The 144179-nt window shown below is 26.7% G+C and overlaps 6 protein-coding genes across 8 annotated transcripts in view; 3 read left to right on the top strand and 3 right to left on the bottom strand.

Moving 5' to 3' along the window:
• Positions 1-7570, bottom strand: part of LOC145840699 (uncharacterized) — a 10127-nt gene extending 2557 nt beyond the window's left edge. Inside the window, exons 1-3 of the mRNA XM_082948025.1 lie at positions 7471-7570; positions 5137-5347; positions 2683-2754 (exon numbers count right to left, since the gene is read on the bottom strand). Of these exons, the coding sequence (XP_082804151.1) occupies positions 2683-2754; positions 5137-5347; positions 7471-7564 (377 nt within the window). The 5' untranslated portion in view covers positions 7565-7570. The remainder of the gene's footprint in view (positions 1-2682; positions 2755-5136; positions 5348-7470) is intronic.
• Positions 7571-30863: 23293 nt separating this feature from the next.
• On the top strand, positions 30864-35310 carry LOC145840653 (uncharacterized). Of its 2 annotated transcripts, none has more exons than XM_082947975.1 (5): positions 30864-31530; positions 31938-32065; positions 33162-33305; positions 33898-34036; positions 34730-35310. In XM_082947975.1, the coding sequence occupies exons 1-5, from the start codon at positions 30876-30878 to the stop codon at positions 34939-34941; spliced, it is 1278 nt and encodes a 425-aa protein (XP_082804101.1). In that variant the 5' UTR covers positions 30864-30875; the 3' UTR covers positions 34942-35310. The 2 variants fall into 2 exon arrangements, with proteins under 2 accessions (XP_082804101.1, XP_082804100.1); XM_082947974.1 differs by having other exon boundaries at positions 31935-32065.
• A 26179-nt stretch (positions 35311-61489) lies between these two features.
• Positions 61490-71195, bottom strand: LOC145840502 (uncharacterized). Of its 2 annotated transcripts, none has more exons than XM_082947786.1 (7): positions 71107-71195; positions 66372-66580; positions 66083-66134; positions 65789-65968; positions 63048-63203; positions 62392-62528; positions 61490-62144 (listed from the first exon to the last, which is right to left on the bottom strand). In XM_082947786.1, the coding sequence occupies exons 1-7, from the start codon at positions 71157-71159 to the stop codon at positions 62035-62037; spliced, it is 897 nt and encodes a 298-aa protein (XP_082803912.1). In that variant the 5' UTR covers positions 71160-71195; the 3' UTR covers positions 61490-62034. The 2 variants fall into 2 exon arrangements, with proteins under 2 accessions (XP_082803912.1, XP_082803913.1); XM_082947787.1 differs by having other exon boundaries at positions 63048-63200.
• Positions 71196-74673: 3478 nt separating this feature from the next.
• LOC145840732 (uncharacterized) lies at positions 74674-78966 on the top strand. The gene is made up of 7 exons (XM_082948059.1): positions 74674-74793; positions 75694-75909; positions 76394-76502; positions 76967-77128; positions 77512-77639; positions 78164-78347; positions 78761-78966. The coding sequence occupies exons 2-7, from the start codon at positions 75700-75702 to the stop codon at positions 78964-78966; spliced, it is 999 nt and encodes a 332-aa protein (XP_082804185.1). The 5' UTR covers positions 74674-74793; positions 75694-75699.
• Positions 78967-84503: 5537 nt separating this feature from the next.
• Positions 84504-102978, bottom strand: LOC145840425 (integrin alpha-V-like). The gene is made up of 12 exons (XM_082947686.1): positions 102874-102978; positions 102381-102541; positions 98773-98906; positions 95462-95664; positions 93072-93210; positions 92054-92196; positions 90815-90919; positions 90483-90570; positions 89111-89311; positions 88321-88545; positions 85487-85650; positions 84504-85122 (listed from the first exon to the last, which is right to left on the bottom strand). The coding sequence occupies exons 1-12, from the start codon at positions 102939-102941 to the stop codon at positions 85038-85040; spliced, it is 1716 nt and encodes a 571-aa protein (XP_082803812.1). The 5' UTR covers positions 102942-102978; the 3' UTR covers positions 84504-85037.
• A 17117-nt stretch (positions 102979-120095) lies between these two features.
• Positions 120096-128567, top strand: LOC145840697 (solute carrier organic anion transporter family member 2A1-like). The gene is made up of 14 exons (XM_082948022.1): positions 120096-120152; positions 122036-122190; positions 122913-123071; positions 123796-123980; positions 124151-124249; positions 124571-124710; positions 125085-125152; positions 125350-125516; positions 125781-125982; positions 126273-126432; positions 126770-126945; positions 127313-127472; positions 127698-127794; positions 128452-128567. The coding sequence occupies exons 1-14, from the start codon at positions 120096-120098 to the stop codon at positions 128565-128567; spliced, it is 1941 nt and encodes a 646-aa protein (XP_082804148.1).
• Positions 128568-144179: the final 15612 nt, after the last annotated feature.

Genomic DNA, 144179 nt, shown 5'->3' with positions numbered 1-144179 from the left:
CTATTTGTTCAATATTTCAACTGAAATTTATTAAACAAAACTTTTTTATATCTATAAGTTTGATATGTTAAATTTTTTTAATTAAAAAAATAACTTATATCTGTTAGTTTGATATGTTAAATTTTTACTTTAAACAACTTACTAATATTTATAAGTTCGATATGTTAAATTTTTTCAATTAAAAAAATAACTTATATCTGTTAGTTTGATATGTTAAATTTTTACTTTAAACAACTTACTAATATTTATAAGTTCGATATGTTAAATTTTTTCTGTATTAAAAAAACTTACTTATATCTATAAGTTCGACATGTTAAATTTTTATATTAAAAAAAACTAACTTATATGTATTAGTTCAATATTTTAATTTTAATTTAATGTACAAAACTTACTTATATTTGTTTATTCAAAACTTTTAGATAAATTTAATACATAAAACTAACTTACATCTGTTAGTTCGATATTTGAAATATTAGAATTAAAAAAAATAACTTATATCTGTTACTTCTATATTTGAAATATTTATAGTTTAAAAACTAACTTGTATCTGTTAGTTCAATACATTTATTTTATAAATAAAAGAAACTAACTTATATCTGTTAGTTCAATATTTTTATTTTTTATTTAAAAAACTTCGATATTTGAAAAATTTTTAATTAAAAAACTAACTTATATCTGTTAGTTCAATTTATTTATTTTATAAATAAAAAAACTAACTTATATCTGTTAGTTCGATATTTGAAATATTAGAATTTAAAAAAAAAACTTATATCTGTTACTTCTATATTTGAAATATTTATAATTAAAAAAACTAACTTATATCTGTTGGTTCGATATATTTGTTTTATAAATAAAAGAAACTAACTTATATCTGTTAGTTCGATATTTGAAATATTTATAATTAAAAAAACTAACTTATATCTGTTGGTTCAATATATTTATTCTATAAATAAAAAAACTAACTTATATCTGTTGGTTTCGATATATTTATTTTATAAATAAAAGAAACTAACTTGTATCTGTTGGTTCGATATATTTATTTTATAAACAAAAGAAACTAACTTATATCTGTTGGTCCGATATTTGAAATATATATAATTAAAAATACTAACTTATATGTATTATTTGAATATTTCAATTATAATTCAATACATAAAACTAACTTATATCTGTTAGTTCGATATTTTTATTTTATAAATAAAAGAAACTAACTTGTATCTGTTGTATCAATATATTTATTTTATAAATAAAAGAAACTAACTTATATCTGTTGGTTCAATATATTTATTTTATAAATAAAAGAAACTAACTTGTATCTGTTGTATCAATATGTTTATTTTATAAATAAAAGAAACTAACTTATATCTGTTGGTTCAATATATTTATTTTATAAATAAAAGAAACTAACTTGTATCTGTTGTATTAATATTTTTATTTAATAAATAAAAGAAACTAACTTATATCTGTTGGTCCGATATTTGAAATATTTATAATTAAAAAAACTAACTTACATCTGTTAGTTCGATATTTATTTTATAATTAAAAGAAACTAACTTATACCTGTTAGTTCGATTTTTGAAATTATATATTAAAGAAACTAACTTATATATGTTAGTTCAACACATTTATTTTATAATTAAAAGAAACTAACTTGTATCTGTTGCTTCAACACATTTATTTTATAATTAAAAGAAACTAACTTGTATCTGTTGCTTCAATATATTTATTTTATAAATAAAAGAAACTAACTTATATATGTTAGTTCAACACATTTATTTTATAATTAAAAGAAACTAACTTGTATCTGTTGCTTCAATATATTTATTTTATAAATAAAAGAAACTAACTTATATATGTTAGTTCAACACATTTATTTTATAATTAAAAGAAACTAACTTGTATCTGTTGCTTCAATATATTTATTTTATAAATAAAAGAAACTAACTTATATATGTTAGTTCAACACATTTATTTTATAATTAAAAGAAACTAACTTGTATCTGTTGCTTCAATATATTTATTTTATAAATAAAAGAAACTTACTTATATATGTTAGTTCAACACATTTATTTTATAATTAAAAGAAACTAACTTGTATCTGTTGCTTCAATATATTTATTTTATAAATAAAAGAAACTAACTTATATATGTTAGTTCAACACATTTATTTTATAATTAAAAGAAACTAACTTGTATCTGTTGCTTCAATATATTTATTTTATAAATAAAAGAAACTAACTTGTATCTGTTAGTTCGATACATTTATTTTATAAATAAAAGAAACTAACTTATATATGTTAGTTCAATATATTTATTTTATAAGTTAAAAAAAACTAACTTATATCTGTTGGTTCAATATATTTATTTTATAAATAAAAGAAACTAACTTATATATGTTAGTTCAACACATTTATTTTATAATTAAAAGAAACTAACTTATATCTGTTAGTTCAATATATTTATTTTATAAATAAAAGAAACTAACTTGTACCTGTTAGTTCGATATTTTTATTTTATAAATAAAAGAAACTAACTTGTACCTGTTAGTTCGATACATTTATTTTATAAATAAAAGAAACTAACTTGTATCTGTTAGTTCGATACATTTATTTTATAAATAAAAGAAACTAACTTATATATGTTAGTTCAATATATTTATTTTATAAGTTAAAAGAAACTAACTTATATCTGTTAGTCCGATATTTGAATTCTTCTTTGCTGGGCCTCGGCTTAACATCGATGTCGATTCCCCCTCTGTTTTTTATTTAATTCAATAAGTAATAAAAAATAAAAGATTTTTTTTAATTTAAATGATAATTGATTTAGAACTATCAAAATTTTATTTTTAAAGACTCAAATCTACGAAACTCTCAAAATTTTATTGCATATATTTCAAAAGTTACTTTAAATCATAGCAAATGGCAAAACAAACTATGCAGCTTACTTATTACTGCTATTATTTTAGTTAAGCATTATTTTGTGTTATTTATTTAATTTAACATTTAAATATCACAAGTTTTTTTTTTCTAAAGGTATGATCGACTTGATAAAATTTTGTTGCATATATCTCAAAAGTTACTTTTAATGTTGAAAAATGGTTTTAAAACTTTTAGGTAGTAGACTGCAATGTAAATATCAAAATTTACAGTAAGTCCTTTATTTAAAAATAAATCCTTCAACAAACAAAATTGTAACATCAGTAAAAATTCCTTTTTATTTGTTTTTATATCTAAAACCTTTTTTTGGTTCAACTTTTTAGAGTATTTTAAGTTGTATAAGAATTTTTTCTTGAAAATTTGAGGTCTCTAGCTCAACAAATAAAGAGACTTTAGTTGATTTTTCTGACATCTGTGAGAATTGACTATAAAAAAGTATCAGTCCATGGGGTTTTGTAAGAATATTTTTACAAAAAATGACTGTATCTCAGAGTTGATTAATTTTTTTATACTATATAAACACTAACTTACATTTCACACATTAGGTTTTTGTACATGAGCAAATATTAATTTTTAACAAACAAGTCTCTTTAGTTTCTCCTTCTCACTCTAACAAACAAGTTTCAGTATTTTTTAAAGCTTTCCAGCAACTTTTTATATTCATATTTAATGAAACTAAGGTGACAAGTAATAATTAACTATTTTTTAATGTTTTTAAAATAACCTTCCTCAATTTAGGCTCAACACTCTTAGAAGCATAAGTCTGATTTAATGGTAAAAAAAAAGTAGAAAGGGTGAAAATTTGAATAATATACTGTTATGCAAACTTGAATACTTAAATAAGTCATTGAAACAATAAAAAAGTTAATTATTGATCGAAAAATATTTATTTAAAAAAAATACCTAATTTCTTTGAAAAAAAGTTGTACTGAGGTAATAAAAACTAGCTGGGGTTAAAAAAAAAGCCTGAATTTTTAAACAATCTAAACTTATTTTCCTGAGTAGTCTTAATTTTTTTTAAGCTAACCAAAGCGGCAACCCAGTTACTTCAATACAGTTACTTTACAAACTTCACCTTAAGAGGTAACTTTAGTAACTTTTTTATAAGTTTTAAAGCATTTTAGTGAAGTGTACATCTCAAGACCTTGTGTTTATATGGCATACTTTATTTATATATCAAAAACAGTTTTAAAGTATTTAATTCAAAACATACTGTTTACTTGAATAGTTATTTAAAGAAGACACAGTAACAATAATAGTTAGTGCATCTAAGATTTTTAAATTGAAACCCGAAGTGTTTGGTTAATTTATCTAGCCGGCTGACAATTTTTTGTGGTACATGATACTATTGGACCTAGATTTTTGTGGGCCACATGTAGTAATCTTTATATTAAAGACAAGAATTTAAGTTGTTAACTAAATTATAACAAGTGCTTAAGGAACCATCACAGCTTACTCACATTTTATTTAATACTGTAGTTGTAACATTTTTTATTACTTTTATGAAGTTGTTGGTGTGGTACATATTTTTAACAGAAGTTAAGTTGCAGACAGGGTTAAATTTTGTCACAGATAAATTGAACACAAAAACATTTGAAAATTTGAAAAGAATTTTCGAAAATTTACTTACTATAGGGTTGCTAAATGTTTTTAGTAAATTTCTTTCAAGTTTTTTAGTTCACTCTTAAAATAAAACTAAACTTAAGGTAAAAAAAAACTACCTTTTATAGCATAACAACATTAAAAAGATATTGTAAAGAGGCCACTTTAAATTTCAATAAAATAAAATATTATGAAACAAGAAATTTATGACTTTTTGTGTTTAATCAAATTAATTTTACTTTACATGTAAAATTAGCTTAAAATTTCTTGGTTTTTCCAGGTTTCTTAGTGACTTTTGCTTGAGATTCTAGTTTTTTTTTTTCAATTTCTCATATTCCAGGATTCCAGGTTTTCAGGCAACCCTGTTATTATTAAACCAACTAACTTTCTCAGTGCTTCCAACTGTTGCAAAAGGAACTTAGTTTTCCAGGTTTCTTAGTGATTTATGCTTGAAAATCTTTTTTAATTTCTCAAATTCCAGGTTTCTTCAGGATTCCAGGTTTTCAGGGCCCGTGTTAATATAAAAACTCCAACTATCATAAACTGTTAATTTAGTTTACTTATCACAAACTAACTAACTAGTTATTATTAAACTAACTTTCTCAGTGCTCCCAACTGTCTCAACAGGAACAGGTCGTTTTCCTTCCTGTTTATCTTCAACCTGGAAATCTTCCTGATCTCCTTGTTCAACCTGATTTTCATCATCAGGAGTTTCTGGAATGTGGCGTAATCCTGAACCTTCCTCACCCAGTTCGCCACCCGTTCCCTCCTGAACCTCATCTGATCGTTCGTGTTCTCGTCAAGGACATCTGGTGGATTAATGCAAAATTTTACTTCAGAAAATAAAAATAATAATTAAACAAATATTAGGTTTTCTGTTCCTGAACCTCAACTGCTCGTTCGTGTTTTCATCAAGGACGTCTGTTGAATTTATCCAATGTTAAGTAATTAATAAGTTGTCTGTTCTGGTTCATGTTCTCTGGAAGAGCTTATGTTTATTTAATTATAAATATGTGTTAAATAAGTAATAATGTTCTAGTTTAAACAAAATGAATTTGATCTGCTTGTTCGTGTTCTCATCAAGAACGTCTGTTGGATTAATTTGTGTAAAATTTTAAACAAGTAATTAGATTGCTGTGGATTTTTATTTAAATAACATGTATATGATTTGCTTGTTTGTGTTTTCTTCAAGGATGTCTGTTAAGTTTATTTGTTCAGTTTTATTATTGTATTAATAAACCAGTCTGTTGGATTAATTCAATGTTAAGTGGAAAATTATTGAATATGTAAAATGAAAAATAAACTAAAAGAATTCTGTAAAATGAATTTTATCTGCTTATTTTCTTGTAGCACCATAAGTATTTATTTAAGTTCAATTTCAAAGTTTCCCACATCTGAGTGTAAATTTAATATAAAGTTTTGCTAGTATCAAATAATAAACAAATAAATTGTCACAGGGGTTCATTTTCTATTAATTTCTATTTTAAAAGGTTAGTTTTTAATTTTATCTACTTATAGCTGTTTGCTCTCTTAAGGAAGCTTCGTGATTATATGCTTGTGTAGAGCAGATTGTTTTCTGCTCTAATTCTGTTAGAAAAGAATTTTTTTTTAATGAAAAATAAAAATTTTATAATAAAAAATAAACAAAAAAACATTTTTTTTTTTAGTTTTTTTATTATAGAATTTTTATTTTTCAATTTTTTAAATTATGTTCCAACAGAACTTTTTAAATATTGCAAGGAGCATTTCCATGCCAATTGATTATATTGGTTATTTTTCTTGCATAACTACTGTAACTGTTTAAATTATATTCTACTTTTTGTGAAAAGAAATAATGTTATTTTTAGGAGGTTTTTTTAATTATTTGTTCATACATTCTAATCATACAAACATTATAAGTTATATTATCTAATAAAACTATGTGTTTTGTAATATTACACAAATAAGGTTACTTTTATTTTACCAACAGAAAAAAATATCGCTTAAAACTACTTTTATACATGCAATTAGTAAAAACACTTACATTTTTAACTTGGCTTTGAAAAAATGTATTAAGGGCATAGCTGGGTTAACACCCTTTTTTGGTTTTTGATCTTATTTTAAATAGCTTTTACTAAGCTACAAAATGCTTTTTACAGATTTAAAAAATTCAAAATAATTTTTGAGATATAGCTGGTCAAAGTCGGAGGCAACAATAGGATCGTTTTGGGAGGTGCAAACTAAAAAGGCAAATATAGACTATTTCATTAAAAATCTATCTTCTCCTAAGTTTTTTGAGATAACTACCTTAATTTTCAGGAAATGTTCCTTGCAATATTTAAAAAATTCAGTAGGAACAGAATTTAAAAAAATTCAAAAACAAAAACTTTATAATAAAAAAACTAAAAAAAAAAGTTTTTTTATTTATTCTTTACATAAAATTTTTATTTTTCAATTTTTAAAATTCTGTTCCGACAGAATTTTCTAGTTATATCAAGAAACATTTTCTGAAAATTTGAGGTAGTTATCTCAAAAAACGTAGGAGAAGAAAGATTTTTAGTGTTTTCTAGTTATTTGCTGCTTTAGTTTGCGCCTCCCATAAGGATCCTATTGTTGCCTTCGACTTTGACCCGCTATATCTCAAAAATTATTTTGAATTTTTTAAACATGTACAAAGCATTTTGTAGCTTAGTAAAAACTATATAAAATAAGATCAAAAACCAAAAAAGGGTGTTCACCCCCCTATGCCCTTAAATGCTAAGTTAAACATTATAACCATTCGAAACACTTAGCAGCTTAAATTTGTATTTTGACTTCAGTCTAAGAAAATAATTTTATCACAAAACATAACAAGATTATAAAATATCTGTTTTTTTTTTTCAAATTTGTCAATAGCAGAACTTCAACTCGTTTAACATTTAACATAAACTTCTAACATGACAATAAAACACACCAATTTTTATGGGTTTGCTTTTTCCATAAGTTTGATTCAAAATTTGGTCGCTTTTGTAACTTATCAGCTCCAAGTTTACTTCTGAAGAGTTCATGTTAAATTCAATGTCTGTAAAAATATGTTGCTCTTGTCGGCGTTGTTAAATGTTTTTGTCAGTTTTTCACAAGGCTTTCAAAACTTTATTCAGCTTTTAATAACTACAGTTTTAGGGCCTATTATTAGATTAAAATTAAGTTTAAAATAAGAAACTGTGTTAAATTGTAAAACAACATTGAAATTTTATTTTAAAGCTTTTTTAAATGTGTTTTTTAATAAAAAAATCTGATGATGACAAACAAATTTTATCTTCATGATAAATTTTTAGTGTAAATTGAAATTTTACTATTCATTACATAAAAGTTGTTTAAAATTCCAGGTATTTTAGTTATTTTTGTTCAAAATTCCAGGTTTTTTCAAAATTTCTCAAATTTTAGGTTTTTCTATGATTTTTAAGCTAAATTGTAAGATTTCAGGTTTTTACAGGATTCCAGGCTTTGGGCAACCCTGTCTTATTTATTAAGACATTGGATTGCTTTGATGACAAACTTTTTTAAATACATATATTTAGTTGAAAAACTACTTTACAATTGAAATTTAATAAACAAATGAACATAATCAAAAACGTTGCAGCTTTTAACTTATTTCTGTTATTTTTTCTGCGTTAAATAGTCTATTTTCTATCCCTTTTGGTTCCCAATAAAAAACCTATTGAACGCTCTAACTATGATTGTTTATATCTTAAAAGTTAATTAGAGTTTTAACAAGCGGTAAAAAGTATCAAATAGCTAAATTAATTATGTAAAAAATAAAACTAAAAAAATAAGTGTTTACCCCCATATGCCCTTATTAAGAAATAGATCATGTAGAATTATATCATTTGCTGAAATGTATTAAACAATTGAGTAATTTTTAAAAATAAGATGAAATTTATATGCTCCTTGCCCCCAAGGACTAAGTTTTGCCACATTTGACCTGCCAAATAAGAACTATACCCACCCCTAGTCCATAGCTTATGTCAAAATTAAGGCTGTAAAACTACAAAAAGTAATTGAAATACTTGTATTTGGTTACTATTTGTACAGTTTTTTGGTATAATGTTAAATAAATAATACTATTAGTTGTTTGAAAATTCATAACATTTAAAAAAAATTTAAAATTTGTTTTTCTTTTAAAATTCAAGGGTGCTTTAAGAACAACAGGTTAATCCAGGGCCAACATGGGGGACATACGACTAAAATGTCATGAAACATATGAGCCCATGTTTTTTTACAATATAATACATACAATAAGAAAGCTAAAATTAATCATATATTTAATTCTGTTTTCAAAACCAAAACTTTTGTTAAGATTTTGTAAGCAACACTTTGAAGCCTTCTTTTACTTTACTTTCAGTAAGCAATTTTTTAAAACTAAAAAAAGAATTATAAAACTTGAGTTTTCAAACTATTTTTTTTATCTACAGCTATACCAGGGTTTTTCAAACTTATTTTTATAAATTCCCATTTTGAATAAGTTTTCAAAAAATTTCACCCTATGTAATATAATGCTCCTTTATTAATTAACTACCTACTTATTTTCCTGACCCTTACAACGTATTGCCCTCTTTTGGAAACTTACACTAAACTGTGACATATTTAATCAGTTAAAAATCTTGCTATTTAAGAAAATTTGTGTAGTTTAGACAAGCCAGTTTTTAAACAAAAGTTTAAGAGACTTTTTAGTAAGTTTTAAATTGAAAACTAGCAATAACCGCTTTTATTTTAAGTTATTTAAATTGTAGAACACTTAAAGCAAAAAATAATCAAAACCACTTTTGAAATCAAGAAGTTTATTTATATACAACTAACTATGTATAACACCAGTTTTATTCTTTAGTAACCAAAACTATTTTTTATTTAGTTGTGGCCTTTTTGACAAAACATCACAAACTAAAAATTACCTTTTACCTGGTTCTAATTAACATATACTTCAGCTTTAAAACTATTAATTATTTAAATAAATGACAATTTTATTTCAAACAGAATTAATCTAAAGTTTAAAAACATAGAATAGCTGGTATCTCAAACAATGGTATGGGTAGAACTTTCCCTCTGCAATATATGAAACATATTTTTATTTTAATGTGATAAAATTAGGTTGACTGTGCTAAGCCAAAAAAAATTGGTTATATTAAAGCATTAAATTTGTAGTTTGTTATTTATTTTCTTTATTAAATCTTAATACTATCAATGTTTAATAAAAACCAATGTTTACAACTACTTAATTACCTAAAAACAGTTAATAAGTAAAATGAAAAACCACTGGTGGTATATTGTTTTGCAAGCACTATTAAAATTAAAGTTTCAACATTAAAGACAAAATTAAAATTACAGTGTTGCCACAGATTGAGCTGAAAAAAATTACTGACTTTTCTGTATCAAATTCTAAATTAAGGCCATAGGGGGTTCCAACATTTTTTTTTACAAAAATTAACTTTGGCTTTTATATGAAAGCTTTAAGTACAAACTACAAGCCAGTTTTTATAGAATTCAAAAATATCATTTAACTTTTGAGATATTATATTTTTTGTAAAAAGTTTCAAATACAAATGTATGGACCATAATTTTTTGGGTTAATTTTCTTGGAAATTTTAAAATTGACTAAGATCTATATTCTCCTTCATTTTTCAAACAATTTTCTTCAAATTTTCAGGAAATGTTCCTTATATTAAAAGAGAAAAATGTTACTTATAAATTTTAATGATTTAAAGAAATAAAAATTTTATCACAAAAATTAAAAAAAGAAGGTGTTTTTTTTTTCAAAAAAAAATTATTATTTTTTTTAATTCTAAAATAATGTTTTTTTTTTATTGTATAAAGGTTAGACTGTGAAAGTTTAAAAAACAATGCTTGAAGATCCTAGGAGGAGATGGATTTTAAATAAAATAGTCTTTTTTTGCTGTTTTAGTTATCCCTTCCCATAGGGAACCTATTATGCAGCCCGACTTTGACTGGTCATATCTCAAAAAATAATTTAATTTTAAAAAACGATCAAAAGTTTCTTGAAGCTTAGAAAAAACTTTATAAAATAAGATCAATTTGTAAAATACATGGCATAACCCGCCCCCCTATGGCCTTAAAACCATATCAAAAGTACATAACCAAAGACTTTAAAAATAAATAAAGCTAATAACAGATTTTAACTTATTCAAAAATTCAATTAGACACTGAAAAAAGGGAATTACAATTGCAATTTTTTTTTAGAAAATAACATTAGAAAAATACAGTTTTTAGTGATGATTATCTTTCATGTCAAATTTCTTTTTTTTTTTAAACTCCCATTTTTCCTGATTTTTGTTAGTATTTTGTTTTACCTGCAAACTTTGTAGCAACCCTGTGAGTGTCTTAAGATCTTGTCTTAATCCCCAAATAACAATAAAAGTATGACTAAAAATAAAACTACATGACCATTAAAAAAAGTTTTTTTAATCAGTGAGCTTACTTTAAAAGGCTTACAAGCTTTAGTGTAGTAAAATAATATTCATCTGTTGTTTGGAGCAGTCTCTGATGGCAAACATCACAGTATTTAAGTTTATGTTACTTAGTATAAAAAGTTTTCATTCTATGATATTTAATATTAACGTTTTTGCATATAAAATTTTTTTTTTACATGTGTCAACCATAAATTTTGATTTTTTAACTTTCAACTCAGAGTTTTAAAGCCACCATTAGGCCACATTTTAAGAAAAACATCAGAAAATTAAGTTAAAACATAAAAGTTGATTGAAATTTCAGAAGTTTTTTATGGTAATAAATAAGCACCAGTCCCAAACTCTACCCTACCCCAATAAACATTTTTTGGATAAAACTGGGTTTTACTACATATGTAATTTCGCCTACACTATAAGTATTTTACTTTTACTTATCCAAAAAAAAAACAAAAAAAACTCTCTTTAATTCAGACAAAAAAATCCTTGGTGATATGCTATTTAACAAACATTTAGAAAGGTAAAATCTAAACACTAAAAACCATCAAGTGTGGGAAAATCATGCGCCCAAATCCCCAAGCAAGTATTCACCAAGGTTTTGACTATTACATTCTGAAAATATGCAAATTTAATGCACTCCTGTAATTTTAAACCTTATACTTACAATTTTTTATAAATGGAATTATAAATCTTTTTTGTTAAGATTGAATTTTTTGACTGACCTTCAGAAAACGTTTATCGTTGCAGAGGGGAGAGTGAGTATTTTCTGATGTTTTTCTACCTTAAAAAAAAAAAAAAAAAAAAAAAAGAATTAAATTACAACATTTTAATTTCAATCAACAATAATAACTTGAAAAATACCGGAATCCAATTGTCAAATTGGAAAAATCATATTTTAACTTTTCAAGTGTCAACACACATAAACTATTAAAAATTGTTTTAGGTTGTATATTTTTATCAATGGGACAAGTTCATAAATAAAGTTTCAAGTTTAATCTTGTTCACTTGAAATTTTGACACCAAAATTTGAATTGTACTAAAATGGCAAAGCAACTTTACAACTTTGCTCCACAATTCCAAAACAACAAATTTGTATTGCATAAGTTTTAAAAAACGCGGGTTTTTTACAAAGTGCTAAACTAAAAAGCTACACCGAATCAAAACGTTTTTATTTGAACCATATTTATATTTTAATCTTTTTTTAAGATCCAAAATAAAATTAGTTAATATTTTTTTTTACATTCGAAATATACTTTCATCATAATTTAAATGCTAGCTTTTAAATTAAAATCAGTATTATTTTAGTTACACCTTTAACAGTATGCTTTTTAATTATTTGTCAGTGAAGTTTAAGTTATAATAAACTAAATTTTGTTCAGTAAAAATGTATTAGTTAAAAGGGGTTTGTAAATATGATTTAAAATAGCGTAAAACTCTAATTAATTTAAACAAGATCTTTTTTTATTTAAGAGACTTTTATCTTAATACAATAAATAAATTAGTAGTTTAATAATTGGCTAATTTTTTATGTAGTATTGTAAATTTGTTGAGTACAAAACCAAAAATTCTCAAAAAGTTTTTGTCTCGGACCTTGTCACCTAGTTTTCAATAAGACATCGAGTTAACACCACTACAAGATAGATAAAATAAAAACTACATTATCCATACTTGTATTATTAAACAATAAACTTACATTTTTATCAGTTTTCAGCATTTAGTAAAATATGAAAACACAACTGCTTTAATTTGTAAATTAGTAGTTTATGCATTGACTTAATTATTTATGAAATTTTAGTTGTTATCAGTGATAATAAAACTACTAAAAACAACTTAACTGTATGGTAAAGACCATTTAAATGTTAGTAAAGTTGAAACAAGCGTTGGATTAGTTTTAAGTTTATTTAATTAAATTAAAATGTAGACGATTTTATAAATAGTTAAATTAATTCATAGATTAAGCTGTTTAAAATCAAGCACCAGTGAACTATGTTTTTGTATTTAACTAAACGCTGAAAATTGATAAAAACTGAAAAAATCCATTGCTAAGTTATTTCAATATGTATAATGAAGTTTTAAATCTATTCTAATCTATTTTGTTGTGTTTTTTGTAAACCAGGTCTAAGACAAAAACCTTTTGAGCATTTTTTTTATGTTCAACAAACTTATAATAGTACATAATTGTAATAAGCTAATCTGTCTACATATTGAGATTCTTTAGAAAGTCAATATTTTAACTAATTTGTACATAAATCTGTAAATCTCATACATTTTTATGAAGCTGTCGAAAATATTAAACCAAGAGTGCATAAAAAAACAGTTTTTTCGATCAAACTAAATCTGATACACTTTATTATTCGTATACTTACTATGTCTATTATAGCACTATAATTATGACAAAAAGATAAAAACCAAACGATAATAACAAATTTAAACAATATTCTTTATTGCACTAACACATTTTTCTGTATGTTAAAGGGTGAACACATTTCAACGGAGCTCTGTAAAAAATAAATACTGTAATGAAAGAATAGAAGCTAAAGTAAGTATACATATGTGTTTAGCAAAAATAAAATCAAACTAAAAAGTTTGTTGTATATTAATGATTAGTATTAGATACAATTCATAATGTTAAATCTGACTCTTATAAAACTAGATAATATTTGTAGTTGATAAGTCTAAATTAGATAAAGTAATGTAAAGTACATAACAAAACAACAAATCATAATTTTAAGCAACTAACATAAAAATTAGTAAATATTGATTCAAAATATCAAACCGTTACTAAACATTCAAAAAAAAAACAATAATTACGTCACAATATTACACTCTTCCATATTCACAGAAAAAAAGTCATTTATCTTACATTATAAACTAAAAACAATTTCTTTTTGTTTGGAAAAACTAGTAAGGAGCTTAAGTTTAAAAGATTTTTTTTGCAGTAATTTTAAAATAATTAGTAGTCTATTGTAAATGGAAAGAAGTAAAACAACAAATATCAATTACTGAATTAATAAATTAATCAATAATTAAGGTAATTAAAGCTATAGAAACTTCGGATAAAATTTATTTTTAAAATGTCAATAATGATTAAAACCTGAAATATAACATAAGTAGAGTTACATACAACTCAAAATAACAAATTCAAGTTTAGATTTAAACAAAGCACAAAAACTAAAAGTTTTTTAAAGCATTCAAAGCCCTGACAAAAAAATTAAACTACAGCGCCGTACATAAAAACAACTTAAATTGCATATACATTACATTTTAAGTAAAAAAACTAATAATTGCTTTAAAAAAGAGCAGTCGGTGATAAAATTAAAAAGATTTTATACAGTTATTTTAAATATATAATAAATTAAGTTATACAACAAACTAAGAATTTTGTTTAATATGAATATATAAATGTAGAACGTTTGGTATTCTATACTTTCCTTACAGTATTTATTTTTACAGAGCTGCGTTGTGTTAGTGTAATAGAGAATGATACTGTTTAAATTTGTTTATTATATGTCAGTGAATTTGTTTCGCTAGGATCTTTATTAGCAAACAATTAAATTTTTATCTTAAATAGTTGAAAATAAAATGTATTTTTTTTGATATTGACCATAACAGTTAATATATTAAAGTAGAGAAATATTTTTTTCTCTTTTATTGTTTCTTGTTTAGTTTCATATTCTGTTTTTTGAATTTTGTTTGTTGATATTTGAAAGAACTTTAATATTTTACGTTAAATAAATTGATTTACAAAAAAACTATTCAACTTGAGAAAAAAAAAACTTGTTAGATAAGTAATTAAAAATTTAGGTATTTACTATTTATATAAAAACTTAACCTGTATTCTTTAAATAAAACAGTTTTCTCTCTCAACGCGTAAAGCCGAAAATGAATGTTGTCCACAATATTAAAAAAAAACTTGCATAAAAAACAACACAAATGTTGGGCGCTGAAACTGTACATTAAGTTTTTTATAGAAGAAAGAAAATAATTATGCAAAAACTTATAAGTTAATATTTTTCAGATTCTAAACGTTATTTTTTTTATATATAACTGTTACTTTGAATAAAAAAGAGTATATCAAAATAGTTTTTACGTTTTGTTTTGGATCTGACTTTTTGATTTGTAGGTAATTATAAAAAATACAAAAATAAAATGTGATGAAAAAATAACAACTATAAAACTATAAAATTTTCTATAAGTTTGCTTTACACATGCATTTTTTGTACACAAACACCAATAAGGTATAAATGCTCATTAGTTTTAAAACGTCAATTTTGCAACAAGTTTAAATACACATAAGAAAAATTAAGATAAGTTTTCGAATAATAAAAGAAAAAATTTAAGTTATAAATGTATAAAAAAAAATTGTATAAAACTTTTAAAACGTTGTAATAAAACTTTATAATCTGTATAGATATTAATCAGTTTTTCTATTAAACTCAAAGATAGTTAGCTTTTTTGTTTATGGAAATTATCCAAGTTGTATTATACATTAAGTAGTTTAGGTACATCAAATACTAATACTAAATAAATAACTGTACAAAAATTTTTTTTAACTTTAAAACCGTTGCATACTAAAATGTATCGCTAAAACTTTCCAAATAAATACGAAGAAAAGATTGCTGTTTAATTTTGTATAAAAAATTTAATTTAACCGTTGACCTACACCTGATAAAAAGTTTTGTGTATCCAAAAATAAAAATAAGTGTTGTTTTAGTAGTTTCGAATTTGTTTAATTCAAGTAAGTTTCAGTAACTAGATATACTATTGACCCTGATAGCGCTTTTTAGAGACAAAACTAAATTTACTAAGCACTTTACCACAATATGAAAATAAAATCAATAAGGATTTTCTTTTGGGAGTGTTTCTTTTGCAGGAACTGTAATTTCAATACGAACATACTATGTAATTTTTCTTTTAAGTTTAATACCTTATTTTGAAATGTTGTTTTCAAGCTTTTAAATGAAAACAAATCAATATTGCTTGGATACATATGTACATTAAGGTGCTTATAAATACGGTGACATACAAGTCTTCAGCTAGTGTTTTTTTAACTTGGCGAATACCACAAAAATATTCTGTGCAAAATTTTAGACAATTTAAAACGATTTAAAGAAAAACTTTCGGTGGCACTTTTTGATTTGAAAATAACTGGAAATCCAAGAAAACTTGCAAAAAACAATAAAGATTGCATAAAACCAAGAGTTGCCTTTACAGAACTATTTTTTAATCGTTTCAATTGTGCAAAAGTTTTTTTTGTAATAATTTAAGTAAATTCTAAGCCGCATGTAAAAAGTTTCGAGTAAAAATTTCAAGGTTATTTTTTTCTGGGTCCATACAGTTTTCGTAAAATCGAGTCCGCCAAGGTAAAAGTTTTATTTTTATTGAAATTTTGCAAAGGGTGTTTTTGTGGTGTTTGCCAAGTTTAAAGATTTTTTAGCTGAAAGCTCAAAGGTCGTCCCTAATATGCATTTAAAAAACAAAAGGCAGCGTTTAATGATCTACGATCAATTACATACCTTAAACCAACTAGAAAAATATCATTTGCCTTAAAGAAATACTTGTAGATATTCTATTACTAAACTAATGTTGATAAAAACAAGTTGTTATAACATTTTAATGTTTTTTTTAGTCAATAAATAGAAAAAAAATGAATGAAGTTCTCACAGTGTATTTTAACATAGGCATAAAATACAATACCATATATTTTTTAAAACTAAGTCTTGATGCTTTTGAAAAACAGAAGCTTTGTATTTTAAAATTAATTAGTTAATGCAAAAGCAGTTTTTAGTTGAATTGACCTTTGTAAATTTAAATTAACGTTTTCATTTAATTTATTGTTATCATTTAGCTATTCTCATTCATTTAGGTTAAGTTTTCAGTTTAAAAAACCATCATTTTATTCAATGCTTTATAAAGCTTATTTGCAACAAAATCACTCTTGTGATGTTTATGGCAAGCGTCTACAATAAAAAATTTGTTTGTTGTTTATTGTTCTTTCAAAAATCTTTGTAAAGTATAAATCGAACTCAATAATTTTACTATCATTACGAAATTTTTTTTGTTAAAAATAAGTCACAATAAAAAAACTAACAAACTATTCTGTTAGAACTTTTTAATGACAACTTTATTTGTTGATTTAAGTCGTCATTGAAGTTAATTATCAAAATAATAATAACTAATAAAACCCTAGAAGACAAAATTATATACTTATGTCAAAAACGGACTGTTTTAGTACTTTCAAAGTAGATAGTGGAGTAATAAATGCTATTGATTTTTTAAATATTTAAGATTAATAGAAACGCATAAAAAGTTATGCTAAAATTAACTTTTTAATATACATTTAACTTGCGATTTTTTTTTATTATTGTGAGTTAAGAAAATACTGCCAGCTATAAATAATAAGTATTTAAGTGATAATTTAAGGTAACAGTTTATTTGAGTTTAAATATTTAACTAATTTCAAACAAGTGTTATTCAATACCAACATTTGCACTTGTTGTTTATACTTATTTAAACTTTAGTTTATATTAATAAAAAAAGAATTAACGCAAAACTTTAGTTGGATAAAAACATGTGCTTCAAATTTAAACTTAAAGCGTTTAAAAGTTGATACACATTGTTGATTTGTTTTAGTCAAAACACTTCGTAACTTAATACTTTATTACTTAATAAGTAGTTGAAAATAAAAATCATACACCTCTAGGTTTTTTTTTAATAAAAAACTATACAAAACATATAAACAGGTGATCACAAGAAACTGATTAAGAAAGTTTTAGCTTTAAATAATAAATTTATATTAAGTTGTTGTGGAGTAAAAGATGCAGTTTGTGCTGATAAAAAGTTGTAGAAACAAAAAAAAAACACAAGTAATAAAATCATTTTTGCAAACAGCTTAAAAAGTTATTTACTTTATTGAAAAAAAGATCAACAGGTTTAATATCGAAAAACTTAGTTAAGTAAGAATTGCAACTTACATTTCTTAATAAAAAGGTGTAAAAACACAGGTAAACTAAGTTATAAAATTATTTTTTGCAAACAGCTAAAAATTTATTTACTTTATTGAAAAACCTTTTCTCTTGACTTCAAGATTAGCAAAATGCAAAAAACATCAACTTTTAATAATTAGCAATTTAAATTTTTTTTAAAGATTAAAAAACATCAACTTGCAAATTTCACCGGCAGCTGCAACCTGCGATCGCGAAGTGACCGACACTTTTAACTTGAAAAGACGCAGGAACTCGCTTTGTGACGTCACAAACAATTATGACGTCACGATCGAATATTGGGTTGAAAGTTCAACGTCACGTGTCGACTTCAAAGCGGGCCGGCTGTCGTCACAGCAACACGCCAAAAACTTGCTTGTGATGTCATAATGGAGATTAATGAGGTGTGACGTCACAATAAGATTCTTTTCCGATTCGTGCAATTACTTTTTTGAATTAAAATTTTCAGCTGTTTTTGCGGCGAATTGGAATTTGTTTGAAACAATTGTTGATTTTCAATATGTGCACTCATTTTAATAACTTTGTAAAAAACAAGCGGAAATAAACAAATTGCTCTTTGAACTTTAAATGTGAGATCATAAAATGTTTGTGTTGTAAAGTTTGAAATAACTACTGTATTGTTTTCAAAGTTATTTATTTGCACTAGAATGTTTTATATATATTAAAACCAACTGAGATTTTAAAATTTTCCTATGATAAAATCTTTACTAATCAAAACTAAAAAAAAAAACATTTCAGTTTTATAAAAAAGTATTTGATAAATTTTTCACTTAAAATTAGTTTTAATTAAAAAAAATTAAGTTGTAAATTTAGTTTAATCACGTTATTGTAGATATGAGCTTATCTCCTATATTAAAATTTTTTAGAAAACAAAACAAGCTACAAATTTTTCAAACTTTACATCAAAAAATTCAGTATGTTAGCTTTTAAACTAAATTATACTCTAACACTTTTACAACCTAGTATTAAAATTAGTTATTTAATAAGTACTAAAACCATTTGTTTATCAGCTATGTGAAACTCAATTTTAACATTTCGATTTAAGGTTAGTTTGAAAAGTGTCTGTTTGCATTTTTATGAAACAAACCGTCAAATTAATTTGTAAATTTAAACTATTTTGCCGTTTAAATAAAGAATAAATGCACATAAAAACTATCTAATGTATTTTTAATTAATGTTTAGGAAGTAATCTTGATTGAAATTTTTGTAATTTACTTAATAACTAAGTGAATGACAAAAAAATTTAAATAAAAGCACAAATGTTTTATTTTTAAATAGCTTTAGTAAACTCTCGACTGTAAAAAAATTAATCAAGAGTACCATAACTATAAAACTTTTAAGTTTGTTATAAAATATAATATATGTAGCTGCCTATAGTAATAGTATTGTTGTTCCTGAAATTAGTGCACAGAATTAATAAAGTTAGTAAATAGATTCGCATTTTACGCATAATCCCGACTTACTTATTTAGGAAATGAATTCGAATTAACTTTCTAAATTGCAAGTCAATTTGAAAGAATCTTATTGCATAACAGTTGTTTGAATGAAGTCATCATAAATCACACTTGCGTAGCAGTATGCATATAAAGTGTATAAAAAACAGAAAAAATTTTAAGTTGTTTTAGAAACATACCAATACAATATACAATAAAAAAATTTAAGAAATCTTTAAGCACATTGTTGATACAGACATTCCTATTTAGGAAATGATGTCAACTCAACTTGTAAACTCAACTGAGTTGAATTAAAATCGAGATGCAAGTTTTTGCAGTTGTCTTTATGACGTCATCATTGCAACACTTGTGCTGCATGTGTTCGTGCAAAAATGTTTCTCCTACGCGATGATACTATGCTGTCCAATTATGAAGCGATTAGAAAAGATTAACTCGATTCATTTGATGACAGATTCGTTTAAACTCTGCTTGAATCTCTATGTCTTCCTACTTAGTTGTATTTGACAAAATTATGGTTTGATAAATTATTTAAAATTTTATTCAGTTAAACTCGGTTTTTTTTAATAACAAATAAATGCATAAGATCTATAAACGTATAATATATTATAATATTGTTGATTATTGGTTTTTAAACTAGTTAACTAAGTATAACCTTTTATTTTTTTACAAACTTTTAAAAACTCTTGATTGTTTTTTCAATTTTTTTTTTGTTCTGACAATAAAATAGATTTCTAACAGCTAATATAGTTTCTAATTAATATTATGTGATAAACTAGCAAAAAAATATTTACTTGACTTTTCTCAAAATTCATCTTTTAGCTTTTGTTAGACAATTTTTTTTTCTATTTAAGTTTAATTTAATACAGCGTTGAAGAATTAAACTATCAAACACTACAATTTATTGCAAAAACTAGTAAAAAGTTTGATTTAATCCTAAAAGTAATTTTATGTTTTAAACTTAAGCGTAAAAGACTACAAGCTAAAATAATTAAACTTGTTTTCAGCTCATTAAATGTATAAAAATAAATCAAACATAAATTTAAATAATTATAATTTTAGTTAATTAAATTCAATATAGTTTATGTGTTTCTTTTTAAGTATATAAAACAACTAATTTAATGTGTTCCGATTTAATTGATAGATAAATAAACTAAAACTTAGTTTGAGTAATAAAACTAACAGAATTTTTTTATTAGTACTACCAAAAGTAATTTTCTTCATGTTTCTAGCTTTAGTTTCAAATTTTTAGCAACTTATTTAGATACTTTAAATTAAAATTAAACAAAACATGAAATTTAACTCAGTGAATTACATTACATTTACATATGTTACATTGTAAGTTATTTTTATAAAGAGAAAATTGATAAAATATGTTTATTTTCAATTGTGTTAAAATGTTTTTACATACTTTAAATGAATATACATAATAATAGTTTTGAAATTATTCAACTAAGGTGTTTCAAACTATCTAATAAAAATATTTCTAATTAACTAAAACGTGTTTATAAACTGTATAAATTTAATTTTCTACAAGGCAAGAATTTAGTTAGTTTTTGTATTTTACTCTTTAGTTCTTTTACGACGTTAAATAAGTAAAAATGTTTAAACAAATTTTCACTTTGCTCTTTGCGATCTGTTTTGGTTCAAATGTTGAAAAACTCGATGTTTATATATAAAACAAACTGTGAAACATTCGTAAAACAAATAATTTTTTATTTAAAAAAAAAATTTCACAGTCTAAAAATTTTTAGTTTAATAAAATTTTTAGTATCGCTGGTACAGCTTATATAATAAAGTGTATTTGTTTAATATTTCCTTATAAATACAATTGAATTTTTAATTTTTTTTTTGATTTTCACAACTTTGTTTTTTTTTTACCTGTTCCAAAATAATAAAACTAAACAATTGTTTCATTATTCGCTAACAACTTTTTAAAAATACATTTAAGATTGTATATTAGCATTTTTGTTTTAAAACAACGAGTTTATATGTTGCGATAGTAAATTTTAAATTACAAAAATTGGTTATTATTTTTTACCTGTTACATAAAAACACATAAACTATTTTTTTTTTACAAATAATAGAAACAACAAAGACATTCAAAGTTAAAGAAAAGTATTTGTATCATTAAGTTTGCGGTAGTAAATATTCGATTACAACATTAAACTTTTTTTTTGACTGTTTCAGAGAACAAACTAGTTTTTTATCATTAAGAAAAGAAATACACGAAAATATTGGAGATTAAATTTAAATATCTGTATTATTAAGTTTATATGTTGCGGTAGTGAATTTTGAATTAAAAATTTAAGTTAATTTTTTTTTTATTTTACAGAATAACAAACTAAACATTTTTTACTATTTACAAATAATACAAACAACAAACACATTCAATATTAAAAAGTAAAGTATTCGTATTATTAAGTTTATATGTTGCGGTAGTGAATTTTGAAATAAAAGTTTAAGTTAATTGTTTTTTATTTTACAGAATAACAAACTAAACATTTTTTACTATTTACAAATAATACAAACAACAAACACATTCAATATTAAAAAGTAAAGTATTCGTATTATTAAATTTATATGTTGCGGTAGTGAATTTTGAATTAAAAATTTAAGTTAATTGTTTTTTATTTTACAGAATAACAAACTAAACATTTTTTACTATTTACAAATAATACAAACAACAAACACATTCAATATTAAAAAGTAAAGTATTTGTATTATTAAATTTATATGTTGCGGTAGTGAATTTTGAATTAAAAATTTAAGTTAACATTTTTTACATTTTACAGAATAACAAACTAGACACTTTTTATTATTTACAAATAATAGAAACAACAAACACATTCAATATTAAAAAGTAAAGTATTTGTATTATTAAATTTATATGTTGCGGTAGTGAATTTTGAATTAAAAATTTAAGTTAATTGTTTTTTTATTTTACAGAATAACAAACTAGAAACTTTTTATTATTTACAAATAATAGAAACAACAAACACATTCAAGATTAAAGTAAAGTATTTGTATTATTAAATTTATATGTTGCGGTAGTGAATTTTGAATTAAAAATTTAAGTTAACATTTTTTACATTTTACAGAATAACAAACTAGACACTTTTTATTATTTACAAATAATAGAAACAGCAAACACATTCAATATTAAAAATTAAAGTATTTGTATTATTAAATTTATATGTTGCGGTAGTGAATTTTGAATTAAAAATTTAAGTTAACATTTTTAACATTTTACAGAATATCAAACTAAACATTTTATTGTTATTTACAAATAATAGTAACAACAAACACACTCAAGATTAAAAAGAAGAATTTTCATTATTAAGTTTATATGTTGCGGTATTTTTGGCGAGTTGAATATTTAGCAGGCTTCTTACAACAGCTGTCTACCACCTACCAAGCATGCAGATCGTCTGTATATAAAAGATGGAATATTGTAGTGGTGATTCATATATGAAGTGAGCATTCAATAGAAGCAGTACAGTATAAATACATACAGTATAAAAGATGGGATATTACTATGGTGATTCATATATGCAGTTTGTAGTCGGTAGATGTATTAGATTTTTAAAAAGCAGAATAAAGTTTAAATGTAGAAAAGTAGCTTATAACAATTAATAAAACTGTTCAGTTTTTTTTTTTTGAGTGTTTAAACTGAAACAAAGTTTTATAAAAGTTACTTGAAATTCAAAACAATGAAACAGCAAGTAAAAAACATCAGTTTTATTATAATAGTTTGGAGTTGTAGTGATAAACAACTAGACTTTTAAAATCTTAAAACAACGTAGTTTAAATATTAATTCTTAGTAGCTCACAACGCTCCAACACGAATGAAATATATAATTCAAAGCTAGTTAAAACTTCGTACAAAAATTTAAGCTGTATAAGTAGTTTTCTATGTGTAAGAAACAGCGTAAAACAATTTTTAGAATAGAATTTAAATCTATGTAGCTAAAACTCAGATAGAAAAAACTAATAATCTCTAACTTAAAATAACATTACAGAACTTTGTTTATAAAGTTTAACTATTTACTATACTGTTTGCTTATTTTTTATAAACCAATCGAAGCTGCATAACTCAAACTTTATTTTTTTATGGACGCCTTTAAACAAATGTCTGTCAACTAATTAACTATTAAACATGTTTAAATATAAGTTTACCAATTTTTTTAGTTTTTAAGTAAGTTTTTTTTAATATAGCAAGTTGGACTATATTTAGAGAAAAACAAACTTTTTCTTTTAAGTTGTGAGTTTTATTTTAAGTTCGATAATTTTTGCTTTATTTGATAACCAAACCAAGTTCGTTAAAATCAAATAAACTGTTATTTGAGGAATATGTTTACATAAATGGCTTTTGAAATAATTATTTTGTAGTTTTGCGTTAACTAAATAAAAAATTTCTTTGAAAATATGGCTCTCAAATTAAAGCTGATTTGAACAAAAAACAATTTTTTTAACACCATTTTTTACTACTACCTTTTTTAATTTTTTTACAATATAACAGTTAAAGTTCAAAGTTTAACAAATTTGATTTTGTTCCTCATAGCTTACGTATAGCAAAACAAATTCTGTACTTGTAAATTTATTTAACAATTTAATAAACTCCAAGGTATTAATTTATAATTTTTCCTGCTTTGAAAAGGCATTACTTTTTAATTAAAAATTTAAGTTGAGGTTAAGATTTAGCTCAAAAAACAAAGAAGCCTTAAAATACGTCTACAACTGTTTTAAATTTTTTAATTTAAAGCTTGAAAAAAAAATTATAATATTAAAATGGTGTTTTTTAACTAAATTAAGGTAAAGAATTAAAACTGTGTATAGCATATCATTGGGTAAAATAAGTGAAAAGTAGTTTATTTTAGTTTATTTGATTTCTTTGACTTTATTGGTTTAAGATATTCCATAGCTTATTAAGAAATGTCAGAACAAGAAAAATTGTGCAAATTTATGAGGTAAGAAAAAACAACAATTGTGTGCATTGTAAAACAATTATTATGTACAAGTAAACATTTTTGGAGACAGTTTGGTTCAAAAAGCACATTGTATTAACAAAAACAAACGCTAAAACTACAAAAAACTTTCCAAAATTTGCAGTTGTTTATTTTTAAAGATTAACAAAGTTTAAACTAATGGTATAAGGTGTTGTTTAACCATACTTTGTCAATTGAACTTTCTCAAAAAAGTTCAAAGTAATAATTAGCATCAATTAAGCAAATGATCAAAGCAACATAAACTTAAGTTGCAAAAGTTGATTAAGTTCAAGGGAGTTTGAATTACATCGGAAATTTTTACTTGCAAGAAACCGCTGATTAACAGTTTGTCAGCTTTTTAGGCTCCCTACTCATTAACCCCGACATAGGCGCGCCAATTGAGTGTTTCCACTTACAAATTTGAGAATGAAGTGTTTCCGATTGTGAATTTGTAAATTTAGCGATTACACCAGAGATCTTTGTACATGATGGAGTTTTCAACGCATTAGGATTAGAAGGATGCAAGTGTTTAAGTTGGGTAAGTTTAGTGTGTTAAAGAGTGGTAGTATGATAATAAGGTGGAGGTTTTTGTAATTTAAAACTCTTATTCTAAGTAACATATAATAGCTTAGGTAAATACTTAAAATCTTTAACTTTTAGAATTTAAAATAGTTAAAGGCAAGTATTTACTTTCCAAAAAGTCTAAATATAAAAAGAAAACTTACTTTTGTTTAAATAAGAAAAATTATTTAAAATTTTTTATTGCAAACTTTAAAAATTGACAAAGTTAAGTTTTATGAGTTCAACAATAAACAACTGCAGAGAACTAAATTAACTTTTTAGTTTGTAAGTCTGACTTCTGTATTTATTTACAAAAACACTTGTGTTTACCCAAATTATTTTACAAACCTTGTTTTATTGAATTTAAAACTGTTAGATCACGTTGTTTAGATACTGTAAATTAAAAACAAATGCAAAAAAAATATTTTCATATATAGAACTTTTGGATGCTGTTCACCTAAAACTTATTTTTTAAAAGCTTGTTGTGATAACAAATTGTCACAAACTTCAGTAACATGTTTTTGTAATTGTGTAAAGGTTACATTGACGAAGTGTTTCAGATATATTTGTCATACAAGTTAATTGTTCAAATGCGACACTTTTATCTGTTTACATTTGTGGTGCAAGGGTCAAACATACTGACCGAAAAGTGACCTTTTACAAAATAAAGTTTAACGCGAGATTACTTTCAAAACACGTTTTTATTTTAATTCGAAACGTAAGACTTAATTTTAGTTTAGTGTCCTGTTATGACCTTGAAAAATATTAGTTTTTGAACGATTTTAAGAAATTTTTATTAAGTTTATATTATATATTTTTTAGTTAAAGAGTAGGAATGCCAAATATTAATAACTGTTATGCTTTTTTCTTTAGTAAAAAGCGTTTCTAATAGAATACCTAAAGTTTAGAACATGTTATATACGTAAAAAAAAACTTTTATAAGTTTTTTTAGTTGATCGGAAATTAGTTAATTGTAAAATGGTAGTCAAGTTTAAAAATATTGACAAGTTATAAAGTGCATTCTTTAAAATTTGTTTATACTTTTTTAAATGAAAGCTTTTAATTATAATATAACTGATTTTGTTAAAGTTACAAGCAAAAATACGTTTTCACTTACAACACAATAAGAAACATTAAACACTAGTAATTATAAATAAAAACAAAGTATCATAAAAAAACATTTTAAAAATTACATTAATATATTTAAGTTTTCTAAAACTGCTTTAAATTGAAATATTTTTGTATTAAAACATTAAACTTGTTTTAACCAGTTTCAGCTTAATCTTTTTAGATAAAAAAGTTTTTCAAAGTTATAGATTTTGTTTTTAGAGTTTTACTTAACAGTTTAAATGTAATTTAAAATAGTGCCTTGATAAATACAAGAGTATTAACATTAAAGCTTGTTCAATAAAATATAAAATTTAATGCAAAGTAAAAACGGACTAAACACGGGTGTCAGTAATTGCATTTAAATTCATTTCATAAGTTTAAGATTTAAAAAAAAATCATTATAAAAAATCTTTCAAACTATTAAACTATGCTTGACAAAGAGTAAATTAAAAAGCTGTTAAGGTGCATGAACTTTTAGTATATTTAATTAAAAGATTACAGTTTAATCTTTAAATCACGTGAATTAATAAATATTTTATTGCATCATTGTCACTTTGTGACTTATTAAAACTAGAATTAAGTTAAATAATTAACAATTACAAAATGTGACATGTGTTACTGCATCAACTGTTTGAGTTTTAATTTTATACTTTGAACTAATAAAGTTGACCGACAAAGTATTTATCTTTATTGGGCTTTTACAAAAAAAAATAACTCGAGTATTTTCAAAATTTGAAAAAAGTAAATAAAAACAAGTATGTTTAAAAAAGTTATGGAACAATTAAAATAACAAGAAAGATTAAAAACACATAAATTTTAGTTTAAAGTTTGTGAAAAACTTATCAAAGCTTTTATTATTAATTATCACCTGTTTAGCTAAAATAGTTTTATTTTTGCTTTTGTTCAGTTTAAACATTTTAATTTCTGTTTTTAGTTAAAATTATGTTTTTTGTATTATCAGACAAGTATTTATTTCCTGTTTAAAAAATATTCGAAAGTATTTCTTATAAAATTACTAAACTTAAAGGCTCGAAATTAAAAGCTTAACAACATTAAGTCAAAGAAACTCAGTTTGGAAACAGTTAAAAGTGTTTATGTTTTACTAATTAGTAAGAGTTGTATATATACGAGACAGAAACACTACTAAATACTACTAAAGATCACAAATGTATCAAGTTTGTGTGTGTGGCTACTATATGACTAGTTAACTTCACTGCTTTGTAGTCACTTGATAACCTTTAATCTCTATCCAACAAGATACAAAGTGCAATTGCTCGTAAAAACAGTTTTGTTTTGTTGTTTTTTGGTGTAAATTGTTTTTGTTTAATTTGTTTTAACTTTTTGTTTTGAAATGTAATAGAAAACGTTTATTAGCTTGAATATGTAGCTTTTTCAAACGTGGTGTATTTAGATTAAATTTTATTTTTAGTTTTTAAATTTTAAACTGTTTTAATATATGAACAAACAGCTTTTCCTTATAAAGCTTTATGTTTACTATATAATTGTGTAGTTCATTTTAGGATAAAACTGTTTTAAAACTTCTGTTTCTATCTATAAAGGACAGCATAAAGTTAACTTTATATAGTATTTATTTAGTTTTTATAATAAAAGACAAACATGTGCGAAGTAATAAAATTACCAGGTGCAATTTATTTAATCTTTATACTAATCATGTGATATTATTAATAAATTAAAGGCACTTATTTGTTACTGTGTTTTTAAGTAGCACATTTATTATTTTAAATTTATGATTTTCTTTTTTTAGTTTCTATCTAAAAAGTCTTAGTAGTTTTTATTTTTTTTATTATGTTTAGAGCTAAAAAAAACCTTTTGAGTTCGTTTAACTTTTTATAATTTTTGTCTAGTTAGGCCTGTTTTTCTTTATTATTAGTTTTTTGTTTGAATAAATTTTTCTTACTACTCAATGTATATATTAATATAAAGTCCAACAATTGATAAATAAAAGTGTAGTATTTCCTAAAAATTTTAGAACATTATTAGCAAATAAATAAGTTTTTAAATAAGTAAATTAAAGTAGCATTTAAAATATTTCCTTTAAAAAACAAACTAATAAATCCAACAACATGAAAGGTAGTTGAAAGTGTGTGCAATAGTTGTGCAACTAATTAATTGAAGTATATATATAAAGACACGTGCATGTATTAAGTTAATAGCACACTGCAAGTTCAAGTCAATAATTAAACCAAGTGCACATATATATCAAGTGCAAGTTTTTATTGTTTCAACAAGTCTCTATTTAATTTGCAAGATATCAGGTTACAGTTAGTTTGACTTACTTTGAGTAGCTTTTTGTTATATTCGTTTTGAGTTTTTTTTTTTAGTTTTTAGAAGTTAGAAATGTTTTCGCTAAAGGTAAAATTGTATTTTTTTTCTCCGTTAGACAAGTATATTCATTTAGTAAGAATTTAAATGTTAAAATTATAGGACTAAAGAAAATATTTATGTTATAGAAAACTTGAACTTTAACATAGTTTCAATTATTTTTTGACACAAAAAACGATTATATATGTAACAGTAAGTACCACTAAATCCTGAAAACATATCAAATAGTTTTAGAGTTTACTCGTAAATACTAAGTTGGTTAGAACTCCAAGAAGTCTAGCTGTTGAAAATATGATTTTTTAGTGTGTAAAAAGTGACAAAACACTCACATAAGTAATTATACAACCAAACCTATGCCAAATTTAAAATCAAAAGAAATAACTCAAAAGTAAAAGTTAGTAAAGCTTAGTTTAAAGACATTTTAAATTTAGTTATTAGCTAGTACAAAGTAGCTTATGTTAAAAATTTACTATATAAAATAAAATCTTAATGACTAAATCACACTGATTTTTAAGTTTTAAAGTTTATTTGGTTTTCGTGTTTTAAAGACTTTCGAAGGCCTATTGTTTATATCTCAACTTATTTTACTCACTTTATGAAGTTAGAAACAAACTTATTAGGTTATTAAATTTTAAACAATAAATCAACATATAAAGCTAAGCCACATGTGAAAATAAATTGTTTTATATATAATTGCAAAATCACTTAATCTAATTAGCTAGTTATTTAGTTGTTGTTCAATTTGGGAAAATATTCAACAGGTGTTCCTTAAAACTAGCTTTGGATTTTGTTTTTCATTAGTATACAACACAAAATTAGTTTTATATTAAAATATTATGTATATTAAATATTTATTTTTATTTAAAACACAGTATTAGTTTTTCATTAGATTTCTATAAACAACTTCTTAATTCGGTTATGTTTACAAAATTTTTATTTAAGCAGTACTTTGAGCGTTTCTTAATCTAAATAGTCCAAAAGTCACTTTTCCCTCAACAACAAGAGACAAATTAACTTGTTGTTATGTCACCTGCCGCAAATAGAAGTTAGCACTTGCGACAGTGGTAGCAGGTTTGAGTGGGAGAAAATGGATTTTTGCGAAATCACCATTTACTCGTGATTGTAATTAGATGAGGTCATTATATGTTAATATAAGTAGTACTGCTTTGACCCATATGGATTAAATAAACGTATTTCTAATTTGTTAGTAGTTTCAGCTCTAAGTGAAATTTTTAACACTTCTAAAATTTTATTATGTACACAAAATAAACCTATGTGGTTTAAAGTAGATACATTTTAAATAATTCAGCAGAATCTGCTTTAAGTAATACTTTTAGTTAAATGTTTGTATTATAGACACAAACTCGCAAAAGTTTAAATTGTTACGTTCAACAGATCAGTATAGAATTAGAAATACAAAAGTAAACTTTTTTTTAAATTTTAAAACTCGTGATAGTAAGATGCATGTTTAGGTAAAATTTTTATGGTCATAAGATTATTTTTTAGTTTTTAAAAAATCAAAGGTTTAATTTAATTACTTTTTTTCACATGGCCACTCAAAGAACTTAAAAGCAACTGTTAAGTTGTTAAAATATTAAATAGTAACAATAAATTTAAATTGTCTACTACATTAAAACATGCTACCAACAAAGATAAAGATATTACTCGTGTTTTAGTAAAATTTATTTACTTTTACAACAATGCAAAATCGTAACAAAATAAAACATAAATGGAAAAGTTATCATCTGATAGTGTTTTAAGACCAGAAAAGTATACTTTTTATGTTTTTATAAGCAAGAATTTTGTCTTCGGTTTCATAACTTTTATCAAAAAGTTCTTAAATGTTTCTTTATATGAATGTAGAAGATACTTACCGAAAAAATATTAGTTTTTTTTTAGCAAATATGTATTTCTAAAACTACTTTTTATAAAATTTAGCGATAAACACAGTTAGTTTTTCTACTTAAAAGTAGATTCATTTAAAAGGAGTTTATTTAAATAAATCTCTAAAGATCAGAAAACATTTTTGTTAATAAAACATAATTAGCGTAAAATACAACTAAGGCTAGTTATATTGATAAAGGAAGCACATACTTTTATCTGTTTCACTTAAATTTCAATAAAATAAAGTAAATTCGATAAGTTACTTTTGAGAAACAATTTACTTATCAATATTTAAAAATGACTTGTACTTTTTAAATTTATTATTTAAACTTGAAAAAACCGTACCAAGAAAACAACTTTTAAATGTCTGATGAAAACAAAATAGTTTTGGCTAAAATTTGGCTGAGGTTCAAATTGCATCATAAATGTATCAACATGTGCTTATTAATGTGATGTAATTTTTTAAAGTACAAATATTTAATCATATATATTATACTGTTAAAGCAACATTATTAAACTTAGTGTTTTCATTAGAAAATAAATTTGACATAAAATAAAAATGGAATTGGAACACTCTTGCGTTGATGAAGCTGGTGACAATTCAACACCGTTTGATTTCAAAGGTGACAGTTCAACTCTGTACAATTTTAAAAGTGACAGTTCAACTCTCTTCAAGAAAAACGCAAACGACAATTCTCCCATAGATCTCTCGTGCCACAAAAGAAGACAACACGAAGATTTCGAACCTTCCGATCTGACAGAAAAGTTCCAAGGGGTCCACATAAACCCCCCTGCAACCAGCCAGCAGTTTCCGTGGCAACAATTCCCAACAGCCAATCATCAGCTCGCGTTTCCAAACTTCAACTTCGGCTTGTCCAATCAGCTCGCTCTGAACTTCATCAAGCAAATGTATCCCGACTGGCTCCTGACGTCACTCTTACGTCAGCAAGCGGAACTGAGAAACAGCATCATGACGTCGTCGCTTCGCCACAACGCAATGACGTCATCCTGCGTCACCGGAGGAAGCGTTGAGAGGCAGATGCAGGTCCAAAAGGTAAAACAGAAAAGGGGGGAGTTGCACGACGCGAGGAGAAAGTCCCTGGTAACTTGTGTCGATCTCACAAAAGGGGAAATACCCCTTGCTTTTGGGGAATTACCCGAAGAGAGAGCTTCGAGTTCATCCGTGTCGCCATCGTTACTCACAAACGATTCAGGTAACTTTTTGAATGTAGTGGTATTTTTACATCTGGATATTTTTCTACCTATCTAGTAATTGTTGTTAATTCTTACACCAATACTTCAGGTTTGTATGTTTATTGACTCTTTTAATAGAATTCTTTTCTCATTTCCGTACTACTATTTATCATAGATTGTTTAAAACATTATTTTAAACTGTTTGCTTTTTTTAATGAAAAATAATTTAAACATATAAAATAACTATACCAAAAATAACTAAATACTGTTTACTTTAAAATTTTGTCAACTTTGAGTGAAGGTGTGGCTTTAAATACCAGTAAAATAATCAAATAAATTTATAATCAATTATTTCCAAAAAAACACCTTAATTTAAGTTTTTTACTTCAATTTTTTGTGGTAATATTAATTAAAATATAAACAGCAGATTCTTACGACGGTTCCAACCAATCAACGAGCAGCATTCCACCTAACGATCTACCAACGATGGTATTCAGCAATAAATTTCAGATGTCTAATGATCTGATTCCAGTTGATGGGTTCAAAAAAGATAAGGTTGATTTATATGTAAATAGTTTATTAAAGTTAAAATAACAAACTTAAAACGTAACAAAGATCTAGCTTTGGACAGTGAAGTTGTTTGCTTAAATCTGTAAGTTATTACTGCATTGTTTTGCAAGTTAGTGCAATGTTAAATAGAGTACGGATAGTTTCTCGTAAATGTTATTTTTAAATTCCAAGAAGTCAAGAACTATGACGTAACAATGTAAGTTACTAGGTATAAAGTTTAAACAGGTCTAACAAGTACATTTGTTATACAATCATTGTGTAACTTGTCAAATATTTTGTCACTTTAAACTAATAATAGTCGAGTATTTGAAATTATTTATTTAAATTAAAATATTTATAAAATAATAAACTTAATGAAATTAAAAAAAATAATGTAAAAACAACTTAAAATAATATACAAAGTAAAAAATTAATTCTGAACAAAATAAAATAATTGCAATTAAAAAAAAGTTAGTATCAAAACTTTTTTTTTAAACCCAACAGCATAACTATTAGTAAATTTTGTTCTAACCCATTACTAAATTGTATGATTAAATTTCATAGTAAAACGTATTAAAATGCATTTACCTTAGAAATGGAAACATTTTTATTATAAATTCTGACAATAATTTATTTACGTCAGTTTCAAATACAAAATGTTGCTATCACACTAATCAAGTTTTATAACAACTTATGTTATTCAGACCAAAAAACCATCATCTACCATACCAAATCCAATTTAAACTAGTGATAATTAAAATGGTTTAAAAACTTTTCAGATCAAAAATACAATCACCTTTGATCTTTGTAATAATTAAAACAATTAAAAAACTTTTCAGATCAAAAAATTATCACCTGTACAGTTCAGTCCTTACCAGATTCCGTTTGATCTTTTTAATAATTAAAACAATTAAAAAACTTTTCAGATCAAAAAACCATCACCAGTACAGTTCCGACCATATCAGATTCCGTGTGATCTTTGTAATAATTAAAACAATTAAAAAAACTTTTCAGATCAAAAAACCATCACCGGTACAATTCCGACCTTACCAGATTCCGTGTGATCTTTGTAATAATTAAAACAATTAAAAAAACTTTTCAGATCAAAAAACCATCACCGGTACAGTTTCGACCTTACCAGATTCCGTGTGATCTTTGTGATCGAACTTACGCCACGGAGGGCGCTCTTGCTAAGCACATGAAGACTCACGAGGACCCAGAATCCACAAACAGGCATAAATGCAAGGTTGTTAGATGGTTGTAGATTGTACTGCTTAATTACTTAATAAAAAGTTTTTGTTGACATAAATGCAAGGTTTGTATGAATGTTTTGTAATTTAGTATAAATATATTTTATCGTTATAAAGGTATAAGTAAACATAATACTGATTAATTTTATTATAATTGATGACACTTAAACATTACTATTTAAAGTGCTTTTTTTTTATAGCATATCTCTTAATGAACTTTTAATGTTATATCTGAAAACACAACTTATAAATATATTAAAAACTAATTCTTTCAACAGTATTGTGATAAGGAATGTACATAAAAACTCACGAATAGTTTAAATGTTTATTAAAGTAATATTTATCTTATCACAGTGTTGTTACAGAGAATGTACATAAGAACCTAACAATAAAATTTAGTAAAATTTTTACCACATAATTGTCACAAATAATTTACATCACTAGGAGAACTCAGATTATGCATTAGAACAACATGTATAGTTTAATATATTTAAATATGTATCTAGGTAATACTTATCCTACCACAATATTCGTACATAAGAACTCACAAGTTTTCTAACTATTTATTGAAAATTTATTATTTCACAGTATTGTGACAAGGAATGTACCTCCTTGGGAGCTTTAAGAATGCATATAAGAACGCACACCCTGCCTTGTAAGTGCAAGATTTGTGGAAAAGCGTTCTCAAGAGCTTGGTTGCTGCAAGGACATATGAGGACCCACACTGGTTTGTTTTTGTAACTTTTATATTTATTCATACACTTGATTAATTGAAACATTTAGGAAACATTAGAATACATTAAGCTTTCTACTGGTTTGTTAGAACTTGTTTTTTAAGTCTGAAAGCTTTTATATTTGGTAAAAGTTTAAACACTAGTTAAGTTTAATACTTGAGATATACGTTAGATTTTAAAGGATATATAAACACTCATACTGGTTTGTTGTTATATAAATATAAAACTCTTCTTCAACACATTCGATAAAAGTTTAAAGATATAAAGCTGATGATACTTACAAGTTCGTCACGGTTTTTGTAGGCAAGCTCGAAAACACTAATAGTTAAAGTTTAATCAATTCAAAAACTTGTTTTTAAAAAAGCTCTTTTTTTCTTAGTTTTACACCAATGAAATAATGTTCAAGATTATGTTAAAAATTAGCTATCTACGGATTATGTTATTTAAACTCCTATCTTTAACATCTCCCATAGTTAATCTAAGACCATTAAAAAATACTTAAACAAAGATTTTGCACTTCAGGGAAAACCATACGAATGTAGATCGGCCGACCTTTCGCTGATCATAAAAAATTATTTAATTTTATATCTTTACATAATGTTTTTTTCAGTGTAGGGGAAAACCGTATTCTGATAATAACTAATTATTTTATGATATGTTCATTACACTAAACTTTTTCTTTCTAGGGGAAAAACCTTACGAATGCAGTGTATGCGGACGACCGTTCGCTGATAGGTCGAATTTGAGGGCGCACATGCAAACCCATCAGACCGTGAAAAGGTACCCTTGCAAGGGATGCGACAGGACGTTCAGCAGGATCTCACTGTTGAAACGTCATCAGAAGTCTTGTGATGGATACAAAACTGTCACTATTGAAAAAATTTCTGATGATTTGTGATGGGTACATAACTGTCGCTGTTGAAACGTCATCAGAAATTTTGTGATGGGTACAAAACTGTCACTATTGAAAACATATCAGGAGTTTAGTGATGGGTTGATAAGTTGATAAGTTCATAAGTTGATAAATATGTTGATTTGTAGTAAATATTTTTATTTTGTTATTTTTAAGTATTAGTATAAATATTAAACGACTTTTATCTTTTATCTTGTTGCTTTAAAATTCTCAGTAGAAGTTTATAATTTTATAAAATTAAGGATTATTCAGGCACCACAATTTTAGTTATACTTTCAATTAGGAATTCGTTATAAAGGTTTTTGAACAGTAATTGTAGTTATAAAGTACTTGAAAGTTTTGTAAACTATTTTTCAACATATTAATCTAACTTATTCTATAAAATGTCTTTGTTGTATTAATATATATATATATATATATTACAATTTTTTTGTCCTTAATTTTATCTTATTTATCTATATATTTCTTAGTCGATTCTCTAAGTTGTACACAGTATTTATTTTTTCGGTGGTTTTTACTTTTTTTTGTTTCAAAACTATTTTTAACTTTTTGAATAATATTAAGCATTCATTTTATTTTTATTTAGTGCTTTTGACAACTTTTACTAAAGTTTTTATCACTTTGATAAACGACAGTTGTTTTAATTTTTTGTCGATTTTTCTTGTTCCAAATGCTGCTTCATAGATATTGAATTTTATTTCGCAATTTAGTAAGTTATACTTTACACTTTTCTTTACAAGTTTTTTGAAAAGTTGTATCAGCATAATATCTTAGCAAATTCTAAACAGCATTTATTTATAATTTATCAAAATAGAAATATTTTAGCGTGCTTACATGTTCTTGCCTTAAGTATTTCAACTGTAGTATATATTTCCTTATCATACACAAGTGGTACTTATTTTCTTTATTTATTAAATTCCTTAAACCAAAATATTTAATTTTTTTGTCGCTTTATATGTTTTCTTACCATACACAAGTGTTACTTACTTTATTTATCTATAATTTAAATGCCTTAAAACATTATATTTACTTTTTTTGTCGCTTTATATATTTTTTTTATTAACACATGCGATACTTACTTATATATTTGTTTGTAAATTAAGTGCCTAATAATAAATTATAGTTTTTCTTTTTGTTGTCGCTTTTAGCTTTCAAATTAACTTTTTTTTTCTGTAGCCAATTATTATTTATACAACTTAACTGAACTATCTAGCAGATATTTTTATACTTTAGTTATAAATATTCTAGCTTCGTTTGTTTATTTAAACACATTATTTATTTTTACTTACATATACAGAGCTTTAGGAGGATTGTCATAATACTTTTTATTAGTTTTGCATATACTACTTTTTTTTTGTTTTGTATCATTTTCTCAACTTTCCTTTTTGAGTAAGATAAAATCTACACTTTAGAATTTTTTGAGCTCAAAATATGATTTTTGTTTCAAATTTCGTTATTAGTGCTTTCTATTACTATTTTATACAACATTCATTTCATATCAGTGTAAATAAAACATATAGTATTTCTTATGCTAGAGTTTAATGTATAAAATACTTTTAAATATCATTACCGTGAAATATAGTTATTTAGCTTAACTAAAAAAATATATTAGTGCAAATTAACTGTGAGGTAAAAAGCTTAATTAGAAAATAATATTAGTGAAAATTTAATATTTCATTCACTACTAGGTTTAGATGGAAAAAATTTTGAATGTTAAATGTATAAAAATAATAAGCTGCCGTGGAATAATAATTTTACAAAAATAAAACACATATTTAATAAAACTGTTTTTTCCTTTGTAATAAATTGAAAAGTTTTATAAAAGTAAAAATTTTAAATGTTTCTGGTTATCATATTTGTTAAAAAGAAACTTAAGTATTATTTTGTTAGTTTTAAAAACGTTTGCATCAATTAACGTTGACAAAATATTTAGAAATAAAATGTTTGAATATAACTGTTTAAAAAAAACTTATAGTTACTTCCGTCATACAACAAAGAGAGTGAGAAGTATCAAAAGATGCTTGCTTCAGCCGAAGAAGAAGATCCTAACCCCAGGACACCGTGCTTTTGACACAATGTATTCGATTTTCTACTTGTTTATTTTTTCTTAGTTATATTGATGTGTCAAAAGAAAACTTTTAATTTAAAAAACTTTTAAAATCACTTTAAGTTAAGAGAAGGCATGAGAGTTCTTGAGAGTATTTTAAAATTTTATAAAGAACGTATAAAGGTCTATTAATTATCGTAGAATGTTAGAAACATTAAAAATACTTTAATCCTACGATTTGTTCGGTTTTATTAAGTCAGCTGAGATCTTAACCATTTGTTGTAGTTACCAGTATCTTACAAAAGTATTTAAGAAATACAAAATATTGTCCGCGAATAAAATAGTTAATATATTTTTTGATTTGCAAAAACTAAAAAAACATAAATACAAGTTCATGAAGTTTGACATTGTGGAGTTTTACCCATCTATATCAGAAAAACTATTAAGTAAAGCCTTAGCTTTTGCAAAAGAAAGTACAAAAGTAAGCGAACAAGAAATGAAGATCATCTTAAACGCATCTAAATCTGTATTACATAATAAAGAAGAAGTTTGGGTAAAAAGAAAGAGTAACACAGAAGAGAATGAACTTTTCGACATCACCATGGGAGGTAAGCATGGAGCGGAAATATGCGAACTAGTAGGTCTCTATATACTACATAAACTCAAGAATGCGCTCCCAAATCTAACAACAGGACTGTACCGCGACGATGGCTTAATGGTCATAGAAAAAAACAAAAGTAATGTTGATATAGAGAAAATTAAAAAATCCATGCACAACATATCAAAAGAAATGGGAATAAAGTTAGATATTGAAAATCCTTCACGTAAAATTAACTATCTAGACCTAAGCTTCAATCTATACAACCACACATTCCAACCATATAGAAAAGAAAACAGCAAAATTATATATATTAATCCAAAGTCCAACCACCCTCCAGCAATACTGAAACAAATCCCAAAAATGATAGAAGAAAGACTTTCCAAAAATTCTAGCAATGAAATTCTATTCAATGAAATAAGTAAAGATTACAATGACGCAATAAAGTTAAGTGGCTATAATTACAAAATAAAGTTCAAAGATGAAGATGATGGAAAGAAACGGCCTAGAAAAAGAAAAAGAAAAATAATATGGTTTAATCCACCATACTGCAAATCAATAAAAACAAACATTGGCAAGAAATTTCTCCAAATAATAAACAAATACTTCGGAGTAGACAGTAAACTCAAAAAATACTTGAATAAGAACAACATCAAATTAAGTTACAGCTGTTTGCCAAACATTGAGACAATCATAAAGAATCATAACAAGAAGCTCACAAACTGCAACAAGAATGATGAAGATGAAACATGTAACTGTAGAAACAAAGAGAAATGCCCTTTGAAAGGCGGTAACTGTAGAGCAAAAAATGTCATATACCAGGCCACAGTAAAAACTGACAATGCAACTAAATCATATATTGGTCTAAGCGCCAACCAATTTAAAAAAAAGAGTGGCAACCCACAGAACAACAATAAATAGCAACCCAGAAGATAGAAATTATATTCAATACAAACAAGCAACTGAGCTATCAAAATACATCCACACATTGAAGAACGAAAATAAGAATTTTGAATTGACTTGGACAATACTGGAAAAAGAATATGAATCAAGACCGAGAATCGAGACGTGCAGGTTGTGCTTGAAAGAAGCATTAAAGATCCTACAAGCAGATAAGAACTGTATTAATAAAAGATCAGAAGTAATGAGTTCTTGCAGGCACAGAAACAAATTTTTATTATTCTATTGGAATGAGTCTAAAACCTAATAATTTAAATATTTTTAGCATTTTAATCATCCGTTAGTTTTTTTCAGAATTTTGTTAAGAATTTGTTGTGTTTTCGTTTATATTACTGCATTTAGTTTTTTAATTTCTTTTATTTTTATTTATTAATTAATACCAATATTTAGTTCACCTAAATATGCATTTTTCATTAAAATTTGAATAGTTAATGTTTATTTATTTTTCACGCATCAATGAGTTCAGATTCACACTACTGCCAATGTCTAAATGTTATTTACTGTTTTGAAATTATTTGAAAAGGTCGGCTAAGGCTCACCGAAACCAGGTAATAAACCAAAGCAGTGCTTAAACATTTGTTTTATTATATATTTTTTGATAGTTTTTTTGGTAGTTGTTTTTCTTTCATTTGTTCTGTAATTCTATAAAAGTTTATTAGCTGGTGCAGGGATTTGAAACACCTTTAAAACTAAAATATTTAATGATTTTTCATACTAATAAAAGTTTATTTTTTAAGCTTGTTTTTTATGAAACAATTAAGTACTAATTTAATAGGAATTGGTCAAAATTTCACGAAGACAAATTTGCACGAGGGGACTAAATTTCACAAAGTCAATTTTGCACCAAGGGTCAGTTATGCACGAGTTACAATTTTGCACGAGAGTAAAAAAAAGAAAAAAAAAGTATATATAGAAAAAAATAAAAAAATAAAAAAAGCTACCGACCGAGGGTAAGAGTTAGGGGTAACAGTGATGGTAAAAAAAACAATAATAATATTAATTAATTAATAAATATAAAAATAATAATAAGTTACAGATCGAAGGTAAGGGTTAGGATAGGGGTAACAGTAATAATAAAATAAAAAAAAAACCAAGTTAATCAAAAAAATTAAGTTAATAAAAAAAATAAAAAGTGAATATAAAATTCAACCCGTTCAAAAATTTATCCGTGCAAATTCGACACCTATCCTAATTTAATACATTTTAGTTTGTACTTAAATAATAAGTGACATACAAAAAATAACAACGATTATACGATATTTATATGGTAACATAAAGAAGTAAAAATATATTTTAGCTCATTTTTTTGTGAAACTAAGCAAAAAAAAACAGTATTTGGCGATTGTAAATAGCTTAACTTTTTTTAAACATTTTTTTTATTTTAAAAGTTGGACTCAAAATTAATTAATTACACATCAAAACTAATCTATAAAATAAAATAACTTAGTATTGAAAATTTATTACAGCGTTGAACACTTTAGTTTATATTAGTTGAAATAAACATGAAACTTAAGTGAATATATATCATTATACAAAACGAGTTATAACACGACCAAAACAACTTATGAACAGCTGATTGAAAAAACACAACAAATAAATTTCAAAATAACGTAAAGCAAATTAAACACAGCTAAGAACACGACAAAATTTTATTCTGAAGCATCACACACAACCAAAAGCGGGTAAATTGACTCTGCATCTTCAATTTTACTACTAATTAAATATAAAAGATAGCTGCTTGTCTCACCACTGGTATTTCTTATGGACTCATTCAGACAAAGAGACAAACACGTAGTGTGAAATTTACACGTTTTGTCTGAACATTAGCAGCTCGCAAAATGTTTTCAATGGTTTTTGTCGAAATGATGTTCTTTACGAGTTTGAACTGAATAGTGCTTTGAAAGTGTATAACACTAATCTTACACTTGTATAAACTTTGTCAAACGATTTAAAAGCTCCGGGATAATTTGGTCCACTTTTAGGATTTTAGACTTTTAGGACTTGTTCGTCGTTTAGAGTAACCCTTTCGATTTCTTCCCAAAAATATTTTTCTGTTTTGAATATCATCTTGGAAAAATTGTCGGCTTCGTCAATACGATCTTTTCTGCACTTCGCCAGGTTCAACATACGTGATATTTTCATTGAATAGTTCTTTGTGACAGACACTCCTTTTTTTTAATTATAATGACTGTTTTTGGACTTTTATGACTCTTAGTATTTTATAGTTATAAGTTCCATGCAATCTAACACAGTAAACACTGTATTTGTTTTTTTTTATTGTTCTAAGAACCTAAGACTAACTCATTATGTTTAAAATTTTTATTGTTGTTTTTAATTTTATACATTCGAAGCAAGTTTGTTATTTAATTTAAAGTGATACACTGTTTTTTTCATATATTTCAATCGAGATTTAATATTCTTCTTACAAAAGTTTTAAAACAGTCTACTATTATATAGCAACGTTTTATAAATATTAATTTCGATATATTTTTCATACGCATAGCTATTAATCAAAAAAATAAAGTTATAACATATTACTTTTAATTTTTATTAGTTCTGTTAAAGTTACTACTTTTAAAAATAAAATATATCGTAGAAGTTACACCTCAAATGAATAAAAGTTACTAATCGTAACATCCAATTAAAAATAAACTTTGACATGTGTTAATCTTGCTAGTAACTGGTTATAGATCTTAATTATTTTGCTTCAGTTGAATGACTTTTCTTAATAAAATATATTTTAAGATTCAAATGTAAATTTGTTTAGAAGTGCAATATAATTTTTTTGATGAAAACAAAATGTTTTAAAATTACTGCTGTAGTGTGCACAACAGTTTGAATACTTTGAGAAGTATTAAACGAGAAAATAACCGACGAAAAAAAAAAAATTTTATAGTTTCAGTTGCACCAAGTCCAAATAGCACAGTTGTTTTTGATTGAACGTTAGATGGAGCTTATTTTTGTCAGAGTTTCTTGTTTATTTTTAACAATATAACTTTTTTATCCGTAAAAGATTCCGAAAATATTAAATTTTTCAAGCAAAACAGCTTAACAAAAGTTGTTAAAAATTCAAAAAACGGAAACTAGTCTGTTTCAGATATATACTATTTCACTAAAATACATCAACTCTATTAAAAAATTATTCAGTAAACCGTAGTTTATACTTTTCTTGGTTACTTCCAATATTTATCAAGACAAAAGTATTTAAGTTTGTAAAAGTTAAAGTAAAGGTAGTTTCTAATTAAATATTTTTGAAGACTATTGTTCGGTTTCAAAACAACTTGCATATTTTCCAAAAACTTTCAGCTAAACATTAACCTATTTTCAATTTTTTATTTCTCAAAAAAGAAAATAATAAGAAAATTAACCTGATTGAAGTCAAAAACAAAAGTTAAAGTCTGATATATTATAAACAAATTTGAATAAAACTTAAAAACTGTACAAACTGAGTGTACATTAAAGCTCTTAGCTGTTCTGAACTTCATAAATTTCAACTTAAAGTTTACAAAACAGAAGAAATTCTGTCTTACGACTACAGTTAGAGACTAATACTTGATTTTAAGTTTATAGCATTTTCTGAAGAGATTCTTCTTCATCGGTAAGAATAAAGCAAACTAGTAGTGCCCAAAACAGCCGAAATATATGATATTTGGACAATATATCTGGACAGAAACTAAAATAAACAATTATGCTGTTCTTGGAGGACAAATAATCAAATTTTGGATGTACAAAAAAAGGATAGATGACAGTTTTTTGTCATCTTTTTTCTACTTTGTTACTTAACACGGTACTGCCTTTTCAACAGCCTGCCATTTTGACACACTTATCTTAAAGATTGTTCTATTTATGATTTCCCAAATTCTCTCCAAATCGCACTTGTAAGAGCCTTAAATATTACGTTTGACCAAATCGTCATTTTTTCCTTGAAATGCGCCCTTCACTCATTCTTAGAACAAGCGAAATCCGCACAGTGGGCTAGCAAGCGATCGTCGACTTTTTCGATTATCAGAACACACAACAGAATATACATTGTCCTGGGCAAGACGTTAAGAGGTATCCAAGTGGTGTGCGACTCGATAAAAGGTTCTTCGTTTACCAGGTCTTAGAGTTTGTTTTAAGCGTTTTTGTCGTTCAATGAACTATAGTCGGATAGAACTGGATTTCTTCTTTTCTGAACAGTTTTTTTTTTCAATTTTATGATTTTTTTAGTTTTCAAAGATTTGAATAAAGTAGCCTTTGAAGTAATAAATCATTTGTGTCTTTAACAATTCAAAAAGTTTAAAATGTCATTTTTTGTCAACGTATTTTTCAAATAAAAATTCCAAAGTTCGTTGTCAAGCAATTTTTAAGCAACTTTAAGTTTGAACTAAATTTTTATTTTTTTAAGTTGGAAAACTTTGTTTTGATACATTTATTTGTTGTTTTGTTCATGTGAAAAAAAATGTCTTGCATTATTTGAAAACAGTTTATATCATATTAAAGATGAAATGTAATTCATTTACGTGGTGTCCAGTAGATTATTTGTAAGTTTCTAAATCTCTACTTTCTTGTAAAAACTAGTTTTTAGCTTCAAATAAGTTAGTTGTTATAAACATTTCTACAAGCAGAAAAACTGCCTATAAAAATTTGAAATTCTAAGACTTTATATCTTATTGTAGCTATTGCAAATTACAAGTAATTATAATTAAATTATTTGAATATTTTTCAAGTCAAAAATATTTAATTGACCTGATAGTCAACTCAAGGTCATATTTCGAAAAAATTTTATATCCACAAAAAAGTTCAAAACATCGATAGTTTTGTTTTCATAAAAAAATTAAACATACTAATAAACTTTTCACAGAAAATACTCAAACATAGTTGTATGGACAAAGCAACCTACTTGTTGCAAAGATGGTCGGAATTTATTTAATTTCAATTTCACGTTGGAGAGTCGAAACGGTTTAATTGCTTACAAATTGGAGGCACCCGAAGAATATTGGTTCACTCAAAAATGTGGAGTTATTAAAGATGGTTTGTTATTTACAACAGTCTTTATATTTTAACTGAAAAGTTGCTAATAAGACTTCTTTTAGAACTTTTTGTAGAGATCATAAAGACGATTTTATATTTTATTCTAAAAACTCTTTTTTGTCTACTTAAGCTCATTACTTTAGTAGTCAGTAGCTGTAGTGTAACTTTTATTTTCGTTTCTTTTTCAACTTTACTTAAAAATGTGAACTTCTTAAAGATATAAATTATAATTTAACAAGTAAAATGAACTTTTATAACTAGTATATTTACTGTTTAAATTTTGTGCAAAGCTTACAACAGTTTGTGAGATTTTAAAAACTGCATGTATAAATAACTTAAGTTTAGAAATCGGTTAATTTTATGTAATTTGTGAAAACAAAATTATAAAATTACTTGATGTTTTACTAGTTGAGTAAAAGTTATATATCAGACTTGTAGTTTCTTTATAGTTTCATTATTCTTCTACCACAGTTTTATACTATTTTGCTTGATTAACTCTTTTTTTGTCTTTTTCTAACCAAACTACAGCACAAATGGGACTTTTCAGTGAGTTTATCATAACCAGGTAGAAATACTTTGAAGATTGTTTTTACAAAAAGTAAACTTTTAAATAACTTAGAGTAAATACTCATAAAAACATTTGTTAAACTAGTTTATATTTAAACTTAATATAAGCGGTATGATTTTACCCGTTCAAATGTTACCAATATTTTAAAAATTGAAAACCATAGTAGTTTGTTACTAATAACTAGAGACATAAGAAAACTTTTTTAAATTAATCTTTAAAAATGTTCGATCAAATGTTACTAGCAAAACGTGTCGAATAAAAAATTACCTAATTACGTACAACTAATTTTTCTGAACTAAAATACTAATTGCACAACTTAAGATTATTAATTAAGACTGCCAAATAAATCTTAAAAGCAAGTTAGAAAATAAAATAAAGCTAGCATTGTAAACTCCATTATTTTTTCATCAGATTTCAAGAAATGCGTGAAAGGGTTTGTGGAAAGCAAATATGCGAAGCATGCTGTTTGTGGCGACAAAATTAACGTTTTGTTTCACCCAATCAGCAAGACGCATTGCGGCGACATGAAAAGTTTTTGGAAAAGTCACAAATACTCGCCTAACATCAAAGTACTCAGGTGAGTTTTCCAACTTTTAATCAAATAAGTGCTTGAGTCAAATATACGGCCTATAGTTTACAAGGTTTATTCTAGCAGGGGAGTTGAAAAAATTACGAGATAAAATAAAGCTTTAAACTTGATATGTTTTTAAAAGATTTTTACATAATTTTTTATTTAATTAATATAAACTGAGTATCAGTTGAGAATTAAGTTAAGTATTTTTTTTTTCATTTAGCACTGCTACTCTAAACTAGTTGTATAGTAGTTTTGTTTACTTAAACATTAATTTAAAAAAATGTTGCCAGTGGATTTTTCCTTTGAAACTCCTGAAATCAGATCAAAGTCTAAACTAATTAAATAATTTACAAAAAAATCAGTTAAATTTTACATTTAACTTTTATTAATAACTTATAAAGCACAAATGTATACATACATAGAAACTAATTTACTTATTTTCAAAAATTAAAATGAGTTAAAATAACTAATTAATTGAGCTAGTTGAGTTTAGTAAACCCCTCTGTTTTTCATTTGAGTACATAAAAAATTAATATAACGTAGAAAATATACAATAAAAAACTACAACCAACTAATTAATACAAAAAACGCAGTATTCCGGTAGAGTTCAGTGATTCATGTCATGCCAAGAACAGGTTCGAGCGCATGCCCCTCAAATCGTACCACTGCGCCCCGGAACCTTGCCCCCCTGACAAGTTCTTCTACAGGAAGCCTGGTCAGAATGATATGCACTTCACGGGGTGCAAGTACAGCAGGTGCTGCTGCATCATCGACACAACCAAGTTTGAATTGTTGTTGTACTGTTTGTTTGTACTTTTTATTGTTATACTGTTTGTTTGTACCTTATATTGTTGTACTGTTTGTTTGTACGTTTTATTGTTATACTGTTTGTTTGTACCTTTTATTGTCGTACTGTTTGTTTGTACCTTTTATTGTTATACTGTTTGTTTGTACCTTTTATTGTTGTGCTGTTTGTTTGTACCTTTTATTGTTGTACTGTTTGTTTGTACCTTTTATTGTTATACTGTTTGTTTGTACGTTTTATTGTTGTACTGTTTGTTTGTATGCAATTATTTCAGCAAGTAGTTTTTAATATTTAGTGAAAGTTTTTTTTATACTTTTTAATTTTTAATAATCAAAAAGTATTTTAATATTTAATACATTCATATTTAATAAAAATTTCTAGTGTTGCATTGTAAATAAAATACTTTGTACTTTGTTCCAGTTTTTTAACCATTTTACCACTCTTTACAGAAGATTTGAGTTGACTTAAAACAGTATTTTACAAAAAGAAAATTTTCTTATTTTTCCACTTAAAATGCTTATCCGTTTGAAATTAAAAATTTATAAAACCTCTTTTTGCATGTATTTTTCAGGTTAATCTTTTTGTTCCTTTTTTATTCTGATATCACATTAGTTAAGATCTTTTTTTTTTCTCATTTATACAAGTTAAATCTAAATTGAGCCAACTTAAACTTACTTGTAAAAACAAACAAAACACCAGATATTTAATTAAATCTAAATTGAGCTTACTCATACTTACTTGTATAAACAAAACACCAGATATTTCGACAACGAGTTAAGAGAGTGCACCCAAACCACCACAGTTACCAGGGATACCCACCGGGGTCACACCACGAACACCAAGGTTACCACCTCATCAACCTTCATTGCCGATCCCTCCTCCCACTACTCACATTCAATCGGGGGGATTTCCCATGTTCAGTCAACCGTGAACACCTACACCAATCGCAACGGAGAAAAAGTTGGGAGAAGTATTATTTGCTTGTAAACATAAATAAGCTTCAACAATCATATTTTTTACTCTCCATATCATTGTTCATTTTCAAAATATTTCTTATAGGTGATAGCCATAAAAATGGTACAAACAGAAAACTTTAAATATTTATGATAACTGTGTAATTTTACAACAAATATATAAAATTAGGTACTCTTTTTTTTAATTATTAAACACATAAGAAATGAACTTCAAAAAAATACATATATTTATAAAATTTTTCTTAAAGGTGACGGTTGTTGAGGAAAGTGAATGGGAAACGGACCCCGAAGACGACACCATGGCAACCACCAGGAGTCGCCGTAGCAACAGGAGTTCCAGGAAACCATCCAGGAACACGTCAAAGTACTCCCATCGTCACTCAAGCGTGAACTCGCGACCCACCACCTACAGATCGGGAAAAAGCTCCTACAAGTCGGCGTTTTCGAAAAACCCCCTCGACAACTACTACGCCCTCCCCTCGCAGTCGACATTCGTTGTTGACACGGGACTTTCCCTGGATAGTGAGACGCCGTGGGAGACGGAGGAGGAAATCGTGGAGACCGAGGACGGGGTCGTGACCACCAAAAGGTCTTACTACGGGGGAAACACCGCTTCAACAACCAGATTCACCTCTAAAAAGAAACCAAGGTCTTATTCTGCAAGGGGTAGGAAGACAACAACAAAAAGCACAAGACCCACAAGGAGCACGAAGAAAAGTACGAGGAGAACAAACCAAAAGTCTTACAAGGGTCCTTACAGTAACAACGTAGGAGCAATATGGAGCAAGAGTAACTCGTCTCCTCACAAATCCGTGAAGACGGTGAGGAGCAAGTCGTACACTCACGTGGACAGATCCGACACAAGTTCAAACTATACCACGTTCGAGCAGGTCGTCACGAACAACGGCAACACCATCACCAAGGTCACTTACGGCAACAACACGACATACGACTACCGACCCTCGAACAAAATGTACGAGAGAACAGATTACAACCGTGACGTGGGTCTCGACACCTACAACCCGAACCACAGTTTCGACACAAGATCTTACAACCATTATCCTACCTACCCCGCTCGCAGGAGGAGCCAGTCTTGCACGAGCGTGGCACACCGTTCGACTATCAACGTTCCTCAATACGCGCAAGAACAAGTTACAACTTACCAGACACCTAGCGGAGAGATTATTACCGAAACGACTAAAACGCTACCGAGTTACAATCAAGTAACAAGACGTAATACTTATGCAGAAGATCTTGATGAAGACGTACTTTCGTATCCGTACTCGAAAAGAAACACCGGACCGTACTCGCACAGAAGCACAAACTTTAACAGTTTAAAGAAAAGTCAATCTGATTTCAGCACCTGTTATCGCGTTACAAAATCTCATCAAGACCCAATGCATAGCGGTTATCAGAGAACGTACACTAACACGACGGGACCTCACGGGTATACTAGAACTGAAGAGAGTTATGATCGTCACGGTCATCCTATCAATAGAACTACAACAAAAACAATTAACAGATATCCGAGTTATAACGGTGCTAAACAGAGTAGGTCTGTGACTAAAGTTGTCAACACATATACTGGTGACACTGTTACAGAAGTTGTAGAAGACAATTATGGAGGTTCTTATCATCCTACTCATAATAGAACTGTAACTCATAAAACTACTAACGGATATCCGAGCTACAACGGTGCTAAACAGAGTAGGTCTGTTACAAAAGTTGTCAACACATATAATGGAGATACTGTTACTGAAGTTGTAGAAGACAATTATGGGGGATCTTTTAACCCTACTTATAATAGAACTGTAACTCATAAAACTACTAACGGATATCCGAGCTATAACGGTGCTAAACAGAGTAGGTCTGTGACTAAAGTTGTCAACACATTAAATGGAGATACTGTTACTGAAGTTGTAGAAGACAATTATGGAGGTTCTTATCATCCTACTCAGAATAGAACTTTAACTCATAAAACTACTAACGGATATCCGAGTTATAACGGTGCTAAACAGAGTAGGTCTGTTACTAAAGTTGTCAACACATTAAACGGAGATACCGTTACTGAAGTTGTAGAAGACAATTATGGGGGTTATAATAACCCTACCCATAATAAAACTGTAACAAAAACATTTAACCACCCGAAAAGCTCTCTCACAGAGATGGTAGACGATATATTTGGAAGCCCGTACAAGAGAACAACAACTCACGAGAGCACCAAAGCGTACAACGGAGCTAAGCAGAGCCGGTCTGTCACCAGAGTCGTGAACACGAGGAACGGTGACACTGTTAGCGAGTTTGTGGAAGACACGTACGGAGGTCCAACGTACAACAGGACTGCAGCGCAAAGAAGCAGTGAAGATTACGTTTCGAACAGGACTAAAGGAGCTCACTCGTACACGAGCGTTGTAACAACAGTGCAAGATACAGGACACGGGAACACAACAAGAGTGACTGAAGTTGTCGAAGTTGATAGCGATGACAACACGAGAACTTACAGAAACACGAACCCGAGTTCATACAGGCGACTCAAACACACTCAATCTGAGTACAGCGTCGCACGCGGGAACAAATCAACCAAGTTTGATTCGTACCAGTCTGATAAGCTGACTAGGAACAGGTTTTACAACAACGCGAAACGACCTTACCCCGAGGATTCCTATGACAACCGAACCACCGATGTTCACATTAGTTACCGTGACAACGACGGTTACAGCCGATCCGAAATTGACGTCCACGAGTCTTACAAAAATCCGAGTTACGGATCTGAGAGAACGTTGGCTGAAAAAATAGCCGACGCCGCCTCGAAATCAGGTATCAAGTCGGTCATCGATTACATTTATCCAGCTCAGTGTGCAGACACAACATCCTGCAAAACCACGAGGAAAAAGTCTTGTTCCGGGGGCAGAAACTCTTCAAAGTACAAAAAGTCTACCAAGAGTCGAACCACTGCGAGGTCCGGCAGAAACTCAAATAAAAAGTCTTGCGGAAACTCGAACAGGAGGTCAGCTAAGAAGTGCGCAAAAAAACCTTCCCAGACGTTCATCGAGACCCTCTGCTCCACATTCATACCGAACTGGGACGATTATAACGACGACTGCTGTCAGGAATCGAATATTTGCGACGAGATGAAAGATGACGTCAATTTCATGGCCCTGTTCCGAGATCCCAACTTCAAGGACTTTGTCCGAGTGCTGTTGGGCGAAAAGTCCAAAAGAGATTTTTGCGACGACTTCCTTGGAAGGGAAATGACCAAGACTGAAGTTTACAGTTCAACTAACGTGGGAGGGACAAGAGTGACCACGAGAACTTCGAATGTTTCTATAAAGAGCGGTGCACAACATTATACTGAGGTGGACGCGGATGTGTTGGGTACTGGACATGGGCACGCTACAAGGAGTTACAGATCTACAAACAGGAGTAACTACCCGCATAACACCACTAAAACACATAACACTTACCACAGCACAACTAATGGCAAGACGACTTCCAAAACAACTCTGCACTCCACAAACCGCGGACCGACAGGAGAGGACAGTTACGATTACGTTGAAACGACCAAACAAGGTCCTAACTCCTACCAAAAATCAACGAGGCAGACTAATCAAAGAACTACCAACCTAGGAGCTCGAACTTCGAGATCGGAAATTCACACTACTCGGAGAGATTCTAGAGGTCAAGAAGATTACGATTACGTAGAGACCAGTAACGAAGACCACCCTAGATCGTACAATAAATCAACGAGACAGACAAATAATAGAACTAACACTAATCTAGGAACCAGAACTTCGAGATCTGAAGTTCACACTACTCGGAGAGATTCTATAGGCAGAGAAGATTACGATTATGTGGAGACCATTAACGAAGACCACCCTAGGTCGTATAACAAATCAACGAGACAGACAAATAATAGAACTAACACTAATCTCGGAACCAGAACTTCGAGATCTGAAGTTCATACTACTCGGAGAGATTCTAGAGGTAGAGAAGATTACGATTTTGAAGAAACAATCAACCAAGACAACAGGTCTTATAATAAATCTACCAGACAGACTAATCAGAGTAGTAGGCACCCTGGAGGAGCTGCAAACACAACTACCCATGTTAACACTACAAGGAGAGACTCAATGGGAGAAGAAGATTATGATTATCTAGAGACAACCCATGAAGATCCAAGATCATATCACAGATCTACAAGAGAGTCTCATCAAACTAAGAGCGATCGCTTTCCTTTAGAGACTGCCAATTCGACTGTTCATTTGAGTAGTACAAGAAGAGATTCTAGAGGTCAAGAAGATTACGATTTCGTAGAGACAACTAACCAAGACTCTATATCTTATCAAAAAACAACTCGACAAACAAACAGAACAAATAGCAGCAGATACCCTTCGGGTAATTCAACAGCTCATACGAATACAACAAGAAGAAATTCTAGAGGGGAAGACGAACACGATTATTTGGAAACAACGAATCAGGATCCGAGATCTTACCATCACTCCACAAGAGAAACTAACAAGAGTGGTAAACATCCACAGAGTTATCAAACAAAAACTGCAACCAGAAGCAGAACGGTTGACCCTATTTCCACCAGGAACACTAAGGTAGGCGCGAGAACTTCAAGATCTGAAGTTCACACTACTAGGAGAGATTCAAGAGGTGAAAATGAGTACGACTTTGTTGAGACAACTCACGAAGACCCTACATCTTATCACAAGTCAACTAAACAGACAACTCAAAACAAAAGCAGTAGACATCCAGGCGCAACTAACTCGACCGTGCGTGAAAAGACCACTAGAAGAGACAGCAGAGGTGAAGAAGATTACGACTTCGTGGAGACCACCAACCAAGATCCGGGGTCGCACCAAAGATCCACGAGGAACCAAACTAAGAGCAGCAGGTACCCGGTGGACAACTACGATTTTAAAGACACAAGGAACCAGTGGCGGAGGGGATCCAGAGACGAGGAAGATTACTTGGGCACGAACCCGAGAGTTTTTCATAAAGCACCGAGGCAAACGAACCAAAGCAGTGGGTATCCACAAGGAACAAATGTAGAAAGTAGAAATGTGACTAATGATCAGTATGCAAGTAACAACACGAGACCTGGCACTAGAACGTCGACTGTTCATCTACAGAACACTAGAAGAACTTCTAGGGGCGAGGATAACTACGACTATGTGGAGACTACTAAGGAAGATGCCAGATCATACAATAAAACAACACGAGAAACAAACAGAACAGATAACGGTGGGTATCCGAAGTCAACAGTTTACGTAAACACTACAAGAAGAAGCTCTAGAGGTCAAGAAGAACATGATTATTTAGAAACAACTGATCAGGACCCAAGGTCATATCACAGATCTACAAGAGAAACTAACCAAACTAAAAGCGATCGCTTTCCTTTAGAAACTGCCAATTCGACTGTACATGTGAATAGTACAAGAAGAGATAGTAGAGGCCAAGAAGATTACGATTTTGTGGAGACCACCAATCAAGATCCTAGGTCGTACCACAAAACTACGAGGCAAACCAACCAATCAAGAAGCAACAGATACCCGCAAAGCACAAACGTAGAAAGCAGAAACATAACTAAAACTACAACAAACGGTCCCTACACTACAAATACAGCTACGCATGCTAACACTACCAGAAGAAGTTCAAGAGAAGAAGATGGTTATGATTATTTGGAGACAACGAACTTTGATCCAAGGTCCAACCACCAAACTAACCAGAGCAGGAGCACTAGGTACCCGCAAAACACAAATGCGGAAATTCTCGACACTTACAATCCGAACACGGACCAATACACGACGCAACCGAACCACCAGACAACAACAATCAGAACGGGGCCGCACGGGCACACGAGAACAGAAACAACATACAACACTACTAGGGACACCCCGGAAGAATCATTCCACATGCAGAGATGCAACCCGGGATCTGAGTGTTCCAGCGAGTTCGATTACAACGTTGATTTCACAACCAGGGATGATCCGGGTCACGCCACTACAGGGGAATACCCGGGTGGTCACACCACTAGGAGCGGCAGAGAGCACACTACCAGGCATGACTATCCGGGTCACGCCACTACAGGGGAATACCCGGGTGGTCACACCACTAGGAGCGATAGAGAGTACACTACCAGGCATGACTATCCGGGTCACGCCACTACAGGGGAATACCCGGTTGGTCACACCACTAGGAGCGGCGGAGAGTACACTGCAAGGGACAATTACCCAGGAGAGTACACCCAAAACTCTTACCACAGAACCGACACCAACCTAGGAACAAGGACTTCCAGGTCGGAAGTTCACACCACGCGTAGAGATTCCAGAGGTAGAGAAGATTACGATTACGTGGAAACAATCAACCAGGACCCGACTTCCTACCACCACACAACCAGGGAGACTACCAGGAGAGGGGACCCGCGCGGAACCAACCAATCGCACAACAGGCACACGACAAACAACCAATCAGGTTCCGAGGATTACATTGGGGCTCATACTAATGGTACAGTTGACCAGAGACACAAATCAACGAGACACGCCGACCACTTTGACGATGATCCGTTTGAGACGCAAAATTTCGGGATGTTTGATGATGATCCGAATAGCAGGAGGGGTGGAGAAACGACGCGTGGAACCCGTAGAAGTTCAAGGAATCAATACAGCAACGATGTTAATTATGAAAAGTCGGTAAAGAGTGGAAATTACACGAATGATGGAAAAAGCTTAAACAAGTAAGTAGAAGTTTAAATTTTAAATAAAAGTTATAAAAGTTGCCGGGTTTAAAACTTTGCAAAATTACTCTAATGGTTTAGATTTGTGTTGTTGTTTTTTTTTTACTTTGTAGTTAAACTATATTTCATACAACTTATTTTCTTACGCAGATCCAACAGTCCGAGCAAGTCGACAAAGCAGGACAAGCGCAGCAGCAATAAGCACGACGAAGATGATAAGAAGAGCAAAAAATCAAGCAAGAAGGATAAATCCAAGAAAAGCAAGAAGACGACGGAAAACGAGTTGCACGGCAGCGACGTCCAGGACAAGTCGGAAGTTACCGCGAGCAAGAAGGAAGGAAAAACGCACGGAAGCAGCAAGAACACGAAAGGAGAAAAGACACACGATACAAAGAGCAAGGAAACAAAAGGAGATAAGACGCACGGAAGCAGCATGAAAACAAAAGGAGAAAAGACACATGACAGTAAGAACACGAAAGGAGAAAAGACACATGACAGTAAGAACACGAAAGGAGAAAAGGCACATGACAGTAAGCGTACAAAGGGAGAAAAAACACACGGGAGTATAAACACAAAAGAAAGTAAACCAATGAGTAACGAAGATAAGAGTCTGGAGAGCAATCACCAAACTAAAGACAGCAAGAAGAAGTCTAAAGAAGGGAAGAGCAAGAGCGCAAAAGAAACGAAGCATCAGGACAGCAAGCTGGGCAGCCTCGACAAAAAGCAGGAGAGCAAGCACAAGAGCGGTAAGAAAGACAAATCGAGCAAGCACCACGACAAGACTATAGGAGTGAGCCACGGAAGCCCGATGACTGAAAGCGACGACAGTGACGTGCATCAAGAAAGTACTGATCAGAGTGGACCTGAATCTGTTGCGACTGAACTGGAATCGTGGGAGACCGCAAAGTCTCATCTCAGAGACGGAAATCAAAAGACGAAAGTTTCAGATGAACAGTCGAACCAGAAGCAGAGATCAAACGAGTCTCGGGATCAAGAGTACAGCAGAAGTTTGAAGAGGAAAGACCTTCGGAGGGTGCAGAAGGTGATAGAGTGGCAGAAGAAGAACAGGGAGACGGAAGACACCAACGAAACTCACCCTGGCAACCAAGAAATCGCTCCTGACAACCAGGTAACTTTCCATGACGACCCCACGGAGTACAACCACGACAACCTGAAAAACGACCCCGGAAAGTCGGCGAGTGATGACGTCGGTCGCGCCCCGCCCCAGAACATGCCGGACGTTGTGGACCAGATGCTGGCGGAGTATGTGAAGGTGGTGAGGTTGAAGAGGAGGGCGAAGAAGGGCAACAACGGGGAAAACCCCGATGTGGAACTGTCGATGAAGGACGACTACTTGAGGGCGCAGCTGGAGCGGAGGGGTCTGGAGGGTTTCGTTGATGGGGAGGGGAACATCGACTGGGACAAGCTGGATAGCCAGTACGTGAAGATAAAGAGGCTGAAGAAGAGGAACATGGGAAAATGAACAGGGAAATTAGTGGTGGATTCTACATTGCTGTTAATTTTTATTTAATAAAACTTTATCCAACATTTTTGCTGTTTAATTGATTATGTGTAAGTACAAAAAATATTATTTTTACAATAATCTTCAAAATTAAAACTTGGTCAAACTATACATGACTTGTATTGTTTTAAAGAAATAGTTTAATTGTTTCAAAAACTTTTGTTATTTCAGTTTAAACAATTGATTTTTATGGAGTTGATTTATAGGAATACTAAACTTGTTTAAACACTATAACAACTGTGTTTTAGTGGGCAAAATAAACTTGTATCAAATAAGTGACTCATTTGAAAATCAAATGCAGCTTTTTTGCTTGGTTTAACTTGGGTCGCTTGAGAATTCCACTACTAGAATTCCACTACTAGCCAATTAGAGCAAGCTTTTTTAAGCCAATCAGAGGCTGTTTTAACAGTAGTAACAGTAGCTTAACAACAACTAATGCTAAACTGAGAAATGTAAAACCATCCATTGAAATAAGAAATAAATTAAATAATAAAAGAAGAATTTAATTACAAATGTATATTATGATAGATAAAAAAATTAATTCATTTTCTTAGGAATATATAGTGATAGTTATAAATTAGCTAGAAATGTCCAAATAAAATTTAAAATAGTTTATATATTTAGTTTTGTATTAAGGTTTAATATATCATCATTTTTTATTTGGTTTAGTAATATTTAAATTCGTTGAGGTACTTCTTATTATTATTTTTTTGTAGCATTTAAATAGAATGAGTTGTAATTTACAAAAAATGGTTAGTGTATTTTTTGTATACTAATTTTTGAATTAGAATGAATTATCAGTGTTATGTTTGAAACGCTTTTAAAACATAGAATAATTTTAGCTCTTGTTTTTTACAGGCAACAGAGAAGATAGAAGTTATATTGAAAGGCATTAGCCCTTAAGACCATGTACTTTTGTTAGAGAAAACTAACACTAACTTATTAGAAGTTAATAAGTTTCTGGAATTTTGTAAAACCAGGGAAAATTTTTCAAATAAAAAAGATAAGACTTCCTCAAACTTCTGTAAAATAGTAAAACAACCTATTAATTTATTAAATTTTTTTGATCTGTTGTTTGTTCCCGTACAACCAACTTCTACATCCAAAAATTTTCCCACCAAAACCCTTGGTATTAAACTATTTTCTGAACCTTCAGGTTCAATCCTTATAAACTCTTCCCTTTCTCCACCTTCTAAAAAAATTACTTTGTTGACTTCATCAACTATTTTACCTAAAAAAACACAAAACCCCTTTGTGTTAAACAATTTTCTAATCCAGGTTCCATCCTTTTAAACTCTCCCCTTTCTTCACCTTCTAAAAAAATTACTTTGTTGAATTCACCAACTATTTTACCTAAAAAAACACAAAAACCCCTTTGTGTTAAACAATTTTCTAATCCTTCAGGTTCAATCCTTTTAAACTCATCCCTTTCTCCACCTTCTCCATCTTATTCTTCTTCACCTTTTTCTTCTTCACCTTCTTATTCTTCACCTTCTTCAAATCCTTTAACATTGTTGACTTCAGGTGACCAAGTTTTTACAAATAGCTTATTAACCAACTAAATAAAACCCAAAGAAGCTATGGAATTAATTTTTAATTGTTCTAATTTTCTATGTATTACTGACATTATAAACAATGACATATCTAATAAAAAATTTATAACATATAATAATTATGATCATACTCATTATTTTTGTAACTGGTCACAATTTAAAAAAGACAATAAAAAACATATATTTGAAAAGTATTTTGATCTAAATGATAAAAAATATGTGGCAAAACTTGTTAAGAAAAAAAAATAATCGATATATATCCAAATACAATAACATTATTTAGTAGATTGTTTAAGCCCAAGTGTGGGTCTAACTTCTATATGCAGGTATTTTTTACTAATGAATTTAAAATTATAAACTTTATTGGTCACAAACCAATTAATTGTTTTTGTAATAGTTTAAATGAGCAAACAAACGCTTTAATTTTAAATAAAGATAAAACTCCTAGTGAAATATTTTTACAAAATAGTAATTAATTTAAAGGCTGTCAAGCTATATCTAATTTAAAAAGGAAAATATCTGATAATTGTAATTTAAAAAAGTTTTCTAATGTTGGTTAGTTTAATGTTAGTTTTAAAGGGGTAGGTAGAATTACAGGTGATGACAACTTACTTCAAAATACGTTTATTGTTGTAGAAGATTGAGTGAGACTGATGTTTTTCTACCAAAAAATATAACTGTATGTATTAAAATTATATATAAATAATAATTAAAAATTTGTTATTCACAAATTTTAACATTATTAAAATCATAACTACTGAATATTTTTTAAATATTTTTTGTTTACAGATTTATAATTTTTTATATACAAATTAAAAAAATTGTATAATATTTATTAAAGTAAATAATGGCTTCATACAAGAGGAAAAAATAGGATGAAAGTGCTCAATCTTTGAAAAAGGTCATCATACTTCACATTTATGTTAGTTTCTATTTATATTGTATTTGAAATTTACTCTATATAATTGATTGTTATATAAACATTCCTTGCAGTAATTAGATTTTTTGTTTACTTTTATTTTACTTTTAGATGGAATTTGATTATACGTGCACCCCCAATTCTATGTCTTTGAATCATGGGAATCATGGGTAGGCAAGTCAAAAAATGTATGTAAGATTTGGGAGAAATAGATTTCTGTAGCAGTCAGAGTAGCATATAATTGTTGGTATGTTTCCAACTCGAATTTAACCTTTTTTTTTAAACTTTGTTTTAACAATTAAAAGTTGCTTATTAATTTTTGTAGCAGTCTGAAAAATAATATATAAACAATTTTTTTCTAAGTTGGTGATCATACTTTTACTGTTTCTGAATTTCATATAATTTAGAACAATGAGTGTAAACATGATATATATTAAAAATTTTTTTTTACAAACTCAAAGTTTTTAAATTTTATAAAAGTTTTGTTGTCATGTTTTTACTGTTTCTGATTCTATTTATACGTTTTTGAAAAAAACACGTGATACTTAAGTTATTTTTAGTGCAAAAAATTAAAACTTCATTTTCATCATTATATGTCTATTTATACTACAATATTATTTATGAAACAAATGATTTTTAGTGTTTATTTTCTGCAACAAAATTTTGTAAAAAATTTGTAAATCAAGAATAGTATATTTTAATTTTTTTAGGTGTTAATTATAAATTTTTTGTTCAAAAAATTTTTAATAGTATAAATGTTAATAGTGTATATTTTTGCAATTTTTTTTTTAAACAAACTCAAAAATTTATAACATTTTACCAGTTGTTTATTATATTTTTACTTTTTCTGGTTTTGTTTATTTTCTATACATTTTGATGAAAACATGTTCGTACTTTTGTTATATTTAAAAAATTTTGTGCAAAATAAAGTTTTAATTTAATAAACATTTATTTATCTGGACTAAAGTATTAACTATGAAACATAAAATTAATAATTTTTTAGTGTTTGTTTTTATCAACAAAATTGTGTAAAAATTATTGAATAAAAGTAATTTACTTTAAGATAAAATACATCTTTGATTATAGATCCTAAACATTTTATTTTATATAAATGGTAAATGAGCACATTAAAAATGTACCATGGGCTGGATTTGAACCTAAGTACCCTAGATCTTAAAAATTACGGTCTGAGATATAATCCCACTACGCTACGGCTCGATTTCCTGAATTACGGGTTTTGCATTTATATATCTTACACCTTTTTAAACTTCACAATTTGAGCATTTCTGATCGTGTTACTATGTGTTTTTAAAAACACATATATTAAAAAGTTTAACTTAATATTTTTTTAATCCTAAAATATAAAAGTTTTGTACTTAAAAAAATTATTAGATAACCAGGCTAAAAAAACCTGGAATTTTAAACAAAAATCAATAAGAAAAAAATGAAAAATTGCAGTTTAAAACTTTTACATGTGAAGTATTTAAATTTAAATTTGACACAAAAAACTTATTGTATAGATAAAAACATTTCTTTCTTCATAAAAAAAAATATATTAATTATATATATATATATATAAAATGTATATTATTATTAAACAAAAACATTTGAAGAAGGTTTAACATATCTTTTTAGTTTAATAATACTATTTAACACAATTTTTTACCACAAACTTAATTTTAAACCAAATATAGACCTTTGAACGTGTAGCTTTTTAAAACCTGGAAGAATTTTGCTACCAACATTGTCAGTTGAAAAAAATAGTTTAAAACTGTTAAAAGCTAATTACCATAACAAAATTTATTTCAGTATACAAGAGACTTGTACAATATGATAAACTAAATTTTTTTACAATTGCTACTACTAACTATACTAGAGCTTTTTAACATTTTCCAAAAACTAGCTTTTAAAAAGGAAACTGTTTATTTTCTTTACTAACGTCAATAATATAATTTCGGTTGATCTAGATGAGAAACGTTATAAATAACTAGTTAATTCAAACATCGCGGCTAAATATATAGTTAATAATATAACTAATTTTGCCCTTACAAAGTTGCGCAGTTGCATTTGCCAACGAAAAATATGCTTTGGTTAAATACATAGTGGGTGAGACCATTAAGTCTTAGCATTTCCATGTTAATGATCTGTTGTTGTTACCCTAGTTTATTTACAGCAAGTTAGTCATTGGCTAACCAAGTAGATGACGTTTTCAGAATGTTTGCACTAAAAAGTTAAACAAGCTGGTTAATGACCGCATTTTGTTTTTTATCAAAATTAAAAAAAAAGAGAAAAACAATGGTTTCAAAATCTTTTATGTAAATAAGTATATTTAAAGTTAAATAGTTTTGTTTTCACTATTAAAAATTTAATTTTCGAAATAAAAACATAATCTTAGTATTTATTATGAATATAAGTAACTTTTGAACAAAACTACTGAACTAATAGTCTAATTTAGTTACAATACATTGGTATTTGAACAAGGTTGCATATTTCAAGTTTATTAAAGCTCTAAAACAAAGGTTAAAATTTATTTTGTTAGATTTATTATAATAAATCAAGATTTATCAGATTCCTTTAATTCAAATAGATTTTGTTATTTCTTTTACAGTGGTGTTAATATAAGCAAGATAGTATTAATGTATATTATAGAGTTAGACAAGACGATAAAAGGTATCCAAGTGGTGTGCAACTCGATAACTGATATTTTGTGCGTATTTTTGTCGTTTAATTGATAATAAACAATTTATAGGACTCAAAAATAAAGTTTATTAGTGTACATCGCTAGTTAAATAACTTATTAACAAAAATGTTTTTTTAGTTTGATTTGTTATTTTACTTTAAAATTAATGTTTAAAATTAACTAAAATATTTTACTCAGCTATAGTTTAAAAACAATTATATATGTCCAAAAAATTTACTAGAATTTCAATACCCAACATCAATTTTGTGTTATATTTTATTATTATTATGTATTTTTTATTATACATTAGTTACCTTTTTTGTTTTGTATAAATTAACTTAAGACAAATTGCTTCACTTAAACTTGTATAAACTATTAGTTAAATATTAGTCTTGCAGTTTTTTCTTGTTCTATTTTTGACATGATAAAGTTTTAAAAATAAAGTATTTGTTGTATAATTATTTATTACGTAAAAAATAGTTCTCTATTTTATTTTGTATGTGTATGGTTTGTTTTTCGCTCTGGTTTAAATAAAATTTAATCAGTTTTTGTTACTGTGTATCTGAGGGGATTATGCTAGTAGTGGAAATCTCAAGCGACCCGTTTAACTTTTTTTAAAAGTAACTACTTAACGTTTAAAGTTAAATACTTACTTACAAACACTACCTTAGTCTTAAATAAAGCTATTAGATTTTATTGTTGAAAACTATATTGTCTTTATAAGCACAGCTACTTTTTAAACGTGTACTTACATCTCCGCACAGAGAAATCTATAACTTGAACCCCGTAGGTTCTTCGCCTTACCCCTTTTTGGAAGGTAACTATCTAAACCCCCTTTATAGAAAATAATATTTAAGTTTGAGGAAAAAATGTTATTTGAATTTTAAGCTTATTTAATATAAAATCGTAAAATTGTAGGAGTTAAAAAATACAGTTAAATAATAACTTATAAATTAGAAAAAAAAACTAACAGCCATTAGTTTACAAAAATTTTGACCAAGAAAATTTACCCCCTAAAACAAGGGAATTCACCCCTAGGTTAATTGCTGCTGTAGTGCGTAACTCTTAAATTTTGTGCACACTCAACCAAACATATTTTCACTTCAAAAGCAGGTTTGTATTGAACTTTTTACATGAAAGTTATCAAGAATATTAACTGGGTTATTAGAAGCAAGATTATACGCTTGAACTGAATTGGGTACATTTTGAAAACAACTAACTTATAAAAGTTATATAAAAAAAACTTATCAATCGCCACAAAACTTTATACTTTTTATAAAATCAAAGTAGTTTAAAATATGTAACTAAGTTTAATTTAATGATAATTTAATTTAATTACTTAATCACAAAAACTTTTAACAAGTGTTTAGTTATTGCAATGAAATATAAATTTACTTAATAATAAAATAATTTATTTTTATAAGATAGTATAAAATAAAAGTTTTTTAGACTTGAATAATACAAACATGACATTATAAAACAGACTAAAAATTGTGTTTAAAAAATTCTCAACAGTTTATTAAACGCTACGAAAAAACAAAACTATGAATAACAAACCATTTATTTACTAACGCGGCACTAAAACTTCTAACAAAACATTAAACGTACTCTTCATCAGAGGAAACTATTCAAAAATTTATTTGTACATATAATTACATTATAAAACTTATATCTACTTTAAAAACAAAATAATGTTCAGAACCATATATTGAAAGCCTTACTACGAAGAATTTAATAGAAGAACAAACTGTTGTGCACATTTAAGAAAGAACAAATAAGTTTTTAAAACACAAGAACTTTTGTTCATTAAACATTTCAAGTTTTGGTGGAAAATAGGTGGAAAATTTTAATCAGTATATAAAAAAGGTACGAAACTTCAATATGTTCACCTAAGAAGTATCCCTCAAATATTTAGTATATAAAATACATATAAAAAGAAGGGTTTTTAAATGTAGTGGAAAATTTCATGAAAGTCAAAATTTAAAAACTGAAACTAGACTTAAAGCAAACGTATTGTACACATTATAGAAAAATCTTCAAAATCTTTTTCTGTCAAATCAATCGGTAGAATAAACATACTCAGCTATAATTAGTTTGTTTTCAATTAGAAGAACTTAATATTTTCAATTGGAGGAGCTGTCTTCGGAAGATTCGATGTTTCCCGGTGATTTTTTCATTTTACGGGATTCCCCGTTAGTTTCCTGAGACGCTTCAGGCGAGCTTGATCTTCTTTCTGTAAAAAATTATTTACAATGGGCATTTCACGAAACAAAAAGCATTACTACAAGCATTTGAAATCTTATGTTATATTAAAATCTTATGTGATTTACATAAATCTATAAAGAGGTTCAATGATACCAAGTATAGCGGCAGGAAATTTTGCGATATATCTGAATTCATTAATATTAAAAAACTCAACAAGTAAAGCTTTAATACAAATAAAATCATGTCATGTCATCAAGTAGCAAAATATTCAAAACCTGAATCGTTCCTTCTGGCTTGAGACGAGGATTTTCTCTTGGAAGACGAGTTGGATCTCGACAGTGGCCTTCCTTCAACCGGAGTGTTGGACTTCTTTCGGCTCATCGACCTCCTCTCATCGTCCGATGTGTTGCATCTGTGTTGAGTATTTACATATATTAAAAAACATGCATTATCTTACATAGTTCAGTTAACATACTTCATACAAATCATTATAAACATTTGTTTCAGCTAGAAAGTTCAGGCTAATGCAGAATAAATAATCAAATCAGGAAGAGATATAAAGTATATAAAAGAGATGCAAAACTTCAATATATTCACACTAGAAGTATCACTCAAATATTTAGTTTATTAAACATAAAAGGAAGGGTTTTAACATTATATATTGCATTATAAGACATTTGTTTTAGCTAAATAGTTCAGGCAGGTACAGAAAAATAACTACCTGTTTCAGAATTATTTAATTTTTTAAAACTATTACGCCGAGTAAGAGATCTTTTCTGTAACTTAAAATTTATGAGAGAAAGCTCCTTCCTGATCTTAATTATTCTCTAATGTTTAAAGTAGTAAAAATTACAACAGCTTTGTACCAACTCATCAACCACAATTTAGTGAAACAACATATCAATTTAATATTAATTTTATAAGAACCAACTCGTCAACAAGCTTGTAGTCCCTCGATTCGGATCCTCTGGAGTAAGACCTTCTCCTGGGCGACCTCGACCTCTTGCCGGTCGGTGAAGAGTACTTCCTCGGAGGAGGCGATCTCGATGAGTGTCTCCTGCGGTACTTCTCTGGCGGGCTTCTCCTGCTGTATTTAAGTTGTTGTTAAATTTTGATTTGTGACATTTTACGCTGAGTAGTTAATATTTGTGCGTTAAAGTATTAGTGTTGAGTGTTATAATATAATTGTTACAGACTAATCACAATCAAACTAATTTTCACACGTCAAAACAAATATATTATATATTAGTCACAACCGAGAGAACTCTTTTTATTCATATTAACACTATTTTTATCGTTAATGTATGAAAATAAAATTATAATTAAGATTCGGAACATAATACTAGCTCTGAAAATTTGTGTTTATCACATTAAATAAAAATATGTTCATAATGTTTAAAAACAAATGTTTTAACTTTAATCAAAACTCAACTTAATGTACATGATTTATTTTCAACATTGGTTTATATTTTGTTGTGTGGTGAAACAACAAACGTAAAACATGATTCTAATTATATGTTTATATGATTATGTTTTTTAAAATTATAAATACTTATTAGTTACCAACATTGCTTTAAAAGTTTTGTAAAATATTTAGATTCTGCTCAATGCAGACTAAATGAATTGTTATAAAATAAATTGTATTGATATCTATGTGATGTATACAAAGATAAAAAAACAGTTATATAATAATTACAAAAATTAATTACTTTTTTTAATAAGAAAGAACTAAAATGAATAAATTAAAAGTCTGTATGGAGATAAAGTTATTTTAAATTAACATGCGTTAGTTTGACAATAAGCAAAATTGTAATATAAATTTTTGACATAAATAAAGCGCGTATAAAACAAAATAAATTACTAACTTAAAAAAAACTAATCATTAATGTTGTTATAAATATTTTTAGTACTTAAACATGCAAATAGCATTCAACATATTTTATGCAGTGAAATTTTAAATGAGAAACAAAGTGAATTCATATCAGGTTATTCTAGTTCTTTTTTATTTTAACAACCCTACAACTAAATTGTTTAACTTGAACAAAGTCCCTTTAATTTAACACTTAGATACTTCTATCACCCACCTTGAATAAAAATTATATAGCCTATATGTAAATCACAACAAAACTAGACAAAACAGTATACACCACCTAGCTATTGTACAATATAAACAAATATACATTTTAATATACAAAAAAGTTTATAAATATTCCTATAAGTAATTTCTTTTTAAATTTTATAGTATTTTAGATGTTAACTTATTAAAAGCTGATTAACACAAAACAAAACATAATTACAAATAGAGATAATTTTGTGCCCAGTATAATTATGTGTTTTCAAATGAGGCAAGTTTAGTAAGTCTTAGCTTATTTATTTAGAATATTTAGTGTAAACTAGATTAAATTTAAAAATACCAATTTCACAAAAAGTCAATGTTAGTTATTACCAAATATTGTACTTTTGTGATATAAAAATAATTTTGTGTTATTATATGAAACATACAGATAATGCAAAAGCAAGCAATTTACAAGATCAAACCAAAAAAGCGCTTATATTAGGAAATATACACTTACATCGTTTTTCTACTTAAATCTTTTTGGTCTTTTATTATCTTTAACCTTTAAATCTTTTTTGATCTTTAAGAGTCTTTTACTTTATTTTTCAAACAACATTCAACATTTTTTGAGAGTCTTTAAAAAATTCAGGCCTATCTTTAAGCTGAAATTTATTTACAAATTATTTTCAAAAAGAAAACAAAACCTAAATTTTATGTGAAAACTAATAAAAAAATTAATCTTAGTATTAGGACATTACTTTAAAATGGATCAAGGATTAGATTTAATGAAATATAAGTTCTGCTAACTAAATTCTCGGGCTTAAACTTTAAAACATTTATTAAATGTTACTTTGCAAACTTCAATACTTTAATGTAAAGTTTATTACTATATAATAAATGTGAAAGAGTAAGTTATTATAAATAACACTTGCTGAACAAGTTAAAATTTAAGCCTATAACTTAAGTTGCACAACATTTAAACCTTATTGCTAAACAACAATGAATCAGAATGGTACAAAATAAATTTCAAATTTTGCCCCACCATTCCAGTTTCCGGTGACTTACAAGATTTTTTATAAATCTTTTGCTGAGTTGGTATTTTGTACATTTTTGTACATAAAACCTGATTTACTTTGCTTGACTCTGAAAAAAAACTGACTAGTTCAAACGCAATATACCTGGTTAACATTTAACTGTTTTATCCAAGTACAATAAATCGTATTTAACTCAATATTTTCAACTAATTTTTACAAGTTCTGACCCTTGTTTCTTACCTAACCTTATATAAATTAGTAAACAAATTTTATACACTCATAACTTATAATATATTTTGAACAACTTCTTTTAAAAATAACTAAATCTACCTGTTATATGAACCATCAGGGTACCTGCTTGATTCATCATATTTGCTTCTGCTGTATTTTTTGGGAGCTGGACTTCTGTGCAACAAAAAATCTATTAACCACTCTCAACCCAACTTACAGATTATCAAAAGTTTCTTTAAATTTTCTAAAGTACTACTATCTGCAATAATTCTGCTGGAAACTCTCAATTACAAATTCTACTAGGTACTAATTCCCAGACCGCATAAAGGACATGTGACCAACTATTTATACCTGCTGTACGAATCATCCCTGTATCTGCTGGGTGCGTCGTACTTGCTGCTTCTGCTGTAGTGCCTGGGACTGGGGCTTCTGTACCTGGAAGAAGATGAGTAGTGGTGCCTGCGTGGAGACCTCGAGTATCTGCTGTCTCTGTAACTGTCTCTGTAGTGTGGTGAGCGAGATCTCCTGTAGCTGCAAGTGTATTGAACTAGTGAGCAAAGTTGTTTTTTCATAATAAGTTAAAAAAGTGATTCAATTTAGTATTTCCAAAAGGGTAGTTCCTTAACTTCAAAATATGAAGTTTACCTTCCACGGCTGGACGATTCATACCTTCCATCCTTTCTCATCTGGTGAGGAGCTGTGGTTGTAACTTTATGTTAATTTATATGAAGCAGTACATTCTAGGTAAACAAAACTAATAAGTTTTGTGTTAAGCTAAGTGGTGTTATACATATATATTTAAGTTTAATACTTTATACTAGCTTAAACATTCTTATTACTAGCAATAAGATTTATATAGCTCTACTTTGTTTCTACCTGAGTAGTAAAACTTCATATAAACCAAGTTTTTTTAATATTTTCAAAATACACAAACTTTTCCTGTCACCAGCGGCAAACTGAACTTGCAGCTTCTTGCCCATGATCATCTTCTGGTCCATCCGGTCAACCGCGTCTTCAGCATCCCTGATGTGCTCAAACTGAACGTAGGCAAAACCTCGCGGTCTTTTTGAATAGTAGTCAAGTGGTATGTACACGTCTGACACTTCACCGTACCTGCTGAACTCATCTTTCAAATCTTCTTGTCTGTAGAGTAAAAATATCAGTTACAAACTTAAACTATTTACAGGGCTTCAAAATGTTTTAAAGAAATTTCTTCCGGGTTTACAAAAGTACAAGTTTTTGGGTCTATATTTAGTATGAAATTAATTTAAAGGTAAAATAAATGCTTAAATAGTACAAAACATTGAAAATATACTTAAAAGCTATATTAAATATGATTTTTAATAAAAAAAGGGTTGACAATGCAAAAATAAGACATGTAAAATTTTTTTATAATTCAATGTTTTTCAAGGTCTTAAAATTGGTGTTTCTTAAATTTTTTTTTTTCCAAAATTACTAAAATTCCAGGTTTTTTAGTCTATATTGTCAAATTTCAGGTTTTTAAGCAACCCTGTATTTTACTTTGAAGGTAATCCTATACAAATAACAAAACATATTTTTTGTTAATTAAGGGCATAGGGGGGGGGGTAAACACCCTTTTTTGGTTTTTGATCTTATTTTATATAGTTTTTATTAATCTACAAGATGCTTTTTACAGATTTTAAACATTCAAAATAATTTTTGAGATATAGCCGGTCAAAGTCGGAGCCGACAATAGGTTCCTTATGGGAGGCGCAAACTAAAACGGCAAAAATAGACTATTTCACTAAAAATCTATCTTCTCCTACGTTTTTTGAGATAACAACCTCAAACTTTCAGGAAATGTTTCTTGATATATTTAGAGAATTCTGTCGGAAGGAATTTAAAAAAAAAATAAAAATAAAAAAATTATATAAAAAATAAACAAAAAAAACATTTTTTTTTTGGTTTTTTTAATATATATTTTTTTTTAATATTTTTTTTTAAATTCCTTCCGACAGAAAATTTTAAATACTGCAAGGAATAATTCCTGAAAATTTGAGGTAGTTATCTCAAAAAACGTAGGAGGAGATAGATTTTTAGTGATTTCTAGTTATTTGCTGTTTTAGTTTGCGCCTCCCATAAGGATCCTATTGTTGCCTCAGACTTTGACCGGCTTTATCTCAAAAATTATTTTGAATTTTTAAAATCTGTAAAAAGCATCTTGTAGCTTAGTAAAAACTATATAAAATAAGATCAAAAACCAAAAAAGGGTGTTTACCCCCCCCCCTATGCCCTTAAGGTAAAAAATATTTAAGTAGAAAAAATACATATTATTTAGCTTCATATACAAGATTGACTATTAAGAAGGTAAGTGGTTGACATTAAGTTAAGGGTTGATATTATTAATTTTATAAAATATTTTTTATAATTTTTCTAGTCTACACAAATAAAAAAATATGAATTATAAATTATACAGGAATAACAAAACATCTGATATTAAGGGCATAGGTGGTTTCAACATGTTAATAATATTCAACTAAAAATAATATTAGCTCTTATATAAAAGCTTTAAGTACAAACTACAAGCCAGTTTTTATAGAATTTTAAAATCTTATTTAACTTTTGAAATATTGTAATTACTGTATAATGTTTCCAACATAAACGACTGCAAATTTTTTGGAGTCAACTTTTTTGTAGATTTTAAAAATTATTAAAAATCTATCTTTGCATTCATTTTTTGAGCTAGAGACCTCAAACTTTTGGGAAATGTTCCTTTTATAGTTTAAAAGACTTTTAATGTTGTGATTTCATAAAAAAAAAAAATAAAAAACAAAAAAAAATATTTTTTAAAATCAAAAAAAATCCTGCATTAGAAGTTTTATAATAGATTCTATGAGAAAATTTGAAGAAGATTGTTAAAAAATGAAGATAAGATAGACTTATAATGAAACAGTCTTTTTTTGTGTTATTGATTTACCCCTTCCACTAGAAACCTATTGAGGTGACTGACTTTGATCGCTTATATCTCAAAAATCACTCGTGAATATTTTCAAGCAGTTAAAAATGTCTGATAGCTCAGATAAAACACTACAAAATAAGATTAACTTGTGAAAATCAAGGTGGACCCCCCTATGCCCTTAAATTAGCAATTTAAACAATGTTTGTGCATAATTAGCCTAGGATAAAATAAGTACATTTAGCAGAGAATTTAGCTTCAAGGTTAAATAAGGCCCAAAATAAAAAGACTAATAAACTCAAGATTATTTTCTTTTATTTTAAAATATTTTCTAAAACTTTTGGCTTATTTTAATAGTCTAAAATCCATGTAAAAATATTTATAAATTTAAGGAAAACATTCTCCTTTTTTTTTTAACTTTTTTTTTGCAATTATAGACCCACATTTTGATTCCAAAATTTCATTTCTTAAACTGTTTTAGGAACTTTTTTTAATGTTTTGACTTTCTTGCTTAAAACAACAAAGTATATAAATTTAAGTACTTTTTCGAAAACTTTTGAAACTAAAAATTTGCATTCCATACATCTGTTTAAAAATTAAACATATTTCACATGCCAACTTATTTTTTATTATTATAATAAAAGTGAATTGTAGTTCATGCTAAACTTTTATTTAAGATTCAGTTTTTTTTTTGTTAAAAAATATATAGACCCTCTTATGTCCTAAATATTTGTTTCCAATTTTAAACAAATGTTTCAAAAAGTAGACGACAACCTTGTTTTTTACAAGTTGATATTATTTTGTTAAGTTGAACATAAGTAACAAACTTTTTATATATAAAACCAGTTTTAAAGGCATAAAACCAATCTCAAAGTCAGTTAGTTGAATAGCTTGCTTATGAAAGATGCAAACTAAAATAAAATAAAAATTCTCACTAAAAATTTCTTCTTTTTTTTTTCTTCAAACTTTTGTAATAAACCTATTACTAAAACTAAACCCAGATTTATAATGTAAAAAATTTGTTGAAATTAAACAATAGAAAAAATAATATTATTTAACATTTTGTTTTTTTTTACAGTAAATTTACTTTTGAATATTTCTTACATTCTAATCAGGGTTGCCACTCTTTAAGTCAAAAAATTTTCCATGAGTAACCTTTTAATTTCTCTGATTTTTTTTCAAATCCTTAAAAATTTTATTATTTATTAAAAAATTACAATGTTAATTCTAAGAAGATTGAAGAACTAGCCAGATGGCTAAAAAAATTTTAAATACGCAGTTTAAAATAAATAAAATTAACTTTTTTGAACAAAATATTGAAACTGGATTAACTAAATCTCATTCTAGATCTAGAAAAAAAAATTCTGAAATTTTTTAAAAAATCTTAAAATTTTCCTGAAATTTTTAGAAAAAAACAAAATTACCCTGAGTTAAAAAAAGAATAAAAAATTCCCTAATTTTCTCTGAGTTTCCCTGAAATTTTCTATAACTTGAAAATTCCCTAGTTTCCCTGAGTGTGTGGCAATCCTGTCTAATACTAGAAACTTTTTAAACTTTTTATGGAACCTATCCTATAACTTTTAAGGTATCCAGCTAAAATAATTTTTTTGTCCATACCTTTGTATGGGAACTTATACAAAAATGATATTATCTTAATAGTTAGTTAGAATTTATATTCTATAACAACTTCATACTTAATTTATACTTCAAGTTTTTATGTACAATCTAATGCTAATTCGTGTAAAAAAATGTATTTTGCCCTTAATAATGATGGGTGCCTTTGTTTTAGAGCCTTTGGCTCAGAAAAAACAATTGTTGTGTAGCATTTATTGAAAAAAATAAAAACTTGGTAGTTCTATCCAGATTAGCTTTTTAATGCTTATTATGGGATTAATCTATTATAATCTAAATAAAATATTATTCTTAAAAAATTTTCTTTTTGTATGTTATTTTTTATTAATTTAGTAACATTTACTTCAATAAATTTAAAAAAACTTGAAATTTTCATTTCTAGTATCAAAAGCAACTACACATGTCAAAAAAATGATAACTAAATGATCAAACTAATACTTAAAGAACAAAAAAGCAAATGTTTTCAAAAAAACTTAAAACTCAGTATTCATTTAAAGTAGGTATTATTTGTGATTTTATATGCCATACTTAATATTTTTTTAATTCATTTACCATATTTTTCCTAGAGTTTTAAACTAAAAATTTGTAGAAATTAAAAAATTAGTAAAATTTTTATGTTTCACAGGAATACAAGTATTTTAGAGACAATAAATAAATTACTAAGCACCTTCTTCATGAGCTTTTAAGACAATATATCCATAACCCATTTAATTATTTTTCAATTCAGAGCTTCATATAGAGTTTGGGCATACTTTAATAAAACCAATTTTTAAAAGAAACAAAACATGATTTATATTTTTACAAATTTATCCCTGAGATTTTGTCCCTGGAAGTTTTATAATTATCTATGTGCAGGACATAAACTTTTGGGTTTACATCAACAAGAAAAATATAATTTCTTACATGGATTTAAAAACAAGTTTTAAAAATAATTAAGTACTTAAAATTAGCTGCTTTGATTTTTAATGAAAAGTGTTAATAATTCTATTTCAATTTAAAGATATTAACATAAGAATTTAATAATATTTCAAAAAATTGAAGATTAATTAAAACCATATAATTAAACAAATTTTATTTAATAAGAAAAAACATATTTTTAAACTAAAAATTCAACTTTTACCTGCATTCATCAGACACATTTCTTACAAACAATGATACTGAATTTCTTCCCATAGTTATAATTCTACTTTTAGTGTTTTGGCTATAAATTTTTTGTTGAACAAATTAAAATAAGCATGGAAACAAATCGTTGAAGACAGGCGCCAAAATTGGCTTTTTAGTATTTCAGTTGGAATAATGAAGGTTTACAAATTAAAGTAGTTTCAGGTCCCGTAAAAAGTAATACTGTAATTTTGTTAGATACGAAAAAATGGGCATTAAAAATTTGTAAAAAAAGACAATTTTTTTCTACTATCTAACACACAGTTAAATAATGTTTATTTTATTCTACATTAAAGAAAAAATTATGTGATAAATAAATTTGGACTTTTTTTTCAATAATTATATCCAGCAAAACTAAGCTAAAATAATTAGGGCATGATTTCCATAAGTAATCTAAAAATATTCACTAGTATTAATGTTTTCAAAAAGTTATAAAAAGTAACAAATAAAAAAGTGTAAAATTATATGTCATTTATTTTTAACTGTATATAAGCCATAAAGAGAAAGAAAAAAAGTGCTTATTTAAAGCAGTTTGATTAAGTAAAATTGACTTTTATACAAAATTGAGTCATAAGTGTAATTTTGTCAGTCTAGAACTTATTAAGAATATATATGATTATTTCAAATCTGTTATTTGGTTATCTATCTACATTCTACAATGTTTAGTTTTCTTTTCTTTCATTTCGTTTAATTGATTGCTTTACGACTAAGTATTTAAATATTTAGGTTATAACAAATTATGTGTAATAGCTCGTAAGAAATTTTATAAGCGTGTGATGTCCAACTCGATAACTGAAAGGTTTCTTTGTACACCAGGTCCTTAGATTAAACTTTTTGAGCGCTTTTTTATCGTTCAATAAACAGTAATAATATTAAAAACTTCATTTATTCACGTAATAGCAACTAATAGTACTTTTTAATCTCATTCTGAGAAACGCCTTTTTCATTTTACTTAATTTCAAACCAAAATTTATAAAATAAAATATGTATTAACTAAGTTAATCTACATTTGAAGAAAATTAGTTTGAACTCTCATACTTTAAATAACTTGTTTAAGTATTCATTACTGCAAATAAAAACTGTGCATAAAACATTGGCTATTTGATCAAAAGTATCAGTAAGCACACCTACTTATAATATTTTATTAAATCTAGAGTTATTAAAGCCAACAAATTATATATACAACTCTAGCTTATTTTCAAATTGTTTTGAATACGTTTTAGTAACTAATGTATAAGATGCTTATTAAAGATAATTAAATAAGCCTTAAGAACTGTTACGGTAAAGCAATAAACACAAAATTTTTTGTTATACAGTGCTTAAAGCTTTATAAAGAGTCTTTAGTTAATTACTCGTAATTTTTTTCCAAAAGGTTTGTTCTTTTACTTACTAACTGGATTATTAAATTGAATTAAACAAGCATTAAATTGTGTTTAAATGGTGTGGTGTATTAAACAAAAATGTAGTGTTTCTAAAACGAACAGTTAAATTGTAATTGTTTGTATTTAATTTGTGTAATATACTCAATACGGACCATTTATTTAATTAGCTATGCTGTGTTATAAGTAAACTTTTATAAGTTCTTTAAAAAAAAATTAAACTTATAAGTTTAAAACTTTTTTGAATTAAAACGATTATGCTAATACGTTATAATATCATGATCGAATTCTGATCGAATTCTGATCATGATCGAATCATGATCGAATATCATGATCGAAAATTTTAGGTTTGATTAACTTTAAATACATTAAGCAAAAAAATAACGTGCTTAAGAAAAGAATATTCTGTTACAGATACTTTTAGCAATATTAACTTTAAATTTATCATTTTCGTCAATAAACAAGTAATACAATACTGATTACTATCATTCTTTCTTTGCCAAAACATTTATAAATTGCTACACAAATTATCGTTACTGATTCTCATAAAGTAAACGAGAGAAATAAAAATTTAAACAATGTTATTTTAATCATGTTGCTTTTTGCAATAATATGTATCCATCATGAGTTCTAATCATATAAATACATAAAACTAATTAATTTGAAATTTTGAAAACCAAAATTAATTATTATCTCGTACTAGCTTAGAGTTGTGTAACAAAATCCAAGTTATTTGTTTCGTTAATTGTGAAAACTACGAAAAAATTACGCAAAAATTTTCTACTTCTATAAAAACAAGTAGAAAACCACATAAACAGCAATATTTGTTACTTTTATAAGTTTCAGCAAGAGTAATAAATTAGACAGAAAATTACATATATTTTAAAAATAAGTGTTTTGTTGTTCATATGTATTGTTACTTTTTAGGTTGCATAGTAAAATAAATTTTACGAACATTGATTATTTATGTAATAGAAATATTTAGAAAAAAAAAGGTTAAAATAAATACAGAACTAATTTAAATATTTAAGTAAACTAAAGTAATAACTTTTATTAACTGGTTTTCGAATGCGATTGTTTAAATATTTTAAATGCATTTGAAGATTGATAAAAGTGAACCATCTTACCTTTTTAATGAATAAAAACAGCTAACAAGAAGTTGCAACCTTTTAAGTATTGATAATCACTAAAAAATTAATATAATAGCATTAACGTTCATATATAATGTCCTAGGTAGGACTTTAAAATGTTTCCATTGTGTATGACTCGATAACCAAAAGTTTTTTTCGTACACTAAAGCCTTTTTAAGAGCTTTTTTTTTTGTTTAAACAAAATAAAGCAACATTCTTTAGATAATTCACAGAACAGCGTTTTTTTTAAAAACTTTCCTTAGACTATTTCAAAAGTTTAAATAGTCTGAAAGTAGCAGATCCTAAGCATATCTGTAGTAAACTATTTACATGTGTTTACTAAAAATATTTTAAGACAGTTTGAAAAGCTCCTAGTACTATAAACTAACTAGACAAATGCTAACAACAAGAATATCAACATGTCAGTAATTTAATTATACTTTAACAAAAATGTCTAGTTTGGTATAAAAAACCAGTTCTTTTAAAAGAAGATAATAAATCATACAAACAATGTGTTAAAACACCATACATTTTTAGCATATACAATGTCAATCATGTTATTTTATTAAAATCAACATTAACATTATTAAAGTTTGAAATTTTTACGAAATTCTTCAGCAGACTGAATTATTATGACTTTATATTAAATTGATACAACTTTTTTCAAGTATAAATTATGTTCATTGAACGAAAAAAAAAGCGCTCAAATGTTTGGTCCAAGGAAAAAAACCTTTCGGTTATCGAGTCATACACCAGGATACAGTTTAAAGTCATGTCCAGGACAGTTACTAATAAAACAATCAGTTAAACAAAATTAAAAATTAAAGAAAATAAAATGAATAAAATAAACTAAAACAAAAATAATTAAATAATAAATAATAATAATAATAAATAATAATAATAAATAATAATAAAATAGAATAACTTTAATGTTTTTGCAGTATATACTAAAAAATGAACACTACAATGTCAAGAATATTCGGCAAGGAGAACGAACCGCACTTTGGTCAACTGGACGATGACGTCATACCTTCCATCATACTCGACAACGGGTCGGGGTTGGTGAAGGCCGGGCTGTGCGGGGAGGCTGGCCCCAGGGCGGTGTTCCCGACCATCGTTGGGACCCCAAAACACACGGTGAGTTGGAAAAAAAAAAAAATTAAAACATTGTGCGAAATATTGTGAAGCAATTATGACGTGGAAAAGTTGTATATTAATATTGTTTAAAATTCATGATAACACAATATGTTCAAAAACGTGTGTTGAGCTAAATGTTTTTTACAGCTACTTTTCAGATAAGATTATTAAATCATGCTGTTTATAAATATTGTGTTATAATATTAAAGTAAAATGTTTGTAGAAAATTGTGTTAATAAGATTTTTATTTGCAGCGATTGATGATTTTACGATAGTATGTCGCTAGCACAATTTTAAAGTTTTTAATTAATATTATTGTGCTATCACTGTCACTATATCATTGTTAATAAAAACATATTTTCACATCTTTATTGAACTGGTATATTGTGTATTAACAAGTTTTCACACAGAAAAATATGCCAGTTCAATAAAAAACAAAGTATTGTGAAAATTGGTTTTTATTCAAGCGAACTTGCTTCCTTTAGCTTTAGCTTTATTAACAAACCATTAGCTTGTAATTGTTTAATATCATTTGTTAATAACTGATGATCTCTTATTTGAGTGAAATATTGTTTTTGAAAATAAAATCTTAAATTACTATCACACCATCACTAAATCATCGTTATATTTCACTCAGGGGAGCCTCCATACTAAAAGTCTGCATATTGAACATTTTTAATTAATAGTTTCAACAAGTAGCTCAACTTTACACAAATAAGATTGTATTTTTAAAAAAATTATTACAAACAGTTTTAAAACAAGTTACATAGTTAACTAAGAGCTTTATTTATACAGCAGCAAGCACTGTGAAAAAGCAAAATAGTTTGGTGAACCATTAAAGTTTGAGAAAAAACAAAAGTTGCATTAAAACGGTATTGTGACGTCATAATACTTTTCCAGGGGGTGATGCTGGGGATAGGCAAGAAATCGAGGTACGTGGGTGAGGAAGCGCAGAAGAAGCGAGGGATGCTGCAACTGCAACATCCGGTCAGCAACGGCATTGTGACGTCATGGGACGACATGGAGCTGATTTGGCATCACATGTACTACAACGAGTTGCGGGTCGCACCCCACGACTTCCCCGTCCTGATGACCGAAGCCCCGTTGAACCCTCATGTTAGTTGGTTGTTAGTTTTATATTAGGGAATTCCCCGTGCTGATGACCGAAGCCCCGTTGAACCCTCATGTTAGTTGGTTGTTAGTTTTATATAAGGGATTTCCCCGTGCTGATGACCGAAGCCCCGTTGAACCCCCATGTTAGTTTGTTGTTAGTTTTATATTAGGGACTTCCCTGATCACTGAAGTTGAACCCTCATCTTAGTTTGTTTTTAGTTTTATATTAGGTAATTCCCCGTGCTGATGACCGAAGCCCCGTTGAACCCTCATGTTAGTTGTTAGTTTTATATTAGGGACTTCCCTGATCACTGAAGTTGAGCCCTCATCTTAGTTGTCTGTTAGGGAATTTACCAAAATTCATAGCACTTGTTGAAATATATTTTTTTATAATTTGTTTTTTATTAAAACTAAACGATAACCAAATAAACTAAAATTCAATATTTAATGGTTTTCGTATAAATTAGTAACATTTATTTTTTCACAGAAAAATCGTGAAAAGATGGTAGAAATATTTTTTGAAACTTTTGAGGTACCGGCAATGTATGTCGCTATTCAAGCTGTATTGTCGCTCTACTCAAATGGAAGAACTACAGGTTAGTGTTTTATTCGTGATACTATATTTTTTTCGTATTAATACTGTTACCTTCTTATACACCTCTACAGAGTTTTTCAAACTTATTACAAATATTTCAACATTAAACATCATTTAGCAACAGTGACAACTATGCAAATTTTAGAGTTTAATTGATAAAAAACTACTAAAAAAAGTCAATAATTTTTCTATAAAATCTTAGCTTTTATACTTTTGCTTATTGTTTTATTTTATGAACGATTGTATATTTTCTGCTTGTTAAAAAAAACTTCGTTAGTTAAATTTTTTGATCAATAATAAAAACAGTGAAGTAATACGGTGTTGTTTTAATAAGTTTCTTACAATTATTATTTACAAGCTTTCATATATTTAACAGTGTTAATTATTTTTCAAAAACTCTCACAAAAACTTGTGGAATGAGCAAAAAGTTTTAATTTAAATAAACAAATAAATCAAATCAAACAGGCGTAGTACTTGACAGTGGGGATGGTGTGACCCACACTGTACCCATATACGATGGATATTCGCTTAACCACGCCGTCAGGCGGTTAAATTTGGCGGGAAGGGAAGTGACCAGCAATCTGGTGAATCTGATGACGGAAAGGGGCTACAAGTTCGCTACTAGCGGTTAGTATAATTTAAGAGTGAACTATTTCTATTCTATGAGGTGTTTTAGTAAATGAGCTTGAATTAGTAGGATTGATTAATCATCACTACATAAAAAAGACTACCGGAAAAATTTATAAGACATTAAGAAAGTTGTGTTTTCTTTAAATATTTATTCATTCTATTTCTATTATTTCTAAGCTTTTATTTACATTTATTTAATCATTATTTTTTTTATATAATTTTCATTTTTAATTTAAGTTTATTTATTTTACGTTTATACATTTATTTTAAGTCCAAGCTCGGTCACTTAACTTTTCTAATTAAGTGCCTAAAATAACAGTGATTTATTTTCTATTAAAACTTGTTTCAAAACATTTATTTGCCATTTTAAAACTAAACAGCTGAGAAGGAGATATGTCGCATTGTGAAGGAGAAAATGGGTTATGTCGCTTTGGACTACGAGGAAGAAATGTCGTTAGCGAAAAGTTGTGACAAAATTGAAGAAAGTTATTTCCTACCCGACGGGCAGGTAACAATTGTAATTAATTTTTAAATAGTTTGATGTCGATAGTATCAATAAGGCTTTAAAAACAAAGGTTTAAAATTTATAAAAGTTAGTTACAATTTGATCATCTTTACAATATTAAACTCAGATACAAACTCTCTTTCTTTTTTTAATAATCATTAGAAAATCACCTTAGCCTCAGTAAGTGCTTTTATATTAAAAATCGAAAAATTGGTAAGTTATTTTGAAATAAGTTAGGATAATTACTTGATTATAAAATTCAAAGCTATCCTAGAACAGTTGACTTTATAAACATCGCATCTACCTTAAAGTATAATTTTCGGGACAGATTATTTCAATAAATAAATTCTAACAAATTCAATATATTAATCTTTACAGAAACTTACCATAGGGGCTATTTTAGTATAGTTCATACATGAAAATTTTTTGTTTAGTAAAATCTTTTGAAATAGATTGTGTATAAATAAAGACTTACTCTACATAAAAGATTATTTGCAGACAAAAATATCATCTTTTCAATTCAACAGAAACTCACCATAGGAAGTGAGCGGTTCAGGAGCACGGAATGTTTGTTTCAACCCGGCATGATCGGAATGGAAAGCAACGGAATCCACGAGACCTTGTACGAGTCAGTGCAGAGGTGCGATGTCGACATCAGGAAGGACCTGTATCACTCGATAGTGCTTTCAGGTGGTACTACCATGTTTAAAGGTTTGTTGTGACGTAATGATAATAAATTTTGACGTTTTTTGTATAATAAATGGTGAAATGTAGCAACCATTATATCGTGAGTTATACAAAAGTTAAACAATATTTCAAATTTGGTAAAATAGTAACGCAAGCATACGAGTTGGTAATTTACTTATTAATACATGTTGTTTATTGAATGACAAAAAAGCGCTCGAAAAGTTTGGTCCTAGGACCTGGTGCACGAAAAAACCTTTTAGGTTTATCGAGTCGCACACCACTTGGATACCTTTTAACGTCTTGTTCAGGACAAGAGACACAAGTTAAAAAACGCCTTTCAACCATTGGTTAACATAAAAAAGTGCATGTTGTTAAAAGAAAAACACTAAAGTGTGTAAATTTATAGTTTTTCGTGAACTAAATTTAAATTGTCACAGGAATGTCGGAGAGGATTCACAAGGAAGTGGACGGCATGACGCCAAACCACGTCAGCGTGAAGGTTCAGGCCCCGAACAGCAGAAAGTACTCCGTGTGGGTCGGCGGGTCCGTCCTCGCCTCCCTCCCAACCTTCGAGGAAATGTGGGTGACCCGGGACGATTACAACGAGAGTGGGAGCTCCGTCGTGCACAGGAAGTGTTTCTGAACAGGGGATTTTATATATTTGGGAGTTCTGTTGTGCACAGGAAGTGTTTCTGAATGGGGGATTTTATAATGATTAAATCTAGTTTTACTTGAGGGGATTTTCTGCTTTCAATTATGAAACATTGTGCTTTTTAAGCTACAGTTTATTTTCGAATGTTTTCTATTCAAAAAGTAAATAAAATACTATTGAAAGTACATTTCATCATAATAAGCTTTTTCATGCAATAAAGTTTCTGTTTTACATAAAAAGTTCTTTTAACTTAAAAAGTTATTACATTAACAACTTTGAAAAAAGACCAGATTAACTATTGTAAATTAAACAAATCAAACTTTATTTTAGATAATTAATAATACAAAAAGCCTTTCAAGCTTTGTCACTTTTCTTGTTGTCAAATTTTATTATTTAGTTGTCTTAATATAAAGCTGATCAGTAGTAACAATTAAAAACTAGTTTTATTTTAAAAAAAATCTTAAATATTCTTATTTAACAACATTTTTAAGAAAAAAGAGATAACATAATTTTTAACTTAAAGAATTTTCAATTTTTGTTATATGTTCATACTATTTCTGATTTTGAAGCAGTTTTTTAATTAGAATTAAGTTCTGCATTTATTGAATGTAGTTGAAACCAAAGATTAATTAACAATAAACAGTTTAAAAACATTTATGATTGAATTAACTTTTTTATCACAATCTTGTGTATCATTAAAAATTAATTTTAAGTTTATAACATGCTACTTACTTTTTTTATACTAGATTAATTTACTTACGTTTAAACTTTAATTAAAAAGGCCAATAAGTAAATACCTTTTACTATGCTTAACGTTAAAAATTTAAACAGTCAAAATTTTCACGATTAATTAGTTTATTATTTTCTTTTAATTGTATGTGAAAAAATGATAAGTGAACTTTATATCTGCAGCAAAAACTATCAAACATTTTAAAGTTTACTAATTTTATTGCACTTTAAAAAAACTATTGAAATTTAATACTTTGTTTGTATAAGTTACCATTTACCAATGAAAAACAACATAAAACTATTTTTTTGATAAAATATTTGTTTAGAAACATATAATACGTGCCTTTATTTTAAGCTTATGCTTTTTTAAACAAAAAACAATAAACATTGTATTGTAGTAAAGTAATCAAGTTTCTTAACTTGATTTTTATGATAAACTACTCTATGCAAAAATTGTGTTTTTAATGAATACATTGTATATATTTTTTGTATCAAAAAATTAAACAAAAAAATAATAGTTTAACATCTTAGAACAATCAAGTTTTTTTTAGCACTTCTTTTTTAGTCGTTTTAATATGAAGTTTTATGAATATGCAAAACGTTCTACAGGAAATAAAACTTGTTACAAAAAACAAACTTAACTTTAAGATAGTATTTATTGAAATAACAACCATTTATCAAAAAAGTAACATTAAAAAACAAGATTTACATACTTTCATACTTTAAATAAATTCCTACGTTTAGCTGTTTTAATTTTATGTTTTATTGTGACAAATTGATAAAGCTTATAGTTTTTTTTTGATAAATTAATGAAAAAACTGTCATAAAAATTTATTAGACAGAATTTCACTTTACGTTGTAATTTGTGTACTTTTCTGAAAAAAAAAGATTCTGAAAAGGTCTTTTACGTTACTTTATTATTTTAGATTAAACTTTTAGGCGTTATAGTTGTTCAAAGCAAACACTTACTAAATTCGATCTTATGTATACTTTTATATCACTGAAGTTTATACATTTATAAATTTTTAACAAAGTTTTATAAGGTCACTGGAGTTAATTTGATGTTTTTAAGACGGTAAAATATTCCTAGTAATAAAGTATGCTTGATTAATTAAACAACAAGCCTTAGACATAATTGATTATGTTTGAAATCATGTTATTTTGAAACTTAGTGTATTAAATTAAACCAAAAAAGAAATATCTAGAAAGGTACTTAAATTTATCTATAGTTTATCATAACTTTTATATTTTTTGGTTATTGTTTTAATTATTTATCTTAACTTTATATTTTTCTGAGGAATATATTGAGTTAAACAAATAATTAAGTTTTATAAGCTTGCAATAAACTGTATATGTGTTTCTTACAATTATGTTTATAAATAAAACAAATGAACAAAAAACTTTGCAATTTTTTTCATATTGTCTTTAAAAGCTTTTAGATCTTTTCTAAAGTTAAAAGTTTGTGGTTTTTGTTTTCAAAACATAAAAAGTAATCTTACAGTGATACTACAAGACACCGGTAAAACTTAACCACAAACAAAAAAGTAAAAAAATACATTTTTTCTTAATATGCAGATATAAAAAAAACTGCGTATTGATAAATAAATTTATGTAAGATAATCAAATTTTTTTGTTTGTGTCAAATCATAAGCTATATTTTTTTCGAATTAGTCTTTAATAATCTAAAGTTAAAAAAAGTAGTAATAAGTTTTAAGAGTTTTTTATTTTTAGACTTTAAAATTATACCGTAGTTTAAACAATTTATCTGTAACTTATTTACAGCTTCTAACGTAAAAAATTATATATTACAAACCTTTGTAGAAAATACTATAATACTTTATTAGCAGTGGTTACCAAAAGAATTAAAATATGAATATATATATCGATAACCGAAAGGTTCTTTTGTACACCAGGTCCTTAGACCAAACTTTTTGAGCTTTTTTTGTCGTTCAATAAACAACACATATAATAAATAATATATACTGAAAAACTACAAATTGTTCAAAAGTTAAAATAAATTTAAGATACAAAACGATTAAACAACTTTTTAAATAAACAGTACTATTGTTTAAAATTTCAAAGTTCTTGTATTTTAAAAGCTAATGACATTAAAAACTTCTAGTTTTTGGAATGTGCTAAAAATGTTACCGATATATGTTTTGAATCAATAAACTTTTAAAACTCTGCAATTAAAAGTTTTCAGTGACAAATGTATAAAACTTAAATTAGATAGTTCATACACGTTTTTAAACGTTTTGTCTAAAACTTTAGTTAATAGAAAAGTAAATTTAATAGAAAAACGGTTTTATTAGCTATTTCATGAAAAAATCTTATTAAATTTTGTATTTAGTCTTTCATAGTCTGACATTACATTTAGTTAGTTTAATAGAAGTTAATTAGTTTTTTTTGGTACCTAATAATTTAAAAAAAAAAAATTATTTTTATTAATAAACTGTATGTTTTCAATTAAAATATTTAAAAGTGTACAAATACTTATTTTAGAGTATTACAATAGTAAAGCGTATGTTGTACAATTTAAGTTTGTTATGTTTTATATGTCGTTAAAGTGTAACATAAATTTGGGTAAAATAAAAGGTACCTGTAATAATTAATATAAGCAGCATATAATGATATCAATATGTTCTTATAAATCAAAGAAATTATTTTCAGAATATACATTTTTGTGTACATAAAAAACAAACATTTATAAAGGCTGGTACTTAAAACCACTAAAAAGATATAAACATAAATAAACACTGTAATATGAAGTTTAAACATGTAATAGTTTTTTCAATCCTTGCGCATAGAGAATTTAAAAGATAACTAACCAAACTAAAAAAGCAATTTAAAAAAAAAAAAACTTTTTATGTATTTAAGGTTTTGTTGTTGTCTTATTAAAAAAAAGTTAATGTGATAAATTTTGAAATTATAAAACTCATATAAAAAATATTAATTGAAAATATTTTACTCGCTATTATGCATGCAAGTAACATGCCACAATCTACCGTACGTTACCTACACTTTTTAGAATCTTTAAATATGATTTTTAACCAAAATTATATAATAATATAAAATAAAATGTTAAGAAATTTCAAAACTAGTAAGGTTGTAATAAAAAACAACTAGTTAAAGCTTTGAAAATAGCAAATTTGAGCCAGAGTAAAAAAACGTTTTTTTTAAAATCTAAATGCAGGTTGACTGTTTATTTTGAAAGTTTTTTAGTATTGTTTAAAATCTTTTGTTTGACCTATTATTTAAGTCTCAATTGAAAAATGTGAGTCAAAAGTTTTTACATAAATAGTAACATCTTTTTATTTGGGTAGCTTTATCTAAAACATAACATCTATGCGTTTTTTGTTTTAAGTCAAAAAAAAAAAATTGCTTAATATCTTTATAATAGTTATGCAATTAATTACTGTTTCCTAACTTTAAGGTATAATATTTTATATATATTGTTAGTTTTTTAAGTCTTAATCACGAAAGACAGCACTACACCACGAATAAAATTTATATTTTAACATAAACATTTAAACTGTTTCTGAAGCTGATAAAATTATTTTTAAACTTTGATTGAAAATTAAGATTAATGATGTACTGATTTTTTCGTTAAGGTTTCTATTGCTATTGTGTCAAAAATAAAAACTCAAAAAAGCTGAAAATTCATAAAAGATTTTAAAGTAAACAAAATTCTTTGTGTGGTGTTGATTTTTCTTTTTTATTAAAGTAAACAAAACGATATACTAACAAAACACATACGAACAAAGTAAAATTTATTTCAAATTTTTTTTTCATTGCAGCGAAATAAGTAAACTGTCAAAAAACTTTGTGTGCTAAATTTTATAAGCACAAAATCGTTAAATATTTTGTTGTACAAAACAATTTAATTTCTTGTAAATTCTGATAAATAGCTTAAAGTAATCTAAATCTCAATCAAATCACAGTTTTGTAAAAAGTACAACAAAAAAAAGTAAACGAGAAGTAAAGACAAGAAGTAAGCACCATAAACAAAAATATTTTTATGGCAAAATGTATTAGTAAAAATCAAATAGTTTTCTGTTAAAATTACTTGCTAGAAAATACTCTATACTTAGTTTTCAAACAAACTAAAGCTGTAAAATCTGTTCAAAGAGCACTTATTGGCAGAAAATTAATAAAAAACGCTACCAAAGTAAAATATCGTGTTTACAAGAATTTGAAACAAACTCTTTTAAACTTGTGAATTTTTATAAATTATTTCCTGAATGTCACGCATCGCTTAAATGTAGCTAAATAATTGGAATGGTTCAATGGAATTATATTAAAAGTTTGTACCTAATTTACTGTAAAAAAGCGTTTTGTACAAAACTATTCAAATAAGTGTACAAAGTTTCTTCAGAATTAAATTTTTACAGTGGATATTGTTTTAGATATGTTCTACATATTTCTTGTTAAAGCACTTTAAGAATGTAAAAATTTATTAGATAAACTAAAAACAAACTAAAAAATAATTTACAGTTTCCAAGAATATCTTTGTAGCTTACAGAAAAGTTCTAAGCTGTTGAAATTTGAAAATACGCACCTATGTGTTCATTTTAAAAAGAGTTTTAAAACAATTCGTGAAAAACTTTATTAAAAAATTTTGTGGTTTCAACTTGAGCTACTTGAATTAATTTTTCATTCAGTTCAACTACAACGCTTTTAAAACATTTTTCGAAAATATTAAAAACTATAAATTTAAATCTTAAAATGTATTAGTCATTCTACGAATTAAACAGTTTTATTAATTTTGTTTTTAGTTAACTTTTTTTTTTTTTGATTATCCACATTCGTAACTGGTTGTTTGAAAATAATTAAAATAATATGAAAAGCTATAAATATAATAAATATTACAAAACTAGCAGTGCAAGATTGATTGTTTGTAAAACAAAATGAAAAAAAAATTATGAATTTTTCTTATTGTTTTTATAGTGCAATAATAATCTGTTTTTAGTTGTTTTTTACAGTAGTTAAAAAGTCTTATCATTCAAATTTAAATCATTCAATCATGGTAATATTTAAAAAAACCAGGTATAAAAGAGATTCTTGGCAAATCAAACACTTATACCAAACCATACCAACTAAAGTTAAAAAAAAGCACTGTTAAAATATAATCCATGGCACAAAATGTTCAAAAAATCTCATTAAAAAAAGTTGAAAAGTTTAAACTCAATCTGAAATTCCATCAAAACCATCGTTGTACAACGTCACAAAAATTACTTTAGCGCCAGAAACTAGTATCACAGTTCACTGTATGAAATCATAACCAAAAGCATTATGAGATCACAACCATATAGCGTTGACACGTCATTGTGTTATTACGTCATAGTGAGCCTCTCTTCAACTTCTTTCTTCATCTCCTTATCATCCTCGCTTTCCTCCATCAATTTCCTTGACTGGTCTCTGTAGATGAGTAAGTATAATTTGAAATAATTGTCAAAACAGACAAGACGAGAAAATCAACATGTTTGATTGTATAACGACCTGATGACGAAAACTTTTTTTATCTTTCAACTAATTGCTAATTTCTTAAACCTTATAATCAAAAAATTCGAAACGAGTTCTAATTTAGCCTGATGAGTCTAAACATGTGTGATAAAGAATGTTGATAGTATATATTATGCTTATATAACAAACACAAGAAACTAAACCAACATCAATTATAGCAACTGTAATCAATCAATAGTTTACTTGCCAGACATGTTTTATTTCAAGAAATGTAAAATGTTAGAGAATAAAAGATTTAAAAGATTAAAAACAATCTTACTTGTATTCGGCCTTGTGCGTGGGTATTTCCCTCCTCTTGAAGAACCCGCATTTTTTCAGGATCAGCAGGAGTATCAGGAGCAAGATCACTCCCGCTACGATGGACACAATGTACACCCATAATGGGACAGTTTGGTCGTATTTACGATTTACTGATGTTGAAGCCTGTTAATAGTTTAAGTTTTAACACATGTACAAGTAATTAGTATTTATTTGATTTTTTATGGATAAGATGTACACCCACAGTGGAACTGTTTGGTCGTACTTGCGATTAACTGCTGTTGACGCCTGTTAATAGTTTAAGTTTTAACACATGTACAAGTAATTAGTATTTATTTGATCTTTTATGGGTAAGATGTACACCCATAGTGGAACTGTTTGGTCGTACTTGCGATTAACTGCTGTTGACGCCTGTTAATAGTTTAAGTTTTAACACATGTACAAGTAATTAGTATTTATTTGATTTTTTATGGGTAAGATGTACACCCATAATGGGACAGTTTGGTCGTATTTGCGATTTACTGATGTTGAAGCCTGTTAATAGTTTAAGTTTTAACACATGTACAAGTAATTAGTATTTATTTGATTTTTTATGGATAAGATGTACACCCATAGTGGAACAGTTTGGTCGTCTGTTTGCCTGTTTGCTTTAATTTACACAATAAAATATAAACTATAATAGTTTTTACAAATGAAAACACGTTTCAAAGATTTTTTTTGTTGGACATTTTGTGTTGTACTATTTGTTGAGGTGGTATTGTTTGAAAAAACGTAGAAAAACAAAAACAAAACATTTACTGTAATTACAAGATTGAGGTAGTTTTTTGTTGAAGTATAAAGTTAGTTATTGCTCAAAAATACATTAGATGAGTAAGTTTGTTTATTTGTCACTAATTAAGAAAAGTATATACTCAAAGAGAGTTGAAAAATTGCTACTTTAATGGTTTATTGTAGTACATGAATTATGTCTAAAAAGGTTGTGATTAAATATTCACATTAAAACCACTTAACTTTATAAATTACTTCTTTTTATGTATCCAAATGAATCTTTTGAGTTTTAAACACGTATTCTAATATTTGTAAACTAACTCAGATAAAATGCTTTATCAGATAACTTCGCTTTGTTTAGTTCGAAACTATAAAAGTTGTATTATGTTTATGTTTTTGATAATAATATTTTAACCTCAATACCTTCTATTAGTAAAAATGGTTCAAAGTTTACCATAGGTGTTAAATATAATCTGTTAGAATAAAAATAAAGCTATGTAATTACTAAGTTTTATTAAACTTAGCAAGCAAAAACAGGTTTTTGAAGTTTATAAATTAAAACACTCTAAAATTTATTTATTAGTAAAAATATTTAAAAAGCTACGCATAGAATAGAGGTTCATTATGAGTTATTAAATAAAACAAAAATAGAGTAACGTGAGAATAGTTACTAAGTTTTGTTCAACTTAACAAAAAAAATCGTTTAATGAAGTTTTTTTACTTATCTGAAATCCAATTTGTCTTAAAAAGCTTTAGAACTTTTTACTTATGATAATTATAAGTACAATCTTTGATTTCAAGCGTAAACAAAGTAGAAATTACTTATTTCCGTACGACACTCACTTCAAAAAAGCTTAAATATGTATTTCAACACACAAAACACTCAAGTTATTTGTTTAGTAATTAGTACAGCTGCTAAAAAATAGTTGACAGAGATCAAAGCTTGATTAAATACTCAAGCTAAAAATAATCTAAGTTTTGTTTAGTGTTCAGTTTAAAAGACTTAATTGGATTTAAAAATAAACCTATTAGTTTTACGAAATCAGTAAAAACCGTGATATTAATATAAGCTTTCCGTTGTATTAAAACAAACAGCTATTTTACTCTTTTAGTTTAAGTCTAAGATAAATAATATCAAATTTTATTGAATATATATATAACTATGTTTGTTTTTTCAACTTAAAAATTGTGAAAAATATTGTCAGTAGTACTTTACTTGGAAAAAAACTTTTTGTTTTAAGTACTTTTTTATTGTATTTGGCTTTACATTTACAAAACTTAAAACGCCGTTTTGTTTAAGCTGTCAAGATTAAGATAGCAAAATTAATGAGAAAACTTAATTAAATCTAAATAGATCAATAGATTTAAATACCTTTTTAGCATAGTCCAAGATATTTAAAAGCATTATGAAACTTATCAATTGGATGCTTTTGAATAAACTTTGTTTCAAAACAGTTTTAAAAGTTTATTGATTTTAATTTTCAGAATCTTATATCAGAATTAAAGTAATCTATAAATTTCTAATTAACTTAATTAGTATTAAGTAATATCAGCTCATGTCTTTTATCTGCAATGAATAGATTAAGGATTTAAAAGTATAACACATCAGTTTAATAGTAAAATTAATGCCAATAAAACTAAGTGATTATATTACCAACTGTTAATAATGTTACTAAAAGTTCGAAAGTTATAAAAGTTATCATGACTATTAAAATTACTTATATAACTTTGAAATTCTATAAATTAGTGTTGTGTTAATTTACAATAAGCCTAAACCTCTTTAGTATTAAAATAAAACTTAATTTAGTAAAACTAAATTAAGTTAATTACTAATAATATTATATGGTACCAATATGTATTTACTTAAACCTTTTATAAATAACAACTTAAGCCATCATAAAATAACCCTTACAGTAACAGTTAATTAAATAAACATAAATTATAAATCTACAGACCTCTTCTTTATATAAATATTTTTTGATGAAGTCTTATATGGATATTCGGTAATATGAACAACAATAAAATATTAATGATATAACAATATTAAATAATAATAATTATACAGACCTCTCCTTCATACAAATGTTTTGATGAAGCATCTATCGGAGCATCATAAGGATAATCGGTAATATCAACAACGATGCTCGATGTAACGACACTGTTGTTCTCGCTCTTCAAAAGTTTGTCGAGATGGAGAACTGACACCAGTTCGATTTTCACCAGCTGTTTGTACACCAGGTTGTTGATGGTGCACGAAACTTGACTGCATTGCGTTGGGGAGGTGTGGCAGCTCTGTAATGATTGCTTATTTAATTTATTTAATTATTAATTATTTTTATTTGATTCTCTGTTTATGAATAAAAATTATGTTGTTTTACTTTTAGTTTTCGAAACGAAACGTAAACCGGTACTAGCTGTTTGGTAAAAAAGTTAAAATAACAACAATATGTTATACCTTATTTTAAAAGTTAGATAATGAATTTAAAAAAACAGTTAGTGATCTATTGTGCTTTGTTTGTATTTAAATTTTTAAACAGTGACGCATTAGGAGACAAAAATATTTTTTGCTATGTAAAACAAGTTTAAACCATTAATTTTTTTAATTAATCTTTTTGTTGAAAAGTTAAAACTGAAACTACTAGGTTAAACATTGATCAATAAATAAATAGTTAGGAATATTACTAAAACATTAACTTGAAAATAGCACAACGTCATTTTTATATGTTTATATTTTAATACTAATAATAAATTCTTTTGTACTGTGATTAAAATTGATGTTAGAAGCTGAGATTTTGAAAATTTTAAAATAATAAAATTTAAGCCTCAATACTTATATATTTTTAACAAACAAACTAACGTAATGATCAATATTGGGGGATGTCACTAGGTGCTGATGGAGAGTTGTGTCACTTGGCATGTTCATAATTGACCCGCAAGTTATACTCGCGCTGTGCGTCAATTCAACAAGTGCCATCTCAAATGAGTTATCGTCATACCTCAGTGGCCAGTACAACTTCAACGACGCAGTTGAAATGTCACCGGGGCCTTCGTTCACTATCTGTTACGTCATAATTGTTAACTATTTGAATTATTAGGTATGTTTGTTAAGCTGTGTTAGAAGTATAAGTTTTAAATATTGCATATGTAAAACATGTTATCATACGAAAATGTAATCTTTTAAATATTATTTGAACATTAAAACATTGTTATTTCAATAAACACAAGTTAATAAAACTAAGAGGCATTTAGTGCTCTAATTGCAACGGTGTAAAACAAAAAATCTATAACTGTAGTGTTTTTATCAAATTTATCAGCCATCTCCGTCTTCGCAGGTCACAAGGGTTTTATTGCAAAACATTTAAAAGTTATTTTTCAGTGAATTTTCCAAACTTTTGTCTAGTTTAGTTTTTTTAGGCTCAAGACAAAAATACTTTCAATACATACGTACATTTTATTTATCCTTGACACAAACTGGTAAAATTCTAAATTATAACTTTTTTTTTATATTTAGTAAGCTTAGTATTTATTTTCAGTAAATAACTTAAAGTATAAAAAAAAAATACTCAAAAAAGGTTGAAAATAAGAGCAGCGAACTTAATTTTTTTACAAGGAAATAAAAAAGTAGCGTAAAAGTTTTATCATGCGTAGTATCTCATACTGCTCATCAATTATTACTCAACAAATAAAGTTTCCTGTTATGTGATTGGTCGATATCTCAACATTATTTGCGTTAGGAAAACATTGAAAGCTTTAATAAACAAGCTTCTATGTAAGTTGAAGCTTATAAGGAGTTTGCTTTTAACTGTTTTTAATTTTAATAACAGGTCTTTGTTTTGCGTCAGCAAAATCAATCAACAAAACTTTTGTAGAAAGTAGCTAAGTATTTCAAAACTATTAAGTAAGAAGTTTAAAGTTGAGTCTAGATTACTTATTTTTTTTAAGTGTTTAGTACTCTAGCTTCTAGATAAGATTGATGCATAAGATACAAACTTTTAATAGGTTTATTATTTTATGTCAATTTTTTAATACATTTAACTAAAACTTTAAAACATTATGTTGAATAAACATTTAATAAAGAATTTTTTTAAAGTTTTCACATAACTTTATATTTTATTTATTAGTTAATATGAATGTCTAACTTTTCTTCTTGCAGAATTCTAGTCATTTTTATAGTTGTAATGTAATTTAATGGTAATAATTTATTATAAATTTAATTTATACTTTATTACCTCATAAATATGCCTAACTTCTCTTCTAGTAGCATTGTAATTATTTTCATCTTCTATTTCTTCTGGTTTCAATGCAACTATGTCTGGCCTGAATAAATTACATTATTAAGAATTTAATATTAATAATATTAATTGCGAAAAATAATATTTATATAGGAAATAATTTCAACTAACTTTGTATGTAAGTATAAATTATTTTTTTAAATAAGACATATTCTGCTTATCATTATATATATTTAACTATTAAAAAACTTCTAGAAATGCAATTGAAATAACACACGTTGAAGGTAATCGAAAAATAATAATTGTTTTTGTTTAATAACAAAACTAACTTGGCATAGCTCAAAAGCTGAAGATCGGCTTTGGAAAACATTTTAATTTCTGAAAACTTTTCGTGGCTAGTTGGATTGTATTGGCTCGTAGAATTCATGTAGGTTCTGTGTAAAATAAAAAATATTAATATTAGTTAAAATAAGTGTATTTAGATTTCACAAGGTCTTTGAATAACAAAAAGGTAAGAATGCTAACATTTTAAAAGCAAAACATTAAAAAAAAATTTAGCAGTTAATTTGATTCTCGAAAACAATTTAATTTTGTAAAAACTACAAAAACTGCATTTGCATATAAAATAGCTTTTGAATACTTCATTGAAAACTTGAAAGATCTTTAAGATATAAGTGTACTCAGTTTGTTTCAAAAGCGAAACATTTTTATAGGTTGGCACGCGAGATTTTATCTGATATAAAGATATTTTTACATTTTATAACGTAAGAACTTATATTTGCGCGAAATATTTGCATATTCAGACACAGAGTGTATAAAGATTTATCAGATGAAAAATGATTTGTTCAAGTTTGAATGATTGAATGCTTGTTCTTTGTAAAGTTGCCCACTAAAGGAATTTGTACTAAAAACGATAAACTTGATTTGCAAAACTTACTATTTAAAAAGACTATTTATTTTTCAACAAAGCAAAATATTTGAACTACACTTGCAGTTTTAGTAGCTTAATGAAGCCATAAAGTACACAAAAATAAAGTTAACAATTCTTTTTGTTTAATCTGGTTTTAGTGATTGAATACTTTTTAAACATGTTATACTGAAAGCTTATTTGCTTATTTAAGGTACTTTGTAAGAAGAACAGTATGATACTCAAAACAAAAAATAAACTTAGTGTTAATACGCTTAGAAGCTACTTTTATTTAAAAAAATATATGTTCAGTGTAAGAGGCAAAGTTTCGAATTATGTTAAAAATAGTGTTCAAAATGCTATTTAAACGTATAAACCGAGCTTACAGGCAAACTTACAGAAAGAACTTAAGATTAGCCAAAGGTGCTTTTAGGGAAAATTAACAACTTATTAAAACATTCTTAAAAAAAATGATTAAAACTTGCATTTATCATACGAGTTTTCACTACTGTTGAAACTTACTAATAAGGTATTTTTTGTAAAATACATGTAAACGACACATAGAAATTGTTCTTTGCTCATGTACAAGTTTAAATGAAAAGTTCAAACTATTTGAAACTTGATATAACTTACTAACTACTTTTAATTATTAATTTATAACCTGAATTGTTTAGAACTGACGTTACCGGCATTATCTACCATCTGAAACTTGATGTTTATTGTTGCTGATTTGTTTTTGTCTAGGGGATTGGCCACATCGCATTTCAGTAGGGGGCGCTCATCAGCACACGAGTACATCGATTTCTGTAAATAGTTTTATATTTTATTAAAATGAGTATACATCGATTTCTGTAAATAGTTTTAATATTTTATTAAAATGAGTACATCGATTTCTGTCGATAGCTTTAATTGATTTGTTGTTAAAATGAGTACATTGACTTCTAAAAACAATTTTAGTATTATTTATTTAAGAAGGTTTCATTGATTTCTGTTAATAAATACTTTGTTTATGTGATTTTTGTGAAGATTTTTAATAATTTGTAGATAATATGAATAAAGTGGTCTCTGTAAAATGTTTTACAGAATTCTTCTTAACAAGTTTTATAAACTTGTTAAGAAGGGATTTCTGTAAAAAGTTTTTTTAATTTGTTGTTAACATAAATGCATGGTTTTCTGTAAATTTTTTTATTAATTTGTTGTGAATTTGACCACATTGATTTCTGTAATATTTTTAGATAAATTGAAATTAAAACGAGTACATTGATTTATCAAAATTTTTAGATAATTTTTGCAATCAATAGCATAATGATTTCTGTAAAAAATGTTTATGATTTGTTGTTATTATTAGTGCAGAAATCACTCTAACACTTTTTAATGTTTGTGAGCACATGAGTACGATAATTTCTGTAAAATAATATTTGAAGTGAACAGTGTTGAAGGATAAAAATACCTGGAAAATACCTCTGTTTTTAGCTGCAAAAAAAGTAAATGCATTCTTTTCACTACTTGGATATAGTATAAGTATAAACTAAACTTAATCATTTTGACTATAAAAATACATATTAAAATGTGTTTAAATAAAAAAAATATTTTATTACTTAACTATGGTAGAAAAAAATTGACTGAGGAGAAAAACTAAAAGGTCTAATCAAGATCAAACAAAATATTTTACCACTAACCTCTACAATACCAACGAAATTAACAGTTTCCGGATATTCGACATTAAAGGTTGTCATATGAGCGGGGTCTCCGATATTTTCCACTTCAAATTCCAAGGTGATCTCAGTTTCTTCGTTCACGTATGCGTTACGTGGTGACCTGTGACGTAATAATATATTGCTGTGACGTAATAATATAAACTAGCGTGACGTAAAAGTTATGAAGTTATAAAAATATAATCAGTATGATGGTACCAGTATTACCATGTAATAATTTTGTTATAACGTAATATGTAATAATTTTACCGAAAATATATAAATTTAGAAAATATAGTTGGCCGGATATAACCAAATACTTGTGAGGTGATAAGCAACATAAGAATTTGAAAAATAACAAACAAGTATATAAAAGTTTCACCAAAGTAGTAAATACATGGTTGGTATAATTTTACAGCACGCTCGATGAATGATGTGCATAAAAACGTGTAGAATGAAAAATTGTAAAAGTTTAATAGTTGTTATTTGATGATATATAAAAATTTGAAAAATTTGTAACAACATCTTGAAGTAATTTTTTTATAACATCAAAAATAGCTTGATGAAAAAGTAGATATGTCGTAAAATAATACTTTCAAGATTCAGTAAGTATGAATTTCTTCAAGTATGTGATAAATCATTTCATTTGTTTAAGTAACATAAAAAATGGTTTATAAGTACAGCATAAAATAGCATAAAATATAAAATATTTCAACTGCTTGATAAAGCAGTTTTTCTGAATATTGACGGCCTGTGTAAAAAACTATTTATAATTAGATTTTTAAAGTTTTTAAATTACATAGAATCGTGAAGAACTTGAAAATATTTAGAATTGAAAAAGTAGTTTAAACGAGTTTATTTATAGCTATCTTAATATTTTATAAGTGATTTTCTGTGTTTTTCGACAGTAAAAACTTATACAGTTTTACTTCTTTTTTAAAACAAATTCTAACAAGACTTAAAATATATGTAATGAAGTATTATTTTACAACGTAACCGTAAATTGATAAGCCTAAAAACAATTAAGAAAATTCTTTTGTTGTTTTAAAATCCACCTGTATAAAATTCTTGTCAGCTGTTATACAGATTTAACAAAATAATATGTACAGGTGTTAGAAAACAATTTAAGTAAACAACAAAAATAATTAATTGGTGTTTAAAGGATAATAATATAATGCCACTGGTTTTAGTCTCTTAGGTGAGTTGTAAAAATTTCAACGGTTCAACAGGCCTGAGGCATTATTGTAAGTTGCAAATATTTCATCAAATTTGCAAGTAATTTTATTATATATTAGCTCATTAGAATAGTATTTTAACTACTAACATTTTGATTTGCCAACAAATTATTTTATTACTCTACAAGGACATAATTGATTAAAAATTTAAAGTATTACAAGTTTAGTGGTACTAAAGTAAGCAAATGCTGTTTAAGTATGTTACCTTTTTTGATTATAAACTATATATTTATTATTTGTAAGTATTACAATATAATGGTTTTCATACATAAACGGTTATTAATATAGTTAAAAACCTTGATCGACTCTGCTGCTTAATTTCAGATAGATAAAGGTGAACAAGCTGTTACAAAATAGTTAAATATTTTCATAAGTATTTCAATTTAGGATTAAAACCTTTATAGTTTTAGTTTTCACCGGTTCAGTTCTTTTCTAAAAGTGTAAATAATTGACCAATACTTTGCAAAAACTATTTATTCTAGTTAAAACTTTAAATAAATAGTCTTCCATTTTTCAGCGAATGTTTTTTTATTACTAGATCAGTTTAAGGTGATACTTTGGTATTTAGTCTGTCTTTTTGAGTTTATATAAAAGTTCTGTTTGTTGCCAAACAAAGATGAGACACCTTTTTCAGAACTTTTTTCGAATTGATCTGGTTTTTAAGTGTTAAGAGTTGTCAATTTTTTGTTTTTGTGTTTATAACTTCAAAAAGGTTCGTGTCGTTTTTTGATTGATAAAAAGTTAGATTGATTGAATTAAATGAATGGAGACACTACGTTACTGTTACAAAGTTGTTTTTATAACTTTTTGAAATTTTTTTCAATTCTAGATATAACCAAATCAATTTTTACTTTAAGTTTTCTAAAGAAGCCTTAAATGTTTTAGATATTATTAAGTGTTAGTTGACTACTAAATGTCACGATGAATTTTTAGCAGCTGTTTTGAAACTAAAACATTTTTCAGTTAAAGATAAGCGAAAAGATTTTTTTTTAATTTAGCTCACAAAACCATACATTTCAAACTAAAAACTATAGCTGTCCAATAAAATAAAGGATATTGTTTTTTGAATTTAGACTGTTATAAAGTTACATGAAAAAACCTTAAATTTGATGTATACATCCATCAAACCAACAAACTTACAGATCGGTGTAAACTTTGAAGTTTGGTTGACAAATTTCATCGCTGCCACAGTTCAACTCTATTGGCACGAGTATCATGTCGCTAGTGGGCGCTAGCGCGTTTAAAACCGGTTCAACCGCCGCATCGGGGTCCATTCCTTTCTGGTCCACCAGAGAGTAGGACAGCTGGACCTCGAACGGAGTCTGTTTGTCCATTATGTCGCTCTGTGACGTAATAATTAACTGAAATAAAAATAATTTAAGTATTGTAGAGTAAATTATAAAAGCTGTTATTGATATTTTTTGTATCTATCTGGCACTTCTTGTAGAGACAATTAGATTCGTTCTTAGTAATTATTGCGTAAATATTGCGAAAATTTTGATAACAATTTCGGTTCTTTCAGTTTTTTGCACTTCAAATATTAATTGCACAAAACCTAACATTTGTGTCACCGATTTCACGCAACGTCAAAACATTTTCATCTCAAAAAAGCAACAACGACAAATAAAAAGGTCAGGAAATTCAATATCAGAACAAATCCGTCACTCCATGACAAGTAGTGAGAAAATAATGCGGCAGGTGACAAGTCAATATGACGTCACAAGAGCCGCTTCATGGTTGATTGAACACGTGTTCATGCCCTCATCGTTAATTAAAAATAACTTTTCCGTGTTTTTATTGGCAGCTTTATCAGCTGATGAGAAATAGTTTGATCTATCTATGTTAGCTTGTTTTGAATTCTTTTAACTAAAAACAAAGTTTTGGCTTAAAATGAAGTTTTGAAAGAATAAGAAGTTTATTTAAAGTAACTTTGAAATGAGTAGTTTTATCCTAACTAACTTTATATAACAATTTTATTTTAAATCCACAGATAAGCAGACATAAACCAGATGCTGTGTATTGATCCAAACACGTTTTATTAAGTTAAAGTTTAGTATATAATTAGATAACTCTTGTGTGGAAAATTTAATCATAATCTACTTTTAAAATGACTAAAAGTTATATGAATGAACAGCTCTTGTTAATCCAAATAGCAGCGAAATAAAAAATAAGCACAGCGAATAAATGCTGTATTAAAATTAAACTAATTAAACCAAACTTTTTTTTTTTTTGTTGTAATCAAGCTCTAAATTATTTTTAACTTTTAAAAACGTTTAACTTCTGTAAATTCTTAAGTTGTTTTAAGTTGAATTATAAAAAATCATTTTGTGAATCAAAGCGTTTAGTAACTTATCAAAATATTTTAGATATTTTTTTTAATACAACTGTGTTGAAAAAAAGGACTTTTAACAAATAAATTAAATTTTATTCACGAAAGATTACGTCGGTTTAACGTTAACATTGCACGGATATCGAGACAATAAACCGGCAGAATGGAGCCTCAGGCGCTAGGTTAAAGCTTCACACTGAATTGAACAGCAGTTATTCAGCAAGTAATTCTCAAATAAGTTAGCAAGTAATTCTCAAATAAGTTAGCAAGTAATTCTCAAATAAGTTAGCAAGTAATTCTCAAATAAGTTGGCAAGTTAGCAAGTAATTTGTACGCATAATATTTGTATGCTTCTGAGCATATTTAATGATTGAAATTTTACAAAATAAATTATGTAAACTTTTCATACACATTAACCAAGTTAGCAAATAATGTTCGAACAAATTATCCAGATTTGTTGCTAATTTGCACAAGTAAGCTTATAACTTTTCATACTTAGAACTTTACAAATTTTAAAGGTAATTTATGTTTGTAACTGAAATGCTAAGTTATTTGCAATTTGTTCTCACGGAACCTTAAAAGTTTTATTAACACATATCAAACAAAAGAGATTAGTAAATACTTTTCATGAATAGCTAAGTTACAAAGCAACTTGTACAAATGCTAAAAATATAACAAACTTTAGAGATAGATTGTAATCATAGAATTTCTCCAATTAATCATAATGCATAGAATAATACCAGGTTAACTTTATTAAAAACTCATTACCGAATGAGTAACTCTTGGTATGTACTGAAAAATTAATTAAAAAAACTTTTTTATATACAAAACTTCACAAGTTTATTTTAAATCTTATGCATAAAAGTAAAACAAGTTACCATATAAATTTTAGAAAAAAATACCAAAATAGTTATGGTTTTAATGCACAAAAAAAAACATTTATGCATCTAATTTCTCTAGGTTGTATGCCGAAAATAATCTTTGTAATTTTTACGCATTGTGAATAATAGTTATGATAATTGCATTCTCTAAACTTCCGTTCAAGTTCAATACTTTATTTAGTTTTTTGACTTCCTTTACAATTATTTGCGAGAACAACTATTTACAACGGGATGTTTTTCCAGTAAATGTTTTATTGTAAATTATTAAAGTGTTTAAGACATACCCTGTTTTAGAATTTTATTGAAATATTCCTGTATAAATTCGTTGCAATAAGAATACGGTTTTAGAAAGTAATATGAATATCATATTTAATTATTCATACCAAACTTAAATAGTATCCCAATAACGTAAAAAATTAAAACGAAATACTAATTAAAATATGCATTTTGAAACTGAAAATAAATAAAAAACGTTATTATAATGAGTAAGTTATTTAATAGTTTGAGAATCAAAAGCACGACTTAGTACCAAATATTGAAAAATATGTCTTTTTTTTTCAACACTATTTCTACAAATTTCACTACAAAATTTTCAACACTGTGTCTGTGTTTATTTTGTGCGAATTTGCAAAGTAAACAATGAAATCATTACAGCCTTGCTTACAACTGAAATCTCACATGTTAGTAAAAACTAACAAGGGGTAATTGAAATGACTTTAAAAGGAGTTTTAGTTGTTTTCTTTTGTTTGATAGTTTATGTTCGTAATAAAAGTTGTTCAAACAATTTTTTATAACCATACGAAGACTCGATGTACTTGATTATTTATTAACATTTGTTTGAAGTATTATAATAAAAAACAAGGAAAGTTATAGTTTCTAAGTGATATTTGTATTTGTGTAGAAAATAACGAATATAAAAAGGTTAAAATGCTAACTTTTATCGTGCATCTTTCATTGTTAATTTTATAAGAAGCTTGGGCAAGTAATCTTAGACTTAATATAAACACTTTTAAATGTATCAATCACATAATAGTTTTAAAATAATATGTAGAGAAGGCTTTAAGAGGTTAAGAACCTTAGCTTAGGTATAAATACGTTTCATAATTTTAATTAACAAATAACTAAAAAAACAAATAGTTATATAAACATTATACAATAACTGAAAGTAAACTAGGAAATGATTATTCCAATTAATTAAATTATTTTTTTAGCTTGTTAAAAAAGCTGTATTATACACTAACCTTAACATATACTTTCTGTTCAAAACATTGCCTACTTTCCTTAATCAGAGTTCTTCTGATATATTCCTCCCCTCTCAATAAGTAAGCTCTTTTCTGATCTTTGCCAACATCTACGTCGTATATGTACTTGATGTCTGGTAAAAACAATACAGTTAGTTTGTTGTAGTTTCAAAAATGTACAGGTTTTATATTTGATTGATTGTTGTAAACGCATTAACAACTTGTCTAGGCACTATATAGTACGAAGGTTAACTTTTGACACTTGCTCAACTTAATCCTGGCTTTGTCTACTTAATTTATTTGATTGATATCTTGTAAGAACAAGCTAATTTTGAAAAACACTTATTCGCTTATATAAACTAAAATTATGATTTGGTAGCTTTTTAAATAATATAATTTATACTTTTGTCTTTATACTTATACTTTGTTTTTTAAATGTTTTTAAACAACTCTTACAACAAGGTATTTTAATTTTCCAGTGTAAAAATTGTAAGCTAATAAATATTTAAAAACAAGCCTGTGAAGTAGATAAATAGTTTGAATATTTTAAAACCAAGGAAACCGCTAAAAAGATTTAAAAGTTTTACTTTATAAAAGCTTATAAATTATTGTTTTTTCTATGTTATGGCATTTTGAACTTTAAATTAAACATGTGTTTGTGTTTAATTTTTAGTACACTGAAATCTGTTAAATACCTATAAAATATAACTTCTGCTAATTAAAAACAAAAAAAAATGCTTGAATTTAATTTTCAATGACTTTAAAACATGAAATACATTTTTGAAGTGTAATCAATTAGTATAGAAAATAATTTATTATAATGGATATTCACAACAATTTAATCTAAAAACTATTTGAATATCAAACTAAATACAGCTACTAACTTATCAAGTTTCCTACTAACTAATTATTTATAGAAGAAAGTACATTTTACTTGGTCTAGACAGTTTTCAAGTTCGAGAAAGTGACTTTTGACACAATTTACATTATGACGTAATAAAGACTTAAAGTGACAAAAATTGTCCGGAGTTCAAACCCGATTTTTAGAAGTTGAAAATTTAATTTACCTTTACATAATTAAAATAAATATTTAAAAATATAATACGTTTTCATTTAGACTAGAGGTGTACTTATGGGTTAAATTTATAATACAAACTGATATAAAAGGGATGTTTTAATTATCCTATAAAATAATCAATAACGAGGAAAATACGTTCAATTAACTGAGTCTAGACTATTTTTTAAGTAATAAGAAAAACAAGATAAGTTTTAAAAACTCAAGATATAGAATCTCTATAAAAGGAGCTACTAGTAAGTTTGCAAGAAATGAAAACCACAAAAAGTTTTTGAGAAAACACAGATATCTGTTGCTAGTAACAACCAACCCAGATATTTCTGTTGCTAGTAACAACCGCACCCAGAAAATCTGCGATGAGGTGGGGATTTTTGTGTGCACCGAAGCGTAATATTGTTTCTCCCTAGCAACAAGCATGCGTGTTACTAGTTGTTGCCTTGGCAACTTCTTGTTTGCTTTACAAGAATGTTTTGGTGAAGTTACAAGGATTTTCCCTTGTTAAAAACTGTGTTCGCTTAATTTTCTTTAACTATACTTTAGTCTTAAAAAATACACAACCAACGATATAGTTTTATTGTATTTTTTCTAAACGATATGGCCTTTTTCAAAACTTTTTTGCTTTTAATTTCTCTAATACTTCTAATAAAATGAAAGAATTTTCAATTTGTTTGCACCTTTTTAAAAGCATGCTAACTTCAAAAAACATTTTCAACTTGAAATTACCACACAAAAAGTTAATGTTTTACCTTATATCTACCATGTATTCAACAAGTCTTAATTTATCTTAAAACTTTGTAATACTTGTTATCTGCTAGTTTGACAAGTGATGAAATTTTGTAACATTTCCTGCGAACGTATTTTACCAAGTTTACTAAAAATTTTTATTCTGGTAAAAAGTTTACATTTTAAGGTTTAAAAGTTTCAAAAAGCTTGTTTGTGTAACTTCTGAAACAAATATCATAAAACATTTTAAATAATAGGGTAGTTGATAAGTTAAGTATTTTTTTATAAATGTTTTATTTTCATTTAGGTAAAAAGCGATATTTTTTCAAGGCTTGTTTTTAAAATCTTGTTTTATAATTCCTGAAACAAACATATAATTTGTTAATGAAAACAAGTTAATGATAAGTTAAGTAAATTTTACCTGTAAATTATTTAAAAACTCTCGTATACTTACATCATTATTCCATCCAAAGTCATTAAACCTACACTGTAAAGCTTTTTACATTACAAACAAAAACCTTAGTACAAATAAATAATTAAAACATCCATAACGAATCTTCGTTCTTAAGGTGAAGCCTAGCAGATATTGTTTGAGTTATTTTCAATCAAACATCTGCTTAGGGTTAAATCATTAAACTGTATTAAAGGCAACAGCTTTTTTGATGTTCCAATGATTGAAAACTCGCTATAAATAAGCTGTTTGTTTGACTAATGAATGGTAGTTGTGAAGTATTGTGCACTTTATAACTTTTATTCTTAATAGTAGTACATTTTTATGTTTATGTTCAATTTACAATTTATTTTCATAAAACAAAATAAACTATTTGTATTATTTTACAGCTAATATATTTAAACTAACTAAGTTTAAGGCGTTGAAATAAAGTGAAAAAACGGAAATTTATTACTTTGAGTTGAAGCATAAAATAAACTTTAACGCTTAAAGTTTTTATTGAAAACATTGCTGTATACAAAAAAAAGAGTTCACTACATATTTTTTTGCCTGTGTGCAAGTAATTATAAATAGCAATACCTCAATAATAAACTTGATAAAAACTATTCTAAAACAATAAGATTAAAAGGTGATATATCGGTGATATATTTAATTAAACAAAGCGAGATTTATCCTCCACTTAATTAAAATAAAAATAAAAACAATATATAAAATAAGATGTTAAATAGGCACATATGTTTAATATATTGACCAAAACACGATCACTTTATCTCAATTAACTCAACAAATTCAAAATGTTTGATGTTTTTATGCTAATTCGAATGTGAGCACGTTTTTATGCGTTTCATCAAAACCTTTTGATCAAGATTAAATATAAGCTAGGTGGTCCTTCATATCAGTTAATAGTTCAATTACAGGTCAAAAGTATTACAATTTGCATACCAGTAAAAATTTAAATAAAGTAAGCGATCTAAGTCTGCTTTGTTGAACAAGTTGTTATTGTGTAATATATATAAGCTGACAGTGAGTTTGATAAAAAATAATAATGATAAATAATAGCTTCGTAGAAAATAAACTTATGACACATCAATACATTACATATGTTAGACTTTAAAGCCGATTTCGTTTGTAACTTAAGGGCAGTTTTTTTTAAAGTTTTTATAAAAATGCTAAGTCATTTATATTTAAAAGAAGTTTAATGAAAATTTCTTTCATAAAAACTTTGTACCCAACAATCTGCTAGTAAAAATATATTAAGACAAGGTATTGTAAGATGAAAGTATAAAACTCTAAACTACAAAACAAGAGCTAGGTTTCATCATATCAAAACAGCTTTATAAAGGCATTATGACGTCATACCTAACGTAGCTGGGAGCCCCTTCCCAAGATATTGAAAACAGGTTTCAAGCGTGAAGCAGGGTGCACTGACATCTTCAGAAAGTTGACATTTCAGATCTGACAGGTCAACTTTGGATTCCATCGCCTTGTTAGTTATCTTCATCTCTACTATCGGGCGTGATCTGATGAAATATTTGAATTTTGGAATAAATAAAGTTGAAAAAACTAAGAGGAAAATTCGTCGGAATGTATGTATAGAAAAATAAACCAAAGGTTAACCATTTTGTTGAACTTCAATTATTGTAATTTTGTAAAAAAATAAGAGGATTGTTTTATAATCAGTTAATTAACATCCATAGAACGTAACATGTGTAAAATTAAAAAAATAATACAAAAGCTATAAAATATTAAAAACAATTTAAAACCGTATTTTAAACCATAACAGCTATAAATTGATACCAGTAAATAAAGTTAAGTTATTTCTCATTCTTAACCATATTATGACGTCACAAACCTCAACAATACGGCGTGTGACGACAGGTGTGCCCCAACAACCACGTCGCCCAACCCGTTGCTATCCATATCCGTCCCTCCCGCCCCACTCGACCCAAAACCCCTCATCATGACCCCGTGACGTTTCAGCATCGCCGATGACGTCAGAGATTGGGAGGGTTCGGGGGAAATCCCTTCAGAGTTACCGTTGAAAATGTGGACGATTCCGGATGTGGAGTCGGAGTGCTGCGCGTACGGAGATCCGACCAAGATGTCTGTGAAAATAAGGGGGTATTTGTTTAGGGGATTTTTTTATCAAAAAGGATTGTCGTGCGACTAAAAAACATTTAATACTTTAAAGTTTTAGTTGTAGGGGTTGTATAGAAACAATTTTATCCTTCAAAAATACAAGTTGTAACACTTTTGGTCGATAGAAATAAAACAATGAAGTATTAAATTGAGTTTTGATGCTTTCAACAAGACGAAACCGGTCTCAGTCTACCGAAACTTGTGGTCTGATGATCGAATTGGCATGATCAACCCTTTTGTTAAATTTGAGCTTTCAATTAGAATGTAAGGTATTTCTTATAATTTTAAGTATACTATTTTGGTTGTTTTGAATGTGTTTACGTCTGTGAGTAATTAAGTTGTTAGTAGTTTAAGAATAAACAGATATTTTTAAAACATTATGTAACTTTAAATAGTTTTTAATGATGTTATAAAAACATTTTTCGAAATTTTTGTTTGTTTTTTATCATACAATTACGTAATGCTTTTAGTTTTTTTTATTTATCTAGTTTAAAAACAAAAAAATTCCATAATAATAATAATTTATATAAAAAATTCAACTTTTCATTTAAACTTTAAACTCTAGTCATTAAATTAGAATTTACAGCTTAAAAACTTCATGTTTTCTAAATCTGCAAATGCAGAATTAAAGTTCAAACATACATTTAAACATCTTTTGGCTCTTGTATTTTGCTGTTTTAAGCTTAAATGCTTGTAAACCAAATCCCCTAAATTAAATAAAACTTGTAAAAGTCGCTTGAGCGCATTCTTTCTAAATACTATCATGTAATAACAACTACGTTAGTACATATATCAGGTTCAAGTGTAGTTTTAAATTATATTTTTAGCAACTCTTGATTTGTTGTGCTTGTTTTTGTTGCTAAAAAACACAACGCAGGTTTTAAATAAAAACATCGAAGTTTTAGTAATGATAATAAAGCTCAATTCTTTGCGAATAGCTACATATACTGATATAAATTAGTATCACTAGTTTCTTTACTATGTTTAAGATAAAAATAAGTTTAAAAACTTATAATCGTCTCAGCAAAAATTACTACTTAAATAGAAGCATTTTCAGCAATTAAAAAAAAAAAAAGGTGAAACATATTGTAATCTGAATTTTTTTAAATACAACTTTATGTTACTAACCTGCATACCCGTCACCATTAATGTCCCCGATATGCTCCACCGTGTGGCCAAACCTGCCGAACGAGTGGTTGCCATTGACGACCAACACTTTCTCGAATTTGATTATTTTGTTCACGCTCACTTGGTCGAACGCTGTTTGTTTGTAAATTGTAATTTAATTTGTTTTTATTTTGTGAAATAAATTAGTATAAATTTGTATCTTTTGAAAAATATTAGTACTAAACTAAATGTATATAAAAAAATAACTCTGTTGACACTGTTTACTATAAGAAACTGATTCCTTTTGTTTAAAAGTTATTGGCATTTTTCGTTAATTAATATACTTTTTAATAAAACAAAAGTTATTGACTAAAAAGGTTGTTTGTTGAAAATTAAATTTCAACTTGTAAAATTTAAAAAACTTATATAAATAAAGTTTCTGTTTAAGTGTTTAATTAAAATATGTCTGTCACAAGTCAAACAGGTGTAAACTATTTAAACCATGTGGTTTTAATTTAGAAAATAAACATGACATTTAATTTATCGCTGATAACATGTTTGTAATAAATGTGCTGTTTTGTTTTATGCAAACTTCTAACTGAAAAACATAAATATAAAATAAATGAAGCTTTCATGCAAAATAACTAACTAATTTTGTATGATTTTTTGAAAATTGTGTTGGGTGAACTCAACATAGATATAGTTTTGTTTTCACGAATTAATTAAAAATGAAACACTGAAAAATAAAAACAATCATGAAAAAGTTTAAAGATGATTGCAAAATATTTTTTCTTTTCATCCACTAAACATAAATTAGTTATTTCATTAAAAATTTTATTGCTACTTGATGTAAAAACTTTGATTAACTTTTATAGTTTTTAAAAGGAACAGTAGATTTTTCAAAGATCCCAAAGACTAAAATTAGGTAAAAAAAGTATTTAAATGAAAAGTATGCATAACAAATAGAAGTTCTTCTACAAATAAAGTTACAAATATATATCAAAGAGAAATAATAAAAGCGACAAAAAAGTGTAAAATCTGTAAATCAGAATAGATAAGTTTAAAAAAAAAATTATTTTAAAAGAAAGAATATTTTAGTAACATGGTAAAACTCAGTAAAAATAAAATAATGGTTAAAATAGAACAAACATAAAATGAAAACAAAATGAAAGATAAAAACAAAAACCCATTCCAAGTTAATTTATTATTGTGATTAAAGTGAAGGAAAACAAAACAAACAAGAAAAAAGTATGATGTAAGAAAAGTATTTATGAAAGTTTATGAAATTAAAAAAGTTTGAAGATAATTACGAGAAATATGATTTTTATCGAAGAAGATTTCCGTAATTAAACTGTTCGAAAAACATCACAACAATTCGGAAATATCATGACGTCACAATTATCATGCGTGCAAGAAAAGTGAGAAATTAACATTTTTATTGAGAAATAATCACTCTTTCATCTCTTACCTGGATAGTCTGACTGGTTTACTAGAATTAATAGAAGCTTTGTTAGTTTGTGATACTAAATATTTATTTTGTAAATAAAAATACATAAATTTTTAATTTTCTTGGTATAAACTTTTCTGTCAAAGTTAATGACAGCATTTAGAAATAGCTTTGAAGCTATATTTTGTAAACATTAAATAAGTATTTGAACGTTTTTTAGTTTGTTAGTGTTAAGTTTATGACTAGTTCATCATAAATTGGTTCTCAACAACAGTTAAGTTTAAACATTAAACTATAAAAATTTAAATTCTAAAGTCATGAGCGCAGAATTTATAGTTTTTTGATTATGGTTTTAAAATATACACAAAGCTTAAAAAAATCAAAAATCTTCTAAGTTTTTTAAGCTTTTTACATATATTTAGTGTTTTAATTTTTGAACATGTTCAACATACTTAAAAACTGTTCTCGCAAACAACATAAAACATGCTGTTAAATTTTAACCAAACATGTAGTTTTTTTTCTCCCTAAATTATAATTTAAATTAAAAGTATCTTTTTAATAATGATTTCACATATTTGAACAGCTTGTTTTGATATGGCAATAAATTATAAGCAATCGACTCTCAATAAGTTGTTCGCACGACAGTTAATTAGTTTAGTCTGTTAAATGAAACTGCTTTTGTATCTATCGCTTTATTAAACTTTAAAGATGCTTTTGGATACTATCTTAAGTTTTTATTATGAGTTAAAATAAATACTTGTAGTTTTAAGAATTCATCATAAAACATTTAAAAAAATAATTTATACAACTTATTTATCTTTTACATACGATTTGATATTAGAAATAAGATATTATGTAAACTTTTTTTAAATAAGCCCTAAATAAGTTTTATCTACATAATTAACAACAGAAACACTTAGGAATTCTTCAAAACAGTTTTTTATTATTTATTTAGCTACTTATGCGCACGAAAAGCCTTGATACTACAAAATAACCAAACTAGCTTATCACAAACCTGAAGCCCTGATAGTACAAATTAAACAACCAAACTGGCTTTTTACCAACCTGGCCTCTGAAGATAAACGGTGATCCTTCCAACCTCGTACATGTTAGTCGTAAAGTTTGAATATAGGGGACTCCCCACTATTAGGTCCGATAACCCGTCGTTGTTCAGGTCCACTACTACCAACGAGGACCCGAAACCTGCCCCCATCTGAAAAGTATTGTGACATCATTATCCTTTATTGTGACCGTTTAATTAAACTTTGTTGTAAAAATTCGTTGGTAAAATTTTACTTTTTGTTAGTAACAAAAACTTATTACTTTTTTTTCTAATTTTATTTTTGATATTAATTTCATATAATAAAAATCTATTTAAAATCTTGATGGAATTTATATTAGTTATTTATAGAAATATCTGATTACATGTTTCTTTACAAAACAACGTTAAATGTTTTGTCTTTTTGTTTTGAAAACAAAGTTTTGATACTATAAGAATGTTTATTAAAAAAAATATGCTTGTAAAATAAACATATGTAAGAACTGTCACGTATTAAAACGTTGGTATTTTAAACATTTTATTACAATTTTAAATACGTTAAAATCTTATAAACAACAATTTATGTACAAATAATGTTAACATGATAACAACAAATATTTTACAGAGACTTTTCTTGTATTTGTTTAACTTTTGTTTTATTGAAATAAAATATGTTTCATAGCACTGATTTGTAAATATAAAAAGTAGTATTTTTACGTATTCAACACAATTAAACTTAACTCTTTTTTAGAGAATATAGTACATTTTGAATAAACATCATAAGTATTAAATTAAAAATAACGTTCATTTTTAATATGATTAAAAAACAAAAATAAGTGATCATATTTATAATTATTCGTAAAAAATTGTACACTTAAAAAACTTTCGTATGAACTTTCGTCAAACAGTTCAGTTAATTAGCAATTAGAGTCAATTTAATTTAATAGTTTTTACTAAAAAAGTTGTTCTAATGCAAACTAACGAAATTAAATTCAGAATCAAAGTGTTTGAAAAGTGAGACTAATGAAGCATATAAATTCCCGACGGAATTAAAAGCAGATGTATTTAATCAGTAGTTAATAAGGGCGGGAAAATTAGTTGGGCTGTTTTGATAAGCCGTAATAATGAAAAACAGCAGTGCTAGTTAGCTAAAAAATAGTTTATTTCAGTTATTAACATTTTCTAAAATATATGTAATACAGAGAATATATTTTGTTTTTTATTAATTTATTTGAAAAATAAATTTGCAGTATGAACTAGGTGTGTTTAGCTTTCAAAACTTACTTTTTATAAACAATAATATTTAACAAACTTGCGTTCGGTTGACCTATTTTGATTTTAAATTTGAATAAAATACAACTAAAATATAAACGATATAAGGTGTGCCGGATAAAAGATGATTTACAAAATGTTACATACTTTTTACTACGAACTAAATGCAAAACATTAAACTTTTTGTTGGTATATCAGCATTGGATTTGTGTACAACTTCCTAACTAAGTTTTTACAAGTTTGTAAAGTTTAAATTTATGCTTGTAGGTATATTTTAAGAGCATCATCAAGCAAAGAATTTAAAACTTTTGAAAACATAGTATGCAAAGTTTGATATGATATTCAAGTTTTGGACATAGCTTATACTTATTTAAAGTTGTTTTACCTTTATTGTAGTTTCTAGGAATTTTACTCAAACAATAGTTTGTAAATAAAACTGTTGTTTTAAAACAAATTTTATTTGTTTTATCTAAAAATAAGTACTTTGTTTAAGTTAAAGTTTGTTTTTATCAACAAAAACTAGATGATGTGATTTATATCGCAGTCACAAAAGTTATTAACTTATTCATGGTGTGGTTTCTTTGCTGTAATGCTTTTGGCACTGGCTAAAACATTTCTTACTTTTTTTATAAGTGTTAATTAATTTTCTTGAGTTCCATTAAGTTGTTAAGAATGCTGCATTTATTTTGTTAAACATTTTATTTTATCTTTTTATTATATTTTTTTATTTAACATACTTGAGTTCCATTAAGCTGTTGAGAATGGTGCATTTCCTTCGTGTAAACATGGACCGCCCCGTACAAGTTGGTCGAATACCTGGTGAAGTCAATGTTTCCGAACATTCTGGGCGCTCCCGACGCGTAGAAGGTCTGATTTCTATGGTAACCGAAGAAGCCCGCCCCCACAGAGAACCCTGTGATGATTTTATTGTTTTGAAACCCATGTTTTGAAAAATTATAAGATATAAGATAATGATATAAACAAAACCTTGTCTGCTGTTACTTTTTACTTTTTAATTTTAACAACTTAGCTTGTTCGCTGTTATTACGTCACAATACAATTACCTCGTTCGCTGTTATCCCAGTTCACTTTTAATTTTTACTATTTATTTTTTACTTCGTTCTATTTTATTTTCTATCTTGTTCGCTGTTATTACGTCACAACTACCTTGTTCGCTGTTATTACGTCACAATTACCTTGTTCGCTGTTGTCCCAGGAATTCTTGATGATGCTGTCCTTGTCGATGAACTTCTTGCTGTTCAACTTATTAAACTCCTTCTTGGTCATCTGGTACTCGGGACTGTACACCTTGGGTGGACCAACCAGGTCTGCTTTCAGGTTGTCGATGTTCATTATCATGCCTTGTTGGTAGTACGAACCAGGGGTGCCCAACACCAAGTTCGTCTTGTTGTTCATCTGTTTGTTTGTATATATTGTAATTTATTCATTTGAATAGTCAACAAGTTTACAGATTTTTTAATCAAAAATTCTTATGTTTCTAACACCACATTGGTTTTGTTGTTTGTTTGTTTGTATATATTAGGAAAATTTTTTAAATGTTTTTAATACGACATTGGTCTTATTGTTTATTTGTTTATCGATGAAAAAAAGTTATTTATCAAATAATTTACAACTTTTTTGTTTTGAAGTTTCTATTGAACCTAAAACTACATTGATTTTGTTGTTCATCTGTTTGTATTTTATTAATTTAAATAGTCAACAAGTTTACAGCTTTGTTAAGTTTTCATGTTTCTAACACCACGTTGGTCTTGTTGTTTATTTGTTAAGTTAAGTTTTGTTAAGAAAAAAAAAGTTATTTATGTAAATAGTTTACAAGTTTTTTTTGGACCCAAACCACGCTGATTTTGTTGTTGATATACTTGATAGGTTTTTAATGTCCTTAAAAAATAATTGCGTTTGATAGACTAGGTCTAACTTAAAACAACAAGAAAAACAAAAAACAGCTTCTAAAGCGAAAAACAAAAAACAAAATAGTACAGCAAAATAATATAAGCAACGAAACTTAAAATCTAAAACAGAAGAATAAAACCAAAGTTTACTCAATAAAACTACGAATAAAACTAAAACCTTATGCAAATGAGCTGAAAAACCCCCTATGCAGGAAGCGTAGCTGTTCTGGGTTCCGTGTTCCTGAGAGTCCCTGTCCAGCTTGCACATTTGGAAGGTGCGGGTCTTGGTTTTGGGGAAGTTGGGGAAGTAGTAGCAAACGCCCTCCGTGTTGTAATATTGCTCCACCCCCCCAAAGTCCGCGATTGTGGTGTGCCCCGGTCCGCACGTCTGTAAATTAATTTTCAACATTTTTGTTTGTTTGAGTTATTAGCGTCTTTGGTCCGCGTGTTAGTATGTGTTTATTACTTTTTGGGTGAAATAAGTGCTTTAAGTATTAATAATATAATTGATAATAATTAATGTTATTTTTGTTTTATTTATATGAACATACAAGTGCTCAAAACATTTATGGTGAATGCAAAAAGTGTTTATCTAAATATATACGTGCAAGCAAGTAATGTTTGCAAAAAATGATTTATAACTTGTTATTTTGGTGAATTGATATTATTTTGAGCTAAAACATAAATAAAGTCTGTAGTTTACTTTGTCACGAAAACATTTAGAACATTTTACGAAAAAAAAGTTAAAAGCTGTAGTAAAAAATTAATTTTTTTTATTTATCAGTTAATTGTTGAAGTCTACATGTTTTTAGTTATTAAATTAAAATGAAAACTGTTTAAGGTTTGTGCATAATAATTCTGCTTACATAATCTTTTCTTGGCTTAGTTTTATGCCGAAAAAAAAATTAAACAAAGAAGTTACCACACAAGTAGAATTACTATAACAAGTCTCTGGAGAATAATTAATTAAAAAGATAATCAAAAGTTTTGACACTGCTTAAGAGTTATAGTAGTGTAGTATAGCATAAATAAAAAAATCATTTATGCTATTTTACCGGTAGTAAAACTGTTTAGCTTTATAAATTAAAGATGATTACTTTTTAAAAATTACTTAAAAGTTATACAGTTAAGCCCTTGATTTATTTTCACTACGGTAGAGGTAGTAGAGTATACGTTTATATACTCTAAATTTAATTTACAAACAACTTACTAAAAGTCCATTTTCTTTAGAAACTTCGAGAGTAGCTCCAAGCCTTTCGTCTATTGTAGTCACATCTTGATTTACTAAATATATATATATATGTATACATTTTTTATTTAATTAGATTAGTTTCATCTACTTAACCTACTTCTTGTTTAGTTAAAAACATTGTTATTAATATTACTAAGTAGATTGCAATTTTTTTTTTGAAATTAAATTAGTTGTTGTGAACACTTTTTATAAAACAAAGTTGTTTTAAACTTAGTTGGTAAAATATAAAAAAAGAACTTTTGTATGTATTTTCGCCTGCTAAAAACAAAGTGCTTTATACAATTTGTAAGTGTTCAACGTACGAACTTGACAATTAGGAGAAAAAGCTTTTTTATGAATAAGATTTATGGTTTATTTGAGTTGAATTGCGAAACTAACAAACAGCTTTTATAAAGTTTTTCGTTATACTAAATACAAAAAGTAACTTTTCTTCTTATATTTTATTATGCTTGCCTAAAATAATAAAAATTAATGTATATTGTCTATATCTAGACTTTCTCTATAATTTTCTATTTGTTTATTCATTAAAGTTTTCTTTGAACTAGTTATTTAAAACTAGAAACATAAAAAAAGTTTTCGAATTTAAATTTAAAACAACTTACATCTTTTTCTGAATGTGAACTTATTGCATGTTCCGTTTGTAAAATAAAAACTTTTAGAATTTAAATTACATTGGAATATGTTCCCGTTTTTTTCCGATTTCGGTGCCCCAACTAATACTCTGAAATAAACATAAAAATAAATTAATAATATTCAAGAGCAACATATAACGTGTGTTAAAAAAACTTCATTAAAAATAATATTTTTTTAAAAATATAAGGAGTGCTTGTATTTAAAATAAAGCTTTATATAATTATAACATGTCTTAATATAAAAAAATAAAAGTTACATGGCTTATTATTAAGCTTTGCATATAAAGAACAAGAAAATATTTACAAATTTTAATTCGTAGAAAGTACCAAATTTCTATCAAAACATTTAGCTTGCCTTTTTAAGTACAAACAGTAGGATTTTTATTTATTTTGTTTAATAGATAACTTACCAACAAGTTATGAGGCGAATTTTTAGATAGATTATTGTTTTTACACATCTAATGTAATATTATAAACAGTTTAATTTTATTTCTATTCAAACTAAAAAACAAATTAATTTAGAATGAACAAACGAACCCTTTGTAGCTTTTAGAGTTGAATAAGGCGATAGATGCACCGAATTCTGAATTTTTGTCGTCTTTGTTTTGGTAGAAAGAAGGATATTTGACGTCCAAGTTAAAAGTTGAAGTGTCATCTACCAGTATTAGAAATGTCGTCAGTATACAAGCTAGTATTTTCATGTTAACTTGTTTCTTTAAATATCTGAAAAATAAAGTTATATTTATTTTGCTGTAGTGTTAAAGCGTCTGCTAATGTGTTCTGGTAAAAATATATTGCTAAATGCTTGTTGCAATATTAAATATTAGTTTGCAAAAGTATTAAAATTTAGTCAGCTGTAAAAATTTATTTTTTACATTATTAACTCATTTGTAGTATACCAAAATATTTATCTTTAGAAACAATATAAATTCGGTTGAAAAAAACGACTGTTTGGAAATATTAACATTTTACAAAAAATATCGAAAGCGAACATAAAACTGAAAGTTTAGAAATCAACTTTAACTTAAACTTATGTTGTTATTTGTTATAATGCATTGTTGGTCAAAGTACTTTGCTTTAGTGAAAATAAATTTACTAAAAGTAAATAAAAACAACTCTTTTTACTTCCAATACAAAATGATGCCTAAATGATATTCATTAATTTTATTCTCGTAATTAAACTATATAAAAAAAAAACTAACTTTTAAACTAAAAAAAAAGAGGGTTTTTTAATACTTAAAATTAGTCCATTAAATTTAATTCTTTGTCAGACTAACAAGTTTTTTATCGTCTAAATATACTGATGTAATTCAAATATCAAATAGCATTCAAATTCTAATAAGTATTTAACACTAATCTAAAAAAATTAGTATACTCACTTACAAATAATTTGGATTAACTGACTTTAATTGGTCTTTTGCTTATAATAAATATTACAAATTAAACAAAAACTTAATGTGATTTTTTATAAGCAAATGCTACTTTGCTGCTAATTTATTAAAACTCATTACTGTTCAAAAAATTAAGCTACTTTAATCCTTATGTTCAAGCTATTTTATAAAATTTTGAAGCTTCTTAGTAAGTGTTAAAATGAATCTAAACAATATAAATACTTTACGTTTTGAGAAAAAATGAATAAAAGTTGTACCATAATTTTAAGAAAAAACTATATATAAAATTGAACAAAACGTTAGAAAAATAAAAAAGAACAAATAACCATTTTAGTTTAGTACCAAGCTAAATCATCTAAAACTACCTTTAAGTTTGTTTGTTGAATAATTTATTTCATATTAACTAAAAAAAAATTCTTTACTATTTGAATATTTTGTCTCGATTGCTAAGTTTATTTAAATCATATTTTTACAAAAAAACTTGAAATAATAACAGCTGCAACAAAAATCATAAATCTGCAATGAAGTCATTGATGTCAAACTCCTGTTAAAAACATCAATAATAAGTTTTACTGCCCCAAAAACATTTATGATGTGAGATGAAAGTAAACACAAATAGTTAATACACATGATTCAAGTGTCCTCTCCACATTATTACGTCATAAACATCAAATCGCGCTTGTCAGTATTTTGTTTGTTTTCTCCTAAAATAATTTTCGCGGTCATTGTACTTGTCTGACTTGGAAATTATTAATAAATCTAAAAAAGTATTACATAAAAAAGTTTATAGTTTGCTAAAATCTGTTATATTCAAACAAATACGTCTGATTCATGAACAAATACTAACGTTGAACCACGTAAATATTCTTTTTGTTTTTTTATACAATTTTTCTCTGATTAAAATAATTAAAAAAAAACTCTTTTTAACTAAAACTTTTATTTTTCTTAATAAAAAAAAAATGATAAACTGATAACAAATAAACTTTTATTTTACGGTATATATTATTCAAAATTTTAATATTTTTTACCTCCAAGCATAACAACAACCTATTTTTATTTCAAATAAAAAAACTTCTGTGCATTATCCTTAAAACTAATTAACAGGTAAACAGATAAAAAAAAGTTTATAATCGACAGGAGATAATGAACAATTCTAAGCTCATCACTGTAGCTGATATATTTGCAACTGATTGAAAAACTTTTCGCCTCTTTTGTGTTTATCTGTTCATGTGGAAAAAAAATCTCTGTTTGCGCAAAACGTTTCAACCTGCTCAGTAGCGACTACTTGCGGTTAGAAAATTGGTTGAAACACATGTTTTGTTAGGTTTGAGCGTTTGTTTGATATGTTCATTTTAATAGTTAATTTATACTGAGTTTTAAAAGTAACTTTTTTTATTGCTTTGGTATGTGTTAGAAAACCCTTAAATTTATAATTTATAGAATTTATAGAAAATGCTCTAAAAACTTTAGGTTTTCATAATTCTTAAGTACTTACATATTTTTTAAACTTTGTTTAACAGTTTTTTAACTCTATAACCACCTTATTAACTTTGTAAGAGTAATAGTCAAAACAACCAATGTAAATTTTATGTTGTTTAAAATAACTATATTTTACATCTATTTGCCTGTTCGCTAAAAAAAAGTAAAGGCTGTTATAGGTAAGTGTTAAAATTTTTTTGATATGTTTTTTTTGAAATTTATTATATGTTGTTTTATAAACCATTGAAATAGTATATTGTAAGTTGAACTAGTACTTAATTATTGATAAAATATCAGATTATTATACTAACTTACATAGTTTAGTTTAAAATTACACCTAATATAACTAATATGTATAGATTTAATTTTGAACTATATCATCTTTTTCTAAATTTAGTGTAAATTTAGAAGTGAGCTTAGAATCTTATCAATTTTTCACAAAACATTATTAAACTAAGTGTTATTATTATTTATTAGAACAAACAATATCAATTTGACACCTTTAAAACAATTTAAGCGCATTTTTTAATAATAAAAATTTATTGTTAAGTATAAGTAGTTTATGTTTAAACATAAATATTTTCAACTATTTAATGTGCATAGATTTTTAAATATTTAAAATAAAAACTAATTGTATATAGTTGTTTAGTTGTTCGTAAGTAACTACTGTAAATATTTAACACTACTTAATATTGAACTAAATGTTAAGCTAGCAATTATCCAGAAGTTGAAGCTTTACTTTTAAAGTTTATATTTATGGTTCATGGTAGTATTAATTTACATAAAAGTGCTCACCAAGTCTTGCAATTTTAAAGATTCAAGCTAAAGTTTTGCTAAGTTTTTTAATTTGTAAAACGAAAGCTAAGTTTTGAATTTTATAAAACCTAAGTTTGCTTTATTAAAAAACTAGAACTCATCATGTTCTTATAACTGTGAAAGTTTAAATAACTGAAAATAAAATTAAACTTTCGAATTTAAGATGGTTATACGTTTTATAAAAAATTCGAACAAAAACAAGTTGGTTGGAATAAAATAACAACAATTTTTAAAGTAGTTGTTTTATTGAATATGACGTTTTTCTGCTCTATATCAGTAACACAGCTTTAAGGAGTTCTGAAAAGTATAAGTATTTCGAAGAAAATAAGACAAAGTAGGAGATGTATATTGTATATATGTTATACATAAATAACATCATAAGTACTAGTAAACTAAGCAAGTAAAAAAGTTCTGTCCTGGACAAGACATTAAAAGGTATCCAAGTGGTGTGCGACTCGATAACTAAGGTTCTTCGTTCACCAGGTTCTTGATCAAATACTTTAGCGTCTACTTTTTTGTCCGATAAACTATAAAAGTGAGTTGTTATATATTTTTTTTGGTTATCATAAACTTGTTATAAAACTTTTCTAACTTAATATGCTTTAAATACTATACGTAGTTAGTATTACAATTCTTGTTAAATTAACAATTCTAAACTAATGAAGTATATGATTGATGTATATTGTAATTATAGTTAATGTATATTACTTTTATTATAATTCAAATGTTTGTCAGTTTTTTTAAGGATTTTTTTAATTGCTGTTAAAAGCAAAACATTAAGTTATGGCAGTTAAATTATGAAACAAAATTTTTGTTTTGTATATGTGTTTAAATAATATACAAGTTTTTCATTACTTTAGTAAATTGAGCTTTTTCAACTTTAGAAGAAGTTGGTGGTTTTATTTTCTAGTAGCTTTAGTATGGCACGAATATTACGCGTTACTAAATAAATATAAACGTACTCTAAAATATAAAGTTTGCGTTTGATATACTAAATATTCTACAAATATTTTACAAAAAAATAGTAGTCTTAAGTTTATAGTATGTAAATATTTACTTAATTGTCAACATTTTACTACATTATTGTTTTATTTATAAAAGCCTAACTTATAATTATATAAAAAAAAATTCTTATTAAGCTTTTTTTTTTAATTAACTAAGAAAAGAACTTGTTTTATGCATTAAATATTTTATAAACCAATGGTATAGTATAGATTAAATAAAACTTTTTAGTTTTCAGCAATTAGGCTTTCTATTTTGTTAATTTCTAACTTTGATCATTGCTACTAAGTAATAAAAACTATTAAAAAACGATCAAGTTTAAACTATTTTCTATTAAATAACTCGTATTTATTTTTGATAAGTCGGTAATATAATGTAAAGTATGCTTTACCAACAAGAACAGTAACAAAACTATTAAAAGATTAAAACTGAAAAGTTTTAAAAATTTAATCAAAACTTTGTGTATTAAGTTATATTATATTAAATGAAAAATTAAAAGTGTTTTGTAAAACTAAAAAACAGAGCTTGATTCGCTATAACTTTTTATTTAAGTTTAAATAACAAACACACTAGTTTGCTTAAGTTATAAAATTTAACGTGAGTCTCAATAAGTTTTTGAAAGTTTTCTATTTATTTAAAGTACGTTTCCAAAACAAAATAGTATTATTTTTTGACTTATTAAAATGTTAACTTTTTAGTTTGTAAGTTTTTTATTTTTAGTAGGTTAATCGTTTTAAATATAATTTTTTTTCAATAAAACTAATTTTTAATTAAATCTTTTAAGTTGCACTTTATACACAAAAAAGCAAAACTAAAATAATAACTAAAAATTATTCGAATATATAACAAGATAATAAAACATTACAAATATTTTGATTAAAAATAATATAATTTTAACATGTAACAAGTGTGGTTTAGTGTAAAATAAATATAAGTGAAAAAATATTAAAATACTTTTAAAATTACTATAAAATTCAAGTTAAGTTACTTTATACTTTACACAAAACAAGACTAATTAAAAGTTTAAGATACATTAAACAGAATAATTGATTTAAAATAAAAAATTGTACTTTTGTGACGAGATAATGATTTTCTGTTATTTGAATTCGTGTTGAAAATTCTTCAATAGTTTATAATTAATATTTTATGAGTTCAATTAAATAAGTTTAAAATCGTAAAAAAATCTAGAGCGCTTTATTAGCTGTTAAAAATAAAAGAAATTAAACAATAGAGTCAAACAGTTTTGATAGTTTTAAAAGTATTATGATTAAAACGATTTACTAGTTTGAATTAAAAGCTTCAGCGGTAATTTACTGTAATTTATAATTTAAATACAGGTATTTCTCAATAAAAGCGCGTAAATAAACGAGGAAGTTATATTTAATTTGTAATAGTCGTAAACATTAGTATAAACGCATTAAATTCAATTGTACGAAAACAAGACCTTAGACGTTTTAATCAGGATTTTGAAAACAAAAGCTTTAACAAAGAAAGATTAATAGAGCTTACTAAAAGTTAAGCGTATTTTGTTGTTGTTTGGGTTTATGTTGTCGAGTAATCTTTACATTGTAGCAATTTAAAGTTCAAAGTTCTATGTTTTAAAACTGTTTAGTTATACAAAAGTATAAATTTCTAGTTATCTTTTTAATTATGAGTTGAGCTCAAATATATTGTGTGTACTAAAGTTAGACATTTTTCATATAAATTATCAAACGATTTAGTTTTAATTATATTGATGAAAAATATAGTATTTAAATATTTAAAGTTTAAGCTAAAGTAAATAGTGATCATTGTTTTTGTTAGTCGGATAAAACTTAAGGAATTTAAACAAGTTGTTTTTTATCTAATGAAGTAAAGTTTACAAGTAAACAAATGTTCAAATAATAAAATAAAACAAAACAAAAAACTAAAAGTAAATAAATATTAAGTTTAAAAATATCGTTGTTTAAAAAAAAAACATCCAAGTATGTAAACTCTTATGTTAAAAGTTTTTGAATACTTAACATTCTATTGCAGTTGGTTTTATGAAATGCTTTTTATTTTTTGTTTTGATTAAGTACGTTATTTTAGTATAAACTAAAAATGTTTTTATAGAAAATTCTTTTAAGCCTCGTTTAAGTTATGAGAAAAAGTTACACTTGATTTTTATTTAGTAGTTTTAAACTTTGTTTGTACAACTAATAAGTTTTAATTCTTTAACTTTTGTTCTAGCACCTAAAAATTTTTAAAAATCATAAGACACTGATTATAACAAGAATACTTAATCTTTAAAACAAAAATGTAGAATTTTTTTAAGAATCTATTTATTATTAGCGTAAGATATCTGAAACTTTTAATAAGCTTTATAAAAGGTATCGTATTATTACGTAATATTACCTTGTATTATGACATAATACTATCCTAAGTTTCAGAAGTGTTAGCTATTTAGTTTGAAAATTTATAATAAATTGTTTGAGTCAGATATAAAGTAGTTCGTAGCTTAAAAATGACAAAGTTTAAATTTACATCTAAACTTTAGTCTAGACAAAATAAAAAGCTTAAAAGTTCTACACAATTTTTTTATTATAATAACAACACGGACAATTAACTTGCTAATGTTTATTGTTACATATTTTATTTTTTGAGGAGTTACGTATGAATAAATTTTGTTTACAGTTTAAAAGAGATAGTATGCTTTCGATAAAAAAAGTTTCAAAGTCGGAATAAGAATAAATGTTAGTATAACATTCTGAGTCAGTTTAAAACACTTTTAAATTAATTATTATCTTTAAATTAACTATAGGCAGACATAAGAAGTTAAAGCAGTTTTTAGAAGTTATTATAAATTGTGATTAAGCGTAATACATTACAAAAGTGCAGCAAACTTTAGCTAATTTTGATAAGAAAATTTTAGCTAAAGATTTTGTTACTCTGGTTTACCAATTATCTTTATAAGTTTTTTCTTTAGTTAATTTAATAAGTTTTTTGTTTAAAAATATTTTATGACCAACTACTTTAAATAACTTTAATAGTTACCCGTGTTATGGCTTTGGCAAAAGTCCAGCTTGATTAGATTTTTTTTTCTTTAAATATGATACTCTTTTGAAATCAATTTTTATTTAATTTTCACTATAAAAAGAAGTACGTATAAAATCACAACATTTATAAAAAGTAAAGTTTTTCATGAGAATTTTGTATTTTGTTTTAACATTTTTTATGGTTTTTTACTGAAAATGATAAAAGGTTTTACAAAAGTACTAACAAAAAAAAAATAAAAGAGTGAAAGCATAAAATTTATCAACCATCATAAAGTATATTTTTGTGTACTAGTAGTTTTACACAACTTTTTTTATTCAAAAACATTAAAAAATAAAAGAACTTAAATCAACATGTAATGAAAAAAAGTGATAAAACTCGTGTAAGGCATTTTCGTGTATTAGTTTTATGAATAAACATTTTTTTTATGTTTACACAAACTTTATGTTTGCTGACAAGAAACATGATCGCAAGTTAAATTTTAACTTATTTTTTCTTTGTTTTAGCCGAGGCACTAAACATTGCTACATTGTTGAAGTGATATGATACAACTGAGTTCTAATTAGTAATAAAATGATCAACAATTTGAAGGTTTTCGCGGCCTGTATGGGCTGCTTTATTCTTGCTGAGGTTTGTTTTGTTGTTTTTATTTATAAAATCCTTTTTTTTTAATAATTTAAGTGTTTATGTTATAATTTAAAATTTACTTTTATCATAATAAGATGGAAACCAAACAAAACATTTACAACTTTTGTAAATTTCTACTTTCTATTTTTTCAAACTTCAATTTTTAAGAAGTAGAAAGTCTGAAACAAAATTAAAGTTTTATTCAAAAACCTAAGATTTTCATTGTAGAAAAAACTAAATAAAGTTGTTCTATAAGATTTATACTTTAGTTAATGTTTTTTATTAAAGTAAGTTTGCTTATTAAATCAAAAAACGTTGTGTAAAAAATGATTTACGATGTTTTAGTATCTCTGGCAATAAACTTTAAGTAAACAAAAGTGTAAACAATTTAAAGTTTAAGTTTTTATTATTTTATGATGTTTACTGAAAAAACTTTAACTTGTAATTTAAATTCCTAAGATTATTTTTCAAGTATATCGGAAACTTAATTTATTGTCTTATGACCCTTTTTATTAAAAAACGAGCAATTATTTCAAAAATATAAAAAGTATAGGAATTTTCAAACTAAACGTACTAATTGAGTTTATAGTTAATAAACAAATAGTTAAGTTATACCTCATACCATTTTGAAAAGTATTTTATTATTTTGTATGCTTTATTATTCGATCGTTTTTTAGATATTTTTCGGATGGTTAACATTATTTTTTATAACTTTTTTTCTAATTTTAGAGCTTCTACGAAGTAAATAGCATTAGAAACATTACAACAGTATAAAGAAAGAATCAAATAAGATTAAGTAAACTTATTTTCAAATCTTATAAAATACTTAAAAAAGTTCTACGAAGGATTTTGTTAAGTTTAAACAAAAGCTTGATAAGATACAAAAATATACAGTGTTTAAATAATTAAATCTTTTAACTAAAATTTTATGACAACTATTAAAAGTTGATCGGATTTTCGACTTAAAAACTTTTGTGATCAAAAATTTGTAGTTTTGTTTTAGAACTATTTAAAGCTTAGTTTATATACAACTTGTTATCAAATTTAAAGTTGTAATGTTTCTTAATAGAATAGTTTACGTGTATAATTGAAACAACTAGTTTCAAGTTTAGAAGTAACAATGTTTGATCAGAAATAAATTACTTATTCATTTTAATCAAAAAATTGTATTTACTTAAGTTAAACAAAAGTTAAGCATACCATAAGTGTGTTGCAAAATTTAAGTAAATTAAGTTTTGTAAACAATAAAAAAAAACGAGAATTATAAAGTTAAAACTTTTATTTTAATCTCTAACATACTGATAGTATTTAGTACTACTCGTATACTAATTTATCTATGTATACATTTTACTACTTTTATATAATAGGCGTAATAAATGTATTGAAAATAGACTTCTGTTATAAGTTTTTAGAGTTTATCCAAAAAATTCTAAATGTTTAATTAGTTTAGCTTCTAAGCTAAGATGCAAGTACTTAAACTTAGATTTGTTAAGTTATCTAACTTACCGTTATATTTTTGTTAAAATATTAAGAAATACTTGTTAAGTTTTGTTGTTTAAAACAACAACTTTTTCATAACGTCATATACTTATCGAATCATACATACCTACGTTTGTTTTCAATGTATTTCAGGTTAAAGTAGGTAACTACTTATTACTTAATAAAAATATTCGTTATAAAATATTATATATATATATTATATTATATTTTCAAAATATTAGAAGGAACATAACTCCTTAAAACTAATTAAAAAAAACGTACTTATTAATTTTGTCAATTTATTTCAAATATTTGTTTGTTTTCTTAATTTTGAAGGACGAATTATTTCGTTTATACTATACAAACAACAGAAGTAGCTCACTTTAAGATAAAAAAACTACTTTCAGATAACAGTAGGAACATACTTAAGAGGATCCTTATCAACAATAGAGAGGAGGTTCCAGTTATCTTCAACAACATTGGCATTATTCTCATCTTGTTCCCAACTTGGTACATTAATCGTTCTTCCCTTCGTCAGCTTCTTCGGTAGTCATTATAACAGGTTTGTACTAAAAAGAAAGCTGAACTTGATTTAAAGCATGAAGTCGGTAGTCATTATTACAAGCTAATTGAAAAATACGTTTGTTTTAAATGCTTTCAAGTTTATCTTTAACACTGTTTAAAAGCTAGTTTAGTGTAACACTCTATAATCCGAATTTAAATTTCTTTTTGTTTCTTAATAAAATTGAGTTGTATTTGTATTCAACTTGAACATAAAGTTGGTAGTTACTATTACAAATTAGTATAAAAACATTTATTATATATAACGCTTTTAATGTAATTGTAACTTGTTTAATTGTAAGAATGCTGTTGAACACCATATTATTAACATAAACTTTATATTATATGTTTTGGTTTTAAGAAAGCAAATAGAAAGATCTCAACTGTAAAATAAATTTTTGAAAGAATAAATATAAAATTTATATTGTAAAATACAGAAACATTCTTATGACAACAGTAGTTTCCATAATAATGTTACTAATATGCTGTGTATGTTTGTTATTATCTTTCAAGTTTTTGATTTACACTTTGCCATATAATAAATATTTAAAAAAATTGTATCTAAAAGGTTGATTAAAAGAATATTTATAAAAATACTAACAGTGTTATAAACATTTTTGATCCTCACAAAATCTTGTTTTAATTACGCTTTTCAAACATGAGAAATTCAGGCAATTTTATTTTTGTAAGCAAAACATTTTCAAACTTGCAATAATTTCACAGACCACGAGTTCTAGCATACGGTAGTTTATTGGTTGTAATCGGATATATTTTTACTGTTCTACCCCATTTTCTAACTGGTGAATATGAATACACTGAAATATCTTCTTCTAATTCAACTTCTAACAATACTCCATCTCAACAAGCCCTTATTTGCACTAAGTGAGTTACAATTGTTAAATTAAATTTGTATAGTTTTCATATTGTTTTCTCTAATTGGATTTATAAGGTTTTATTAACCATGTTTTAAAGTCTAACTATTTTGTCATCTTAGATATTATTTATTTCATAAGCCATATTTGTTTTACTTAGATATCAATATTTTCTGTTACAGACTTAGTTGTAATTTTAAGTGAATGATTAACCAAGTACTGACTGATAAACACGTAAAAGTTTATTTTTTATCTAAAAAGTTTTTTTACTTTTTTATGTTCCTATAAAATGAACTTTAGCTGTAACTCAAGTTTTATATATACAAGCACAAAGATTAAGTGTAAACAAAAGTAAGTTACTTTGGCTTAATCAAACAAACATCTTTACCAGAACTGTTTTCTGCATATGACTAGAGTACTTTCTCTTTTTGTATTTGTTCATTTCGTGAGTCATAATTAATCTTTTATCAAAAGCACGAGGGAACCTTGAATTAAATACATTAAAAGTTTAACATCTAAATTTACGGAAACATGTGTTGTAAGTATAAATGTGTTTTTATAGAAAGTTTTATAGAAACACCTTTTAAAATGTACAGAACCCCAACATCGCCATCTAGTGATGCAGATTGCACCAATAGTGGCAAATTTATAAAATATATTTGTGTCTTGAAATTTAAAATAATCTAAACCACATTGTAGTGCTTAATTAAATTAAAAAATCTTATTTATAACAGAAACACCACTCTAACGCCATCTAGTGGTGACTGTTCTGATAGTGACGACGGTGAAACATCATCAATGTTCATGGTGATGATCGTCGGCATGGTGTTGGTGGGAATAGGGGGAGCTGCGATTTCACCGCTAGGTGTCTCATACATGGACGACCATAGCAACAGACATGACGCCGCTATTTACGTGGGTTCGTTGCTAAGAAGTTTTTATTGCTATCTCTGTCGGTATATTCGTATAATCAAATAAAATTTTAGTAATAAATAAAATTGTAATGCTTTCTTATAAAAACTTTTAAAAAGATCCTAAATAGAAGTTAGAAGAAAACTAATAAGTAATAACGAATATTAATAAATTTAGGAATAATGCAATCAATTGCTCTTGTTGGTCCAGTTCTTGGTTACACCTTATGTTCGTACATGCTAAAAATTTACGTGGATTTTCTCACTACTGATACTTGTTAGTTTTAATTTGTATTTTCAAAAAAATGACTTTAAGAGCTTTCAAAAATCAAAAGTTCAAACGAAATTAACCATAGTTACAAGGTTTGTTTTGTTCAATGATTGCTACAAGCAGTCAAAATTTGAATTACAACGAATAAACATTTTTAATTAAATCTGAAGTATTTTTATTTAAACTTCGAAACATCTCAAGCTTGTTTTTAAAATATGTTGCGAATAAACTTAAACTTACTTTAACAGCTACCGTTTATGTAAAATATTGTACCATATGTACACCACCTAGCGGTAATCTTATTTCAAGCTTTTCTCATTACCACAGCAACGTTGGACATAACACCCAAATCATCGTCCTGGGTTGGGGCTTGGTGGTTAGGTGTCGCCATAAATGTCGTCTTCTTATTGGTCTTTCATCTCACATTCTGGTTTTTCCCTAAAAAGATGAACTTCCAAATCAGAAAGGTAAGTTTTTGACCTCAGTTATGGATTCTAAAAATACTATTAAATTGCTTTGCTTACCTTTGGAGTGTATATTAAAATTAGTTTTTAAGCAAAAAATTAAACTCAAGATCTTATATTAATAATTTAAAATACTACAGCGTTTTATCTTTATTTGCTTTGTATAATAAATTTTCAAGCAAAAGTCGACTTAATTTGTTAAGAAACATGCTACTATACTTAATTACCACAACAAAACTTTAAAAGTTTGTACTCAAAGCATTTACGGGTATTCAAACCATTATTAGTTAACATTCAATTTGTTAGTAATAAATTGTGCTTTTTTAAAAACACGATCAGCTCTATTCACAACAATAATAAAATGAATTTTATACCAGGAAGAACAAATTGAAGCACAGAAGAACCTAGATGAGAAACCAGCGAAAAAGGAGAAAGTGAACTTGAAGTTGGTGTTGAAAATTGTTTTAACTTGTTTTAGTTGGAAACTTGGTATGAATGCTAGCTTGTTAAGTTTTATTAACCAAAAAATCTATTTAAACTTTATAATAATTTACTCAAAAAAGAAGTTTAAAACAAAACTATACAACATTCTTTTCTTAAAAGCTTATTTTAACAAATATTCAAAAACTTATTTCCGCACAGATCATTTGTTCGAGCAACAAAACGACTTTTGACAAACAAGGTTTACATCATGGTAGTTATACTGTGGACAACTAAAGCAGCGGAAATCAGTGGTGTTATCACTTTTAAAACCAAGTATATTGAAAATGTGTTCGGACAAACTGCTGGAAGGAGCAGCTTCTATATTGGTTTGTTTTACATTTTTGTAGTTACATTTTATTTGTTTTTTGTTTTTTATAACTTAAATGAATACTTTACAATAGCCTCAAAAACTTTTTTTTTTTTCGACACTTCAAAATATGTCGTTACTTAACTAAGTATATGAATAAAGAAAAATCTAGACTTTTCTACAAATCAAAAAACTTGTTTAATTTTAAGTTCACACAAAAAATTTACAAAAATTTATAAACATTTATCACAAAAAGAGGTAACTAACATCACCATGACAACAGGCATGATAGTGGGCCCCTTTCTGATTGTGGGTACGGTTTCTGGGGCCATATTCACCAAGTGCATGAAACTCAACTTCAGGGGGATGGTCTACAACGTGGGGATTACCCGTGTTATTATCATGGTCAGTTATGTCGTCATAATGTACACGGGGTGCACTCCCAACAAGATCGCTGGATTCAACGTTGGATATCAAAATCAGACGTTCGTTTTTAATTTATAATTGTTTAATTTATTCTTAAAGCTTTTTTTTATTAAACGCTTCTTTTTTCGTTGCTTGAATATTTTTCTAATATCACAAGAAAAAATTTATATTGTCAAGTTAAAAGTCATTACTTAAAAGTTAAACACATTTTTGCAGAACTACTTATACATTTTATGTTATTTTTTTCAACTGTTTTAGTATAAAGCAATTGTTTTGTTGCATCAACTTGCTTGAAAATATTTTACCTACTTACTTACTTTCGCGTAAATATAAATGAAAACAAATTCAGTTCGGAACTGCTATCACCAACCACTACATGCAACACTGGTTGCAGTTGTCCAAATATGACGTATTACCCTGTGTGTGATGACGTCACAGGTGTGACGTACATAACACCGTGTCATGCTGGTTGCACCGACTACCAGTATGGTGATGACGGCAAAGTTAAGGTGAGTAAATTATATTACTTTTTTCTAAAGTTTGAGAGTTTTCTTATGAACAGCAACACGGTTTTTACGTTTAAAAAACATTACTTTTTTTAGATAACTTAATAATTTTTACACCGTATAAAGCACATATCTAACAGTGCTGGTTTAGCTAATCAAATACAACTATTTCAATTTTTTTTCGTTCTAACAAACTACGGAATGCTCTATTTTCAGAGTATAATCGCTGAACATTGTACAATTATTTTTCTTCAAAAACTGCACACATAAGCATCTGTACAACAAAAATACTTGTAATTTTTTTTACCATTATTCAACTGTAAAATTCTAAACCAATCAGAACTTCACGTCGTGCTCGTGTGTTGGCGGTGGTGAAATGGCGGGAAAAGTGAGCGCGGGAAGGTGTGACGTAGACTCGGATTGTGATGCGTCCATGTGGAAAGCTCTTGTTTTGTTAGGTTTGGGTTCTTTTTGTAACGGGTTTGCTGCAAATACCTCCTACATGTTGTTACTAAGGTTGGTTTAAAATTAGTTTGTATATTTTTACTTTGGTTTGTTTATAGAAATATTGTGGTTTGCAACAACTTCAACTTTTATTTAAAGGTAGTTTTTACTTTAAATTTGGGTAAATTAAATTGGCATTGAAAAAACTCAATTAAAACAATTTTATTTACCCTCATGTAGTCAAAAAATGATTTAGTTATAAAAGCAAAACTTATCGTTTAAGTTAAAAAAAACAGTTCGAACACATCTTCAACTACTTAGCTATCCGCAAAACAAAATTCAACTCTCGCAGCACAACAAACCATAAATATTAAATAGAAATTAGACCAAGTACTACTACTATTATCAAAAATCAAGTAAACAAAACTAATTCTATCAGATCGATCGACCCGAAGGACAAGGCGTTCGGACTCGGTATCGCGTTACTGGTGGTCAGGTGTCTGGGTTGGATACCCACCCCCGTCGTATTCGGAAAATTTATCGACAAGTCTTGCTCGCTGTGGACCCAGAAAGAATGCAGCAGCAGAGTTTATTGCAGCGTTAGTTGTTACGTAATAATAGCTTTGTTTAATGGATGTGACGTAATATTATTTGTTTTTGAATAAAACTGTTTTTGTCACAGCCTTAGTTTTAATGTCATAGTAGACCACTCGAATTTAAAACTCAGACTTGTAGTCATATTTGCTCTTGTAAATGATGATTTGAAATTGATTTACATTTTGCATAATAAAAATAAGTAATTTAATTTTCATAATATTTAACAGGTATACGACGTAGATATGTTCAGAACTTCATTCTTTGCCATGCTTCTGGTGATCTGTGTCGTTGAAGTGATAGTCTGCTTCATACTAAATATTACAGGCAAGTAGAACATTATACAACTTATTTATTAACTCTTTGTGAAATTATTTACTAAACTTAATATATTAACATTGAAATAAATCAATAAAACGCAAGTAAATATTTATTGTTCATTAGTCTAAATAATCTAATATGTAGTTAAATGGTTTACTACGTAATATTTAGCTACTTAATATAACAAACAGACAGAAGACTTATTTACTACTTATTTTTGCTTAAAAGGCATAATTTTCAATAAAAAAGTCTGATTAGTACTTAACTTACAGCTAGTTAGATGTTTACTGCTCACTAAGTTTCTTACTTTATGAACCTAACAGGTCGGAAGACAATCATAACGTATATTTTTCAACATTACTAATTAAGTAAACTTGCAAAATACCACTGCTCCCACTAATTATTTACTGAATGTTACTATTTATAATTGCTTAATATTACTACTTATAATTGCTACTTATTATAAAAAATAGTCAGAAGGTTCATTTACCACTTATTTACTAATTATTTATTTAATTAAACAAGCTTTATTAAAATAAAAAAAGTACTTAATTCAACAGGTAGGTATAATCTTACTATTCACTAATTTTCTTATTTTTTGAACCTAAAAAGTAGGGAAAAATTTATTTATTAATACATTATGTTAATAATTTAACCAAACAGGTAGGAAAAGGATGAGGAAAATTGAGGAGAAAGCCGATGAGGAGGAGGAAAAACTGAAAATGATCACCAGGGGCGGTAATAAGGAGGAAATCGAAAAATTTGACAGCTCACTGTAGAATATTCAAACATTTAGAAGGGTTTTCACAAGTATAGGACTTTTATGTTTGGGTATATCAAAATAATTTTTTTTAGAGAGATCACTATTATAACATTAATAATGAAACTATTTGCTTTGCAATGCTAATGTATTTTATACAGCTTTTGTTTCAATTAATTGTGATGTAGTAATGTTCATAAAAGTAAGTTTTAAGTAGGTACATTTTTTGTACTAAAGGTTTACAATCATTAGATATGAAATATTTTTTTAAAGTCTTTTTTATTAATTTGAGTGCATTAAAAATTCAATCATGTGCTTTTAATATTTTATTAATTGTTTATTAGTTTTGCAAATTGTATAAGTTTAATAAACTTTGAAAAATGCAAACAATGTCATATGAGTTTAAATATTTACATAAAGTAAATGTTAGTTATGTAATAAAAGCAAACATCAGATATGATTGACCAAAAATTTTGTAACTTGTTTCAGATAGTTGTGCAAAAATTCATTTTTATTGTTGCATTGTCTTTATTTAAGTTTATTTACTTTTCTAACTTCGTTGTTTAATTTACTGTCTTTCGACAAACTTATTTTTTGTTTAATGTATTGAACTTAAATAAAACATTTAGTTGTTTTTAGTATTATATATTGCCTAAAAATAGATATAATTAAGTAACCAAGAATTTTTGAATAAAACACTCATAATCACAAAATTTAGGTAGCTACAATTAGAGGCAAAATAAATCTTTTATTTTCAATAAATTCATGAACCTATTATGACAGCTTATAAAAAAAATTCTGTCCCAATAAATATATTTTTTCAAATTTCAGTTCTATTCATAGTACAGAGTAGGCAACCTGGCCATATTTTCTGGTTCTTTACGGGCCACAATATTTAAAAAATATATACAAAAATTTTTTTTTTCTTTGTGAAATTCGTAAAAAAGGCTCTTTTTTGAAAACATGTTTATACTATTATCATGGTTTATGTAATTTTGTGTAATATGTACTCATACTTATTGCTTTTAGTTGAGTAAAAACCTTTTAGCTGAAGAAAGCGTTTAGTGCGCCAAAACAGCTGTACAAGGAGAGAGTTTGTGTAATAATTTTGTATATACATAAATATAGAAAAGAACAGAACTAGGTAAAAATAAATCAATTTTTACAGAGCCCACTTAAATGGCTTTTAAATAGTTTGTTACAATAAGCCGGTTTATGCTCAACACAGTTTAGATTACAAACGATAAAAATATTTTAAAGGTAGTGTATATGCAAATGAGACTAAGCTTTTGAAGAATTTTTGTGACCTAAAGCGCAAAAATATTGATTTTAGAATAACTTGGGAGGTGATAAAAAGAGCACATTAGTAGCAGATGTCTGTAGGCTGTGCTTAAAAGAATCAACTGCCATTATGTATGCGTTGAAACAAGAGGGTTACTTAAATAAGAAGAGTGAATTCATATCGTTTTGTCGACATATGAAAAAGCTCCTCTTAAAATTCAATAAATAGTCACTTATTTGTGAATTTTAGTTGTTTGCTTAGAAGAAGATACGTTTTTGCACCGAATTTGTCCTCTACTAAATTTATAACTTTTTAAGACAGTCACACTCTGTTTCAGCTTTAAGAGTAGAAGTAAAATCTCACACATCCTTTGAGTCTCTTATGTAATAAGATGAATACAAACACTCCAGACCTAACACCAATCTGTCTTCAGTATTCACTAAAAAATATTCCACCAAGTAATAGTGAACACTAAGTGGTTAAAATGTACCAAATGGCTGATAAAATAGTATAGAAAATGGTTAAAATGTACCAACAAACTGATAAAATAGTAAAGAAAATACGTTGGAATGGTTTCAATTTTTATTTGGACGATAATGAACCAGAATAGAATGAATAGAACGGAATTTTCTCATCAAGTAGAAATCCTAAAGACGATAAGCATCTAGAAAGGTTTGAAAACGATATATATGTATGGTTAAACAGTTTAGAACAATAGAAAACCCGTTGTTGACAAAAATTATTTATAGGAAATAAGAAAATCAAATAAATTAATTGCTTTTGCTAGCAAATCATTATATAGCTAGAAAATTGAACATAAGTATCACAAAAAACTACTTTATGAAAACATAACAGAAAACTACAAAGAGTGCGATACAATGCAGTAGAATTAATCTATTAAGAGGCTCAAAAAATTATAAATAGTTTAAAAATTTCCGGTAAAATTCCAGCAACAAGATGAATTTATAATTTTAAAAGATCATTAATTAGAATTTCCGAATAAACCTAATTGTAGAGTAATAATTAAAACGCATATTGGTAAAATATCTAAATAAATTATAACTAGTACAATCAAAGAAGTAAGAACAGCCACTAGTCTAATCCAATGGAAAAATACTGGTGAACTATTACAATGGTTTAACAATATTAAAAATAAAAGTAGTAAGCGCTTATTAGCTTTGTTATCGTCGAATTTTATCCGTCTATTACAAAAGCACACTTAATTAACGCATTAGATTATGCATCCCAATTTTCTAATCTTAATAAATCAGATACAGACATTATATTTCATTCGTGTGACTATTTACTTTTTTTTGGTGATGAAGTATGAAAGAAAAATGACACTGATAGTTACTGGTTTCGTTCTGAAGACATGTCTTAAACATTGAAACTGAGTAAACGATTCGAAAATTAGTTGTTTATTATATTATAAATATATATATAAACCCTTTATATTTGTAATGTACAATTCTTACGTCATATCGTTTTTTTTTGTAAACTTTTGCATCTTTGTTTATCAAAGTGCTTTTTATTTTTAATTTGAACTGGCTGAAGATTAAAGACAACCTTTTTTGTCTTTATGAAGCATATGTTCCAGTATTTTTAAAATCGTAAATTTCAATAAATTATTTATAAGCCCTTCAAGTGGGCTCAGTAGAAGGTGTTCAAGTTTGAATAATAACCTTATTATATATAGTAAATATTATATATAGTATTTCAAACTTGTTTTGAAGCTGATGAGTGTATAGTCACGAAACTCGAGTCCTTTGAGTTTTGCATCTTTAAATAAATCTTTTTAATAATAAAGCCCTCAAGGTGGGCTCAGTGTGAAAATTTAATTTATTAAGTTAAATAACTTAATTCTATATATATATATATAAGAGCAAACGTGTGATGAATAAAAAACTAAAGTAGAAAGCACAGTTAACACACATGCAAAAAATAGAATTTTTGTAAATTTATATTTAAAAAAAGGCTGAAAACAGCTTCTTCTGTATAAGATGTCTTAAAAGCACGTGGCTGACTAAAACTTTTTGTTAGGCGAACTTTAGTGCAGAAAACTTTAGTGCAGACGGATACCTTTTAAAGTCTTGCCCAGGACTAGGATGTTTGTTAATAAGGGAAAAAGTAGTTTTATTATGAATTTTTAAAATCATAGACTTTCAAACTGTGTTTCACATTTTTATTGTAAAAACTGTGTCGGTTTAGTAGCAGAGTTAACTATTGTGGTAAAAAATATAAGCTCTTATTGTAAAGCGACAATTAAGTTTCACCTCATGAAATTATATAAAACTATATAGATACAATAGTTGTCAAATACCAAAGTATTTCAAAAAGTTTTATCAAACTTTGAGTTGCAAATTTGTCACAATAAAAGAAAATATGTCTCTAAACGCTCATATGACAAACCTAAAATAAGTTGAAGAAAATATTCATCCATAAAGGTAAAAAACCGATTGGTTTGTAAAAAAATTTAAAAGAGTTGGTGCAATTTATTGAGATAAAAGTACAAAAATCAGATCAATGAAAATTCAATTATTCAAAGAATTCATCTATAAACTTTTAAAACAAGTAGACAAGCTTTAATAAAACTTTCAGTAAAGTAGAAGCAAATTGTAAAAGTTAGAAAACCTCAAGAATTTATAAGCTCTATTTGTATTTTTTATAAAAGCTTTATAGAGAGTAAGAAACTGATAATTGAGTCTTGCAAATGTTGTGAACTCCAATTTTCTAAATTAGAATATATTTTTACACAAACTCGATTGAGGTTTTGCAAGTAAGAGAGAAAAGGTTTGATACAACCGGAAACAAGATTGGCAAGGTCAACAAAAATATTTAGTTGAGAAGATGAAAGTAGAAAAAGTTGCTGAAAGGACTTGTTGGCTTGGGATGTTCAGCCTACCATTAGGTTCTTGTTATTCAATGATTACACTTTGCTGAAAGCGCTCTAAATAATTTTTTTAAATATGCAGATTTTGCTTTGAGTAAAACATTAAATGATTACTGCTGTTACAATAAGATGATTTAGCTGTTTCTTATTTCAAAACTTCATTGATTTAAGTAACCATAAGTAGCAATAATCTTATAAAATATCTGATTACAGCTTTTAGTGCTTGAAAAGTGTTTAAAATATTTATACAGTTAAAATTGTCAAATATTTTGAGCTCACTACGTAAAGTCAGTTTGTTCAAAACTTGTAATGATTTTCAACAAAATTCAGCTAATTGTGTTTGACAAATGTTTAAAATTTATCACTTGGCTACAAGAACTGATTGTCAATAAAAATTAAGAAAAGAGTTGCACAGTTAAGCTCAATCTGTATAAGGTTGAAAAAAATAAAAACAGTTTTTTCAACTACCTTTAAAAAGTAGCTGCTTTTTATGCAAATTTTTGTAAACTAAACTTACAGTTATTGTATGTAAGCAAGGTGTGTGGAGAATAGATTCACGCGGCAACATGATAAAATGATCTCAGCAAACTAACAAAGTAAGTGTTTGTTGGAGAATAGTATAATAGACATTAAAGAAGTAGAATCAAATTTGATGCAACAAGCAGAAAATTTCTTGTTTGTAAGTAGTTTGATAAGAAAAATTACAAAAGAAGAAATATCAGAATAAGTCAATATATTTACATTGGTTATAGATAGAAAGTTTAGTATATAAAGTGCTAATAACTCAGAATTTCAAACAATTTCACTATTGTTTGCTAATGGAGCTTTCAATTGTAAGTTTATTATAAAACTTGATAATATAAATGAAATCATAAAAGAAAAAATTGATCACACTTGAAAATGAAATTTTAAAGAAATCACTTTTGCAAACCATGTAAAGAAAAGTATTTCCATTAAGAGCTAATAAATCAAAAACACTTTTTACGAAAAGGTATACTAGTTAAGTAAAGACAATTTCTATTAAAAAGTAATGTACTGTAGTTTACAGTAAAAGAAATAAAAGAAGCAAAATGACAACTGACAGTTTAAAACTATTGTCAGAAAATATTTTCTGATAAATTTCAAAAAAATTGCAAAATAAAAAGTATTTTACACTGTAAAAATAAATTTAAAGAAAATGTTTGAACAAAATCTCTCCTAATAATCTTCAACAAGTATGATCAAAACCTCTACTCATTGTTTTTAACAAATATGGTGAAACCCTTGTCATCATTATGAACAAATTCGGTGAAACCCTTTGTGATCATTATGAACAAATTCGGTGAAACCCTTTGTGATCATTATGAACAAATTCGGTGAAACCCTTAGTCATCGTAATTAACAAGTACGGAAAAAAAAGTTGCTGAAAGGGCTAATAAGATGTAGATGTTTGAGTTTACCTTTAGGTTCTTGTTATTCAATGATGAAGCTTTGCTGAAAGCTCTCTAAATAAATTGATTCAATATGCAGACTTTATTTTCAATAAAACATTATATGATTTCTACTGTTTTATTAACATGATTTAGCTCCGTTGATGTGTGTTAACTTGTTAACACTCAGAAACATGTGTTAGCTTATAAAGAAAGAATACTGTTTAAACTTGTTTTTATTATATGTTCCAGTGAACTTGTATCGCTAGTATCTTTATTAGCAAATGATTAACTTAAAACTTTGAATATTTACTTTAAAATCAAGTATTTTATAGCTTTTTTCCAAGAAGTTAACTATATAACAAATAAAAAAAAGGTCTATGGTATGTATTATTAAAAGTCTGAGGCCTATTGGTGTAATTTGTTATCCAATATTAAGTTGAAAAACTTGAAAGAAAAACTTTAAATTAATTAAGAAAAAAACTTGTTCAATACAAAGTTTCTAACTCAGATATCAATAAAAATCCAATAAAAGAATGAAAAGACTTTTTAATTGATGATAAACAGTATTTTTCATATAAAAATAAATGCTTAATAAAATTAAGTTGCTCAAGAAAACTGTGATGAAAGTTACTACTTTAAAACATTTTGTAGCAAAATTTACCAACCAGTTCAAAGTTAATGTTTGTTTGACTTTTAAGTCGAGTTACTCAGCAAAATAACAATAATGCGAGTTTAAAGTATAAACTAAACAAGCTTGTAAGTTAGTTTTCAAAAACAAATTTTATGCTTCTAAGTTTTTTAATTTCTTGAAAAGCATAACAAAGAGCTGTTTTGCAAAGTAACATATTGCTTTCTGACAAGTTTTTTATGTTATAAAAGATAATTATCTTTAAGGAACAATGAAAAAATAGTAAACATGGAGAAAAAAACAGCGTAAACAAACGAAAAATACAATAGAAATGATAAATAATGAAACACAGTGTATAATCAAACCATCTCAAGAAAAACTTAGTTTTGGCCTTAGCTAATTAAGTATTGTAAACAACTGTTTTAGTGTGAGACAACTATTATCTAGTTAGATACATACAAAGATCGATTGTTAACTGTAATGTTTATTAAAGTAAACTGATTTGGTAACTTTTTCAATAAAGCTATAAGACATTAGTTAAGAAAGTTCAATTCGACTTGATAGATCTTACTTCGATTGTTTTAGTAATATTAAGTTATCACATCTGAAGTTTTCTTTTCTTAGCAGATAACACACATTTATTACTTAGGATAGAGACTTAAAGCTACACAACTTTTCTTTACTTTGGAAAACACCTGACAAATATGTTTCTTCTTTAGTGCAGATAACCAATGATTTTGATTCAGGTTATTGTGCTTTAAAGGAAATGAAAGTGCTTTTGAAAAGGAATTAAAAAACAGTTTGAAAATTTCGAAAGAAATGAAGATATTAAATCAAAAGTTAAAAGAAAAAGATTTAAAACCATTAGTTCTGATGTAAGTTACAAATGATAACAAAATGTCTTCAATATGAATTTTTGACCGTTTCTGTCATATGACGTAATAATAGAATGGTAAGTATTTCAAATTCAAATTTCAACAACTTAATTGTATACAAAACGTTTAGATTTAGTAGCCTTTTGTGTTTTGTGAAAGATTTCCATATAAAACTTGCTCGCAGGCCGCAATGTATAAGAAAATGTCTTACGCGTGCCAAAGTTATTTAAAATGCTAAATAAAAAACTACTACTATAAACAAAAACTGCGATAAAGTAGACAAGCACTAGTAAATACTAGTATTTAAGTGCTCAGTTGTAAGTATTTGCAACAAAAACCTTTTAATGTTTTAAAAAAGTATGTTTTTATCTTAAAATTCATGTAGTGTGCCGACCCCTGTTTAAAATTATATTTAACTTATTTCATCAATGCTTATACAAAAAATTGTTTCACTAAACTATTGTACATACAAATCTTATCAACAAGTTTCACCTTTTATCTTAACTAACATCTTTATTAAAGTGATGTTAAAAAAAATATCCTTGTCATGCTAAGTTTACTTTGAATCATAAAAATAGCTGAGGAACACTTAAATTGAAACAATATACTTTAAATAAAATTGTGCTTATTTCTTGTGCTCTGTAAGTCTTAAAACGGTGAAAACAAAGATTAAGAACTTTTTTTAATGCTGTAAAGTAAACTTTAGAAAACTATAATTAAAATACTAAAAAAGAATATACAAAGTTGTTAAAAATCAAGTATTGTTCACTTTCGCAAAAAGTGTATACACATGATTAAAGACTTAATAAATAAAAACTAATCTAATCATTATTCTTAAAATTTACTTTTGCATGATTATTTTAGACAAAAATATTATGCTTACATTGCGTTAATTTATGCTATGAAACCTTTAACTTAATAACACATTTGTCTAAAAGTTAGTGATTAAAACAGCCATTGAAAAGCAATAATAATGTAACAACGTTAAAAAAAAATAAAATTAATAGTATTAACCATCATAAGCAATAGTTATGCAGTAATTTAAAAAAAAATCACTTTTACTAAAATAAAAATTTGAAAAATAATTGTTTTTACATAAATTTAAATGGGAGCAACGTCATAACTATAATAAATTATCTAAATTAGAGAAAAAAATAAATTGTGGTAATTTGTCCGTTTGTTTTGTTTGAAAAACTATAAATGTCACCACACATGCTTAATTAAACTAAACCATGACCAAGAGCAAAACCAAAGAGTCAACAAAAAAATCAAAAGAGTCGATAAAGAAAACGAAAGACTCGACAAAAAAGAGCAAATTGGAAACGATAGAAGAAAACGAAAATGCATCACAGAAAGGCGGAACTTCCACAAAAAACAAAACCAAATCTAATGAGTCTCTGAATTCTGGTAAATCTGTGAAATCCGGAAAAAAATCCACAAAAAACAAAACCAGGACGTCCAACGAATCGGTGAACTCGGGCAAATCGGCAAAGTCCAGCAAGACGTCGGTGTTCTCCAGGATGAAGTCAAAGTTCAGCAGGAAGAGCAAGAAGAAGACGACAACGGAGGAGGAGCACACGAAAGAGGAGAAGACGAGAGACAAGTACGATCACGGAATGCTCCCCGCGTGCCCCCTACCCCCCTTCGACAACCTGTGCTACATGCCGCAGTGGTTCTACAACTGCAGCCCCTTCAACCCCAAGCTGCCCCCGCACGTCAACTGCGTCCCCATGTACCAACCGAGCACGAGCTACTCGAGGCTGAGGGAGAACCTGAGCTGCTTTCCGGACTCACACGCCAGGAGGCGCAAGAGAGAGAAGAGGGAATTGGAGGAGAAGTGCGAGGCGATTTTGAGGGACAGCAGGAACTTGGGGTGCCTGAGCTCAGATTCCTCGGATACTTCCGATAGTGACGATGACGGTTGTAAGAGGAACAAGGAGCTGTTGGAGCAGATTAAACTTTTGATCGGTAAATCGAATAACGTGATTGATGCCGGTAAAATAGAGTCTGATGATTTAGGTGTGAAAAAACGCTTGTCGAGCACCGCAAGCGGAATTTCGGTGGCCACGCAAACAAGTGATACTACCCAGATAACCGGCACTAGTCAGATAACCGATGCTAGTCAGAATGAACTATAAAAATTTTTAGATTTTTGAAAAAAAAACCTGATGTTTGTTTGATTACTTACTTGTAGATTGCATTCAAAAAAGTAAAAAAGATAAAAAACAAAGTGTCTAGTTCAATAAATCAGGATGTCTGCGGGCTATGAATGTTTTTCAGTCTCCTTCAAATTGATGCTGAGTTTGTTAAAAGTCAAAACTTTTGTTTTGGTTCTTTGCCCGTTATATTACTAGGAAACTTGAACAAATTGAAAAAAACTATTTGTATAAACTAAGTGTTTTTGATGAAAAGCTACAGCCGAAAATGATAAAAAATATTGAAAAAAATTGTAAACCACAAAAAGATAGACTCAAATACTGATTTCAAGAGCATCTAATTTTAAACAAATGTCAAAGTGATATTTGAAAGTAACATTTGTACTCTTTGTATAAATACTATTGTAAATACAATAAATAAAATAGCTTAATACTTTGTAAGTATGCTATCACTCGTTTATATAGCAAAATGCTTTGAAAAATTAGTATTTCAGTTGTTAAAAAAAAAGTACATACATTTGGTAAAAATAAGTTTTCATCTTACTTTCTCATTTGAACAGCTCTTGCAAAAGTCAAGTAGTATAGTTGTTTAGGAGTGAAATTTATTCAACTAAGATACTCTATTTTTTGGTGGGTGTAGATAATAAAACAAAAAGTTTTAGAAGTGAAAAATCTAGCAAATTCTATTTTGTAACTATTAATTAATAGTACACTTTTGTAAGCTAAATCTTTAATAAACTTTTTGTGTTTAGTAAAAAAAATTAAAACAGAACAACTTTTTAAAGTATCTGCTTTTCATCAACAATCATTTTGTTTATTTTGTTGTTTTTATGCAAGAAAAAATATATAATAAAAAGTTTATTATTTATACAATCAAAAACTTTGACAAAAACAATATTTTTACTTGAAAAAGTTTTTACTTCTGTTTTTAAACTCTATTTATCTATTGAATATCATTAAAAAAAAAGTAAAATATGTCGTATATGATTGATAGTGCAAAGTCTTCTTATCTATATAGACAAAATAAAAAATTAAACTGCTTTTATTAAAAAATTTTTTTTTGCTATTTGTAAAACTTTGATATGTATTAAGTTTAAGAAACATCTAACTCAACTATGAAGAACTCAATTTAGTGCAACTTTTCAAATATACTTAATTTAAAAATAAAATACTTTATTAATGTAAACTTTAATAACTTAGTTTTTCTCGTAAATATAAAGTAAAGGTAGCTTTTATATAGCTTAATGTAGTTACTAAATACTGATCTTAATATTTTTAAACAGAAATCAGAATAAGTTTCTAAAGAATTGTAATTAAGTTGTATGGTTTATTTCAAATATAGCAAAAACATTTGAAACTAAAACGACTTTTAATGAGCAAAAAATATGAATATGTCAATTTTTTTTTATAAGATAAAACTAAATTTAGAGAGTTTTTTATTGATTTTTGCATTGTAAATTTAATTTTTTTTGAATTATGTTTCGATTACTTTCAATAAACTGAGTTCTTCACTTAAAATAAAACTTTTACTTGCAAGGTATTTTTGTTAAAAAGCTATCTAAAGTTCAGTTTGAGAAACTTTAGTGTTACTTATGTTATAAATATTTATAAAGGTTTTTGTTACACAAAAGAGTTATAAAAAGTATAGTATTGTAATGAAAATTTAAAGGAGAATTCAAGAGTTAAATACAGCTCCTACAACAAATTTAGGTTAAACATTTTAAATATATTAGGATGATAACATATTTATTACAAGTTATATTTTTTTTAAAATATGACATATAAAACTATTTAACTTGCACGAAATACAAAAATGTGTTTTAAGAGATTACTACATGTTTATTATAAATTATATTAAATAAAAGTAGCAAATCTTACTTGTCATTCACCCAAGCCAATTCGTCAATAAGCCCAACCCCATTTAACAAAAATATCAAAACAAAAAAGACAAAAACATAAATTTTTGCGCCCCAACTTCTTAAAAAAACACGCGAGAAAAAATTCACCCAACAAAAGGGCGCAGAGAAAGTGACGAGAAAACATGTTTGTGACGTCATAATGCCGATGTTTAGCTCGTGGAAATTACCATGCGCTCGGGTTTTTGTAAGGTTGTAATTTTACATCGCTGACATTCGTATCAATTTACTTGGAAATGAAATTTTTCGGAAATGGTTTTCTGACAGTTGTTTTTTTAACTGTTTTTGTTGTTTCTAGCTCGAATGCGCAGTTTAATTCAAATACAAGTTTGTTTATGTTTGATTTATTTGTTAAATGATCTTTAAATTATTTTATTTACTTGATAAAACTATGTTAGAACTTTGGTAAACTTGTTAAAGTTCTAACTCCTATAACTTGTTAAAATTTAGTTTGATAACGTTTTGTAACTATAAGAATATAGTATAAGTTGAATAATTTTTCAAAAAAAAAGGTTTTAAGAGGTTTTACTACCTGTATTTCAACTCGTTTTAAGTATTTATTTCTTTCGAAGATATAAAACTAAATAAAACCTGAGTAGAAATTAGATTTAATTACTTAGGTTAGGTTTTCCTGTAATTTTTTTGATTTACGCAAGAGTTACAGACACAAACTATTTTTTTAAATTAACTTCAAGCACTTTAGTTTTTAATATTCATACCTAAAGTATATTCTTACTTTATATATATATAGGAAAACTAGTTTAAGTAGTCTGGCTAAAGTGTCACGTAAGAATTTGTTATAACACTTAAATAAATCTTTTCGCGTTAACATATTAAGTAGGATTACAACGATTAAGAATGTTAAGCCGAGATGTTTTAAGTAATTCTTTTTTATAGTTTTTTAAGTTGATTTTGTTTGTTTAAGTAAGTTTAAGACCGTTTCTTTTTTTCGTATCAAGCTTCTACGAATGGACTTAATTTTTAACATTCATTGTTAGCAATTAATCTATTTATGAACCTCGAAATTCTATATCTAAATATATGAGCTTTGAGTATTAGGTATTATTATATTATTTATTATATTATTATATTATCATTTTACTAGTTTAACAACCTAGTTTTTATTATTTGCTATTATTAATTAATCTTTATGTAAAAACTAAATCTCAATTTCGAAATATAGAAGCTAAATGTCTAATACTGAGATAAACATATACCTAGTTATAAAACTAATTAAAAGAGTTAATTTGTTTTTAATTTTACAGCTGTGAGCATTAGCTTTGGACCAGATTCATGTGAGTTTGTTTATTTCAATTTAAATTGATAAAAATATTTATTTTAAATTCTATTTTTTTTCGCAGCCGTCATAATATCTTTTGATGACCCTGAACTAATTTACCAGCTTCAGCAGTTGTTAAACGAACAAAACATATCAGCTACTTTTGAAGGTTTGACTGGTTTACTATTTATAAATAAAAACTTTTAAACTAAAATAGCAATGTGAAAAAAACAAAGTAAAGTTAAAAAATTAAAAGAAATAAATTTCAAACATTTTTAACAAAAATAAAATTGAGAAAAAACTTTAACTTGAGTTTTATAAACAAAATGTGTTTAGCATAAAGTCTTACAACTTAGCAATAAACATATCGGCTACTTTTGAAGGTTTGACTGGTCTAGTACAGCATAAAATCAAATTTACAACTTTATTAGCATTGTATAGAAGGTGTTTCATAATTTCAAATTTGCAAAAATTAATAAAAAAAATGTATTGAGGAAAAAATTTAACTTAAGTTTATAAACAAAACCTTTCTGGCATTAAGTTATAAACCTGGTAATAACTACACGTGATAAGACTAATTTTTGACACATCATAAATTAAAAAAAATAGTTAAAGTTTTTATAAATACTTATAGCTTGTTTTTTTAAACTATTACACTCAAGTTAATTTTTATGCTAGAATCGCAAACGACGTTTACAATATATAAAATATAAAAAGTAGATATAAAAAAATTATAAAGTGATTAAAAATACGCTTTTATATATCAAGTGTAGCCGTTTTTTTTTTTTTTTGCAAAAAGTGTTTTGTTATTTTACCACTTTTTAAATTATGTTTTTTAAAAAACAATATTTTGTTTATTCTTAAGGAAACCTGTTTACATATTATACAGTATATAAGACTTATTCTAAGGCTTAATACTTAAGCTAATGTATAACTTAAATAACTGTACTGTAAAAATTAAAATACTTGCATTGCTTCATTTATAGTTTATTTTAAATCAAAAAAATAAAACAAAGCTTTCAATAACCATTTCAATTTCAATTACAAATTAAAATACTTTTCAAATTATAAATTTAGAGCTACTTTACCAGTTTAATACAGTTTCATTGCTTCATTTATAGTTAAATATCAAAAAAAAAAAACAAAGCTATCAATTACCAAGTTTTATATTTGAACTTTTTTTCCAGACGTTCTTGAATGTGACAGAGAACCTAGTCCTTGTGACGTATTAGCGACGTGCAATGACGTAAATTTCAGTTACGAGTGTGTTTGTCAACAGGGTTACACAGGATTCTTTTCAGGAGATGACAACCATACTTGCACAGGTTGCTTAGTAACTAGTTTGTATATATTGGTTAATAGGTATTTTAATTATATACTAGCTTTGTTGTATAATTTTATTTTCTTTAAATAGTAAGCTTATTTATCTTAAAACAAACAAAGTTCTGTGTATTTGTTGTAATAGTCCGATTTAGAAACATTTGTTGTAGAGATTAATGGTTTATTGTTAGTGCTTTTTAAACATAAAAACTTAAATTTTTGTAACTAAATGAATCGAAAAAAAAGATATACAAGAACTAATTACCTATATATATATATATATAACATACTTTAAAGCTTGAAACTAAACTTCTAAAAATGGTAATATGAGTTGTTTATTGAACCGATACTTTTTATAGTTTATACGTTGTATTTGCTAAATTTATCGTTTTAAAGACCACATTTAAATGTTTATTGTAAGTATACACAAAAGAATTTTTATTATATTTTTGAACTTTAAAATGGGTATATTTATTTTTATGAGTGACCTTATAAATGTATTGTACGCTTGGTTTGGTTCAAACTTACACAAGTGTTTGTAACTTGGCCATTCGACAGTAAAAATTATCTGTTTTTTACTATCTTTTTTTTTTTTGATTAGTTTTTTAAACATTTTTACTAACTTATAGTTACTCTTTGCTACTAATAAATGAAATCTAAATCAGTAGCTCTCTTTAATGGTAGAAGAAAATTTTCATAAATTAAATAATAGAATGATTACAGTTTTATTCATAAATTCAATAAATTTTGTGTGTAGTTTTCTACTTTTTAACAGTAACTGTTTCATGTTTGTAAGCTTTTTAAATGACCTTACTTTAAAATGAATGTCAATTACAATGTAAAAGTTTAGTTGCGTTCAAATTGTCCTAACAAGTATATTGTAATAGAAAAATATTGATCGACCTTTTGAATAGCTGGTTTTGTTTCTTATTTTTAAAGCTCTCTTTGTTTGTGTAATTTAAAATAATATTATTTTTAACTTAATACACACTGCGTTAATCTTTAATATGTACTTTAATTTTCTTTGTAATACATTTTTATGTAAATCTTCTAATTTTTTCTAAAGCCATCAAACATGTAAAAGTGTTTTTTTTACTAATAAACTGTGTTAAATATGTTTCTAATACATACTACTAACAACAAACATCAGAAACAAACTTAAAAGTTTCTTATCTTGCAAATTTTTATTTAAATTAACTAAAATTTATACAGATACAAATGAGTGTGAAGTTTTGGACAGTGTTGAATCTTTTGTTTTAAATAATTTTGATGCATGGAAAGATGAAATAATGGATTGTAGAAAAAATAGTTCTTTTGATGATTGCTCTATTAACTCGACTTACATACAAGTTTGTATTTTTACAGTATTTTCACTCTAATTTAAACATTTTGCATTCAAATTGTATTTCAAGATAGACACGAAGTATATGTTTAACAATAGATATAACATTTTACAATAAGTACAAATTTAATCAAATTATATTGCTTTATTTCGTTGGCTAATTAAGTAGGTAGAACTTTAAAATTAATTAAAAACATTTCTATAAATAGAAAATAAAAATCTAGTCTAGCACTTTAAATCATAAAATCGTGAATTTTTAGAATTTTATTTTGTTTTTCAAACAGAACTTCACAATTGAGTTGGAGGCGAACTACCAATCATACAACGTAGTTTCAACATCAAACAATTATTTGAAAGAAATGTACGGTGACGTAATCAGTGATGACGTAATAAGCATTGTGACGTCATACCTTCCGTGCGACGCCAACTCGCAATGCAGCAACATGATTGGTTCTTACAATTGTTCTTGCAATGGGGGTTTTACCGGAAACGAAACCGGATGCGTTGGTTGGTTCAGATGAGCTTGATTTA

This window comes from Thalia democratica, chromosome 7, assembly GCF_965202585.1.
Source record: "Thalia democratica chromosome 7, ktThaDemo2.hap1.1, whole genome shotgun sequence".
In the NCBI taxonomy this organism is placed as follows: domain Eukaryota; kingdom Metazoa; phylum Chordata; class Thaliacea; order Salpida; family Salpidae; genus Thalia; species Thalia democratica.
This window is presented reverse-complemented; position numbering and strand designations above follow the sequence as displayed.

Coding starts and splice junctions, on each gene's coding strand:
- LOC145840653 (XM_082947974.1), top strand. CDS start 30,876: ATGGAATTGGAACACTCTTGCGTTGATGAAGCTGGTGACAATTCAACA. Junction 31,531..31,934: donor GTTACTCACAAACGATTCAG/GTAACTTTTTGA, acceptor AAATATAAACAG/CAGATTCTTACGACGGTTCC. Junction 34,037..34,729: donor ACATATGAGGACCCACACTG/GTTTGTTTTTGT, acceptor TTTTCTTTCTAG/GGGAAAAACCTTACGAATGC.
- LOC145840502 (XM_082947786.1), bottom strand. CDS start 71,159: ATGGGAAGAAATTCAGTATCATTGTTTGTAAGAAATGTGTCTGATGAA. Junction 63,204..65,788: donor AGGGATGATTCGTACAGCAG/GTATAAATAGTT, acceptor ACTTAAATACAG/CAGGAGAAGCCCGCCAGAGA. Junction 62,145..62,391: donor AGCCAGAAGGAACGATTCAG/GTTTTGAATATT, acceptor AATTTTTTACAG/AAAGAAGATCAAGCTCGCCT.
- LOC145840732 (XM_082948059.1), top strand. CDS start 75,700: ATGCTGGGGATAGGCAAGAAATCGAGGTACGTGGGTGAGGAAGCGCAG. Junction 76,503..76,966: donor CTCAAATGGAAGAACTACAG/GTTAGTGTTTTA, acceptor CAAATCAAACAG/GCGTAGTACTTGACAGTGGG. Junction 77,640..78,163: donor ATTTCCTACCCGACGGGCAG/GTAACAATTGTA, acceptor TCAATTCAACAG/AAACTCACCATAGGAAGTGA.
- LOC145840425 (XM_082947686.1), bottom strand. CDS start 102,941: ATGGATAGCAACGGGTTGGGCGACGTGGTTGTTGGGGCACACCTGTCG. Junction 92,197..93,071: donor ATTTCGTTGGTATTGTAGAG/GTTAGTGGTAAA, acceptor AACTATTTACAG/AAATCGATGTACTCGTGTGC. Junction 85,123..85,486: donor ACGCACAAGGCCGAATACAA/GTAAGATTGTTT, acceptor ACTCATCTACAG/AGACCAGTCAAGGAAATTGA.
- LOC145840697 (XM_082948022.1), top strand. CDS start 120,096: ATGATCAACAATTTGAAGGTTTTCGCGGCCTGTATGGGCTGCTTTATT. Junction 120,153..122,035: donor GCTGCTTTATTCTTGCTGAG/GTTTGTTTTGTT, acceptor AACTACTTTCAG/ATAACAGTAGGAACATACTT. Junction 126,433..126,769: donor GTGATGACGGCAAAGTTAAG/GTGAGTAAATTA, acceptor TAAACCAATCAG/AACTTCACGTCGTGCTCGTG.